The 142,872-nt window shown below is 48.5% G+C and overlaps 1 protein-coding gene across 4 annotated transcripts; it reads left to right on the forward strand.

Moving 5' to 3' along the window:
* The first annotated feature begins 208 nt into the window (after nucleotides 1-208).
* Nucleotides 209-99,775, forward strand: CPPED1 (calcineurin like phosphoesterase domain containing 1). 4 transcript variants are annotated; one of them, XM_045072039.1, is made up of 4 exons: nucleotides 211-418; nucleotides 19,269-19,487; nucleotides 66,885-67,307; nucleotides 99,298-99,775. In XM_045072039.1, the coding sequence occupies exons 1-4, from the start codon at nucleotides 349-351 to the stop codon at nucleotides 99,525-99,527; spliced, it is 942 nt and encodes a 313-aa protein (XP_044927974.1). In that variant the 5' UTR covers nucleotides 211-348; the 3' UTR covers nucleotides 99,528-99,775. The 4 variants fall into 4 exon arrangements, with proteins under 4 accessions (XP_044927977.1, XP_044927976.1, XP_044927974.1 ...); XM_045072040.1 differs by having other exon boundaries at nucleotides 19,274-19,487; XM_045072042.1 differs by lacking the exon at nucleotides 66,885-67,307 and having other exon boundaries at nucleotides 209-418.
* The last annotated feature ends 43,097 nt before the right edge of the window (nucleotides 99,776-142,872 follow it).

Below are 142,872 nucleotides of genomic sequence, written 5' to 3' on the forward strand. Positions count from 1 at the left end.
AACGGAGTGTCCTGTATTTTTATTTATGGGATCTGACAAGGCTACCCGGGGGGAAAGAAAGGGACCCCCAGCCTGAGCCCCAAAGCACCCCTCCTGCGGATGCACGTGGGCCCCAGTCTAGGCGCCTCCACTGGCCAGGCGCCCCAATCGATCCCAGAGGGGCCGCTCACGCTTCCGCCCCGCTCAGGCAGCACCAGCGGCGCCCCGAGCGGCCGAGCCCCGCGCGCCGGCCCTGCCGCCCCGCCCTGAGCAGAGGGCGCCGCCCCGAGGGGGGGCAGGACAGGCCCGGCGGTTGGGCCGTGTGGCGTCCAGCCGCTCCGTTCCACGGGAGGCAGAAACTCGCTCGCCATGTCGGCTGCGGAGGCGGGGGGTGTTTTCCGCCGAGCCAGGGGCAGGACCCTAGACGCGTTTCTCTCAGGTACTGCCGGCCTGTCGCTCGGGGAGGGGATGACTTGAAGGCTGCGGAACCTTCCGCAGGGGGAACCGTCGGTCTGGGGGCGCGCGCGCCTCCAGCCGGACCGCTTCGGGGGCTGCACCGGGGGGTGGGATGGGGGTGGGGATGGGGACCGCGGGGACCGCAATAGCGGCCTCACCGCCCGCGCTTCGGGCTTCGAGGGGACGCTGTTGAGAGTTGGCGGTGGGGGCCTCGGTGGCCGGGACCTGCCTTGTCTGAGAGAGGAGTCAGGCCGCAAAGGTGCTTTAGAGGAGCCTGGGCTGCGTAGTTAGACGTGCTTTCCTAGCCCTGCCTTGGGCACGTGACTTGGCAGGGCTCGGCCTCAGTTTCCCCACCGGCCCGCGGGGGAGACACAGACCGTGATCTTGTGTGCGGCGCTCCTCGGCGCTCGCCGCGTGTGACGTGCGGCTGTTTTTCTGGCCGTGGCTCCCCGGGATGTGTTTTCTACTCCCCGGGCCCGCTTACTTCCAGCAAGTGGGGTCATCCCCCCCCCCCCCCGGAATGCGCCCTGTGCCCATCGGGACAGCGGGGCGGGAGGGCAGCCTGGCCCGGGTCAGAGTTCAGTGCTTGGGGTTTGGCTCTCGTCCGCCCCGTGGTAAAAGTGTTGTGGGGTTGGTTGGTTTTTTTTGTTTTCCTCCGGGGGAAGCGTGAACAGCTTAAAAGGATTTTTTCTAGGGGCACCTGGGTGGCTCAGTGGGTTAAGCCTCTGCCTTCGGCTCAGGTCATGATCTCAGGGTCCTGGGATCGAGCCCCACATCCGGCTCTCTGCTCAGCCGGGACCCTGCTTCCCCACTTTTCTCTCTCTCTGCCTACCTCTCTGCCTGCTTGTGATCTCTGTTCTTCCAATAATAAATAAAATCTTAAAAAAAAAAAAAAAAAGGATTTTTCTAACCCAGTGCCCGGCATGGGCTAAATGAAGGTTAGCCGCCCAGCCCTAAGTGAAGAGGTTTCTGGATCCTCCCTGGCTTTTTGCTGCTGCCTGGAGTAAAGATTCCCTCCCAGGCACTCAGCAGTGCCCCCCAGGGACATCCCCCAGAGGCCCTGCACGATCTGGCTCCTGCTCACCTTGCTTGCTTCACACCTACCATCCATCCTGCCCTTTGCCCTGTTTTCCTGCCACGCTGGTTTTCTCCAAGGCCTTTTTTTTTTTTTTTAAGATTTTATTTATTTATTTGACAGAGATCACAAGTAGGCAGAGAGGCAGGCAGAGAGAGAGGAGGAAGCAGGCTCCCCGCGGAGCAGAGAGCCCGATGCAGGGCTCGATCCCAGGACGCTGGGATCACGACCTGAGCCGAAGGCAGAGGCTTTAACCCACTGAGCCACCCAGGCACCCCATCTCCAAGGCCTTTCTTTTTCCTCAGCTCCTATAGCTGATCGTTGGGCTGATAGGGCCCTGCCCTGTCTCGACCTTCCAACCCTAGTTAAAGTTCGGTCCCTGGCCGCGTTGTCCTTTTCCGTGGCTAGCCTAATGTAAGAAGCAGGTTCCTCCTCAAGGTCTCTGTCCTAAGACCTCCTTCTTTTCTCTCTCTGCAGCTCTTGGTGGGGAGTGGCAGGGCTCTGGGAGAGCCTGTGGGAGCCCAGAAATATAGCTGTGGCAGATTTTGGAAAATACAGTCTGCAGTAGTGCCCATTTTCTTTAAAAATTTTAATAGGACTTTTTTTCTTTTTCCCCCAGCATGAGGTTTTTGAGATTTATCTGTATTGATGTAAGTAGCTCTAGTTCTCCTGGGCGATACTCTCCTGTAAACCTTCTGTTGCTGGATATGCAGAGTAGCTTCCCCGAGGAAGGGGTGTGTTATCTGGTGGTGAAGCATGAGCGTGAGGAGGTCATGAGGCCCTGAAGGGAGGAAAGAGCGCTGTGGACAGTGGGTGGGTGGAACATGTGTCAAAGTCTGCAGCTGGGTGGGTTGGGAAGGGGAAGGATGGGGGGGCCGGTGGGGGGAGTAATTGAGGAGTTTTGTCTCTTTAAGAGTATGGAAGAGTTTTAAGGTGCATGCGTGAGGAAACCAGGACCCAGATCCGATTTCCATTTTGGAAGGAATCGTCTAGCGGCGGCAGTGACCGCAAAAGCCTTTCTACATCGGAGGAATTTGGGGTGCAATCTGGTTGCCAGCTAGAGCCCAAAGACTTGCCTTGAAGCAACATTACCATGCCCCGCGTTGTTCACTTGGGGTAACCGGAGGTGCGGGGGATTGTGGGGAGGGCTTCTGATGGAGATTATAGGGAGGGATACGGGGGGTGTCAAAGCTTCTGAACCCCCTGGAGTTGCGACAGGTCTGCCAGGGGGTCCAGAGAGTAGGAGAGTAACTCTCCTGGACAAGAACAGGGAGGTGGGGAGAGAGACTGGGAAGATCTAAGGACTGGAGGCTTCCCCTGCTGAGATAAGAGGGAAGGTGACCTTGGACTTCCCTTAGCAGTGGGGCCCACACCAGGTCTCCTTTCTGGGAGGATTGTCCCCAGCAGGAATGCGTGGTGTGGGCCATTTAGCGCAGGGCAACATTTTAGAGGCCCTGCCTTGGCGGGTCGAGCTTAGAACACCCAGTCAGGTGGGTTCATGTCTCTGGGTGCTGAAGCCCTAGTCCACTGCCAAGGTGCCTCCATTGCCCTCACCTGGTTGTCGTCAAGGGTGCGTCTCCCGTGGGCGCGTCTCCCGTGGGCATCACTGGCAGCTTTGAGAGCTGCTTGTAGAGGGTCCACTGCCAGGCCCGGCCCTGTGGGAAGGTGAATGCGCTGGAGCTGGGAGGGTGGCTCTAGAGGCCGGGCCGGGAGAGAAAGGGAAGCCACTGGCCTTTGCCGGTCTCTCGCTGAAATACACACTGCCGGTCGGGTTTGGTTAACTGGAGCAGCAGAGCCCAAAATGACAGCCGTGATAACCCTCATACACTGGCTCCTCGAAGCCCCCTCCTGAAGTATTGAAAGTTTGTTCCTCAAGGGAAGCCTGGCAGGTGAAGGGAAGAGTGCTGAGTCTGTTGCGGCTGCTGTAACCGAGCCCACGCCCCGGGTGGGTTATAGACCGCAGACCCTTCTCACAGTTCTGGAGGCTGGACGTCCAAGATCAAGGCGCCCGTGGCAGGCGTGTGGGGTGCAGAGCTGCCTGGTTCACAGAAGACCGCTTCTTGCTCTGCCCTCCCACGGGGGGAGCGGGGAGGGAGCTCTCGGGGGTCTCTTCCAGGAGGCATTACTTCTTCTCACCACGAAGCCTTCCTGGTTTCACCAACACCACATATCACATTGGGGTCTAGGTTTCAGCGTAAGAATTCGGGGGGCACACAGACATCCAGTGGGTGGTATGAACACCCTAAGACCGTGTCCCCCCCGGGGACGGATGGCAGTGGCAGGACTGCATTGTACTTCTTCAGTATCCTTAGTCATCCGTCCTCTGTTAGCACCGTCAGTGAGGATCCGTCTGCACACACTTACACAGAGTGAGTTGTACTTGTCTCATTTGAGAGGGTTCACATTCCTCAGGCATGTTCAGATACTCATTTTAATTAGGCAAATTGATAATTATATTTCCTTGACACATACCCTAATCAAGACTACTTTCTCCCAGCAAATAATTGTTTTTCTAAAAAGTTGGCAACATCTGTTTTGAAGAAATTCTAAAAAAGGAGAAATATCAAGGTAAAATAGGCATCAAAAATTAACCTTTTTATAAGATAATTTTTTTTTTAAGATTTTATTTATTTATTTGACAGAGAGAGATCACAAGTAGGCAGAGAGGCAGGCAGAGAGGAAGGGAAGCAGGCCCCCTGCTGAGCAGAGAGCCCAATGTGGGACTTGATCCCAGGACCCTGAGATCATGACCTGAGCCGAAGGCAGCAGCTTAACCCACTGAGCCACCCAGGCGCCCCCCAAAAATTGACCTTTTTAAAATTTGTTTTTGGGTCCTAAACTGTTCTTTTTTCCAGTTTTCATTTTACTACCAGAATATTTTCCCCCTTGAGGAATAGGGCTCTTTGGTGGTTTTCTTAAAAAGATGATTTCCCTGGACGTTTTAAATCTCTGAAGCTGTTTCAGAGATTTCGCCAAACCTGAATATTTCTCAGTCCCCTCTGGAAACCCTCTCACGTGGCAGAAAATAATTGGAGTTTCCAAAAACAAAAAAAAGAAACTTGCCCTATCTCTTCCAGGTTTCACCTAAGAACTCTTCTAGACATAGTAGACCTGCAAATGTGTATCCAGGTCTGAACGGGGTTGAAAATACTATAGTTTGAAAAATTGCAACAGATCAGTGAAGAAAATGAAAATGAAATAAATGCTTTTAATTATGCGGTATAGTTAGGCCACACCAATCATCTCTTACATGAGAAGGGCTTCTGTGACCAAAACAAGAATTTTGATTACTTACCCCACCTCAATATCACCATCATCATCGGTCAAAATTAGCATATAAAACGTTCCTGTCCTAACATTTCCAAAAGACAACTTTTATTTTTGAGCGCCCTTTATTTATTTATTTTTTTTGGCCTTTCTCTATTTTATAACTTTATGGAGGTACCATAATATTCACTCATTTTAAGTTCACAGTTCAGTGATTTTTAATCAATTTGCAGAGTCGTACAGTGTTGGGATTTTAGAACCTTTGTCTCCCCCCCAAAAAGAAACCTCGTGCCCATTTGCAGTCTGTTCTGTCTCCACTCCCTACACAGGCAACTTCTAGTTTACCTCCATGGCTTTGCCTTTTCTGGACATTTCGTATAAACGGAATCCCATAATCTGTGGTCTTTTGTGCCTGGCTTCTTTCCGGGAACATCATCTTTTCAAGAGTCTCTCCTGTCGTAGTGGATAATCGCACTCTGTTCTTTTTACTGAGTGGTATTCCATGGTACAGGAAACCACATCTTGTTCATCCATTCACCCATTGATGCACTTTTGGACTTTGGCAGACGTTCCCCAACTTGGACACTGGCTATTAAGAATAAAGCTGTTATGGACCTCCACATGCAGATCTTTGCATGGACATACGTATCATTTCTCTGGGGTAGACACGTGACGTTGGAGTTGCTGGATCGTATAAGTAACTACGTTTGACATTTTGAGGAACTTCCAAACTGTTTTCCAAAGCAGCTGCACCATTTTACCACCACTCGGGTACGTGGGTCCACGTTTCTCTCTGTCCCCGCCAACACTTACCACTTATCATCTGTCTTTTTGATTATAGCCAACCATATGTGTGTGAATTGGTATCTCATTGTGGTATTGATTTGCATTTTCTTAAAGGCTAATGAAGTTGAACATCTTTTCATGTGCCCACTGGCCCTTTGTATGTCTTTGAAGAAATATCTTTTTCAGGTCCTTTGCCCCAATTCTAATTGGGTCGTGTTTTTATTGAGTTGTTAAGAGTTCTTTATATATACTGGATACAGATCCCTTATCAAATCCATGGTTTGCAAATATTTTCTCCTGTTCTGTGGATTCTCCTTTTCTTTGCTTGATAATATCCCGTGCAGCACCAGGATTTTTAATTTTGATGAAGTCCAGATTACCACATTTTTCTTTTATCACTTGCACTTTTAATGTCCTAAGAAACCTTTGCCTAACCTTCACAAATTGTGAAGATTGACTTTTGCATTTCTTCGAAGAGTGTTCTAGTTTAAGCTCGTAACATTTAGGTCTAGGTCCATATTGAATTAATTTTTATGTATGGTATGGGGTAAGGGTCTAATTATTAGAAAAAACACTCTTTTTTTTATACTACAGTAGAAACCTGTAGTTGGTCAATGACTAGAAAAAAATTAGCCAAAGAAGGGAATTAAAAAAAAATTACACATTCTTTTAACATTTCCTTTTAATGTAAACGATAAATGTACATTCATTTACCATTCTTTTGAGGTCGGGCCAAGGACTTGTCTTGGAGTATTGGGTTTACAGATGGGCCTGCCATGGAGCCTTTCTTGCATAAACAGCACCCATAATGAATCCTTTCCAGTTTGGGTTTTTTCCAATGGAGTAGTCAGTTAAAAATCACTTGGAAAGCACTCCCGGGTAAAGAATTTTAGGTTTATACTTGCTTTTCCCTCTAATCTTTTACGCTTGTCTCCACAACACCTAATTCAATAGTACTTTATTTTCACGAGCTTGCCTTTTATTGAGTGTTCCTGAAGGGTCTGTCTTAGTTTTTATCGGAAGCAGCCCTTTTTACAATTCATATTTCCCTGGTTTACATGTTTAACTGATTGATTTAAAAATAAGCGCTAGCATGAACAGGTTCGGGGACAACTTCTGATGGATGTGCAGAACAGAACCCTTGAGGGACCTCGGGTGACAGTCCATGCCTTTGCAGAGGGCATGGAGAGCGTTGGTGGATCTGAAGGTTTGTTAAGAGAATGTCTCTTTCACAGAGAGGACTAACTGGCAGCTTTTTTTATTTGTGAAGCATAGGATTTTTCACTTTGCCAAGCCCTCCCAATTAGTTACAGGCGATAGCATGGGGCCCTGGCAACCGGAGCCTCCGGGAGCCCGAGAACCACTGTCAGCCTCTCTCAGGACCAGGTCTGATAGGTAGCCAGACAGTCAGGAAATATTTGTTGAGGGAAAGAATGCCCAAAGTCCCCAGGTACTTGTTTAAAAGAAAAAGGAAAAAAAAAAACCTAGTCACGTTAATGCCGGAGGTCCTTCCTCATTTGTAAAATGAAGGCAGAGTGTTGGCTCGAGTTGTCTAAGGTGCATCCGTGGTTTGACTTATTTCACTTGGCCTCATCTCCATCCGTGTCGATGCAAATGGTGGGTTTTCATCCTTTCTGCTGGCTGAGTAATACTCCTTTGTATACATGGACCGTATCTTCATCCATTCGTCTGTTGAAGGGCATCTCGGCTTCTTGCACAGTTTGGCTATCGTGGACATTGCTGATATGAACATTGGGGTGCACGTGTCCCTTCTTTTCACTACATCTGTATCTTTAGGGTAAATACAATGGACTATTACTCAGCCATCAGGAGGGATGGATGCTCAACTTTTGCATCAGCATGGACGGGACTGGAGGAGATGATGCTGAGGGAAATAAGTCAAGCAGAGAGAGTCAGTTATCCTATGGTTTCACTTACTTGTGGAGCATAAAGAATAGCACAGAGGACAGTAGGAGAAAGAAGGGAAAAATGAAGCAGGAGAAACCGGAGGGGGAGACGAACCATAAGAGGCTGTGGAGTCCAAGAAACACACTGAGGGTTTCGGAGGGGAGAGAGGCAGGGCGATGGGCGAGCCCGGTGGTGGGTAGTAAGGAAGGCACGGATTGCGCGGAGCGCTGGGTGTTACATGCAAACAGTGAGTCATGGGACACCACCTCAGAAACTAACGATGTACTGCAAGGCGACGAACATAACATAATAAAAAAAATTACCAAAAAAAAAAAAAGAGAGATGCAGCCATGGTGAAGATGGTGGCTTCATTGACGTGAGGGCGTCTAGACAGTTGGTCACACTTGGGCGGGAGGGCCAAGAAGGGAGCGCAGCTCTTCTGGCTCCTGGCCCTTTGACCTTGCCACCGGAACATACTGGAATAGGACGGAACTCTTCTTCTTCTTCCCAGTCTGCTCCTCGTCCTGTCTCCCCCCAACTCCTGTTCAGCCAGAAGCCCAGGAGTCCACCCAGACCTCTCCTCCTCCCTTTCTTCCCACAGCCACCTCCTCTCAACCTCCAGAGCTCACCTGGGTTTTGGCCATCAGTCCCCTTCCCAGCCCCCGCCACTGTGACCCCCCAGCCACCTGCATCTCTGACCTGGACAGTCCCAGCAGCCTTCTGGATCTGTTCCCAGGACAGCATCCAGAGCCATCTCTTTGAGACAGAAGTTGGGCCCATCATTCCTTTGACGTGGCTTTTCTCTTTCTCTTTCTCTCTCTCTCTCTAGTCTCTCATTCCTCAGGGAGCATTTTAGAAGAAACCCATGCTCATCTTCCCATTCACAATTAGGGCCCTTGTTACTTAACTCCCTTCGCTCATTCTTCCTTTACGACCCTTACTATAGTTTGTAGTTGTGTATTTATTCCTGTGACTTTTATGCCTTTTCGTGACTCCAGACTATGAATGCCTGGAGGGCAGGAAGCCCACCCCTAGGACAGCGTCTGGCAGGGGTTGTCACTCAGTGGCCATTTGTTATAGAAAGAAATGAGTAAATGTGATCCCATTTCGGTATCTGCCTAACCCATTGCATACACCATGAAGCCTCGGGACAAAACAAAACAGAAACCAAGGTATTGAATCCATCCGTAGGATCCCTTGCAAACTACCCCGGGGTTCACGCACTGCTCAGAGGTGTCTGTGAAAAGAGGTTCTTGTTACCAGATGGGTACCCTCTCCGGGCCACATCTGCCCTGGGGAGGGGGAAGGGGGGAGGGGGGCCTTCTCCTTGCATGCAGGGTCTCTGTTAGCCCAGCCTAGTACCTGCAGGGCACCTCTGCCCAGAGACAGCACCTTCTTCCACTTCTCCCCGAAGCACCATCTGGGCCAGCAGCCATCTGCTGTCTTGGCAGGGGAGCATGGCTAATGGTGGGAAACAAGTCATAGCGAGCATCCACCCCAAAAAGACAAACCCCAAATGGAGTTCTGCTTTGGAAAAGCAAGAGAGAGTTTCAGGAAATGTGTGTGTTTCTCCCCTCCGCGCGCCGCACCCCCCCACCGCTGCTGTTGTCTAGAATAGCATCGGGCAAAGCTGGTGATGCTGAAAGCCACCTGGCCAAGGAGCCCTGGCCTGTCTACTTTGCTCCTTCTCTGAAGGGTTGCAGATAACGATTTTGGCAGGTCCTTTATCCCCGAATGGCAAGTGTGGCCGCCAAGCTATGACTCAGAAGCTTTTGTGCGTCTCACAAACCACCTTTGGATGCATTTAGGCAAAGAAAAGAGAGGTTGGATGAATTCAGTTTGCTACTTAGGGAAAGCAGTATGGAGACTCTGAGGCTCTTGCTGTCGAAGTTAATTATTTGGGGGGAGGAGGCGGCCCTGAAGGGCACTATTTTTTTTTTTTTTTTTAAAAACAGCTTCACACACCATACAGTTCACCCTTTTACAGGGTACAATTCAGTGGCACTTTATCTGTTCACAGAATTGGGCAACCGTCACCACAGTCGCTTTTAGGACATTTTCATTACCCCAGAAAGAAGCCTGGCACCCCTTAGCTGTCATGACCGCCCTCCCTACCCCACCCCCACCACTCCAGCCCTGGGCAGCTGGAATGGCACTATTAAATGGGGCATAAGATCTGGCAGCTTTAGGGTCAGGACTTTTGGATGGTTGGACCAGAAAGGGTCCCAGAGTGGTGAGGATTGCTTTGCTACTGTTGTTGTTGTTTTTAACCCCTAAAATAAGATTAGTCCCTGGAGGAGATGAGGGGAAGTGCTGAAGACACTGAGATCGTGATTCACTGGGCAGATGGCTCCTGGGAGAAACCGCAAAAATCCCATTTCGTTGGCATTTGCCCTTGAGCCAGGAAGCCTCCCAGGAGCTGAAAGGCTCCCCGTCTTCGCCGTTCTCTATCCAAAGCAGTCGCCCCAGTATGTGAACGGAAGGATGTCAGAACGGAAGCCTGTAATTGTGTGTGTTCGTGTGCCTGTGTCTGTATCATCTAGTATTTTCTGCATGCCCTGTGAGTGGTGCGGATTAAATAAATGGGAAAGGTTTTGGTGGCTTCGTCTCTGCTCAGACAGGGGTAGGAGTTACCGTAAGTGAGAGTTCCGATCCTAGAAGATCAGGCTTGACTGCTTACAAGTGTGCTTATGGCGTGTAAATGCTTTATGTGTCTGCGCTCAGTCATTGGTCATAGCAGCCCTTCTTGGGGTAGCCGTGTTCCTCTTACTTTACGGATGAGGACACTGACACCCCGAGAGGTTAAGAATTCTTAACCTGGTCATGTCACATGGTTCGTAAAGCGGGGGACATGGGATTGGAGCCTGGCCTGCAAGCTTCAGAGTTGAGGCTGCCCTGGGACCCCATGAGGGCTTTGGGAGATGGAGACTTTAGGTCTTCCTCAAGCCCACATGTGCCAGGCTGATCTCTCCTCTGCCCTCCATTCCCGCTTGCCTCTGGAGGCAGGGTCCTGTCCTTGCTGTGCGCTCTGCCTGGGGAGCGTCCCCACAGCCACTCTGTGCCTGGCTCTCATGTCGCCTCACGGCTCTGTCCATTGCCAGCTCCCACCCACCTGTCACCCTGTCCGTGATCGCTGTGATTGCTACCGCGGTGGTAACGAGCATAGTGTGCGGCCAGCTTAGGGGTTGAGCTGTTCATCATCCATCTCCCCACTGTTGTGTGAGATCTTAAGGAATGGGACCTGTGGCTTTGCTCACTGTCAAGTGTCCAGTGACGAGGGCGGGCCCTGTCACATGGCGGGTGCTCAGAACAAGCTCGCTGAATGAGGGAAGAGGGGACCGCTGCTGGAGTTTCAGTCGTTTCTGTGCCCTTCTAGTCACATGGAGGCATGTGGACCCACCAGTCCCAATTCCTGCCTGATTTTGAGTCAGAGACGTCAACAGGAGCCCAAACACTGAACTTTAAACAGTGTAGCGACGTGCGGTTGTAGTGATGGGGCCTGGTTTGGCAGACTGCTTGCTCATCTGACTTCTTAACCAGTATCTTCCGAAGCGCAGACGAGATTTAGGAAATGAGACTTTGCTTTATGAGAATTAAACTGAGAGCCATTTATCATTGTTTCGCACCTTGAGCCGTTTGAGGTAGCCTGTGCAGGAACCGGTTTGGCGCACCAGGAGAGCACAAGCTGTCCCAGTATTGGGTGGAAATTAATGGCATGACGGACTCGCGTAGGCCTTTTTCTGGTTGCGTGATGAAAACAGTGACTCATTTGCTTGTGGGGGGCGCATTGATTACAATTAGCCATCGATTAACTGGTAATAGCAAAAGGATCAATGAAATTTCCAATTCTTGGTCTATGGTAAGAAGTCAGCTTTCATTGAGGGGGACGGATATGCCTGAAAGGTGTAAGAAAAATAAGAGAGAGGCAATGTATTGACAGAGACAGATTTCCGAAAACAGGTAGTTCCCGATGTGAACTGCAAAGAACAGTTGTCATCCGAACCTCTGTCTTTCGGGCAGGATATCAGCACATAAACAGTCTCGCAGGAAGGATTAGTAGCAAGGCGTGTGAGTTTTTAAAGGTTTTTAAGATTCTTCTCTGTGTATAGTTGCTTTGTACCCAGTAAATGCTAAAAGAAGACTCACGGGCCTTTACTGTCTGTGGTTTAATACCACCCAAATCCACTGTCTTTTTATTCCTCAGTGTTGAAAGATGGTTTCTATGACAGTCTCTCTCAGTTAGCAGAAATCTGCAAGTGGCCAGATCCTGATACTTTCTATACAAGGGCTGAATCAGATTCTTTTTCCTTTCCTTTTCTTTTTTTTTTTTTTTTAAGATTTTATTTATTTATTTGACAGAGAGAGAAATCACAAGAAGGCAGAGAGGCAGGCAGAGAGAGAGGGGGAAGCAGACTCCCCACTGAGCAGAGTGCTGATGCGGGGCTCGATCCCAGAACCCTGAGACCATGACCTGAGCCAAAGGCAGAGGCCTAACCCACTGAGCCACCCAGGCGCCCCCTGAATCAGATTTCTAAGGCCAATTTTTTTTTTATAAAAATATTTTAAAATTGGTTTAAATTTTTATTTTTATTTAAACAAATTTTTTGAAGATTTTATTTATTGAGAGGGAGAAAAGAGAGAGAGCACAAGCGAGTGAGAGTACAAAAGCAGGGGGAGGGAGAAGCAGACTCCCCGCTGAGCAGGGAGATGTGAGGCTCAGCAGGGCTTGAGGCTGGAGGCTTGCGTGGGGCTCCATCCCAGGACACTGGGATCATGACCTGATGCACTGATGCACATCGTGACCTGATGGGATCATGACCGAAGGCAGATGCTTAATTGACTGAGCCAGCCAGGCGCTCCTGATTTAAATTTTTAAAAGCTAAATTTTAAAATTTGATTCAGACTATGGTTAATAAATTACCATAATTCAATATGTATGATAATATAATAAATAATATTTACAATAAATACAGATAGACCATATATATTATATATATAATATATATCTGACATCATTTGGACAGTCCTAGCTAGATAGGTCTTCTCTACAGTCTCACCTGTGACCACCTGCCCTGAGGGTCAGGGCTCTGGGGAATAATAGGCCTGGTTCTGCCCTTCAGGACTTGTTAGACCTCAAGCAGGATATTTAACCTTGACCTTGCTGAGTTTCTTCTTCTGGAAGCAAAATGGAAGCACTACCATAGATATTGCTTGTCACCGCACATGTCCACAGGGTCCCATGGTGCATGGGACCAGTCGCGGATCACGGTGAATTTGAGATCACATGCCCCCTTCGAGGAGCAGCTGGTGCTCGGCACAGCCAATCAGCATCCTCCAACTGGGCCTGGTTTGGCTGGATTCTCCAGGAGAATCCAGAAAACCAGGTATCTGTATGAAACTAATGAATTTAAAATGTTGGCAACAAATTCAAAATTTTAGAACCATTATGTGGGCCAAACAAAACACCCCTGCTGGCCAGACCGCAGCCAGAGGCCTGGAATGTGAAATTTCTGGAGAGGATCACCAGTTGGCATCCCATAGAAGGCGGGTGTTCTGGGCTCTCGCCTGTCCCCTGAGTCAGCCCGGTGCTGTTGGCAGGGACTGGGAGCATCACAGCCTTCTGGGGAAAAGCTCTGGGCCTTGCCAGCGTTATCTTTGTGTACAATCTTCTTATTTACCAAGATGTTCCATTCGAAGGAAACCTTTTGGAGATAAAAATGTCTTTATGGCGGTGGACAACTTGCAGGCGGGCCCGAGGCACATTCTGTCTCCTTGATGGCTCTCTCCCCTCCAGGCCAGCCCCCAGCATGGAGATTCTGAACAGTAGAAGCCTCTGCTCAGTAACTGTGTGATCTTGAACTTGAGTATAACTAAGATCCCTAGTCAGGCCTCGGTATCCCCTTTTGATTAAATAAGGGGTTTAGTCATTCTGCAAATCCCTCCCACACTGAAAATGTCCAGTGGTGTAGTGGGAAAAGGCTGGCTTCCATAAGGTAAGCCTTCAGCCTCCCTGGGACGGGCAGTAATCAGTGGGCTCGCTCGGCTCAGTCCGGGAGGGCCAGTTGTAAGTGGTGTGGTTAAGGATGAGATGCTAGGCCTTCTTTCATAGCACGCTCCGTGGCAGACAGACTCGCAGATGGTCCCGGTGATCCCCGCCTACTAGTATCCATGGCGTGGGTGATCTTCTGCTGTTTTGAGCGTGGGTTGGCCTACCAACTCGATTATAGTGAACAGAACACAGCAGAGCAATGGGATATCACTTCCATTACCATGTTTGCTAGCGGACACTCTCCCTTGCTGGCTTTGATGAAGCAGGTTTCCATGTTACGAGATGCCCTGTTGGAGAGGCCCACATGGCAAGGAACTGAGGGTAGCTCCTGGTCCACAGCTAGTGAGGAACCTCGTCAACAGCCCTGTTAAGTGAGCTTGGGAAAGCAGATCCTGCCCCCTGGGAGTTTTCCTGTGCAACCTCAGCACTGGTGGACACTTTCCTTGGGGCTTGGGAGAGACCAGGAGCAGAGAACCTGGCTGAGTCACTCAACATCCCCAACCCTCAGACTCTGAGATTGTCAGCGTGTATTGTTTCAAGCTACTACATGTGTGTTCATTTGTTGTATAGCAATAGATTGCTAACACGCCATCCTGGGAATTTGTTACAAAAATTAACATTGAAAAAATTCAATTCACTGTGGACATTCTTATTTATAGAAGACTGAAGGTGTTTTCGTGAAATACCTGCAGGCTTTATGATGTATTAACGAGGTATTAATAGTGCGTACTCTGTAGACATTAACGGAAGTTTGTGTCAAATGTTTCAAAAGATCATAGTCTTGTTTTGTTCCATGTAGGTCAGAAATGAGGTCTTCATTTCATCAACCTCACTTGAAGCTTTAATGCATTCATTCTGCAAGTACTTGGTTTATCTCAGAATTTGACCTTGGCCTTATCATATCACCAGTTAGGGTCCCTGACTGTGTTCTTTTATCAGTTTTGCAAATTACGGGGCTGGACACAGACAGGGACCTAAAAATGAATCTGAACATACACAAAACAAAAATAAAACCGAACTCCCCCCCCCCTCCCAAACATCAGTAGGAACATATGCAAAACAACAAGTCCTCCAAGCCATTATTTTAATTTAGGGAAACAAGAATCACTTTGCACCTGTTTCTGATCAAACCCATTTAAGCAGTTCCTTGATTATTTATAGGTCAGTGCTTTTCAAACTTGGATTTGCATACCGATCATGTGGGCATCTGTTAGAATGCAGACTGTGCCTCAGTAGGTCTGGGCTGGGCTTGAGATGCTGCCTCTCGAGCAAGCTCGCAGGTGGTGATGCTGATGCTGATGCTGGGCCAGAGGCCACACCTTGAGGCCTAAGCTGTAGACCCAGCCCCACTCCTCCCAGTGCAGTGGGCTTCACTGATGCCCTCCTGTCATATGCAGCTTCTCCCTTAGCCTCCACTTCCAACACTTCTGCTCATTTCTGGGGGGTTATCAGGCCTTTGCCATTCAACCAAGCAGTCCCATAGTTAAGTTCTTCGACTAGGAAGATAAAAACAAACAAAAAAGCTTGCTGGATGCCCAGGTGTCTTTCTGATTTTCCATAATAAAAAATGCTGTGATTGTGTATTGGGGTGCTTTGGGAGTGACCTCAGCATTCTGAACTTCTGTGACTCCCAAGGGCCAGAACCGTGTTCTCAGGGAGCCTAAAGAAAGCTGGCCTGTGCCAGGATCAGATGCATGCTCCGTCCTGCAGGGGAAGGCACAGCAAGGTCTCCCTGGCTCTCACAGGTGTCATCTAATGCCTGTGACCTACCCTGGCTGCGACTCTGGACTTGGGCAAAATAGTGTAAGGCAAGCGTGGTTAAGCATTCGCTTTCATAATATTTTGAGGGATGGGGGAGGTGTACATTTACAGAAGATTCCTCCCTCTGCAGCTCAGCACCAGAAGTCTCAAATACCCGTAATTCAGCCTTGATTAATACTAAGATGAGACTGAAGACCACGAGCTTCTGTAGCAGAATTTTAAGAGGACCCAGGTGCTCTTGAGAAGGCTGGGCTCCAAGTCAGCACCTTGCTCTTAACGACATAGATAGGGCAGGCGGAATAGTGATATGTGAGCTGGCATTTATTTCAGGTCAAATCTATTTATTTTGTACCCTGTCATCATAAAATTGAGATTCTGTCTTAAGATTTTACTAAGTGAACAAATAATAAGGAAAGATTTATTTTAATACCCCCAAGGACTATTGACTTTTTGAGACGATGACTGTTTGTTGTAGGGAGCTATATTCGTTAAAATGTTTGCCATGGAAAACGATTCATAAATTCTGTTGGTCATAGAAGATTGGTTTACGTGCCAACCTTGGAGTGACGATCACCTCCCTGATCTGGTTCTGATTAATTTACCTGGTTTAAGTAGCTCTGCACACTGCCTCAGAAATAAGAATGTTGCTAAAAGCTTCCAGTGTAAAAAGGTTATTATGCAAGTAAAATAAATGAATAATGCTAACAATTAAATGTAAAACACAAATTGGAGTCCTGTTTGTTTGTTTTTTTTTTTTTTTCATGACACCGGCCTTCAACTCTTGTAGAAGTCTTGCTGACTCTCTATCTTTAATGCCCGATCTCTGAGTATCAGTTATTACTTTGTAGCAGAGTTCCCTGAAACTTGACAGCTGGAAACGGCTATCTCACAGGTTCTGTACAGATCTGAGTCCTGCCTGGCAGGATCTTTTTGCTGTAGGGTCTCCCACTGGGTTCAGGCACAGCGTCAGCTGGGGCTGTGGTCTCATCTGATGACCCGACTAAGGGAGAGCCCTTTCCCAAGCCTGCTCACGCTGTTGTTGGCAGGATTCCGCTCCTTTTTGGTTGTCGCGTGGAGTATCTCTGTTCTTCACGGGCTGTTGCCTCCGTTCCTTACCATCCATGTTGGCCTCTCCAGTAGGTGAGTCACAGCACGGCAGCCTTGACCTCCAGAGAGAGGGCTCTGAGAGAGAGAGAGAGAGAGAGAGAGCGCGCGCGCAAGATGAAAGACATGGTCTTTTTCTAGCCTAATCTCTCTATCTCTCTTTTTAACTATTTTATTAAAGCATGATTGACATATAAAACGCTGTAATATTTAATGTGTTCAGCCCCATGAGTTTGGGGATCAGTAAACACCTGGAAACCATCACTGCCGTCAAGGTCATAAACAGACCTATCTCTTCCCAAAGTTTTCAGCAACCCCTTGATAATAATAATAATAATCATTATATTATGATATAATAATTGTAATAATTATAATTTTGTGTGTGTGGTAAGAGCACTTAACATAGATTCTACCTTCTTAGCAAATTTCAAGTATACAGTACAGTATTGTTAGCCGTGGACGTTATGCGGACAGGAAGTCTCCAGAACTTCTCTATCTTGTAGAAATAAAACTTTGTACCCTTTGACCATCACCTCTGCCATTTCCCCCTCCTCCCAGCCCCTGGCAACCACCACTCCACCCTCTGCTTCTAGGAGTTATTCACTCTTTTAGAACCCACATGGGGGTGAGACCAGATAGTATTTGTTTTTCTGGGGCTGGCTTCTGTGGCTCAGCCCTCTGAGTTCACCCATGTTATTTCAGATGGCAGGCTTTCCTTCTTTTTAAGCCTGAATAATATGACATTATCCAGATGCACCACATTGTCTTTGTCCACGCATCCATCGAGGTACGTTTCGGTTGTTTCCATGTCATGGTGTGGCCTCGTCCCTGAAGGGACATCCCATCACCGCATCCTGCTTATGAGAACCAGGTCTCTAGGTACAGGCCATGCTCAAGGGGAGGGCATGGTGCAAGGACATGAATACCGCAATGCAGGGCTCTCCGGGGCCTTCTCCGAGTCTTTCTGCCGCGCGTAGCGAGGGCTCCATAAATACGAGTTCGCATCCGTCATCGCGCTCGATCCCCGTCCTTAAGATGCGTCCTCCAGGACGTCATGCACTCCTTGTCCGGACTGAGTTCAGATTGGTTGGGCTTTGAGCAGCTAACGGTCGGAGCTGCAGACCCAGAACTGGTGGCTTAACTTGCATTACAGTTTGTTCTGTAGAGGATGTGCAGGGAGTTCGTATGTTTGCATTTTTAGGTTCTGAGAAAGGAATTGAGAAGGAAGGGAGGCCTAAAGCCAGAGAGCCCCTTGAAGATGACAGCAAGTGAGGCATGGTGGGTGGGAGCGTGGTGATGAAATCTAGAAAGGTTAGACTGGCTCATTGCCAGTGAGATCTCAGTGTAGGTGACATGCCCCAGGGAGAGGCTTTCCCTGTGCGTCCCATTGAAATTAGCTGTTCGTTCTCCCTTCCCCTTCTAGAGCTGGTGCTCTGGCACCATTCCCTGCTCTTTTCTTGTGCACGGTCTCTCTCCCCCGTGAGGACTAAGCCCCAGGAGATCAGGGGCCTTGTCTGTCTAGGTCCAGCCATGTGTACCGTCAGCACCACGTATGGGCCCTGGCAGACAGTAGGCTCTTAGTAAATACTTCCCGAATCAATGAATGAATTGAGCACACAGACGTGAAATGACTCCAAGGAGCTTTTTGGAAATCGTCATATCTTCATGACTTCCAAAGGAAATGCCGCCGATTCAGTTAACATGCAAAATATACTAACTTGTTAAAGAGAAGAAAACAGTGTCAGAATTGTGGGGTAGTTTGTCCCTGCCACTGATGACTCGTGGCCGTTGGGCCAGTCATGTGCCCTCTCTGGGCCTCCGTTTTCTCAGTGGTTACATGCAGGGGCTATAGGCTGGGTCTTCAGACTGCTCTGTCCTCAGATCCAGCGCAGGCCGAGGAGGCTCTGGTTTTCAACATTGGTCTACCATGGAAGATTCTGTTTGAAGAAAGGATGCTATCCCCAGGGGTGGGGTGGGGGTGGTTGGTTGACACCCATAGGGCTTCCATGCCCACCAGTGGCCATTCCAGTCTTGCAAAAGCATTCCTGGTTGCAGTCCTTTAGGCTATGAGGGGTAGAGACCTGAGGCCCACAGAATTTAGGATTAGCAGAACCAATGGGAAGGGCCATAGGAAGGCTAATAATTTTGGTGCAAGCGATCCAGCGCCCTTTCCAAGAACATAAAAGCTCGCCTCTCTCTTCCTTCCCTCCCGCTTCCTCCCACCCCCTTGCCTCACACCTCGCTTAAGCCCACATCATGCAGCCTTTGAAATGTTAGCATCGATTTTTTTTTTCCCCCTCGTTGACTAACTCATTTCAAGATTTCATTTCTGGCACTGCCTTTCCTACCAGATAGCCAGAGCTTCCAAGCTCCAAGTTTTATAATTAAAATTCTGTCACATCCCCCGAAACGGTGCAAATTGTGCCATTACGCCTGGCATAAAAGATTTGAAAGCACTTCACCTAGTAATTTAAATATAATACTTCTGGTAGCTTTCAATTTCTGGTATTTTTAATTCTTAAAAACCTATCATTGCGCATTACTATCCGCCGTACAGCGTTGCTGGTGTGCCTCCGCGCTCCACTTTGGCCAGCTAGTTTTAAACAAACAGCTTGGCTGTGTGGCTGCTGCGGCCCACGTGGTCTTTCCTGGCCTTTGGGAATCACCAGGTCCCAGGCATAATTAGTATAAATCACAATCCTCTAGACTATGACAGGAAAATGGTATGTTTGAAGAGCAGCTTATTAAAATGACCTACTTAATTTAAGAAAAATATTGTATCCACTTGCACAATAACCTGGATGCTTTCCCTGACAGATTTCATAATATTTCTTCCCTCTCCTTTTTTTTTTTTTTCTCCCCTTCCCTCTTTGTTTTTACAAGAAAAGGAAAGGGAATGGAAAGGCCCGTTCTACTTCATCCAAGGCGCAGACCCACAGTTTGGACTAATGAAGGCCTGGTCCACTGGGGACAGTGACAGTGGTGGTGACGAGTGGGGGCAGGAGATCCGTCTCACTGAGCAAGCTGTTGAGGCCATCAACAAGTTGAAGCCCAAACCCAAGTTCTTTGTTCTCTGTGGGGACCTCATCCATGCCATGCCAGGTAAGACTCGTGCTGTTGATGTCACCTTCTCGCCTTCCAGTCATGACTGCATTTGGGCAGGGGAAAGAAAAAGGATTTCTCTTAAGAGATGTTTTTGTTCAGTAATGGCCCATTCCTTCTCTCCATGGCCGCTGGAGTATCCATGGACATCAGAAAATGCACCCTCATTTTTACATTTAGATTTTGGCGAGATTAATCACAGTAATTAGGCGCAGCTACAGTTCTGATGATTTGAACTTAACTCTGAAAAGTGAAACAGACTCCCACAAGTCACCTTTATTTCTAGGGGACAAACTTGAACTTCTTTCAGATACCATATCCACAAGTGTAATGTTCTTTTATTTCTTCTCTTCTTATACTTCAGTATCACCTGTAATTGTGCTTCTTCATTTGCAAGTGACAGAAATCTAACTTAAACTGAATTATTACTATTATTTTTTTTAAAATTAAAGGTGCATGTTCCTTTATGGGACTGTAAAATCCAGGGGCAAAGGTGGGCTTCAGGTAGGGCTGGATCCAGAGGCTCAGAGGTTGTTACCAGGACTTGGTTTCTCTCGCTCAGCCCTGCTTTCCTCTGGGTCGACTTCCTTCTTACACAGGCTCTCTCTAGGTGGTGGTTCCTGGGAGCTCCAGGTTTACATCTTCTCACAGAAACCACAACAGAAAGAAAGTACCTTATTCTTGGTGGTCCATTCAAAGTCCCAGACTGACAGCTATCTGGCTCATGTGGCCTCTTAAAGCCAGGATGTGGGTGGGGTCTACAGCAGTGTGGTCTAAAGAGCAGGATGATTTCCCTCAAGAGAGATAGAATGTAAAGATAACAGATGCCTTCTAGAACTCTCTTACATTTTTGTTTCCTCCTCTGATACCTTTCCCCCCAGGCAGGAGTAACGCCCAGTGACCACATATACGCAGGTAGAACTGTGCCGGCCCATCAGAGAGGTAGAGTAGACCAGTAGACCCCCATGGCCACCCTTAGTGGACCAGCGGTCTCTTCCTTTGGAGCAGTAGTGGGCCTGAAGACCATTGCCGAAAACACCACGGTGGCCATGCATGTTTGCTTTGGCTAACGCTGTCCTGTAAGCCTGTGCTCTGAGTCCTGCGATTTCCAGTGCCTTTAGAAGCTGAGGCACTCTATGGTAAGCTGGGGTGCATTCATTCTTCCCCATGACTTCACTTTTCTGGCAGCCTGCCTCTCCAGAAGAATCCCAAAATGAAAACGTGAGAGTGGGAAAGGGGCTGCCCAGAATCACAGTCCCCAAGGTCCAGTGACTGTAACGAGCAGGAGGAACCCTCCGACCTGCTCTCATTCTCTGTTGATACATATTTAATGCAAAGTCCTGAATGTGGACGTGCCCATGTCATTCATTGGGTACCACTGGAGAGAACCCAGGGTGGTCATCCCTGGAGAACCTGTTCTGCTTTTGGGCTTATGCAAAAATGGCAAGGTGGGGAAGTAGGAAAATAAGGCAGTGGACAGAGACCTCCACACTTGGCACTGATGTGCTGGGTGGACTTGGACAGACCCCTTCCCTTCTCCGAGCCTTTGTTTCTGAGCCAGGAGCCCACCGATGTAGTAAGCATTCAAAACTTTGACCCCAGTGAAGAAGGGTCAGATAGCCCTGTCTCTCTGTGCAGGTGGTGCACGTTTCAGCAGCTTGGTACAGAAGCACATGTCACAGCGTGGTGCTGTTTTGTTTTGTAGCGAGGTAAAATCTTAGCTGCCTGGGAACTGGGCCATCCTTGGTGACCCTCAGCCGAGGGTTTCCTGGTGCTGGTATTATACACTGCTAAAGGCAGCACAGAATGCTCCAGTTTCTAAAGGAGTTAGAAATCATAGCAGGACTCGGAGTCTTGGTTTACCTGGTAAAGCCAAGGTAATCTGCTAGTTGACCAGGTTAATGCTGCTTCCAAATGGTCTGATCTGCTGTTATTTTGGATCTTTTGGCCCAATATGCACCGTAGCATCAGCTAGATCTCTCACTCTGGACCATCCAGTGAGCAAACTTATGCTTTTATTGGACACTTGAAGGTCAGATTCCAGTGGCTTCTTTTCTTTGACAACAGAAAGATAGGGGCACCTGGGTGGCTCAGTTGGTTAGGTGTCTGCCTTTGGCACAGGTCATGATCCCAGGGTCCTGGAATCAAGCCTCTCCTTGAGCTCCCTGCTCAGCAGGGAACCTGCTTGTCCCTCTTCCGCTCTGCCTGCTTGTGCACTCTCTCCCTCTGTCAAATAAATAGATAAAAATCTAAAAAAAAAAAAAAAAGCAGAAATGTTATAGGACTCACTAAAATTATATAACATGTTTTTGTAGCTGTTTACCGACTCATTCTGAATTATGTTAATGTATTCAGTCATATTTCAAAATAAGATTTAAAATGAAAGCCCTCTATGCAGTTTCATTGCTTCTTGAATAAAAGATACTGAGCATAGTAAATGAAAAGATACGGTTTTTCTGATCAACTTTTTCCATTGGTCAGAAGACCTTGTAAATGTGAACCGGCAGTCTTTTGAACACATAATTTTATATTCAGTGTGACCCGAGCAGAATTCACATCTGTTCTGAAGAGTTGGACTGTTTGGTGGGGTTGTAACTGAGCCAGTGGAAGGACTGTAACTATTTTGAATATTGTGGTCTGAGATTAAACAGACTGTTTTAAAGCTAGTTACCATTTTTTAATATGCAATTAGTGGCTTCCTCCTCATTTAGCTCATACGCAGGGGCAGACACTAGAAAAGTAATTATTTGCTTTGACTGCTTAGCACATTGTTAATTATCAGATGCATGTATTAATAGACAAATAAAATCAGAAGCATACTTTTAATTCTACCATAAATAATATCCCGGGCCAAGTAGTTTTAAGTTCAAACTGGAGGAAAAAAAAAAAAACTTCATGAATAATGCTCTCTCTAATGGAAGTCATAATGGCACTTTTCCATTATACATATTCATCACAAAATTTGTTCATTTACAAATGCCTTCCGTGTGCCCACTGAGTGCCAGTTAAAGCCTTAGGTGCTGTGGGTATGATGGTTGGAAACGAAAGGGCGGCCCGTCCGTGGAGCTTAGAGTCTGGTAAGGGAAGCGTGAAACCATGGACGGCGAGGGGCCCTTCTGGTACCAAGCCCACCGATTTTCACTCCTTCACACTGAAGCCCAGGGTGACCGGTCGGTCGCTCTGAGAGGCATTGACCCACTGGTACTGTCCCCAGGAATCTTCTGAGTCTTCAGCAGGTCACGTGAGGACTTGACAGATCGGAATGTGGTGATGCAGTCCGAGTACAAGAGTTCCTTTTACACCGTAGGATTTAGTTCGTTATGAATGTGCGCATCTGGCCCGTTGATGAAAAATTGCCACAAGCACACAAAACAAAGAGTGCAGAACAAATTCTTCCCTGGGTATAAAGGCTCCTTGAAGAGCTCTTTGTGTGTTGACTTCCGCTTGGGCAGAATCACGGTTCTGTGATTCCGTTCAGTTCATGATTCAGCCTCCAGAAGTCCTCTGTTCCGCTAACCGAGGCAAGCCCGTGTTAGCATTATTCCAGTGGATGGTGTATGAGTACCCCACGGCTGCTGTAACAAATGACTGTGAACCTCCTGACTTAAACAGAGACTTCTTCTCCTGCAGTCCTGGAGGTTAGAAGTCTATAGTGGGTCCGTCCTTCTAGAAGTTCCAGCTTCTGGAGGCTGCCCATGTTCCTTGGGCCATGGCCTCTTCCTCCTATCCTTTTCTTTTAAAGATTTTATTTATTTATTTATTTATTTATTTGACAGAGAGGGAGACACAGCGTGAGAGGGAACACAAGCAGGGGGAACTAGAGAGGGAGAAGCAGGCTTCCCGCTGAGAGGGAGCCCGATGCAGGGCTCCATCCCAGGAACCTGGGTTCATGACGTGAGCCAAAGGCAGAGGCTTAATGACTGAGCCACCCAGGCACCCTCTTCCAGCAGCGCAGCGTCTTCTCTCTCCTCTGACCTTTGATCCATCTTCTCGTATTCTATTAAACCTACCCTCCTGCTGCTTTCTTATAAACACCCTTGCGATTATTGGCCCACGCCGATAACCCAGGATAAACTCTCCATCTCAGTATCTATAACTTTATCACATCTGCAAATTCCTCTTTTACTGTGTAAGAGAACATGGTCACTGATTTGGGGGTTGGGGTGAGGACATCTTTGGGGGGCATTTTCAGCCTGTCACAGATGGTATGGGGTGCGGTTGAAGGTGTGTATCTGCCAGGACCGGTGTTCCCAGCTCACCTACCCTGGAGAGTCCTTTGTTATTTCCCTTTTAACCGATGGTGGAAACTAGGTCAGAGCAGTTAAGTACTTTTCCTGGCTTGTAAGTGGTGGAGTCAGGATCTTACTGATCCTGCTGTTTTCACACCTCACGAACACCTCACACCCTACTCTAAGGGCTGGCCCCAGAGCAACCGTCAAGCGCCTGTTGATCTGATGACACAGAATCAGCATTTTAATGAGATCCCCAGGTAAATGAATGGACGATCAAATCTGAGAAGCTCTTGCTAGAGAATAATGTGCCAGGCCCTGTGTTTTTTGTGTTAGGTACACTTTTTGTATGTACACTAGTAGTTTGTGGACATTTCCTTCAACTCTTAATAACAATGGTGTTTAACAAGGAAACTATTACTCCTTTAGACTTACCATGCTCCACTGTCAAAGGGAAATGTTTTTATGGCTTTTATTTTGTTTTCTTTTTTTTTTTATTTTTAAGATTTTATCTATTCATTTGAGGCAGTGGGGAGAGAGTTTGAGAGAGAGAGAGCACGAGCGGCTGGCAGAGGCAGAGGGAGAAGCAGAGTTTCCGTCAACTTGGGAGCCCAATGTGGGGCTCAGTCCCAGGACATGAAGACCATGACCCAAGCTGGAGGTAGACGCTTAACCATCTGAGCCACCCAGGTGCCCCTTAGTTTGCTTTCCAAACAAGAGTTTGAACAACGAGAGTGGAGTGACCTGTGCCATGCAGGGTCAAAACAGAACTTGTCCAGAATATTCAGGAAAACAATCACACATGCATGCTTTTATGTGGAATGGTCAAGAGAGGCAGAACAGGTTGCTTTGACTTGGGTCATGTCCATGTCCATCCCTTATCTGCTATTCCAAAATCCAGAAAGCTCTGAAAGCTAAGGGTTTTTTCAAGTTTGAAAACTAACTCAGTTGGCGGCAGAGCTGACCTGAACGGACACAATTTATAATCTCCCTTTATTCCTGCTTAGAATATTCATCTGTTTCGCTAGTGAGGTACTACTGTGTTCCAAAATGGGATGTCACCTGAGACCCAGCTCCGGGTGTCATTTAACAGGTGCCCCGTGCCCAATACTGCTCTTTCCAAATTTACAAACCTCCCAGTTTCCAAGGAGGCCTGGCCTCTGGGATTTGGGATAAGAACATATGGATCTGCAGTACTGATACTTTTGGATTTATGGATGAAGAAGCCCTTTATCACTAGAAGCAGAAGGCTTTCTCCTCCTTCCTGTGTAACTTTCTCTCGAGATAACATATGCACACCATTGCATAGGAACCACATTTTAGTTTCACTGTTAAAAATGATCCCAGCCAGGGCGCCTGGGTGGCTCAGTGGGTTAAAGCCTCTGCCTTCTGCTCAGGTCGTGATTCCAGAGTCCTGGGATTGAGCCCCGCATCAGGCTCTCTGCTCAGCGGGGAGCCTGCTTCCCTTCCTCTCTCTCTGCCTACTTGTGATCCCTGTCTGTCAAATAAATAAATAAAATAAAAAAAAAATGACCCCAGCCATCTTGTATTTGAATTTTGGGGCACCGTTGTTGTTGGGATCAAAGGGACTGAGTATGACCGTGGACTTAAATTCAGAAATGACTCTTTGACAAATTGAAGGAGAGGGTCTGTACACCATGACGATGTTAGCTGCAGGTAAGTGTGGCATCGTCCACTAAGAAAAGTCTTAACTTGCAGCAGAAAAGGGCCAGGTGTCTGCAGATAGGTCTGTCAAGGTCTGGAAAGTGAAGGAATCAGCAGAGTGGTGGTTAGGGATCGGGGGATGCTAGGGGACCATACAGTAGAATTACTAGTAAACGGGGATGGTGTCTTTTTGAAAAACCCGATTTCATCTAGTTTGGTAGCACTTTCCCTTAAATGAGATGTTAATGGCTGGGCCAGGGGCCACATAGGAGTTGCCATGACCAAATGACCATGGAGACGCCGTCCCCACTTGGAGATTTCTCATTCTAGGATGAAGGGATGGAACTGGGAAATGAAGCCAGATGGAGCAAAGTTGGAGGGTTTTGGTGCGCCGGGCTTCAGGCAAAGAGTAAGTCAGGTGTCCTTGCAGCGTTCACGTCATCCAGGAGGGTTGGTGTTCGTTTTTCCCCAGCTGGGTAGGCGCCAAACACAGGAACAGAATTCTGGTACAAGACAGACTATGATAAGCAAAGCCTCGGAGGCATTGAAAGACAAAGCCAGGATTAAGGCTCGGGCCAGGAAACCGCCTTATCTCATCCCTGCAACCTCGACAAGTTCACCTTCCTTGGAGCTTAATTCAAGTTCCTGCCGGGCAGTGGGGGCTGGGCTTGGATCCGTGGGTCTTTTCATCCCTCGAGCGACGGCTGTTGGGCCGGGGCAAGGTGTTCCCTGAAGGCGGGTCAGATGGATCGCTCCCGTGTTTCCCATGATGCACAGCAAGTGGCCACAGGAGGCACCGGCACACATTTCTGGATTCAGTGAACAACAGTCAGTTCATTTCTTTACCAGCGCTCTACTGAGTAGCTTAGTTTGTGCCAGACCATGTTCTGGGCGCTTGTGCTACCTCTGTGGATAAAACAGACAAAAGTCCTTGCTTGACCTAGAAAAAAGAAACAGGGACACGTGGAAACGTGACATTCTTTTTTGTGTGTGTGTTTGTGTCAGTTTCATCTTTTGTGGTAGTCAGTGGGTAGGGATGGATTTTATTATTATTATTAGATTTATTATTATTAGCTTATTATTATTATTAGATTTTTAAATTACATAATATGTCAATATGTTTCCTTTGTAAAGATTTAGAAGAATAAACTGTGCGAACTTGCCCAAGTCTCCCTTGGGGTCAGTCCATCTGTGAGCGCCCGCGTCTTACGTAAATGTCATTATTCTGTGTTCTGGGCCTTACTTTTTCCCCTTCCATGGACCTAGAAAATCCTTTTATGTTTATCCAGGGAGGTTTCTGCCAGGCTTTTAAATAAGTGCATTGCATTCCGTGGGTTAGATATCGTAATTGGTTAATCACACCCTCCCCCCCCCAGCCAAAAGGAGGAGTAGGAATCTCCTCAGGTTGGAGCTAATGTAAACTGCTGTTATCAGACTTTCTTCCTTGCACCAGTCAGTTTTTCTCGAAGTCAGAGGCGTTGTCTGGGTTTGGGATCTGCTCCAGTCAGTTTGCTGTGTGGTTCCCCAGAGGACATCTCTCAGGGATCGGCTTCCACATTCCCTCCTTTGTGCCACCAGCGTCTCAGTCCCTATCATACACGCGTAAGTGTCTGCACTGCCCACCGCACTGTAGCTACTCAGAAGGTATTCATTGAACAGAAACCCTCTTGTCCCTATCACAGTAGGGTTAGTTGTTGTTGGTTTTTTTTTTTTTTTAAAGGCTCAGTTAATGTGTGTTCATTTCCTCACCTGTGTGATTCGTTAGCCTTGAGTTTTTAATATTAAGTGCTTACTCCAGGCTTCAAGAAATGCCGAGATTTGAAGACGCTTTATCATACAGCTTAACGTAAAAGGGGTGATGTGAGTGCTAGGAAGTGACGTGCCTGGGTGCCGGTATCACCGGGCCTTGGGGATGGGCGGGGGCTTCCAGCCGGCTGCGTGTGGCTGTGCGCCGGGCGGTGGTGACCCACAGCAATCAGCTGGGCCCCACGGCTCCTAGATCCTTCACATCCATTAGAAGCCTGTTAAGGCTTCCAGGCAATCAGCAACAATACCTTCCTTCTGCGGCGGCTGATTGAAAGTGGTTTGAACTAATTTACCTAATATTACTAATTAGGGAGCTTGGAGCATTACTTGAAAAGTTGTTTCTGATTGTGTGTGTGATCATCCCCGCCGTAACCCCCCCAAACCTCCCAGCACTTGCTGCGGCTGTGCTTGCTGCCGGCTGTGTCAGCTGATTGTCCCCACTCAAGGCGTCTTAACCTGTTCTGTGCCGTGTTGGCAGACCACCTCTGGACCACCTCTCAGTAATGTTTTTAAACACCTAAAATAAAAGGCATAGGATTTCAGAGGAAACCAAGCATGTTGAAATTCACTTATCAAAATACCTTTCAATTATTTGATAGAGTAAAATACATACTTCTTTGTTGATGTGTTATACAACCCAGTGTCCCAACAGGGCTAATCACTACTGTAATTTCAAAGTGGTACTGAGCTTAAACGGTTTTTCACGAGGGATCGCTCACAACTGTAACAGGATATGAAAAGTCCTTGTGGTTTCTGTTGGTGACACCGTCGTCACAAGAGGCTTAATAATACCCCTGTGATTTTCCGCTTAATAGGAGGAGGAAATGCTCAGTGACAGAGGTGAGCGAAATTGTAGGGTTTCCCCGTGTCGGCTCACAGGCTCACAGGCTCATGGGCCCCAGAGGAAGAGCCCTTTTCCGTGCACAGGTATGGAGGTACTCTTGTTTGCCCTTCGGAGCTGTCCGGTCCTAGTCGACCTGTGGGTATTACCATTGACCAAAGAGTTTATACGTTTAATTAGAGGCTAAAAGGCTGGTTAATTGTGGCTAGGAAAATGTGAATGTTTGATTATTTAGTGAAAAGAAATGGCTGGAGCTGAATAACAAGAGCCAGCAAACAATTGCCTCTTTATTAAGGGGGGAAAAATAAAGAAAGAAACCAACCCTTCGGTAGTCTTTGTCTCTGGTTTCCAGTGTTTGGAACAAAAAGTAAAAATTGAGAGCCTTGTCATATTGGTTCATTTGTTCCATAAGCGTTTGAGGAGACTTAAACAGAATCACACAATTAAAAAAAAAAAAAGTAAGAAATGACCAATCAGGACCAAAGAAAATCTAAGTTCATTGACTGATTAATGCCCTGAGGGAGGGGCAGAAACAAATAAGCCGAGTCCAGGACCTCTGTGGTGATCCGATGGTAGATTAGCCAGAGAGATAAAAAAGAAAGTTGTCAGAGAAACAAAACCAAACCTATCTCTGAGAGGGGCACAGCTTTCTTCTAGAATGCCTTGGATTTGAAAGAAAAATTTTTTGAGGATTTCTTTCTGGGGCGCTAAGTAATATCATGTCCGACAGGGGTACGTCTGGGCCCTAACCCTGAGAGTGAGGCCTGGGAATAGGCTTTGTCCAGGCGGTGAGCCCCGTCAAACTGGGCGAGAGCCGGTATGTTTGCCTGGGTGCCTTGGGGAGCAGAGTGGGGAGAAGGTCTGTAGCTTTCATCAGATCCTTCGAGGGCTCCGTGACGCAAGGGTAAGGAACCTAGGACTTGCATGCTTCTGCCTTCGACTTCCGCCTGAGGACACGTTCTCTCCTGATCCGCCGAGGTCATAGACGCCATTAGGCCAAGAACCTGTGGCGGTCTGCTCTGGGGCCCTCCTCTGCCCTCTGCCTCATGCTGGGGGCTTTCTGGGATGGTGGAGGGATGCTACAGAAGCGGGCAGAATTCCCTGGCAGACTGGTATCGTAGAGGCCAAACCAGTGTCTTTCTAGTTTGTGTTTTGCTGATTGGAATATTTATCTTTCCTTTCATGGTTTTTTGCTCTGAACACTCATTTCCTGGAATTGGGACATTTCACCTCTCGGATGGGCCTATTTTCTGCCACTAAATGAAATACTAAAAAGGAGCATGATCCCAGAGGCGTTCCATTATCAGGTGATTGGTCAAGTGATGAGAACGTGAGATGCAAAAAAATAACAAAAGCCTGGAAACGTGGCACGTTTAAGTGCCAGGCTGCTGAGGGGGCACCTGTTCTGTAACCCTCAGAATTTAGAAACTCACCTGCATGGTTGGAATTCTAGATTGTTGAACATTTATATTCAGCACTAGTTCCTGAATAGCTTATTGGAAAACCATGGTAAGTTCTTTTCAACGCATATTATTTGGGTTGTATAAAATATTTACTCTTCCTTCCTTCCTTTATGTGTTATTTGGGTGAAATACTGCTGCTATAATCCATAAATATTCTTGGGAAGAAATTTTGTATTGATCAGAAAGGTAGCAACCTCAGAAATTTTCACGTAGATAATATACCTTCCTTCATCTTTTTTTTTTTTTTCTTTTCCAAAACACCATAAGGCATATTCCATATTGTACCAAAGCCGCCAGTTACGTCAAACATTTTATTAATTATATCCCATGTTGGCTTATGGTACGTATTCAGCAGTGAATTGCAGTAAGTGGAAACAGCCAGTGTAATAAGCTGTAGCTGTTAGATGCAAAATTAAATGAATTTTGTCTAATAACATGTATAATTTAAAAAGCGGTAGAACCTGATTAAGCTTGATCTGTTGGCAATATGACGCCGGTTCCCTACATGAGTAATGCCTAGGCTTGCAAAGTTTTAGATCAATGAATTGACGCACCTCAATTAATTAGGGAAAGATAATGGAAAGGATTTGAGATGGAAAGGATTATGGCTCTATAAATTCTCTGGCACTAGATGAAACTAAATGCTTTTAATTGACGGAATAAATCATTTTCTTAAGCCCCACGCAAGGCTGCCTCTGCCACGGAGTCCCCAGTTCTGGGACATCCCAGAGCAGCGTCCACCTGCTCGCCGGGTCTGTGCCAGCCTTGACCGTTGGCTATCAGAAGTCTGGTCTGACAGTAGTTCATTTACTCATGTGTCTGATCAGTCCCGGCAGCGAGCACGGAGGCCCCCGTTTGTGCACGGTGCCTTAGCAAGGGGCAGGCTCAGTGCCCGGCCTCAGGAGGCATCCAGGCCTGTCGAAGAGAAAGGCTGTACTTGGTGGTCTTAGGGAGGGAGGTGGTTCGGCCCGCAGCCCTGGTCTGGCGTGCTGGCTTATGGCGGCCTTCGCGGAGCTGCAGTGGCCCTCGGTGACCCGCTGTGCGCGTGGTTTCCCCAAGCAGATCCCACCCAGCAGGGTCAGAAGGTATAGCAGAAAAAGTCTGCCCTCCTGCCACCACAGATGGCCTTCTCCTCAGAGAACACTAGTCAGTAGTTTTTCACGAAAATGAGAGAACATCGTCAGGCTTATGTACGCTTGCACACATAGCATTTTGTAAAACAGAAGGGGAGCCAGAAAGACACAGCGTTTATGTGTGTCATTTTTGTTGTCTTTAGTGGCAGCACATAGGGGCTCCTATCCTGGTGTTTAATGCACGAGATACCAGAGTGCGCACCGTCGGTCATCTGTCCCCAGCTGGGGGACATTCTGTTGTGTCCCCCGTTCCGTCACGACCCGTACTTAGGGCCCCAGTGGGACCCCGCGCTTCGGTGCATGTGCGGTTAGGGATGTGGCTGTGAAGTCAGGGGCCGAAACGCAAGCCCCACATCCCTTGTGCACCCGCTGAGTGACCTCCGGTGGGTCCCCTCTCTGCGTGGCCGAATTTCCTAATGTGTAAAGTGCAGGTAATTATGGTACTTCTCCGGAAACTTTCAGAAGTGTGTAGGATGCTGTCTGGAATTTGGTACCGTACGGTAGCCACAATGACTTCTAGTAGTTGGGTTTTTTAAATGAGAGCTTTTTGTTGAGATGAAATCCGTATACATTCCTTCCGTGTAACTGTATTCAATCCGAGTCGTTCCGTATGACTGAGCCACTAGAAGTGGACAGATCGGTGGTTTCATGACCTTCACAGAGCTGTGCAGCTGTCACCACTGTCTATCTCAGAGCGTTTTTGTCACCCCCTGGAGAAGCTTTGTACCCAGTAGCAGTCATTTCCTGGTTCCCTCCAACCCCTCCTCAACGCCCAGCCCTGCACAGCCACCAGCGTACCTTGTGTCTCTGTGGGTTTGTGTGTTCTGGACCTTTCCTCTGAATGGCGGCTGTCACTGAGCATCCTGCTTCCAAGGTTCCCTCACATCATAGCAGGTGTCCGTGCCGTGTTCCTTTTCATGGCCGAGTAATATTCCATGGCGTGTCTCTACCACATTTTATTGATCTGCTTGTTGTTGTTCATCTGTGAGGTAAATTCCTAGAAGTAGATTGTTGAACCAAATGGTGATACTCAGAAAAGTGGAAATTGGGCCTTTGTCTTAATAATATGGTACAAACTAGTCCATTTTGGTATTTTTTATCCTGTTACTGAATGGTAACCCTGGTGGCCCCAAAAGATCAAATTTACTGTCGTCTGTGTCTGAGCCTCACCCCGCCTCCCAGAAAAGTAAAAATAAAAGAGAGGGTGTTTGTAATGTGGAAATGAAAGTCCAGGGCACTCAGTGCAAGGGAGGGCGTGGAGAGTGGCCCGACTCTGTGCCTTAGGTCAACCCCAGTTCGCCGTCTGAAATGGATGAGAATCAGTCTGTTTATTATAAGACTCTAACTCTTCTCCACAGTTTTCTTTAAGGAAATTTTTGTCTGGACACGAAACCCAAACTTTTAGAAATTAATAGCAAGTTCACTAAGTTGAGTTGAGTTGAGTTGCTGGTGTCTGTAACTTTCTTTTCTTGTCCTTTTTTTTTTTTTTTTTTAAAGTAATTACTTCAAAAGTGGTCTGTCCTGACTCATTCCATATCATTAGGTCAACCGAAGTGACCACAGAATTTGGGAAGAGCTTGTTACGGGAAACAATCGTGCTCATAGGAGTAGAGAGCCACCACGGTGACTGTGTTACTATGAGATCATGGTGGTGGTCTCCCTTCTTCCCGATGACCAAACGGTCAGGTCTGACAGCCTTCCCAGCACTGCGCAGCTGGTATGGGATACTGTGGCCAACCCCTATTCTCAAACTCAGAGGGCACGCTCCTTTCACTGGACCCTCACTGGGCACCGACGTCCTAGAGTCAGCCCTTCTGGCTGCCATCCTCCGGTGGGCCAAGGCTGCATAAAGACTTGGGGAAAAGGGCGAAGGCAGGTGGGGGACAGGGGTTCTCGACTTGAGTTTGGTAACAGCTCAGTTTGGGATCTAAACCTACAAAATATGGAACGATCTGTCTCAGTGTCCACATAAGGGCGAGGCCGTGCGGGTGTGTGCGGGCAGAGACAGGTGTGGTCTAGTTGCAATTTAGGCCATCCCGCCAGCCCCTGGCCACATTAACACTGTCAGCTTTAGGTTAATAGGATGATATTGTCGTGGGAATTGCTTTTCTTTGTTTAATAGACCGGGGCAGCGGTACTCAAAGATGTCACATTTTAAAATTTCACTTATCAGTAAATTAAAAATGGTCTCCAGAGTCTGTAACCCAGGGACCTCCAGACCGTTGGCACAAGCTGTGGGAGATGTGGAGATGTGCAGCGATTCCGAACAGAAGACGGCTTCCTTATTATTCCCAGTGACGGGGCCTGCTGACAGCCTGCCCCAGGACCATTGGGCCCCCAGCAGCAGAAAAAAAAAACTAAAACGACCACATCATTAGAGCAGCCCCTAGACTCCCCAGAGATGAATGCAACTGTCTTCTTCCAAATCTTAGCATCACTGTGTTAAACTCTCTTCTGAGACAGGTAAAGGTTCTTCTGCCTGTGAAGGGCACACGTAACAATTGGTTATTTAGAAAAGACAGAACCCTGTTTTCAGGGGATGTTTGTGCTTGGCCTCCCAGTGCCTTGGAGGGAGGCAGAAACCACCTGCTGTGACGGAAGCCAGAGGCCCAGAAGGCCTAATGCTCTTTCCAGCTTCCCTTGCAGCAAGGACTCGGGCAGCCACTCAGTGTCACCCAAAGTGGATTTTGAATCTTCAGCTGTAGACACAGAAGACCCAGGGCCTGTCCTGGTGCGGGGTTGACAGCTACACCCACTTTCCAGAGGCAGCACTAGGCAGGGTCCTCATGTTACTAGCATCCAGTGTGACTGTGGGCAATGTCACTAGGCAGGCGGGGACCAGGGGGCGGGGTGCACCCAGTGTTTGTCCCTGGAAGCATTTTTGCACGTGATTTAAGCTGCTTCTACCCTCTTAGCCTTGAAACCTGGTTCTCCAGCTTTCTTTGATTCAGAGCTACCTGGTACCCTTTAGTAAATTGCTTCTTTGCTTAAAGGAGCCAGAATCACTTGTTTGTGACAAAGAGCCTGACCGGTGGAAGCTTGCGCATCACCCCTTTTCTGTGCTTCCCAATTACTCACTTGCTCCCAGGCCAGATTTCACTCTGTGTTCTGCCTGCGTGTCTGCCTGGTGGGTGCCCTCGCACCTCACTTCCATCACGGGAAAACCGAACTCGCTCTCCTAAGGGCTTCCTTTCCATTTGGTGGTATCTCCTTGTTCCTTCAGTCACAAGGATGTGAACTTTTTGGATTCATTCTCGAGCCATCTTTCCTCCCCGCCCAGCCCCCCACCCAGTGTGGCCCTTTCTCCCCAAAGCCTGGCCTGACCTCTGTTGTATCCGCCCCGGGTGCCCATTCCAGGACTTATGCAACTCCCTGGTGGAATTCTCTACCAACAGTCTGGCCGAGGGGTCAGCTTGCCCCTTCCACGGGCCGCCTGGTCCACCGCTGCCGGGTCACATGCTCAGCCCGTCACGTGCTCAGCCCGTCACCCGCACGGTGTACCTGTTAACAAACGGCCTCCATCCTGCGCCGCTCCGAGCAGCCCATCCTGCGGTGTGACTTTGCCGCTCTTCCCCTTGGGAGGCGGCGTGTGTTTCTCGTGTTCTCCACCTCTGCTGGCAGAGGGCAGTCTAATGGTGGAGGCCACAGCAGCCATCCTCCTGGCCTGGGTCCCAGCCCCCGCTGCCTCATGTCATGGCCCCGTGACCTTGGGCCGCCTCTGGAAAATGAAGCTGATCATGGTACCTGCTTCCAGGGACTTGCTGTGGGGAAGGGGCAAGGTAAAGAGCCTGGAAGGGCTGGCACGAAGCACACATTGGATACGTGGTGGCCGAGCCTCCTCCGTCCGTCTTGTCGCTGGTCTCGTTGTCCGTGCCCGCCCTTGTCATCGGCACGTCGGACCTTGCAGCTCTAGTTCTGCTCCCGCTCCGGTCTTCTTGAAGACTTCTCTGGAAGTACCAGTTTCTAGTGGTTCCTTCTAACTAAACCTGGTGCTCTGCCTGTTTCACGAATGCGCGGAGCCCAGCCTGTCACCAGCTGCGCTCGTCCGACCCATGTGGTCCAGTGAAGACTCTGGATCTTGGAGTCGGGAGACATGACTAATTAACCTGTGACTTTGGTCTGGTTACTTCATGTCTGTAAGCCTCAGACTCTGGACAGCTGTGGGAAATAATAAAAGTGGAAAGCAAGAGCTGTATCAGGAGTGGCCGAGGTAATGCCGGGGGGACATTTCACACGATCTCTGGCACCTGAGGTGCCCTCAGTAGGGGTCCCACCTGCTACGGTGTGGCTGCTCATAGCCCCTCCCAGCGTGGGAGCCTCTGGAGTTCTCTGCCAGTTCTCTGTTTGCACCCCAGCACCCACCACAGTATTGGACACACTGTAGGTGCTCAGAGCTTAGATGCTTTTTGGAGACAGATTAACCTGAGTCTAAAACTTGAGTCCCTTAGGAGCTGTTTGTGGGTGAGTCCCTAGACCTTCCTAAGAATCTGCTTCCCTACCCGGAAGCCGAGGGTGGGGATGTCTCTGTCCTGGGGTTGTCTGGAGGATTGAACGAGGTCATCAATTACAGGGCCTGTGAAGGACCTTGCTGGTGGCAGTGATGGAGTGATGTCCTTGCTGGTTTTCCCTTTGTCCTCACTTGACACCATGCTGGACCGAGGGGCGAGCTCCTCCTCCACCTTTCGTTGCCATGTATTTTGCTCTGTTTTAGAGCAGGCCTAGCTGTCTACCAAATTTATTTGAAAACATGGTATTTTTAGCCAAATGCTCTGACATACCACCATTTCCTGTAAATAATTACACAGTGTTTTAATCTGGTATCGTTTGAGAGCATGCTCAGGAGACCTTTTATCCTTTCTTAGCACGTTGCCATTGGGCTTGGGTTTGGTAGATGATCTGGAAGGAATGAAGCCCGTCATGCATACAAAGTGTTACTCGCTCACAGTTACTCGCTCACCTCTGCTTCTAAGACCCCCGTGTGGAATGTTAATGTCTCGGGCCTGGGGTTCTGTCTATGAAAGAGCCAATGCTCAAAGGGAGACCAGTCAAGGCATTCAGTTTTGTGGGTTTTATTTGGAAGCGTCTGAAGGCCCTTCCATACAGGTCAGGTAGACACCCCCTTTAGGCAGCCTGTGTCTCATGGGGCCCTTTGCACCTGCTAATGTTTGTAGCTAGACTTTGGAGTTCTGTGTTATCCCAGATCAGGGCGGCCGCCCAGCCTGCTTTGCCTGGGACTGCCCTGGTTACACCACTAACACGTTTCATGTCCTGGGAAACCCCTGAGTTCTGGGCAGACCGAGAGGGTTGGCTACCCTCAGCGTGCTGTCATACAGTCTTTCTATCCCCAGCCTGTTTGTGAACATAAACACTTTTTAGGGCAGTGTAACGAAAGACCATAGATGTGAAACATGGAAAATTGTTGATAAGTGCATTTCATATAAATGCTTACAACCCACCAGAAACGTATCTGGGGAGAGTGCTGTAGTCAAGGTCTACAGCTTTGGTCTCGAGGGTTAAAGTTGTACCCTGAACTTAAGCTAAGCACCCTTTCATTGCTTACTTTTGTCCGATTTATTATTTTGCTGCCAGGCTTTCCTGGTATTACTCAGGAGAACCACCTGCTGCTGCTAAATACATACGCCCCCGTGACTCCTTCTCCTAGAGCAGTTTGTGGATCACCTTGTTCTGTCGCAGACCACCCCCTCGCTTGCGGTGACCGCCCTTGTGACTTCCTGCCCGGGGGCTCTTGTTCAGAACCACAGCTGTCTGTGGATGCGGCGCGTCCAGCCTCCTGTCCCATGGACACAGCATCGTACCCATCTCAGAGGCTCTGCTGCCGAACCAACATCCGCTTCTTTGAGGCACCCTGCAGAGCCTGCAATGCAATTTAAATATGTCACTTAACCTGGATTGTATGTCACACCACCCCAAATATATCTCCCAGATTCGCTGAGTGTGTCTAGCTGTTGTCCTATGACAAGGCAGCAGAGAATGAATTCATGTTGTTATACGGATAGGAGCCTTCTCGAACGTACTGATGTCTGTCGTAAGAATGATCTAATATCCGAGCCTGTGGTTGCATGAAAAGATAGATTGAAATGCTCGCAGGAGGGTCACCCTGAGAGAGTTCCAGCGGTTAACCCACGAGGGTCCTAGAAATGATGCACTTCCTTTGTCCAGAGACACCCCTCAGGAGGATTTCACCCCATTGTTTGCTGTCTCCCACCTCAGAGAGGGAAGTCTGTCCCTTGCCCTGCAGCTTCGTGGGCACAGGACTTCGATCGTGAGTCTCAGCCCCCTCCCCCACAGTTCCTGCTGTATGTTAACATTTGCTCTGATCTGGTCTAAGGTCCAGGAAAAGCTGGTGTTCTCCCCGTCGGCCTCTTCCTCCCAGGAGTAGAGAAGGTCCTGTGCAAATTAGATTTTTAAAAAATAGACTGTGTGCGGCAGAGAATCCTGGAGGTCTCTACAGTTTCTCCCTTTGTAGGCGAGGAATCTGCGTGCGTGTGCGCTCACCCCCTCGGTTTAACCAGGTGCCTGTGGATCTGGTTGAGAAATTGTGTGGCCCCCCTCGCCCCCGCAGTGTATCGAGAACAGTGGCTGTTAGTGTGGTGGGAGGAGGAATGGCCCTGGTGTGTGCGTGTGTGCCCATGTGCGTGCACAGCGGACCCAAAACCAACAAGCAGCTGCTTGTGAAAGTGGCCTTAAATGATGAGGTTTGGGTTTGGCGTGAAAACGTCCTGTCAGAATGATCGAGGGACAATGCAAGTCTTAAAACCCATCTTTACTAGTTCATTTGTCCTCCTCCAGAGACTGCAGACCTCACGTGGGTGGGTTCAGAGACTGCAGGGCCCCTGGGTATGGCTCTTCCTTACCAAGATGCTCTCTGAGGACCAGATACCTCTCGGTCTCCAGCCTGACAAACCTGCCACCCAGGAAATAGCCAGAGCTGGGACTGACAGGCCACCAAGGGGGAAAGCCAGAAAGGACCCAGGGAGGTTGCACACGTTATAGGGGAACGAGCTTGATGAACTTTACAGTGACCCAGAGCCTCGTTCAAAGTGTCCGTTTTGGTCCGTCCTTGTCCAGTATCTTTATGTCCGTGCAGGAGCAACAGCTGCTCTTCCTCTTTTCCTGGGTAGGTCCCCGAATAGGGTTAGACTTCCAGGAGACCAGGCTCTGCAGGAGTAGCACGGGTGGGTGGGGGGCTCCCACTGGGAATGTGGTCCAGGGAATAGGAAGGAAGCAGAGTTCTTGTGAAAAATCGGAAGCGTGTTCAAATCGCCCCGTAGAGCAGGGGAGGGGGCTTCTGGAGGAAAGGGGGGTTTATGAGGATCTTGAAGAAAGGCAGTTCTCTTGTAAGAAACAGAGATCTACTCAAGGGTGGGAAAAAAAAGTGTGTCGGGGGGTGGTCAGGAGGATTTCAGCGAATGGGAGGGCAGGAGTGCGCTGAGAGCCAAGCAGAGGGAGCCGCGTGGGTGCAGAGCCGGGAAAGGCCGCAGCCACTGACTTGCCCTTTCCTGGGTCCCCATGGCATTCTCCCCGTCCTTCTTCCCATGTCTGGAGACCAGCTTTCTCGATCTGTGCACACATACAGGATCATCCCCGCCCGGCTTTCATGTAGTCTCCTAGCTCCTCTCCTGAGTGAGATGCGTAGATAATAAACGGTCTGATTGCCAGGATTTCCAGCGCCCAGAAGAGAGCATGTGATTGGCTCAGGTGGGATCGGGTGTCTCCTGAGACCATCAGCCATTGCCAGTGGCGGGGGGTCACACTGTACAAACGTGAATGCCGGTCTCATCCGTCTCCGTGTGTGCGAGTGGGGGCAGGAATCTTCTAGATGCATCTCTCCCAGAGGGGAATGGAGGGTCTTCTGGATGCAAGCAACAGAATTGGACTAATTGAAAAGATTAGAGGTGGTTCAAGGATTGAAGGAGAAGCTGAAAAACAGGCATCTGGAGAGGAGAGGGCCCTGAGTGGCCCCGGGGGCCGGGCAGGCAGAGGTTACCGCCAGATCAACCCCCAGCACCGCTGTCCAGGCGCATCCGCCGCTGCCAGGCTTCATCCTCCTGTCACTCCACTCAGGAGTCGGTGCCGGGGTCGAGGGGGAGTCGGAGCGGCCCAGTTGATGCCCACTCCCACGCCTCTGAGAGGAAGAGCACGTCGTGCCGAATGGCCGTCCCGGGGGGTCTGTGAACAGCTACTCAAGTTGGTTCTGTGAATCGCGGCGCGGCGCAGTTGTCAGAAGGAGAGACGGGATGCAGGGCAGGTGGCGTCGACAGATGCCGCCGCAGAGAGGCCCGTTCTGAAACAAGACGCAGGCGTAGGACAGCCCCGAGCTAGGGGGCTCGCGAAGACCTGCTTGGCTGGGTCGGACGGGATGGGGAGAGGGTGCACGGACATCGCCCACTTTTCCCAGGCAGTAACACACCTCTGCCTTCTGGAACCCGTTTCCCCGCCACCCAGAGTGAGGGCAAGGAATCCGGCCGCTCAGGGAAGACACTGGAAGCCATGGCTGTGTCCGGCTGGTCTGCAGGTTCACTCTGCCATAGTCCTGCTTGCTCCCTTCATTCTCCCCGGCCCTCCGAGCTCACCCTGTGCCAAGCACCAGCGCTACAGTGGCTGCCGGCCCTGGGCCCTTGTGCACCCGTGGGGTGAGGAGCAGCAATCCTTCTGGTCCGACTTGGGGTCGGTGGTAAGCATCGAGGGGGCGGGAAGAACCCTGAACAAAACAGAAATAAAAGCTGTCCTATAGAGAGAGTTTTCAGGAGGTAACTCTCAGCACATCCAAATGATTTCCTTTGTTGGATTCCTAACCCTTGTGGAGTTTTTGAAAGCGCTGCATTTGTGATGTGTGTGTTCGTCTGCTCAGGCTGCCGTACCAGATGGCCCCAGACAGGCAGCTATAACCCCACGCAGTTCCTTCTCATGGGAAGTCCGATATCAAGGTCCCGGCAGAATCTGGTGTCTGCTGAGGGGCCCTTCCCGGTTTGCAGGCTGCTCCTCGCGGTATGCTCGCACAGAGGGCGGTGAGAGAGGAAGTAAGCTGGCCTGCAAATCTCAAGGGCGAGAGAGGTTGGAGTTGATAGCGCTGCCCCAGTAGAGAGAGACAGACAGACACATACATGTAATTTCCATACCATTGCATACACTTTCTCTCTGTTTATTCATTGGTTTGCCTGCCAGGATAGCCCTCGAGTAACCGATTTTTAGAGTTTAATAAATGTGATTGACTTGAAACCGACCAAACGGATCCATTCCCACCCACGGGAAGACCGCTGTGGTTGACCAGAAGGCAGTCAGGGAGAGTCACGCGAGGGCTGTCAGGGCTGAGCAAAGCTTTGCCGTGCGTGCATGTGGTAGAGAACCAGCAGCTGTGAGTCACCCAGCACGGCAGGCCCTTCCCAGCAGAGCAGCGAGCAGCTCAGGGTGCACGTCTGTGTTACAAACCAGCATCAGGTAGGCCTTCCAAGACCTACAGGGCGCTTCTCACCAAAAATCCAGTTCCAACCCGTGACCTTCTGCTAGTAGGGTTTCACTTAAAGAGAGAGCCTCTTCATAATAGCCCTTTCCCTGTGCTCTCCCGTTGCGTTTTGATTTCATGAACCAGAGCCACTTTATTAGGAGAGACCTTTATCTCCAAGACAGAGCCGCTGAATGGGCACTGCTTGGACCTTGGACGCTGGCACTCCTGTCTCGGGCTTGCGGACTCTGGGAGGCCTCCTCTTTGTTTCTGACTCCAAACTCTTCGTTGAGTTGCTTCAAAAGACATTTCTCATTATCCCCGAGTCTTTAACTCTTCCCGAGGATTAGGTATTGGGCTCTACATTTTTAATGTTTTCCATGTTCCAGCCTTAAAAAAAAAAAAAAAAACCCACAAAAAACTGAAAAGCATAAAGAATGCCAGAAATAGTCCAAAGATGAATATAAGGCATGTACATGCGTCTGCCAGCCAGCTTCTGAAGGAAAACGTGAGCACTGTGCTTGAAGCCGCCTGCGTGCCACTTTTGTTAGGGATTAAGGGCCTGTGACACAAAATCCCAAGTAAGCGTGGCACACTCCGTCTCCAGCGACGAGAAGTTTGGGGCTGAGTATTCCAGGGACCCAGGCTTCTCTAGCTCTGTGCTCCTCCGTCGTCAGGGGACAGCCCTTGTCCCTGGTTGCATAGCTCTCCCGTCGGACATCCGGGAAGGAGGGAGGCCAGTGCAGCAGGGCTCTTCAAGAAGGGTCTCCTAACGACGTCCACTTCAGAGGCTGGGCTTGCCCTGGGAATTATGGTGGTGCAGGAGCCGTTAGGAAGGAAGGAGAGAAGGGTAATGAGGCGGGCAGCTGGCAGCTTCTGCCCTTGAGGGAAACACTGGCCTGAGTTGGGAGCGTTTTAAAATGGGGTCTCTGGGTGAGCCTGGGTGGATCAGTGGGTTAAAGCCTCTGCCTTTGGCTCAGGTCCTGGGATCGAGCCCCGCATCCGGCTCTCTGCTCAGCAAGGAGCCTGCTTCCTCGTCTCTCTCTGCTTGCCTCTCTGCTGACTTGTGCTCTCTGTCAAATAAATAAATAAAATCTTTTTTAAAATAAATAAATAAATAAATAAAAATAAAATGGGGTCTCTGGGGCACCTGGTGGCTCAGTAGGTTAAGCCTATGCCTTCAGCTCAGGTCATGATCTCAGGGTCCTGGGATCAAGCCCCACCTCAGGATCTCTGCTTGGCAGGGAGCGAGCCTGCTTTCCCCACCCCCCCCCCCGCCCCCCGCCTGCCTCCCTGCCTATTTGTGATCTCTGTCTTTCAAATAAATGAAAATCTTAAAAAAAATAATAATAAATTAAAAAAAACGGGGTCTCTTCGTGTTTTTACTGTATGCATATGACCCCTCCGCCTGGAAGACCTAGGCTTATTTTAAAACTTGATGTCGATGTAGATGGGAGCATGACCTGTGTGTGGCGTTGAGCCGTGCGTGGGAGGCCTCTGCATTGACGGGAAGCACGCTGGCCTGTTTCTGTCCACTGTGGGCGCGCGTTCCCGTGGGCGAGCATGGCCCAGCTTACTGACCGTCCCCCGCTGTGCTCTCGGTGGACAGGTTGACAGGTCGACAGGGGTTTTGGTCACTGCGTTTCCTCTCTCCCCTTCCGTTAGCCAGAAGGGTGATTTTCCTCCTCCTTTGCATTTCGGGTTATTTTGGGTTGGACGTCAGACCTAGTGGATTTTACCTTGTTGGATGCTGGATATTTCTGTCTTCCTATTAATATTTTTGAGCCGTTCTGGGGCACAGCTGTTTGGAACAGTTCAGCCTTTTCCGTCTTGCTCTTAAGTTGATGGGCAGGGCCCGCCGGGCCGAGTTTGGTTTGGGGCTCATTTGTCCCCACCACTGATGCAAACCCCTTTGAGTATTTTTCCTGATGGCCCCAGAATTATGAGGCTTTCCCCCTCCGGCTGGTGGGGATGGCAGTCGTTCCCGGCCTTGTGTGGACACTGAGGACTGTTCCCTCTGCGAGTCTCGGGGGTTTCCCTCCTTGGCCTGAGATGGCTCCTTACCTGCGCCGATCTGTTCTCACTGACCGCTCCGAGGGGGACCCTGGAGTTCTCTGTCAAAGCAGCTCTGCCCTTGCTCATTCTCTGCCCTCAAACTCTCGGACCCAGTGCCCGGACTCTTAGCCCCGAGACCACGGCTCTCTGCCCGGTCTGCTCCGCCTGCGGCACCGCCTGGAGACTGTGCCCGCGGCGTCTGGGCTGTGGTACAGCCCCAGCCTCACTTGCTCAGACCCCCCCCCCCCACCCCCAACCTCGCGTGCTCACTGGCGGCTGTGGCCTCCAGGTTGGTGAACTGAGCACCAGAGCTTTGTGGGGTTTTCCAGTGTTTCACTCATTCCAGGCAGGAGGGTCAGTCCCGGGTGTGTTCCTCCTCCTCGCCTGGAAGCAGAAGTAGGTCCCCGTGTGCGCGTTAATTTCCTCTTTGTAATTGCTGGAGAGGTGAGGCGTCTTTTCGGATCACGTGGATTTCTTCCTCCCTGAATTGTCTGTTCTTGTCTGCCTGGTTTTTTCCATTGAGATTATATATATATATATGTATGTATCTTTTTCTTAGTAACTTGGAACAGCCCTGTATGTGTTTCACAGATTAATCTTTTGTCAGCATATATCGGTTGTTGCTGTCTTTTCCTAGATTAAATTATCTTTTCATTTAAAAGATGATGCTATTTTTGATGGACCAAAGTTTTAAGCATTAGTATAGTCCAGTTTTGTCAGTTTCCTGTACAGTCAGTGCATCCTTTTGTTTTAAAAAATCATTTTTTACCCTCAAGTCATTAAGATATTCTACTATATTTTCTTCTAAAAGCTTAATAAGGTCCTTGTGTTTTGGACTGTAATTTATTTGGAACTGATTTTAGTGTGTGGTGGGGTAGGGATCCAGTTTTATCTTATGGTTTTCTCGTTGTGAGCGCCACTTGTCCCAGCCCCCTGTAGTGGTTCGTCTATCTCTGCAGACGAGAGTTGGGGCCGGGGACGTGCCCACAGGAAGGCCTGGCCACATGCCAGGCTGGCATCCAGGAACCAGCATTTCGGAGGGGGGTGCGTCCCAGAACTGAGCAGGTCCTCCCTGTGCCTTGACTGTGTAGATCACATGGCTTACACTTCTGTTCTGAGTCTGGAATGCTTTATGTGCCCAGCAGAGGCTTGACACGGGGTCTCTAAGGTGTTTTCTTGATAGACAACATGTCACACATGTCGTCATAGCTCACTGCCGACGGCGTTAAGCATGTCCTCTGTGCCTGCCCCGGGAGAGGTCTCTGGGAAGCTGGTGGCTGATACCCTGTGCCCTTGGCCCTTCTGCTGCTTTGCCCTTCTGTTCCTCTGCTGTGATAAAGACCCAGCCGTAAGCACGACTGTGTGTAGAGTTCCGTCCTGTGAGCCCTCCTTAGAGTCATCAGACCTGGGAGCGGTCTTGGGGACTTCTCAGGACTAGATACTGGGCAGTGTTCGTAACCACTCTTGGACATTAGTTTTTTCATCGAAGCCCCTAAGCTCCCTTCCCTTTTGGGTGGTTCATACAATTCCTGGCACGTACACTGTGCCACTCAATAAATGGTAATTAATAACCCTAAGAAAGGAGCAGGTAAAGTCTATGGTAGCTTGGAGGAAGGTGTTAAATATTCAGCAGTAAATCTTTCAAGCAGGTATATTTTATATTTTTGCAATTAGTGACATAAATTACGACTCCCGACCGTAAATAGATACGGGGAAAAAGTTTTTTTTTTTTTAATCATCTTGGAATATTTATAATTCTTCTAATATTTTCAGTAAACAATTTTCTACCTCCTTCATTCATTTCTGAGAATTTAAAATCCCAAGGTCATTTAGCATGCCTGGCATTCCCACCGTTGTGCGGTGCTATGGCCTGAATGTTTGCATCTCCTGAAGAACTCCTGTTTTGAAGTCCTAGCTCCCAATGGGATGGTTTTAGGACGTGATTGGATCCCATTTGGGAGGTGAGTGGGATTCGTGCTTGATAAAAGGGACCCCCCCAGAGTTCCCCGGCCCCTCTTACCACCACGCGAGGACACAGTGAGAAGTCGGCCAGCTGCAACCCGGAGGAGGGCCTCACCAGAACCTGGCCATGCCAGCACCCCACTTGAACTTCCAGCCCCCCGAACTGTGAGAAAGAAGTTTCTGTTGTGTCTAAGTCACCCACAGCTCTGTGACACTGTGTTAGAGCAGCCCACAGTGAGACGGGTCGCCGTGTGATTTCTAACACAGCACGCCAACTCTTCAACCGAGTTGCTCTCATTCATACCGCTCCTTTAGGGAGCGGTTCGTTACCGGTGAATCGCTGACATCACAGGTGATTCCATTCTTCATAATGTTTTGAAAGACCTGTCTACGGTAATTTAAAATACTTTTTCTCCAAATATTGTCATTTCTATTTCTCTATTCATGTGTTTCTAAGAATGTCTCTATTTTGTTGTGTCTTTAAGTTCTGTTGACTTAAGTTGACCTAGACACAAGGTAAGTGCACACAGAATGATTGGCCACATGCTCTAGAGGTTGTGAGCTGCCACACAGTTAACTGTGAATCTTCCCCTAAAACTAGAACACTTGTCCAATTTGTCTGTTCAGTGTCTTTGTCCCTTAGAAATCCATGTGTGAGACCAGCTTTTCCACAGTGGGTTTTTCTAGTGGCTTCTGTCAGAAGGGTCCGACTAACTTTTCTCCCCTCTTGAAGGGAAGCAGATTTCAAAGACTGCTGTAAATTGAGTGTAATTTTTTAAAAAAAGATTTTACTTATGTATTTGACAGAGATCACAAGTAGGCAGAGAGGCAGGCAGAAAGAGAGGGGGAAGCAGGCTCCCCACTGAGCAGAGAGCCCGATGCGGGACTCGATCCCAGGACCCCGAGATCATGACCTGAGCCGTAGGCAGAGGCTTTAACCCACTGAGCCACCAGGCGCCATTGAGCATAACGTCTTGAACCATACCCGCAGGGAGTGGAGATCCCTTCATCGCTCATGATGATTGCCATCTCTCTCCAGCCCTTAATTCTCCGCAGCTCTCCGTAAACAGGTCTCTCTCCATTCACTTACTCTAAAAGAAAGTGTCCAAAGAAGATTGTCTTTTCTGTTCGCGTTTTCAAGTCTGATATCACACTCTCCAGGGGATCGCTGCTGCCACCCACGGTTTCCTGTCTGCTTTCGTGTCCACTGTATTATGAGTTACTGTCGCGTTTTGTCATCATCGGGTCCCATTAAAATTCCCGGGTCAGGCGGTTCTCCCGGTGTGGAAGCGGGAATGTTTCCTAGTGCACTGCTTTTTAGACTGATGAAGCAGATGACTTACCAGGCATGTTAAACGGGTGCAGACCCTTTGCCTTTTCTCTGTAGATAGCAGGTGCTTCACCTGGGAGAGTGTTCAGCTACAGGGAACAGCCTCCCAAGTGTCGGCGGCTTAAACAAGATTCTGCAGTCCAGCAGCCCAGCAGGCTCCCCTTTCTCACTGTAAGCCCCATCAGTCTGAGCACGCTGGCTTTCATGCTCCTGCTTGTTACCGTCTGGTCTCAGCATAGGGTTCCCCTCTTACCAGGAAAGCGAATGTGTCCCTAGGGTTACACCCTCAGCACACACCCCCACCCAACCCCCGCCAGCAGGTGGAATCCTGGGCTCCAGGGAGTCTTAAAAAACAGGGAAGAAGAAAATGCTTGTTGGCATGGTGCAGTCAGAGCCATCACCAGGGCCCAGCACAGTACTGCGCCAACCAAGATTAGGTCTTTGTCGGCAAGGGAGAAGGGAGAAGGGGTCCTGCGTAGTACACCATATGCCACAGATAGGACTTTTCCATCTCTGTCTTTCTCTCGTAATCCACGCCCCACCCCCCAAACTGGTAGATACCAGATAGCTATCTGGATTCCGTCTGAACATTCCTGCCCTTTGCCAGACTCACTCGTATACCTTCCCCTTGCTCTTGTGGGTTAAACCCTATCTACTTATAAGAAATACAAGGTCCAGAGGTCTGGCCCGTCGCGCCTCCCACGGCCCGACCTTGCTCTGTGCCGTCCCTGCTCCCCGCATCCTCTGCCCCAGCCCACGGTCCTGTTCCGTACCCTCCTCTCCGGACACGGGGTGTGCACCTGCCATGCACTTTGCTGAGCATTCTCTCCTTGGTCCCCTTCACCCCTGACCTTCTCCACAGGCTCAAAACCCCGTAAGTACAAAGGATGGAATTTCAAGTACCCCCTTCTTCATAACACTAATAACATAACACTGAAAACATTAACATTCTAAGTTTACATTTATATGTGAGCCCCTTTTTTGTCCTTATCATTAGTAGACAATGAGGTCCACAAGAGCAAGGACCAGACAGAGTTACACTCACGATTTGTATTCTTTACGAATGCTTTTGGCTGTGGGTTCTGAGAAAAAGTGGCTTAAATAAAAATAGGGCTTATTTTTCTCACATAATAACAAGTCTAAAAAAAGTCGACACCTGCTGGCATTAACGTTGCTTAACACTGTCACGATCCATGTCTTTGCTGTTCCTGTGACTCTCCTCATGACTGCAAGATGGCTGCTGTGGCCCAGCCATCCCATCCATGTTTAAGAGAAGGAGGCGTTACCACTGACCTGTGACCCTGTCATCAAGGAAGCAAAAGTTTCCCAGGAATTCCCCCGCCCACCGCCACCAGGCACTTTCTTCTTGGGTCACCTTGTTACTTTGCCCCTTCTAGCCAGAAAGGAGCCTGGAAACCACCTGTGTAGCTTTTTCCAGGCTCTCTACTGGAGGTGAACAAGAGAAAAAGGGAAGAAAGAGGAGTTAGGCCAGCCTACCTATAGTGATCCGCCCACTCCTTTCCCTGCACATTTACCTGAACAATGACTTTGGTATTAGTGGACAAGTAGGAGGAACTCACTTGCTTTGATTATTTGTACATTCATTCATCCCTTGTCTGGTGTGAGCCAGTCTGAACACTCGTACCCTATACACACATTTTTTTTTTTTTAATTCTCATAACAGCCCTAGCAAATAGACATTATTACCCTTATTTTGCAATTAGAAATGGAATCTCAGGAAGAATAAATGACTTGACTGAGATTGTGCAGCTCAATAAGGGGCAGGACCAAGCCTCAAAGCCAGACCTCCCTCCCAACAGAGCCCTCTTGCCGTCCACAGCGACACCCCGCTTGCTGGAGTCCTTCCAGCGGATCTCCTGCGCTTGACCTTGTCCTGCTGCAGGGCACGGACTGTTGCTTGCCAGAGTTTTGCTTCTACATTAAACAGTTGGTTAATAATATTGCAGCAGTAATGTGGGGTGATTGTATCTTTGGGGTCTGATAAGGTGACTTTCATTCCCTGAGCAGAGTTGGAATTTTTAGCGCGGGGCCTGGGATGGTGGCCTCCTTAATAGGCCTTTACCCGGCACTTAGTCCATACTCTCGGACTCTGAATCATTTGTATAATCTTGCCGTTTAAGTAGGTGAGCTCCTTTGCCAGGAGCTTTTTGCCCTTCATTATTCCCCAAAATCCCAGCGTTCTTGTTTCAGAATAAATGAAACCGTGATCATCTATATTCATGCCCTCAGCTTAGAGCGATGCATTTATGAACTCAAATACTCAGACATTTCATCCCTGCAACGTGCTTTTTAATAGCGTGGTTTTTGTGTGTGTGTCATTGTAAAAGTAATAGATGCTCAATTGAGAGAAATTAGGGAAGAAGAAGAAGGAGAAAAATTACTCATAATTCTGTACCACCAGAGGCAATAACTGTTAACATTTTTGGCATATTTCTTTCTAATCTTTAAAAAAAATTTTTTTTTCTTTGCATAGCTGAGTTCATACATTATTTGCAGTTTTCTGCACTGTGATTTTTCACATAACGTAAATAAGCCTCTTTGTTATTACAAGCATCATTGCGAATGGCTGGATAATGTCCCTTCATTAAGAATACGCCATCTTTCATATTTTTTAAATGTGCACTAAAATAAAACAGAGCCCCTTAAGTAATAAATAATAAATAAAATAGAACCCCTCGAGTAAAAATACTCTGAATATTATTTTCTGTGCCTTAGGACAAACATTTTCTTGATAGATGTGCTTCAGCATCCGTCTCTTAATTTTAAGATTTTGTAAGTGTGTTTTGTGGTGTCGCATGCCGAAGTATGTTCCCCATTTCGCTCATCTCCTCTTGACTCTGGCAGTGTCTGGTCTCTTTCTGAATGCCCAGGGTCTTCCTCATTTTATGGCTCACGTGGTTGGTCTCTGTTTCCTGGGCTATTCTTATAGGGCTTGATCTCTTCCTGCCCAGCAAGCACGCGGGTGCTGGCCTCAACTCCAGATTCACCAAGACAACAGTGTGAAAGTTTGCGTTCTCTCTGGCCACCCCCGTTCCTCCTTTCTCCCCAGGAGATATGGAGTGCCAGGCTGCCTTCTGGAAGTCTGAGCCACCGCAAAACGTGTTTGGGGAGGGATTTTACTGTGATTTCTTCCGTGGCCAGGTCTAATGCTCAAGTGTATATGGAGATGGTATTTTTTGTCGTGTGTGTTTTGGTTTTGCGTTTCAAGGCCTGGAGAATAATTTATTCTACTCCCTCAAGTAACAGGTGCTACAAATATATAAGAACCCGTCAGAACAGAAGTTTGGGTTTGAATTTTTTTTTTTTAAGATTTTATGTATTTATTTGACAGACAGTGATCACAAGTAGGCAGAGAGGCAGGCAGAGAGAGAGGAGGAAGCAGGCTCCCTGCTGAGCAGACCCTGGGATCATGACCTGAGCCAAAGGCAGAGGCTTTAACCCACTGAGCCTCCCGAATGCCCCTGGATTTTTTTTTTTTTTTTAAGATTTCATTTATTTATTTGAGAGAGAAGAGCACAAGGAGGGGCGGGTGGGCAGAGGGAGAGGGAGAAGCAGGCTTCCTGCTGGGCAGGGAGCCCAAGGTGGGGCTCAGTCCCAGGACTCTGGGATCATGACCTGCGCCCAAGGCAGATGCTTAACTGACTGACCCAGGCAGGCGCCCCTAGATTTTTTAATTTTTAGAAGAATACATTTTGCGTATTTTTTTCAGAAGACACCATTTCCTCTTAAGTCAAGTGCATAATTTAGGGGCGCCTGGGTGGCTCAGTGGCTTAAATCTCCCTTCAGCTCAGGTCAGGATCTCAGGGTCCTGGGATCAAGCCCTGCATTGGGTTCCCTGCTCCCCTCTCTCTATGCCTGCCTTTCTGCCTACTTGGGATCTCTGTCAAATAAATAAATTAATAAAATCTTAAAAAAAAAAAAACCCAAAAAACCCCACAAATGCATAATTCAGGAGTGTTTTTTCCCCCCAGCAAGGTGTCTTCCAGCTCTGTGTTGTAAGAAGAACGGAGAACTGGTACCCTGTTTTCTCCTTCCAGTTCCAAGCGCTCACCTGGGACCTTTCCTTTCTCTATTTGTATATGAACCTGCATGGGATTGCATTGTGATTGTCAAAAAGCCTAAAATGCTTCTGGGGTTTGCACATGGCTCTTCCCAACACAGAAATCAACCGGGACTTGAGTCTGACAATTTCTCCGCAGGTGATTCACCGGCTTGTCTGTGCCCAGGAGGCCTGTCGGTCTTAGAACGGCATGGTGTGTGGGAGTCCAGTCTGCGGGCCCACGACGGACGAAGCCTTGGCAGGAACTTGAGGACCCCCTCCCTGTCTTGCTCTGTGGTGCCCTGTGGTGTGAGGATGCCCAGGCTGCTCCAGGAGGCTGGTCTCTTGGAGACTCCCTGACTACCAATGAGCCTTGCATTCCTCTCTTGTGGGGAAGAGGAGGCTGTGTGTCTAGGGGTACAGGGGCTGCGGCCTGTGTTGTGATGAGGAGCACGGTCCGAGGCTCTCCTTACTGCAAGTGAGCACAGCCTTTGACTTGCACATTCCTTTATCCTTGCTTTCACCTCTACGTCGGGCTCTTTCTAGAAAATTACTTGTAATGGAAGGGGTAGCGTTCCATGTCCGTGGCTTCGAGAACCATCTCCCACCAGTACATCCTTTATTGAAGGGTGGTGTGTGGGTCACCTTGTGGACACCATGATGTGAGCCTTGGATTGCAAACACTTTCTTTTCTTTTTTTAAAGATTTTATTTATTTATTTGACAGACAGATCACAAGCAGGCTCCCCATTGAGCAGAGAGCCCGATGCAGGGCTCGATCCCAGGACCCTGGGATCGTGACCTGAGCCGAAGGCAGAGGCTTTAACCCTCTGACCCACCTAGGCGCCCCAGGATTGCTAACATTCTGTAGAGGAAGAGCCACTCGAAATCTGACCCATCTGCGCACAGGTTTACCTGCATCAGAGTCCACGGTCCCCGTTGATCATCGACGACCATCGGTCACTCTTACTGTCATGGTGACTTTTCCTTGGTAGAACGAGATGCCAGTGATGTTTATATTTTAAAAAATGACCAAATCCTTCAGTCCTGCGGCAGGCGTCCCCTGACACTGAGAGGATGAATACCAGGAAGCCAGAACGTGATCTAGGGGTTCCTCCTGCCTCCCCCTTCTGCTGTTCTGTATCTGGCCACCACACCGGTGGCCTCGAGCCCCTTGGCTGCCCAGCTCCCGTGTCCCTTTTCTTCTCACCACCTGGCCAGCCGGGCAGCCTGTACAGCCCGACATGGTTCGTAGAAATCTTCAGTAAGGTTGCGGGGGGGTGGGGGGCTCTGCAGACTTGCCCTTTCATTTTTCATTTCTTTCTTCTTTCATTCTTCCAAAAAGTTGTGGCCAGTACAAGCCTTGCTGCCAGTGGGGTGGGTTGAAACCTCCATCCTGACCGTGCCCATCCCTGCTCAAAACCCTTCAGGGACCCCCGCCCCCATTGCTCTTAGAGTCCGGACAGGTCTCCACCGTGGGCCACAAGGCTCTGCCTGATCCCGCCCCGCCTGCCCCGTCTCCTGTCGCTTTCCTCCCAGTGGGCTTCGCCTCCCGTCTGTTCTCACACGTACTGTTCCCTTCCCATGACCTCCTCCCCTTTCTTCCCGTGCCCGAGCTGCTGCTGACCCTCCGGATGCTTGTCACCCTGGCCTCAGGCCTTTGCTGGCACGTCCCCTTTTCACGGAGATTGTCCCTGATTGTGAAATTGCTTTTCCTCCCATCCTCTCCCTAACCCCCACCCTGGGGTAATTTCCCCATAACACTTAGTGCCTGGTAACATCCAGCACACCGTCCGTCCTAGCTGTGCTGCGTCTCTCTGCGCTAGTGGGTGAGTTCCGAGAGGGCCAGCGGTGTGTGTGTTCTGCGTTCATCTGCGCTCTTAGTGCCCAGACAGAGTGGGTGTCCAGGAGATGTTCGTTAAGCCAATGGGAAGAATACTGAGCCTAAGTCATTGCCCCGTTTCCTTTGTAGTTTTCTCTCCGGGTTACAATTCACTTTCTTTTAATACAGTAGCTGGAAGTTTCCAGACACCGAGGGCCAAGATCGAGAGGTATTTAAACCTCCTCCTCATGTGGGGAGAGTGCTAAGCAGTATTTCCTTGTGCTGCACCCAGTTTTCAGACCTTTGCTGGCATCGGGGTTGGTTTTCTGAAGGTCCAAGCCACCTTAGACTGAACAGGGACCCCCTCACCCTCCACCCCATATGCCCAGCTCACTGCAACAAAGTGAGAACGCCGGCAGGCAAGCTCAGGCACACTACACGGGCCCAGGACATCTCGTCCCAGATGCCAGGTGCTCTGGTCCATTTACACGTCCCCTAACGGCTGAACACTGCCGGTAAGGATATCATCTCCCCCACTACTGGGGGCAGTTTCATCTACATGCGACTTCCTTTCCTCAGTGGGGCACCAAGGAGGGGCAGGTCCCTTTTAAGTCTGTTGTAGGACCCATTCCTCAGCACACGAGCACAGCTTCTGGACAGAGACTTCCCACTGTGCCTCTGCAAAACACCATGTTCTCTTCCGTTCCTTTACTAACATCACTAATATTTATATAGGGCTTGCTGTGTGCCAGGCATTGTTCTAAGTGCTTTGCAAAGATGAAGTCACTCCATCTTCCTAACGACCCTATAAAGCAGGCAGTATAATTATACATATTGTTTCACCATGTGCAGTTCATCTTTGGGGAAGGGGCACGTGGGTCTTGGTACAAATTGCTTTACAGTCAGTGCCTGCTCATTCTGTCTCTTTGCCCAAGGGATGGAGGGGGAGAAATAGTAGTTGTTCAGTGGAGCATGCCAGAGGGGCAGATTTTCAGGCCCTTGAAAAGGAATGGGGTGCCTGGGTGCCTCAGTGGGTTAAAGCCTCTGCGTTCGGCTCGGGTCATGATCTCAGGGTCCTGGGATCGAGCCCCGCGTTGGGCTCTCTGCTCGGCGGGGAGCCTGCTTCCCCCTCTCTCTCTGCCTGCCTCTCTGCCTACTTGTGATCTCTGTGTGTCAAATAAATAAATAAAAGCTTTAAAAAAAAAAAAAGAAAAGGAGGTGCTCCCCGGGTCCCCCAGACGTCCATATACTTGCAGTGGCAGCGACCCACATCTCCCCAGCTGTCCCTCCGGACAACACTCCCCGCTTCTCTGCCTGGTGGCAGGGCTCACCCCATTTCCTGTCCTGCATCTTCCTGCCTTGCCCAGTGTCTGAAGTCCGGTGGCGGGCAGGGGCGAGCAGGTGAGCACAAGGTAGGACCGAGGAGCCGTGTCGTCTCTGGCCCTGGCTGATCTCTGCTTTGAGGCCGTCTCTTGCTTCGCAGTCTTCGTGGGGTGCACACCAGGGTTTGTGATCCCCTGTGTTTACCCCCACTACCTCATCTGCTCTGATGACGGGGCCTCGTGAGAACCCCGTAGCCACTCGGAGGGGATGAACTACATTCTAGACATGGAAATACCCTTGGGACAGGAAAGTGATTTTCTTAATTACAAAAATTATTTGTTTTTAAGATTTTATTTATGTATTTGACAGAGAGAGAGATCACAAGTAGGCAGAGAGGCAGGCAGAGAGAGAGGAGGAAGCAGGCTCCCTGCTGAGCGGAGAGCCCGATGCGGGGCTCGATCCCAGGACCCTGAGATCATGACCTGAGCCAAAGGCAGAGGCTTTAACCCACTGAGCCACCCAGGCATCCCGCAAAAATTATTGTGTAATAGTTCATACGGGTTATGGAATTGCTATTTTACAGTGACCCAAAATAGTGCTGTGATTTAAAGTCTTGCTTCTCTGGTTCAGTTTTTCATCTTTGTCAGCATTATATAGGCATGCAGATTAGGGAGTCAGATCATTGTACACAGACTGTTATGAGAAGGGCAGCTCACAACTCTTGACCTGGTCGTGGCTCCCTTCCCAGCAGCAGCACTCGTCAGTGATTTTGGCTAATGATGTTGATCACCAATCTGTAGTTCCTAAATAACATGCTTATGTTACCATTTCTGGATCTGCCCTTTGTTATTTATTGAATCTACATCTTCATTAAATTTTAATTTTAGTTATATCAGTATTTGGCATTTATAGTAGTTCATCTCTTTACGCATTACCTTAAACATTATTCACAACGAGCCACATTTGTATGTCCTGATGATTTTCCTCCCTGCAAATTCTTTTTGCGTTTTTAAAACAAACTGGCTTAGGGCACCTGGGTGGCTCAGTTGTTGGGCGTCTGTCTTCGGCTCAGGTCATGATCCCAGGTACCTGGGATTGAGCCCCGCATTGGGCTCCCTGCTCTGCAGGAAGCCTGCTTCTCCCTCTCCCACTCCCCCTGCTTGTATTTCCTCTCTCGCTGTCTCACTCTGTCAGATAAATAAAATCTTTAAAATAAAGATTAACTGTCTTAATTTTTATTTTAAAGATTCTATTTTATTTTTTTAAGTAATCTCTACACCCAAGGTGGGGTTCATGAGATCAAGAGTCACATGATCTACTGACTGAGATAACCAGGTGTTCCAAAATGTCTTAATTTTAAAAAATATTTTATTTATTTATTGAGAGTGAGCAAGCAAGAGAGCATGAGCGGGGTACAGGGGTAGAGGGAGAGAGGGAGAAGCAGACTCCCCATTGAGCAGGGAGCCTGATATGGGGCTCAATCCCAGGACCCCAAGAGCATGACTTGAGCTGAAGGCAAACACTTAACTAGCTGAGCCACCCAGGTGCCCCTTAATTTTTTAAATGTACTAATTCAACCACAGGTGAAAGTGCACAGATTTCCTGTCAGTACATTTAAAAATATTGGGCACTCTGTCAGCTTCAGCTTTTTGAGTTCTGTCTAGGACAAAGTTCTCTGTTTTGTGTCTGGTTCCTCTAAGCCTGCAAAAAGCTATTGTCTTGAGACTCCTGCCCTCATTCTAGAAACTGACTACCTTCACCTCTGTCATGTTGGACCCTGTTTCCTTCCTTGTTAGGTGGGTGACAGGCTCTTGTAGCTTCTGGAGAAGAATTTATATTTGAAATACCCTCATTGTAGCCTCACATGAATTGGAGATCGTGGTAGTTCAGCTGGGTATAGAATGTTAGGAAAGGAGTCGTTTTTCTCTCAGCATTTTGGAAGCTCAGCTTCCTTGCCTTTGCCCATCCAGTGTGGATTTTAAGAGGTTCAATTCCCCTCTGATTCTTTTTTTTTTTCTTTTTTTTTAAGATTTTATTTATTTATTTGACAGACAGAGATCACAAGTAGGCAGAGAGCCAGGCAGAGAGAGAGAGAGAGAGGGAAGCAGGCTCCCTGCGGAGCAGAGAGCCCGATGCGGGGCTCGATCCCAGGACCCTGAGATCATGACCCGAGCCGAAGGCAGCAGCCCAAACCACTGAGCCACCCAGGCGCCCCTCCCCTCTGATTCTTGATCCCTTATATGAAAGGAGATTCATGAAGGATCTTCCAGTGGTATTCAGGGTTCTGGATATAACAGTGTGATATACTGTGGTGTGAATCTGCCTTATTTACTTACTTAAAGTCACGGCCTTTGGTTCTGAAATATTGTTGAATTATTTCAGTGATGATTTTCCTCCTGAGATTTTTTTTTTTTTTTTTTTTTTTTTTTTATACTCTCCGCGCTTATGTTCTTTAGATTAGTTAGACTTCCTATACTGGCCCTCAAATATTGTCTCCTTCCCCTCTTCCCCCCGCCCAACTTCTTTGCTTACTCTACTTTCTGAGGTATTTCTTCAACTTTATCTTCTAAGCCTTCTGTTGAGATTTTTATTTCCACTACCATGGTTTTAATTTTCAAGAGCTGTTTTGGTCATTACTCCTATAATTGTTTGATGGGGATACAATATCTTTTCCTTCCCTGAGAATAGTGAAGATGGTTTTTTCTTTCCTTCTCCAAGTAATATCTGTTTTCCCTTGTTTTGGTTGTTTGGGGTGTCTTTCTTTTCTTTTCTTTTTTTTCTGTAATGACACTTTATTTTTTCTTTCCTATTTTTTAAAATTATGTTATGTTAGTCACCATACAGTACATCATTATTTTTTGGTGTAGTGTTCCACGATGCATTGTTTGCATATAACACCCCGTACTGCTTGCAATCTGTGCTCTCCTTAATACCCATCACTGGTTGAGCCCATCCTCCCCCCCCCCAAAACCCTGTTTGTTTCTTAGAGTCCGCAGTGTCTCATGTGAATAACGCTGCTATGAACGCTCTTAACTCGTGTCTTCTTTAGACCGGTGCACGCCCTTCTTCGGTGACAATCCTGGGAGTGGAATTGCTGGGTCATCAGGAGAATGGAGGTTGAGCTTCAGTAAATCTCTCCAGAGTGTTTTCCTTAGGGTTGCACCAAGCCAGTTGCTCTTTTAACCTTTCCTACTTTGAGCTGATTGTTTAACTTTCTGAGTGAGCTAAGCCCCCTTGTTCACCTGCTCTCGGGGTTCCGCATTTCTGTGGCTGTTCTTCCTCACCTCTTACTTAGTCCTGGAGCGTTTACTGTCTTTGCAGTACAGTGTGTGGAAGGAACAGAACTAAGTATGTGTTTCTAGTCCACCATCTTTAGCTCTTAGGGCTCGAAGATGGCTTTTAACTCTCATTCTCACCAAACATGATCACTCTTGTGTCTAAGTCCTTTCTGCCAAAAGGGTTGAGAAAAGCAAGGTTGAGGAGGGGCCCCAGTGTCCTGGCCAGGCAGGCGACTGGTCACATAGTGGGGGTTTAGTACAGTAACAGGTGCATTGGGATGCGGTAACGCCCATGCTTAGCACATGGTAAGAATTCTGTGAGGGATAGCAGACTTCATATTTATGATTTCTTCTCATGGAGTGAGCTTCTGAGTCACCTAGGAGAGTTATTTGCTTTACTTGGTTAAACTCGAACTTTGACCTTGGCTGACCTCACTCTTTCTTTGGGGTCCCAAGAATATATTCAGCCTAAAGACCCTTCATCTATATTTCCTCTGCTTCTTCATCTATCAGAGATGTGTTACCCCCAAACCGCACTCATTGAGTACATTTTTCTTCTATTAATGTAACCAGTAATATCCCTAAGTATAGATAACCACATCATTATTCCTCTGCCGAACCTCTAATCAGATGCATCCAGTGTACTCATTACTTCACATGTACATTCCTCTCTTCTAGTATATTAAATTCCCTTGTAATCGTTGTTACCTGTGGCTATAAATAATGGTTAGGTTCTTGTGCTAACTGGTAGCAGCATTTTTGAAAGGAAGGAAAGACCCAGAAACTGACCACACTAACAGAAATCCCAGATATTTTTCTGGGAAGGTAAACATTGCAGGTGGGAAGGGAAGCATGATTGTAACTTTCGCAGAGTTCAGTGAGTGCGTTCATCTGCGTTGGGGATTAACTAGGTCACTGTGCGTGGCCCTGAGATCTCATCGCCAGTTACATAGAATGTTATTTCTGTGGCAGACCCTAGTCGTTGCAGTCCAAGCAGCTCGTGTACAAACCAGCTTTTTCACACAATACATTGGCAAAGTGAAAACTCTCCTCGAAGTTTAAAAATTTTTATGACTCTAATGTCTTTCCCCCTTGAAAAAAAAATACAGCTAGATGCTCGTAGGGGATGATTGATCAAGCAGCAGACCTTTGTGGGTGAATGTATCGTATTGTAATGTTTTTAAATACAGTATTGGGATGAACTTGGAAAGTGTAGAGCATCGTCTTTATCGAGGAGCTGACGTCACTCTGCCCAAGTGGAAGGCTTGAATGCAAGTGGCGTTGCTCTCCAGTCCCCCTTCCAATTGCAGTGACCTCCCTGATGCCTTTGGCAGCTCTGATGATTTGGTCCAAGAGTCTGCTGCTGTGTCCCCCTTCTTACCACCAGCTGGAATGCCTGTCGGCGTGATTGCCCTGGATACTTTCCAACAAGTCGAGAACTCCTCGATAGCTGACACACTTTTGAATGTCCTAACTGTACCTCCTATACCCAGGGGTCACGTTATTTGTTGTCATAAGGCTCTGAGAGTTCTTTGCTCCTTGTCGTCGGTCAGTGGTTCCCTGACCGGTCCTGACGGGTCCTGGAGGGTCCTGGGAGGGTGGTCCGTGACGTCAAGTGGAGGTGTCCTCCCTCTCCCGGCACCGGCAGCAGAAGCCTTGGGTACGCATTCGAAGCTCTGTGAAGAAGGAACTGTGTTTGTCCCCTTCAGCACGCTACCCCGGGTACCCGGCCCCATACGTGGGACATCATCATTTTCGTTTTCCATTCGTTGAAAATAGAGCAAGTTTCTGCTGCTGCTTTATGCCTGGACAGATTACACCAGCACATTGTTAGGTACAAAGTGTCATGGCGACAGGACGATGATCTTGTTGTGGTCCTTACGTTGGTGCCCTGGCAGATAGAAACTCACTAATGGTGGCAAGGGGCATGTTTGTAACTGAAAAGAGCACAGCTGGTTGGTCACAGAGTGAGGCTGAAGACCCCTGTGTCCCCCCTCCCCGAATCCTCTACTGGGAACACCTCCCCACACACACACACACATAGGCCAGTTCCCAGTTCTCAGACCAGCCCTCCAGGGTAGAGCCCGGGGCTCCATGCAGCTCAGCGCTGGGTCCCCATTCCCCGCTCCCTTCCCTTAGACCGCAGTAAGCCCTGGTGTGCCCATCTGTAAACCGTGGTAACAGAGCAATGAACTGATGCTCTGTGAATCCAAAAGAGCATGCTACCCACCCACCCCCCCCCAAAAAAAAAGAGAAAGAAAAGGAAAGGAAAGAAAGAAAAGCCTCTCTGTGCTTTAGCTTTGAAGTCATACACATCCCTTCAAATTAAACATTGGTCAGGAATCATGTCCTTTTAGAGCTGGTGATGAGTAAATGCGAAACTGTATGTTCTTGGATAGTTGGGGACACTTGAGCTAGCAGGCTGAAATCCTTCCCCGTCACACCCTGGTTCACCCTCCCCTCCTGCCCCGGCCTCCGCTGGGGAAGTGCCTGGGTTTGTGAGCGGCCGCTCAGCGTGTGCTTACCGGAGCGCCGCACTGATTTTGTTCTCTTCGCCACTGCCTGGTCGGACCCGGGAGGCCCCTTGTCCCCCCAGAGTGAGCAGCCCGTTCAGTCACCGGACTGGGCTCTGCGCCGGCCAAGGTTGCCCCGCTACTTATTTTACATTTTCCTGGCAGCGGTGGAGTGTATTATTACCAGCTCTCATTTAAGTCTTTGTGCCTCCACGGACCAGAGAGCGTGGAAGTCTCGTTTTGTGTAAGCGACGTCCTTCCTGGTCGGTTTGCTACAGAGAGCGTTGGTTTGCTTCTTGGGGAAAAAAAAAAAAAAAGAAATCTTCTTGCTGAACCAGTAAACAGATTCATAGCACGTTTGAAATCTCTGCACGGCATCTGTTATTCAGATAGCTTCCACAGAGAAGAGAAGATTTTGAGAAGGTCTCCAAGGTGGACGGTTCTGTCCAGTAGTTTCTGGATGGAATTCTGCCGTCACTGCGTTTTTGCTCACCGGGATGGGGAGAGTGGAAGGGGAACAGAAACATGTGGGTTCCCTGTTTGTTTCTTGTTCTTTTTTTTTTTTTTTTTCTGTAGCTGGGTTATAATCCCCAAGGCTTGGAGGCAGCTTCTGTTCTCCTTAATCCCCAAAGGGGAAAACAAGATAGGTCTGTCATGGTGTTCTGCGCTTGGCAGGTAAACACTCCGCTTCCGTGGTATGTGCCTGCACTTCTGGCTGAGAGACGGACTCGGAGGGAAGCCCCGTGATACTTTCCCTTCAGAAGATGGAGCCCGAGTCCATTGTTGACGTTTAGGAGTTCTCTGTATATTCTGAATATTAATGCCATACCTGATGTGGGATTTTGCAAGTATTTTCTCCCACTCTGTGGTTGATACTCGCGTCTGACAATGCACAAAAATTTTTAACTGGCAAGAAGTCCATTTTGTCTTTTTGTCTGCCTTTTCCTTTTGTCGCCTGTGTCTCTATCAGTACAGCACGTTTTCAATTTTTGCTTCTAATCTGTTTGTTCCCCACTCTTTTCCATGTCAGTAAAGGACATGACTGGCCTCCCAACTCCTGAGACATGGAGAATGATTTTCTTTCCTTTTTTTTTTTTTTTAAGATTTTATTTATTTATTTGACAGACAGAGATCACAAGTAGGCAGGGAGGCAGGCAGAGAGAGAGGGAGGAAGCAGGCTTTCTGCTGAGCAGAGAGCCCGATGTGGGGCTCAATCCCAGGACCCTGAGATCAGGACCTGAACCGAAGACAGAGGCTTAACCCAATGAGCCACCCAGGCGCCCTTGGAGAATGATGCTCAAGTCCTTCCTCTCTGTTTCTACCCCCTACGTATCTTTCAATTATTTCTCCTTATACCTCCAATTCTCCATTGCTAGTCTGTAGAAATAGAATCTTTATATATTGACCTTGCATCCAGCCCCCAAGTCAATCCCCCTTACTAGTCTAGAAACTTTTTTTAAAAAATAGATTTTGTGGGGGGTGGTTTCCATGAAGACAGTCAGGTCTTCTGAGAACAGGCAGTTTTATTTTCTCTTTTCCAGTCTTGTGTGCTTGTTTTCTTGCCTTAGTGCAATGGCTACAGCTTCTTCTGGGGTGCTGAATGCAGACAGTAGGGCAGACACCCTTGCTCTGTCTTCACTCCTGGGGGAAATGCATTCAGACTTTCACAACAAAGTGTGACTTTAGCTACTGGGTTTTTGTGGACGTACTTTATCTGGTGAAGCATGTTTATGTCTCTTCCAAGTTTGCTAAGAGATTTTTATCTGGCAATATATTTTAATGCTGTTCTCAAAACAAGAAGATAACCGTCTCTGCCTTAATACATATTAATAGTGATAGGTTACGCATTCCGTGGTATCCCATATTATTCAAAATTCAAAATTAATGAATGATATAAATAACTATTTTGTAATTCTCTCGATAATGTTTGTTACCTCCTGGATTTATCTTAAACTCCTTGCATTTAAAAAAATTTTTAAAAATACATATTTTGAACAGGTCACAGCTTTCCACCCTGCCCCCCTCAGTCCCATCCAGACTTCTCATCAGTCAAGAGGTGTGTGCAGACATCAGGGTCCATGTTTTCTCAGGAACCACTTTTTGGCAGCTGCCCCTCCTCCACCTTGGAGACCTGCCCAGAGCAGTCCCCCTCCTCTCATCTTTTTGTTTTTTATTATTTGTAGTTGACATGCAGTGTTATGCTAGTTTCAGGTATACAGTATAGTGATTGAACAGTCCTGTTCATTGCTCAGTGCTCAACATGGTCAGTGTGTTCACATTCCCACATTCCCTCTTCCCCACCAGCCTCCCCTCAGCAACCACCAGCTCTCTGTGTTTAAGAATATGGTTTTTCACTTGTGTCTATTTTTGTTTATTCACTTATTTTCTTAAATTCCACATTTGAGTGAAATAATATGGTATATGTCTTTGATTGACTGGCTTGATTCACTTAGTATAATACCCTCTCAGCCCACCCATGTTGTGGTTGCAAAAGCCAAGATTTCATTCTTTTTTATGGCTGAGTAATATTCCTGTGTGTGTGTGTGTGTGTGTGTGTGTGTGTGTGTGTACCACATCTTTTTTTTATCCATTCATTAGTCAGCGGACACTTGGGTTGCTTTCATATCTTGGCTATTGTAAATAATGCTATAATAAAGCTAGGGGTGCATGTATCTTTTTGAATTACTGTTTCCTTTGGATAAATTCCCAGTAGTAGAATTATTGGATTGTGTGGTGTTTCTATTTTTATCTGAGGAACCTCCAGACTCTTTTCCATAGAGTCTGCAACAGTTGCATTCCCACCAACAGTGCAAGAGAGTTTCTTTCTCTCCATATCCTCAGCAATACTTGTTACTGCTTGTCTTTTTTATTTTAGCCATTCTGACAGGTGTTAAGTGGTAGGTCATTGTGGTTTTGATTTGCATTTCCCTGATGATAGTGATGCTGAGCATCTTTTCATGTGTCTGTTGGCCATCTAGATGTCTTCTTTGGAAGAATGCCTGTTCATGTCCTCTGCCCATTTTGAATTGAATCATTTGGAGGTTTTTTGTTTTTGTTTTTGTTTTTTAAAATTTTATTTATTTATTTATTTATTTGTCAGAGAGAGAGAGAGAGAAAGAGATCACGCACAAGCAGGCAGAATGGCAGACAGAGGTGGAGAGAGAAGCAGGCTCCCTGTAGAGCAAGGAGCCTGACGCGGGACTTGATCCCAGGAACCCTGGGATTATGGCCTGAGCCAAAGGCAGCAACTTAACCGACTGAGCCACCCAGGTGTCCCTGGAGGGGTTTTTTGGTATTGTATAAGTTCTTCATATAATTTTGGATCTTAACCCGTTATCAGATATATCATTTGCAAGTATCTCCTCCCTTTTTGTAGATCGCCTTTTTGTTTTGTTGATGGTTTCCTTCACTATGTAAAGGGTCTTTATTTTGATGTGGACCCAGTAGTTTAATTTTGCTTTCTGTGTCTCTTGCCTCAGGAGACATATCCAGAAAAAATGTTTCTATGGCCAATGTAAAAAAAAAAAAAAAAAAATTACTGCTTGTGCTCTCTTCTAGGATTTTTTGGTTTCAGGTCTCATACTTAGGTCTTTCATCCATTTCGGGTTCATATTTGTGTTTGGTGTAAGAAACGAGTGTAGTTTCATTCTTTTGCATGTAGCTGTCCAGTTTTTCCAACACGATTTGTTGAAAAGACTGTCTTTTTCCCATTGTATATTCCTTCCTTGTTTGTCATAGATTAGTTGACCATAGAAGTATGTGTTTATTTCTAGATTTTCTCTTCTGTCCCATTAATCTATGTGTCTGTTTTGGGGTCAGTTCCATACTGTTTTGATCACTACAGCTCTGTAATATAACTTGAAGTCTGAGATTGTGATGCCTCCAGCTTTGTTCTTATTTCTTAAAATTGCTTTGGCTCTTCAGGGTGTTTTTTGGATCCATACAAAGTTTAGGAGTATTTGTTCTAATTCTGTGACGTTCACACAAACAAATGGAAGGATATACCATGCTCATGGATTGGAAGAACCAATATTGTTAACACGTCCACACTCCTCAAAGCAATCTACAGATTTAATGGAATCCCTATCAAAATACCAACATTTTTCACAGAACTAGAACATATAATTCTAAAATTTTAATGGATTCACCTTCTCTCTTCTGAGGCATTTCTTACAGTTTTTCTTCCTTCACCAAAGTCTTGTCTCTTCTTTCACTGCCTCTCTTTCTGTCTTGCCTTTAAAATGCAGAATCCCACTCGATCCATAAGACACTCAGAGAGACTCTCTTGCCCTTGGCCAAGTTAACATTGTTTCTATTCCTGACGCCAGGTAGGTTTGGCTTTGGTCTTTGCTGTAATATTATGACTTCCTTAGGAAGCTGTGCTGAGGTGTACTATGAGCTATGCTAATAACTAATAATACTAAGGGATTATTGATACTCTGACCCTAAAGAAATTCTGACCTACACAAATGAAAGTGTGTTGAAAATAATGCAAATGTTTTCCTTAAACTTGGCTTTCTGCAGTTGAGAAGTTACTCCTTCACTTTTAAATTCTTACCTAAAAATTATTTATATCCCTGGGGAATGTTTTCTTTCCTTCACAAATGATTTATTGATTGCTGTGTGCGTACTATGAGTCACCGGTCAAAAAAGGGAGAATTCAGTACATTCGGGTGTGGGGGTGGAGGGAAGACAGCTAACATTTTTGCATTCCTGTTCATACCGAACTCTGGAAATCATTATCTTGGTATGAATCCTGACAGTTGCCCTCTGAGATATGGAGCCTATCATCTTATTGCACGCATGAGGAGACCGAGGCTCAGAGGAACTAAGGGACTCACCAAGGTCGCATGGCCTGTAAGGCGCAAGAGGCAAGGACCAAGCCCGGGTGTCCTAGACTCCCCCTCCACACCATGCCTCCACGTGGGGGGGTTCAGAAGGTTCTAGAAAAGCCTCAAAAGAGAGGCTGATATTTGACTGAGGGTACCTAGCAAAGCCATGGGTTTCATCTTTTTTTTTTTTTTTTTTTAAACTATTGGGGGATATTTGTGATTTCCTCCAAAGCAGAATCCCTCTGAAGTTTGGAAACAAACATCCTATTACTGTGTGTAATTCACAGTTCTACCCTGTAGCTTGCTTGTGGACAAGGTCTCCTTTCTGAGTTCTGAGTAAGCCTTTCTTTTAAGATGCTTTTTCTAGATGGTCATTAACTAATTGGACGTTCTTTATGTCTGCTCAGTCAGTATAGGAAGCCTCATGGTAAAATGCCCTTTGAAAATCAGGAATGGGATACGCCGTGCACCCCAGTGTGTTGTAAGCCCATGTCCTGTGGATCAGGACAGCTGAGAGGAGTCACCCAGGAAGCTAGGACCTTAGTTTGGGGCCAGGACACTGGATTGAGAGACAGCAGTCAGAGCTGGAACATTGAGTTCAAATCCTGACGCCCCCACTGGCTGTCAGACCGATTAATATGGGTACAGCTCTTAGAACAGTGCTGCCCATGGTAAGTGCCAGGTTAGTGTTGGCTGCTCCCAAGTAGATATGAATGGAAAGACGGGAACATTGGTGGCAACTTGGGGGTTTTTAGAACACTGGTTAAGGAAAGTAGTGATGAATTAACCTTGGTTTATGGAGTCCCTTTGAAATGGTTTATCATGCTCAAGGCCATAAAGAATTCATCCTCCCTGTTTGTTGACATGGGAAAAGACCTAGCCAGGGGGTCTTAGAGGGGATAAGATAAGTCAACACAGATACCCACAGTTTGGGCCGTCCCAGACCAGCGAGGAGGTGGATGCTGGAGGTGGGCAAATGGCCAGTACCAGTGGGGAAGGGAGACCTGCCAGACCTGCCCTGCCTCTCCGGAGCCTCAGGTGCTCTTCCTGAGTCAGCCGGCAGACACCTTTTCCAGATTCCACTCATCTGAGATACTGGGATCACTTGAAAATGCAGCTTCTTGACTGACCTCCCGAATCTTCTTTAAACCTCGGGAGCTTGAGGCTAAAAGCCCCCTTTTAAACAAACAAACCAAAAAACACCAAGAAATCCCCTTTAAAAATAATGGAAATAGGGATACCTGGGTGGCTCAGTCGGTTAAGCCACTGCCTTCGGCTCAGGTCATGATCCCAGGGTGCTGGGATCAAGTCCTACCTCAGGTTCCTTGCTTGGCAGGGAACCTGCTTCTCTCTCTGCCCCGTCTGCTTCTCTGCCTGCTTGTGCACTTTCTGTCTCTGACAAATAAATAAATAAATAAAATCTTTTTTAAAAAATGGAAATCTTATATAAGTTTGGAAAAAGGAAGGAAGGAACTTTTAAAATGTCGTATAAAGGGTTTTAAACTGAATGTGGAAGTCCCCCTCTCTCCTGTTTCCCAGACTTAACCAGAGTTACCATTTGTGTTTGGAGAAGTTTTATTCACAGTAGATGAATATCTATAAGCCTTTTAAAAATTTACATGTGGTTTTTTTCCTCCATGTCTTACCTCTTCAACTTAGTATACTAATGATTTTTCTAGAGTATCAGTGTAGAGATACCTCTTTCTTTTCTTTTTATTTATTTATTTTATCAGAATGAATTATAAAACTATTTCAGTGAGATAGGGAAATTCTGACCTCTTACCTCATACCACAGCGAAAAGTAAAATGCACACCAACCTTGGCATCATTACAAGGAGAAATGGATCTGTTCACAGTTACAGTGGGGACTCACAGGGCTCCCTGAAACGGACCTGGGTCAGAAGGCCACGAGCAAGGACACATGACACAGGAGACCTGAGTCGCACCGTACACAGGCGGGAGGGAGGGGAGGTGCACGGGTACATCAGAGAATGCACATTTCTCTACAGGCTCCCACGGGCCATTTAGAAGAACAGAGAAGGGCAGAGACTTGGCTGGAAAGGAGATCTGGCCACTGCTGGCTGCTTCCAGTTGTAAGTTCTGAAAGAGTTTTGCCTCTCTCCTCTGTTTCTTTCCTGAGTTGGTTCTGCCCATTCCTGCTTCATGCCCGCCTGTTTTATGACCATCTCGACTGAATGCCCGTCTGTGTTAGGTCTTCCTCCTTAACTACAGTTGCTCCGTAAGGACCTTTTTTGTCGTCTTTTACATTCGTGGCGGACGCGGACTGTTAGGTGTAATGTTCGTCTGCTCATGGCAAGGTTTTTCAGGTGAGTTTTCATCCTCCCGAGGGAAGCGGGGCTGCTCTCCCCTCTCGTCCTTTTCCTTGTGGCGTCTGTGCATAACGTGGAGCGTGTTCCTCGGGACCGACGTGGTGCAGCAGTTCTGTCATCTCCCCACCTTGCGTTTGTCAGTAATGCTCCGTGAGCGTCGGATACGGACAGATACGGACTGATACTGCCCTCGTTTGCTGGATGGGTCGGTTATCTGACTCCCCGCCTGGGAGGGAAGGGTCTGTGTGTCTGGCTTGCCGCTCGCCCCAGTAACGAAATCAGTGCCTTAGACGTAGTCAGGACCCGATAAATATTTGTTGGGTAAGTTAGCGCGGAGGAGCTCAAAAAGCAAAACAAAGGCTAAAAAACCAGATTTGGAATTGAAGTGGTCGTTTCAGATCCCATCCATTCAAGTTTTAATACGTTATCTCCATACTGAAGCCTGGGTGTCTGCAGTGTGGGGGGGTGTGGGGAGACACACTTAATATTAAGACATGGAGCCCTTACATTTTTATACACCGTTACTGGAATACAAAGTACCTCTTCCCCTGTGTGGGCCGGGGCGGGGGAGATGTGGCAAGGTGCATGTGCCAGTTGATCTGGCCCTTCAGATTCTAAGAATTTTCCCCATAAGGGTGCTCACACGGTCAGCAAGGCCGTAGGTGTGGTCAGAATAGAGGCGCCTGGGTGGCTCAGTGGGTTAAGCCTCTGCCTTCGGCTCAGGTCATGATCCCAGGGTTCTGGGATCGAGCCCTGCATCGGGCTCTCTGCTCAGCGGGGAGCCTGCTCCCCCCTCTCTCTCTCTGCCTGCCTCTCTGCCTACTTGTGATCTCTGTCAAATAAATAAATAAAATCTTTAAAAAAAAAAAAAAAGAATGACTATAATAGCAGTTGGTTTGGGACTGGTGTTCACAGCTGGGTCCATACACGACAGAGGTGCGTATGGTGACCCACTGAGATGGGACAAAAAAGCGGCAACTGTGTGTTTATTTTCCATCTGCATAAAAGAAAGGAAGCCTCGCTGACATTTAGTGTTAGAGTAACTACGAACCAGCACTCGGGCAGCACCGCCGGGTCAGATGGCCACTCGGACACTGAATTTCCAAGGCATCCTGAGGGAAGGGGGACAGACAGAGGCTCCCACCGACGTTACTCATTTGCTTTTAACGCACAGCTGCCGTTTGCAGTTTCCGCGCACGGGTGCAGTGTGTTTCCAGACTGTGCTCTCTTACCTCACGTCGGTGAGCACAGGGGTGGCCCCGGCCATCTCAGCTGTGACCCTCCCTCTTGCAGGGATGCCCTGGCGGAAGGAGCAGACCGCGGACCTGCAGCGGGTGCTGGCGCGCGTGGACCGGGACATCCCGCTGGTGCTGGTCAGCGGCAACCACGACGTGGGCAACACCCCCACGCCCGAGACTGTGGCAGAGTTCCAGCGGACCTGGGGGGACGACTATTTCAGCTTCTGGGTCGGGGGCGTCCTGTTCCTGGTCCTCAACTCCCAGTTCTGGTACGATGCCTCCCGATGCCCCGCCCTGAAGCAGGCGCAGGACCAGTGGCTGGACCAGCAGCTGCGCGTCGCAGGCCGGCGCCACTGCCAGCACGCCATCGTCTTCCAGCACATCCCGCTCTTCCTCCGCAGCATCGACGAGGACGACGACTACTTCAACCTCACCAAGTCCGTGCGGAAGGAGGTGGCCAACAAGCTCACCAGAGCAGGTAGAGACCCGGGGCCCCAGGGGTTGGCTGGGAGGTGGAGGGGAGGCTTCCAGATCCTTCTTCCACCTCCTGCAGCCTGGCGAAGGGTAGAGAAGATGGGGATTTGGACCCAACTGGGTTCTGTCCCCAGCCCCGCCCCCCACAGACAGTGTGGTCTTGGGCAAGCTGCCTGGCCCTCCCAGCCTCAGTGTACTCACCTGTAAAGTGGGAGTAGCAGTAGGAGCTCTCACGTAGAGTGGTCGTTAGCGTTCAGGGAGGGGGGCCTACAGATCATTACAGTAGCCCCTGGCCTACCAAGTAGTGAAGTTGTAGCAGCTGCTGGCAGCCGAGGGTGAGGTCCTGCGGGTATGCAGTTAACGGAGGGTAGCGGGGGTCTGACTGCTGTGTACTGGCCCCGGGAGAAGGGCTAATGCCAGGGGCATCTGTTCTCATACCTCTGGGAAGTAGGCATTCGGTCAACGGCAGGTGATGTTTAAGAGCTGGGCTTTCCACCAGTGTTGGCTGTAACCCTGGGAGGTCCCGGGACGTGCAGGTCCTGGAGGCGCCTCCTTGGTTTTCCCGGGATGGGGACTGAATTCTCCTCCAAAGCCAGGAGTTTAACCCACTGTCAGTTATCAGCTAATCACATGTTGACACAAGCGTGTGCACACACACATGCACGCACGTGCGCGCACACACACACACACACACACACACACACACACGATGGCGTACCGGTCTGCACACCCTCCAGCTCCCTTCCTGGCTGCCCCACCATGTTGCTGTTGAGAGATGGGTCTTTCTCAGCTGACTCTGTGCAGGGCCATTGACTTGGCAGGATCCCATTTCTGACAACTGTTGTGTCTCTTGTTTTTGTTTTAGTGCCTCCTTTCAGATCTTTCCAGAGTGTACTTCTTGATATGCTTCTAACATTTAAATACATCCGTTTATTTGTTAGGAGATAGGGAGAGGGAGGTGGTGGCCCAACCTGGTAGCAAGCGTTCATTTAAAAAAAAAAGTCTTGACACTCTTCTTTTCATCTTCGAGCATTCAATGTGTTTGCGTTTACTTGTGAAATGTACAATAGGCCCTTTTGTATTTTTAAGACATTTTACAAAAAGCTCGCATAATTGGAGACATTTTCCAGCTGTTCCGTGGAGATGAAGTTGGGAAACTTCTATTGAGGTCTTTGAAATTTCGTGCCATGCTTGAGCTGGTGCACAAAACCGTTTCGATGACAAGGAAATAAAGTGTCAGGATGGCGTCAGTGCCACCGTGGAGACTAGCTGTCACAGAATAATGCCAGAGAGAACATTTAATGCCAATGAAATGAGTCCTTTCATATCAAATGTTAAGTGACGCAGATGCCATCCCCGTGACTGCTCTTTGTTCTTGGCTCTTGCTGGCCACCTTCTCGAGTGGCATGTGGCTCTGGGCTTCCCCTCGTCGGAGGAGCAGATGCAGCCCACAGGCACCACCAGATACGGAGACCTGTAGACCCATACAAAGAGAGAGCCCACAGCCCTAACAGGGCAGCCCCTCGGGGGATGCCCGCTGCCCGCCCACCAGGGACCTGGGCTTGTGTCTGGGATGCACCAGCCCCCTCCCCGTCAGGCTCAGGACAGATTCGTCTGCACATCCAGAGCTGGCCTGTGTCTTGGGAAGTGGGCTCAGCCCACAGATGGATCTCCACCACCCAGAGGCCCAGGGATTGATTGGAGTGAGACTGGGACCCTCCCCTCAGCCCCAGGGGCAGAGTCTCTTCCCATGGGCTGAGCGGCCTGGGAAGCCAAGCAATGATTGGGAGCTCGCTTGCTCAGCGTGAGACAGAGAGGAGGAACTGGCGGTCTCATGCGGCTCTCCCTGGCACCAGGCTCCAGAACACTGGCTGAGCCATCTCCAGGAGGGCCTCCTTGCCCAGGATACTCGGGTATTTCTAGTGCCTTTAACATCTCTCGGGACTGTCTGCTTCTTGGGGCCACCTTCTGGGTCATCACGGCAGCTCCATGATGCCCCTCCCTTCTGGGGTCCTCCCCCAACCACCAGGACGAGGCCAGGCTCTCACTCTCCCCCTGGTCTCCGCCTCCTCCATTTCACCTAGCCTGGCTACTGAACTCCAGCACCTTCCGTAGGAGGGGTCCGCAGCCCCACCCGGTTCTTCCTCAGCTTCCCCTGATCCTGGCCGACTTGTTCGCATAGACCCATCTCAGTCTCCCGCTAGGCTCGGCCCCGGCCCCTGGAGCGTGGGGCTGCTGCTGTGGTCAGCTCTGCGTTCAGGACACCTGGCTCGGGCCTTCGCTCATCAGCAGCCGCATCGGTGTTTGTGGAGCGAGTGAGGGACTGACACGGCCCTTTTATCGATGCAGCACCAGACCACGTCTGCACTCGGGGCTTCCAGGCCAAGTTTTCCAAGGTGCATTCCCAGGTCCCGCAGCATCCAAGCCCCTCGTTTGTGGGTAAAGCCACTTGTGTGCCTCTGCCCTGATCTGCGTGCTGGCTGTCCAGGTCACACAGCAGCCTGTTCTCTCTTCCCACGCAGCCCCCTTCTGTACCCACTACGCACCTTCACGTAGGAGAGGGCATCCTCTCGGTCTCTGGCCTCAGGATCTTCCTCTGAGCCTGCTTAACCAGGCTGTAGCAGAGAGATGGGTGCTCTTCCTGCTGTCGCCTTTCAGTTTTAGTGGCTTCTCAAACCAGGCGTGTTGCTCTCTGGCCTTTCAGACCCAGAACGGACCAAGGGCAACGTTGGGAAGAGATCGGAGACCAGATGTGGACCGGCTCGGTGGCAGGCCGAGCGAGCTGCTTGCTTTGGCAGCAGGGGTAGGTGGGCGGTCGGGGATATGCGCACCCACAACTCAGTAACGCAGGCGGTTGCTCGGGTGACAGAATGTAATTCTCGGACTCGTTTGGGAAAGCCAGAAGTTCCAGTGACATTCTGTAAAAGTCATTAGTAAAGGACCAAGATAAAATCGGGTGACGCCGCGGCTTCGTGTTGCCTCCAGCTTCTCCCCCCGCAGCTCTGTTCGTCCCTAGTCCTGCTCCGGTCTCATTTACCTCCTCGTGCTAAAATGCCAGCGCTCAGAAATATGTCAAAAGCTCATCAGAATAGCAGGGTAGCTTTTAATTATGGTAATTGTGTTGTTATAAAATATCCTTTTAAAGAGTACCTCCCTCCACAAACCACCTTGGAGGTAAAACCCAGCTTCCTTCCAGCAAGCTTCATGAATAATTCTGAATCATCGTGTGGGATGAATAAATGATTTAATAACGAGCATCAACAATCATCTCTCATTGTTGCATTAATTTTTCAAACGGGAGGAGGTGAATGAGGAGGAGGGTGTTACCGTACAAACGGCCGCCCTGTGCGCGGGGACACATTCTGTGAATCGGAGCCTGTGAACTTCCCTGGTCAGGTTTCCCTAGAAACAGACGCATTCTGTTTTCGCATGTGAAGCTCGGTGAGAAACCGTGTTTGTGTGCTACAAAGGCATCGTCGGTCGTCAAGGGACGCAGCTATCAGGGCGGGACAGGCGCGCAGATGCTGTACCCTTCTTGTCGCTCTTCCTTTCCTCTGCCCGAGGATAATCAATGTCATCACATCCACGGGATGTAGAAATTGGTTTTCCCCTTCATTCACCTGATACCGGGTTGAGTTGCAAAGACAGTAGATAATGAAACCGTGGCTGAACCTGGCCATTGTCTCTTGTCCCTCAAGCCTCTTTCAGCAAAAGGTTAATATGTGACCCAGTTAATACAGATTCCAATTTAAAAACTCAGTCTTGAAAAACAAAAGTCTGGCTCTTTAATGGACCCCATCTCCCTTGACATCTCGATACCTTTTCCTTTTTTCATTCTCAACACAGAGATGAGAACCCTGTAGTCGGGAGCCCAGAGCGAATCTGGCAATTACGGTAACTTCCAGTAAGTTGATCTTTCCTATAAAAGTTAATGAGTAATTTCACAGAAATAGCTTCATCTCCAGTATTGATGCTGAAAAGCAAAAAACAACTAGAGAGAAAGAGCCCATGGTTATCGTTTTAGAATGTCAAAGTTTAAAAGAACAAAAAGGTCAGGTTTTCAGGGTCCACTTTATAGGAAAAATAAAACCTCAGGTCCTACTCTAATGTCTCACTGAGTTGTATTGAAATTATTTGTTTATATCCTGATTCCTCTAAGAGACACAGCCCCAGCTTCCTTGGCCTCTGTGAGCCCAGCCCCTGGCCAAGACTGTCTTGTAGTAGCCCCAGCAATAAATAAATGTTGGTTAAGTGGGATGGAATTAAATTTGATTTACATACTTACCAGCAGAATCATTGGTAAGGTCTGGATTACCTATGGATTGGTGATTGCCAACTGGCTTTTGGATAGGAGACGTATCATCTAGGAGCGGTGGTCGGTAACCGTTTTCGGCGAAGGGTCACACAGTGAACAGGGTGGACGGTAGGCCCTGTAGCGACCGTTGAGCTCTGCCATTGGAAGGCAGAGGCAGTTACAGACACACGAAAGCAAACCGGCATGGCTGTGTTCCAGCAAAACTCTATTTACAAAAGCAGGCGTGGGTCCGCAGACCCGACTTTTCCTGCCCTTGGCTTAGAGAAGTCTTCCTGTTGCCATGCAACACCTGTGCCCTCCCCTGAAACCCTGTCCACACTGTGCGTGTGTCTCCCTCCAGCTCCCGGTGACCCCACGGCGGCAGCTGCCTGACTTACTGAGGGCTCTGCCCAGCGCAAGCCTCGGGCTCCTCAGTAGAGAGTTGGCCTGGGAGAGGCACGTTCCCCTGGAGGCCCACGACACGGCGTGGGGAGAGGGGGTGGGAGGGGTAAGGGGGCGCTTAGAATCTAATATTTAAAATCTCACCCTAAGATCTATTTTCTACACGCGTTAGAAAAAAAATGTAAGTAGCTCTTCAAGTCAAGGAAAAATACTCAGGAAGCAATAGCACTGGCAGCCTGTGGGCGAGGCAGAAGTCGTGGTGCAGGGGGACATGCGGGCGGGCGGGCTGAGGCCCTGTCACAGCACGGCGCAGGCAGGCCTGGGCTTCAGGCAGACCTGGTTCCGATCCCTTGGTGCCACTTCCCCAGCCAGGGACCTCGCAGAAGCTGCTCCGCATCTCTCTGCCGTAGTTTTCTCGCTTGTTCCGTGGGGCATCTGGGTCCCAGCCTCCTAGGGTTGGTGTGAGAAGCAGACACAGTGAGGCGGGGACGTGGGGTGTGCTCCGGGCAGGGTTGGTGGTCGTTAGATGACCCCGTTTTCCAATCACGAGCCCAGGGCAGGCAGATCTGCTTTATGCGGGTCTGGCTTTCTCCTCCGGGAAGCCCTTCTCCGCCCCGGGGCAACGGCAGGAGGGGCAGTGTCTTCTCGAAAGGGGATGTGCCAGAATTTCCAAGCAAGGGGAGGCATGTCCACTAACGGGAGTTTATAAGTTGAGAAAGAAAGGAGTTAGCAAACCGCAGGAAGTGAAGCCAGACAGAACATCTCTTAGCTCCTGGGATGTGCTGGGAGACAGACTGTGTCTCAAGGAGTCTGGGATTTTTCAGCGCGGATGAGGAATACACGTTATTTTTAGTTGTATCAAAAGAGGGTACTAGTTTAAAAGGGGGCGAGCGCTCAACTAGATGGAAAATTCCTGCAGAATTTGGTGACAGCATTTGACTCCTCATTACGTTTTCTAAAGCACAGAGCACGCGAGATCGTGTGTTGGGAAACACACCAGTGAGGGCATAACTGCAGTCCGGCTTTCTGAAGCTAGCCAGTGCATCTGCGAGACAGTGGCGGTTGTCTTACGATGCCCTCTGTTTGAAGATTTTTTTTTTAATTTATTGAGAGAGTAAGAGAGACAGAGCTTGAGCCCTTGAGCAGAGGGAGGGGTGGAAGGAGAGAGAGAGAGAATCTCAAGTAGACTGTGCTAAGCGCAGAGCTCGACGCAGAACTCGATCTCACGACTGTGAGATCACGACCTGAGCCGAAATCAAGAGTCCCATGCTCAACAGCTGAGCCACCCCAACGCCCCCCAATGCCCTCTGTTTAAGAGGCATTTTGAAACGCTATCTTAGTCGTTGTTTTTCAACCAACTCTCAAGCGAGACCTCATAAACTCTACTTGAAGCATCCGTCGACTCCCGAGTTGCTGGGAGGCTCTCTGCTTGAAGAGATTCACCCTCTTCAATTTCCATTTGGTCCCGAGCTCATGTTCCCAGGCTGGGTCTGTTTTCCCATTTGACCAGTCCGTGGTAAAGACGAGCTGCTCTCACCATTCAGTCGATGCCTGTGCCTCCCTCCCCGCGAAGCCAGATAAAAGACCAACTGCCGAAGCTGCATCTGGCGGGAAGCGATGGATTCCGTTTCTCACTTCGGAGGTATCCTTAACAGTTGGGCTCATTAAAGGCGAAATCAAGTCCTGATTGTAAATATTTATAAACCGAGAATCTGGCGCGTGTTAGTGTGTGCTGCCGGTTCCCAGAGTTAAGTCAACATTTACCCGTTGCACGCGGAGCACGGGCCCTGGGCGGGGCACTGAGGGTGGGGGGGAGCGGGACAGGCAGAGGGTCCCCCCCCCCACCCCGCCCCGCCGGTATCGGAGACACCACCCTCCCACTGAAAATGACCAGTCCCGCTGGACACTCCCATTGCGACATTGCAAAAAGGAGGCCCAGCGCACGGGAAACCGCAGTGACTGTTTACGTTTACAAAATCACAATATTAACATCTTCTCTTTTTAGGTCATGTTTTAAAAATAGCAATTAGTGTCACTTTAAAATGAGCAGTGGGATTCCTTTGTAAAATTGAAATAGCCCTCGTTTAGCTAAACACTCTGACTTCCTACACTATTCAGGTATTTCTGAACTTGCTTGTGTTTCAGAGGCATTTGCTCCCCTATGGCCAGTGATCTAAGTGAGGATCTAGAATACCCTTCTTTAAAGTAAGCTAGAAATTGCTTTAGTTTTATAGTTTGTTGTTGTTGTTGTTGTTTTAATTTGACTTAACAGAAATGTTTGCATGTGGACGATTCACTGGGAAAGGGAAGAATGATTCCCCTTTGGGCAAGCCTCCTAGGGCAGATGTGGGGCTCTGTGCCCCTTGGCACAACGCCGAGGAGCCCGTGACCCTGGGTGCCACCTAAGAGAGGACACACAGACGCTCTCTGGCTCTGGGTCCATTACAGACACGTAAGAGGAGAGGAAAGAACTTCTCGCAGCTGTTTCTTTTCCGAGGGGCGCTCTTTTGTGCACGGTGGGTGGTCAGGTGGGGAGGTCCCTGCAGGAACGTTGCCCAGGTAGAAGGGGGCACGTCCAAAGGCAGGTGCGATGCTGTCTCGCCCAGGAACCTCCAGCAGGGCCACCCTGCCTGGGTCGGGCCTCATAGTCTGTGCCTGTCTCTCCGTTGAGGCTATAGCCTCCCTCCCTCCCAGATGCCACATCACAGACACCACACAAAGCAGCTTTTTCCTGAAAAAGGGAAGATCTGAACGAGGTTTTTGGGAGCTGTGGCTCAGGTTCAGTGTTGCTGTTACGGTCTGTCAGCAGCTGTGCTCTGTGTCAGCACAGCCTCTGCACAGGCAACCCGACGTCTAGCCTGGGGTCCCTTGTTGAGGTCGCAGAGCTGAGGAGCGGGCATGGTAAAGACTCCGGTGTTCCTGGGGGATCCGGTGGGATAAGGCAGTACTGTGACACGGGGTCTGGTTCCTGGGGCATGCCCAGTACGAACAGTGCTGCTGGTGTTACCCGTCTTCCCGCCGCTGTCATTACTGTCCTAAAAACCTGGTGATCTGATGAGAAAGAAGTGGGTGCGTGAGGAACATACTTCCTGCTTTCTGCAGGTTCACGCCTCTGACCCACGGCTGGGTGGCTGGAGTGTCGCCTGAGTTGGGACCCTCGTCTTCCTAAACATGTTGTCTCTACTGCTCCTCTTCCCATCACGCCGGGATCCCGTGTCCCTGAGTCAGCCCCACGACATGCCACCGGCGGGTGCTAGAAGCCACAGAGTCCCCGACCCCCTCCAGTATAGTTTTACTTCCTGAGCCGTTTAAGACGTAATTGACACAACACTCCTGTACTAACATGACCACTTACTAAATATTACAGTACAGTACTGTTGGAGTAATAAACAGGCCCGGTCCCCTGCTCTGATTTATAGACAAGGAGGAGAGACGCACATCTGGGAAGCAGCCGAGCGGGGCTCCTGCTCTAGGGCCCTGACGTCTTAGCCATGCGGCTATGGGGGTGATGAGTAGAACCCCGTGTGGGGCGCTGGTGTAGACGTGACGGCAGGGTGCAGGCTGCCAGGCAGGCTTGGGTGGGGGTGGGGCCCACCTGCTCACCCACCCCATCTGCCCTGCACCTGTCCTTCTGCGCAGGCGGCCTCAGCAAGGAGCTGGTCCACCTTGCCAAGGAGGCTCAGAGCCACCGTGTCCGAGGGGTCTGCGGAGGGAGGCTGCAGGAGCGCCCCCAGGGTGAGGAAGGCCCCTCAGGCCTCAGCCAGAGTGAGCCCCTCAGCTGGTCCTTTGATCTTGAGTGTGCGAACCACACCTTCTGCAGACCGAGATGCTGTTGGAACGCAGGGAGGGATCTGGACGCGCCCTGTAGACTCAAGTCCAAGGCAGCTCTCAGCCAAGGATCATGGGCACCAGAAAAAGCTTACTTAGAACGTGGGGACTGGGGGCGCCTGGGTGGCTCACTGGGTTAAGCTGCTGCCTTAGGCTCAGGTCATGATCTCGGGGTCCTGGGATCAAGCCCGCATCGGGCTCTCTGCTCAGCTGGGAGCCTGCTTCCCTTACTCTCTATCTGCCTGCCTCTCTGCTTACTTGTGATCTCTCTCTGTCAAATGAATAAATAAAATCTTAAAAAAAAAAAAGAATGCGGGGACTGTAGCTCTTAGCAAAGAGGGATGAAATGAAAGGAAAGGTTGGCTTGGGGCACCTGGGTGGCTCAGTCGGTTGGGGGTATGACTCTCCATTTCAGCTCAGGGTTCTGGGGCTGAGCCCACGCTGTGGGGGGGGGGTTTCCTGGATTCTCTTCCTCTGCCCCATCCCCCCCAGCTTGAGCGCAGACATGCTTGTACGCTCTGTCTCTCAAATAAATAAATCTTTTTTTTAAAAAAAAAATAAAGGTTGGTTTGAGACATTACCTTGCAAAAAGAGAAATCATGGCAGTCCGTTCACATCAACCTGTATTTGATAAAACATTAGCGGTTACTGCAACGTGCACCAGCTCTTACGATGAATAAAGAATGAATCAGGTGTTAACTTGGTTTCCTTGGTCTAAACAAGTCTAGAATAATTGTTCAACAGCATTGTGTGCGTTTGACAGCGGCATCACCGAGGGTCATTTCTGCACAACAGAAAAATAATTGCAGGTTTCATCAGTTTTCCTAAGGGTGTCTTTCCGAATCTATCAGTAATGCGATTATCGCCCTTCTCGGGAACTCTCTTGTGTGTACATCTGTGCGTTTCTTCTGCCAGAGCCTTCCGTGTGGATGGCTTCCCCTTCTCCCAATCCCAGCCCTTTCCCACGAGTCCTTTCATAGGCTTTATGAAATCCCTTGTCTTTAGCATAATCTGTGACTCAACACAAAGGGGCCTCTGCCAGGTTGTACAAGTTGGGTTTGGTTTTGTTTTGTTTTTCTGTCCTAGGGGGCTTTGTTTATAAACAGCCTATTCATTAACATTTCCTTGTTATTAAGGGGTTCCTTCTTTTCATACAGTTGAGATCTTATTCTCTGAGCATTTTTTTTTTAAAGATTTTATTTATTTATCAGAGAGAGAGAGGGGGAGAGAGCGAGCACAGGCAGACAGAATGGGAGGCAGAGGCAGAGGGAGAAGAAGGCTCCCCGCCGAGCAAGGAGCCTGATGTGGGACTCGATCTCAGGACGCTGGGATCATGACCTGAGCCGAAGGCAGCTGCTTAACCAACTGAGCCACCCAGGCGTCCCTCTCTGAGCATTTTAGAAGCATATGATGTCGTACACAGCATTATCGTGGGTTGTTAAAAATGTCCCCCAGACCACCGCTGTTTCATACTACGCATAGACATACCGTGCTCATTGAACTCTTGCCATTACTGGGCACTTAAGTCATTTCGCTTTTCTCGGTGGTAACAACTCCCATCACAAACTTCTTTGTGCACAAACATGTCTCAGTCTTCACCTAAAAACGCTTGCCCATTTTTTAAATTTATGGAACCGATGCCTGAAATTGGTCTTGGTAAAACCAGATGTGACCTCCAGTTCCATTTCGCTGAAGGTGCTTAGCGTTCTGATTGGAAGAGTGACAGGAGCTCCTGACACTGGTTCCGGTGCTTTGCCTATCATCACGGTCACCTTTACACGCAGTTTGCAACCACGGGAACACTGAACGTTAAGCATCAGTCCTATCCTCTGGACGCTCAGTCTAGGGGGAAAAGTCAGGGAAGCTACTGGAGAATTACAGTCAACCTAGGTGACTTGGAGAGGACTTCCTGATGCATGGATGTTGGTTTCCAATATTTAAATTCCTCGCTCTGTAGTTCACCTTTGCAGCTGTGCAAATACTCGGCTTGCCACCTGTTTGATAGGGGCGTGGTTTCCCATAAGAACGTGAGAATTGTGTCATCCCTGTTGCTGTGGATAGCCTCCGTATCAGGGACATTTCTACCCTTCCGTATCCTTTTCTCTTTTTTCTTCCTTCATTTCATTGATAACTACCTTTGCTTGATGGCTGCGTCTTCATGAAATCACTCCATCAGACGTTTGCTTTGATGGGGGCCCCTGTTCATCCAGTAGATGCTGGGGGCTGGCTACTCTGTGCCAGGCCCATGTATGATCACAGAGACGGCTTTTAAGGGAAAGAAGTCTTTTCTGTACGATCAATCCATTAGCACACGGAAGTGCTGTGCCCCCTGTCCCCGTCTCCTGGGGTCCCATCAAGGTGAAGGAACAGCCTTGCCAAGGCTGGTGATCCTCTGGCCAGAGGTGCCCATCCTTAAAGCTAAAGCCAGGTGCCTCTGGTGTAGCAGGTGGTGGTCAAAGGGGGCGTGGGCTATACTTGTATAAAAATCCTATAATTACAATTTTTTCATTCTTAAAAACTGTGAAAGCAGATCTTACAAGATGTTACCCGTGGGCGGTAGGAATATAAATGTTATTTTCTGTACTTATCTGAATCGTCCCAAAAAAAAAAAAAAAAAAAAGAATCTCTACAATGACATCTAGGTTGGGGTTGGCAGACGGTTTCTGTAAATGGCCAGATAGTACATACTAATAGACTCCGTGGGCAAGGAGGCAAAATTAAGCGTATTACATAGGTGCTTATGTAAACCTACCTAGAGGCGTGTAAAAAGCGAAGAAGCTTTCTTACTGCGTACATCTTCTGGGAGAACAGACAGTTGGCTGTAGTTTTCCAGCCCGTGGTCCAGGTGCTTAAGATCGATCACCACTGACACTTACATTTAAGGATAATAGTTACAGAGCCATTGGTTTGTTTCAGAATTATGCCATTTAGCATTTTCCACAATTTATCTTAAATGTGCAAAGCTCGAAATCTAAGGGAGGGGGAGATTTTCCTTCTTTGTGTTTGACTGACCGTGTCTGGGTCTTGGGATGACACACACGTGCCCCCAGTGTGTGTCACCTGTTTCTCACTTCCAGATGGCTTCTGAGTCGTCAGACACGGCCCAAGGTGACCGAGCCACACTGGCCCCTCTTCTGTGCCACGCTATGGCCTTGGGTCCACACCTCTGTCCCGCTGAATACGTGATGCTTGGGAAAGCAATTTCACAAGCCAGAGAAGGGATGTTGAGAAGGTCACGGACAAGATAGTGCTCTAATGGAGTCCCACCCTATCGAGGAACCGTCCTGGGACCTGTCGGAGAGCAAGTGAAGAAGTCCATTATTTTGTAAGAGCTTCCACAAGCTAGTTTATGTAGCGTTTAAAAGTGGATTATTGGTCACCCCAAAAGGAGAGCTACTGTTCTAAAAATGCTTAGGGTAATATTAGTTCTTGTTGGCTATAACAGGAAACTCAACTCGCCCAGTGCAGAGAATAAGGAAACTTACCTCTTGTGTCCTAGAAGCCGAGGCACGTTCAGGCTCTCAGCCAGGCCAGCTCCGGGATCAGGGATCAGGTTCTTGATGTGATTCCGCTCGCCGCCCCTTCTCACGTGGCTACCACAATCCTGGATTTGATGCTCAGAATTGACAGGGTGTTTTTTTTTTTTAAAAGAAATAAAACCTTTCCCAGGACCCTAGCAAATGTCTTCCCACAGTTCCATAGCCAGACCTGGGCCACAGACCTGTTCCCAGTCTATAATCCTGGTGGCCTTAAAAGGAGGATTGCCACAGCTGCCTTGATCCTGGCGGTGGGGATGAAGACTGTGACCTCCCAGAGCCTGACATTTCCCAGAACAAAATTGGGGTTTTATTCAGCAAAGACAAAAAGGAAGGGCATGGCTATCAGAAGGCAGCCAGCATTGTCTCCTGCGGCCAGGAAAAAAGAATCCCATATTCACGTCTTATTTCAGAAACTGCCGAAAAGCGCCGTGTTCCCCTTCTGCACCAAGCCTGTGCCGGGGGCGGGGGCGGGGGTTACACACATCATCTCTGAAACTCGCGGCAACTCCGTAGGGGATCTATTATCTGCCCCTCTTAAAATTGAGGAAACAGATGTTCAGGGAGACCAAGGACTGTGTCGTGTGGCATTTAAGTAACAGACAAGATTCAGAATCAGTGCTCATTTCTGTGTCCTCCTCTTGTTAGCAATAACCAGGCCTGCATCGACAAGGAACCTGGTAATTCGTTTGTAGTGTCAGGAAGCCCTGGAACTCCCCTTTGCCTTAGATAATATTGACAAAATGAGGAGATCAGCTTCTCCTCCACGGCACGAACCAGCATAGAGCTTCTGAGTTGCCTTAAGTTTCATAGACTCATTCACTGTCCATCTGTCCATCTGCCTGTCCATCCATCTGTCCATCCGTCTGCCAACCATCATTTATAGAGCAGCAGTTCTATTCTCTTCATTCAGAGGCTGGATATCCAGTTAAATAGATCTGTTCTCTGCCCTCACGGACCAGTCGGGGGACACCAGGGTGGGAAGCCAGGAAGCCCAGGACAAAAGTAGACAAATGTGCAAGAATCAGAGGAGGAAGGAGAACCAGCTTGGTTCGGCTGGGCCAGGGAGAGGAGGGCCAGGAGAGGAGCAGGCAGGGTCTTGAAGGATGAATAGGAGTGCACCAGGCAGATGTGGGCAGGATGGGGAGCATTCGAGACCTGGGGCGGAGCCTGAGCCAGAGCCGGCCTTGAAGCCACTCGTGAGCAGAGCCGGACTCGGGTGGTTCGATGGCAGGAAACAGGAGCCAGGCCACTGTTACAGAAGGTGTTACAGAAGCATGGAAAGGCTTTTTTCTTCATCAAATTTTGCATTTTAGAGAGAACAATCTTGCTCAGTCTACCCAGGATGCATTTTCTCTTTCCCTACCAGGTTTGGTTCAGGAGGTCAGGCTGGAAACACTCCTTTCCGGACCCCCTTACACCTGGTGTGGCCACTGGTCCCAGCACTGGGACTTAGCAAGTGGGGCTTCCTGCAAAGCTTTTGGTTGGTGCTTTTCTCTTGTTCCTTCCTGGAACTTGGACACAGTGGCTGGAAGCCCTGCAGCCACCTTGCAATCTTAAAGACAAAGCTACAAGCTGAGGACCGCAGAGCAGAAAGACAGAAGGAACCAACGTTCTTGGTGAAATCCTCGAGCAGATCTGTACCCATCCTGACCACCTTCTGCTTTCTTTATATGGGGTGGATAAATCATAGGTCGGTATGAGTGTATACTTGTTCAGGCCACTGACAGCTGACTGCTGTCCTGATGCATCAGGGGGTAGAAAGTAGGGCAGCTGGGGGGGCAGGGTGAGAAGAGTGGGCAGTCACAGAGACTGTCCTGAGAGCGGGGAGCTGAAAAGGCCGTGAGCGGGCTCTAACAGAAAAGCAGTGGGACGTACAGCCTCTATCCTTGAGCTGGTGACCGGTGCACTGGCCCAGGGAGGCCCACCAGAGGAGCAGACCTTGGGGGCGAGAGGAATGAGTGAGTCTGGAGGAGAGAGGGCTTGCAGCAGTCCAGGAACTCAGGCTGGGAAATCGCTCGGAATCATCACAGGTGGCGTAGCCAAGGTCAGGTGGAGGCAGTGGCCATCCCTTGGGAAGACAGGAGTGTGGACAGAGCCCAGAGCAAACCGACTCGGGTGCTCGTGGAAAAGCACTCTGGTGGGCACGTGCTGTCCTGCAGTCTGCCTCATTACCGCCTTTCTTTCTCCGGTTCCTGAAGTGTGAGCTGACTTTTCAAAGGTCATCACATTTCAGTGGCAACAGCTCCCCTCCAAGACCTTCCCGGCTAGAGTCCAGGCTGGAGCCCTCTTTCCTCAGTACATTTCATCTCCGACACCCTGCAGAACGTCTCGCTTCAGCAGCTCACTGCCACCTCTGTCTACCTCCCTCAAGTATTTTTGGACGGATTTCCAGTTTGATACATGAACATGCCGTCAGTCAAAACAATCTTTTTAATGAGCCTCTTGTCCTGACAGCTGTGTTTAAGATAGGGCATGGAAGCTGGGTACTGGAAATCTAGAAAATTGTCCATTCTGGATTGAAACCTTAATGCGTGCCCCACGCTGCATCTCACACACAAGCCTGCCATCTTCTCTTAAAAAATAAAGAGGAAATTATGAATAGTGAAAAAGATGTGATTTGTGCAAATGAAAAAAAAAAAAAGATCTTCTGATCAGACGCTTAGAGAAGGCTGAGAGGAAGGATTAATTATTGAACATGGATATATTCCTGCCACACAACCTTGGCCATGGCTCTGAGTGACACCCTCGACCTTCATGGTGACCAGGGGGTGATTGTTACTAATCCTACCTTCCACGTGAGGAAACTGAGGCTCAGGGAGGTTGATGGATATGCTGCGCTCACTCAGCTTGGTAATAGCTGACTGTGGTTCAAGCCCGCACTCCCCTGACCCTTACCCCCAGCTGCCACCACTTTTTTCCAACCATTTATTACTATGAATAAAACAGCCCTCTTCTCACATATGCCACAGAGGTTTTGAATTTCTGCGTCATCAGGAAGGGGAAAAATTAAAACATTGAGCATACAGGGCCTCCCCTGTAGATAAATAGGAAGTGAGCCTGAATTTTGTAGGAGCACCATTAATTCCGGAGCCCAAGGCGGGAAGTGGGGCTCTACTGCACCCATCCCCCTCCCCGGGCTTTGGCTGTGTGGACAGCTGGGCACCTGCAGGCCTCCGAGAGGAGCGGTTTCCCAGCAGAGCTGCTCCCTGCCCTGGATTGTGCAAGCTCAGGGGCTCTCAAAGGCAGGGGAGGCTCGTGTCCTATAGAAGGCTTAAGTGGGTCCGGTGGACAGAAGTGGAAACATCATGTTATAAATGGGACCCGGGTCCCCCTTGTCTCCGCTGGGTGTTGGCACAATGACTCTGACCGGCGGCTCTCCCTGTCTGCAATTCTTCGGGGCTTTTGTGGCCAAACCACTTCCGTCCTGATAAAGCTGAAAATGCCCAGCCTTGGTCCTCTCTGGGCCACATCTGTGCCATTGAGAATTATAGTCCCATTCCCCCCTCCCAACCTTCTTGTAGTTTCAATTAAGAGGAACAGGGAACAATATAATTTTTGTTGATTGTTACGGAGTGGAGGCAAGAAAAATGTGATTTCTTTTTCTTTTTTTGAAGATTTTATTTATTTGACAGACAGAGATCACAAGTAGGCAGAGAGGCAGGCAGAGAGAGAGAGGAGGAACCAGTCTCCCCGCTGAGCAGAGAGCCTGATGCCGAGCTCGATCCCAGGACCCTGAGATCATGACCCGAGCCGACAGCAGAGGCTTTAACCCACTGAGCCACCTAGGCGCCCCAAGAAAAGTGGAATTTCTTGAGGGGAGGAAATTTTGTTAAAGAGAAAGAGAAATCTCTCGTGGTTATAGAGTATGGAGGAGTTGGCCTTGGGTGAAGGTCAGTTCACCAACCGGGCCATTAATGCCTACCCAATCCAAAAGAAAAGAGAGAAGAAAGGGAAGAATCCCAAGAGGAGGCTGTGGATCCTCAGACAAGCCAGATGTTTCACGTCACGTGAACCAGATGTCTGGGCAGACGCCCGAGGTAACCAGATGTTTGCGAGCTCCCTAGGGCCCCCAGGAGAGGCCGAGGCACGAACCCAGGCTTCCAGCAGCGTCCCCGTCCAGGAACGCCTGTGTCCCCCGGTAATGAAGTCCTCACCAACCGTCCAGGGCCGCTCACCCCAGCAGCAGACTGGGTCCCCGCTCCTGCCAGAGACGAGGCAGCTCTGCGCCCAGGGCAGGTGCTCCCTCTACCTGGGAGTCTCTTGCTGAGCAAACAGATAGAGGTGGGCTCCTCCTGGAGTGGTGGGCTATGAGACTTCTTCCTCCCAGGAGTGGTTTCCTCCCAGGTTCCCGGGGCTCTTTGAGAAGCTCTGCTAACTCTCAGTTTCTCCATGTGCCCGAGCAGTGTGCAGAGCTGAAAGGCACAGAACCCACCTGACATCCTAATGTCGAACGATCATCTGACAGCCTAGATTTTGACCTACTGGAAATACACTTTTTCCGGGGCTTATGGGGTGGTGCTGAGATAGAGCTGTGTCTTCTGAGCGGAACAATGAAAAGATAGTGTTGAGTGACTAAAAGCAGTTAGCACATCTGTAGATAGCAGACCCTGTTTTTGTGAAATTGTTCATATTTGTACATACATGTATTGCTATAGACTGTATCTTACACCCATGTTATTAGCACAGACAATTTAAGATATCTGGACAATACACATGGAACTAAAACGGGAAGAGAAAGTTCATTTTTTTTTTTAAACAACATCTGATCTTATTTCAGCAAGCATCCCTGCTTTTCTTTCTTCTGAAATTCAGTAGTACCTTATTCAGAAATATTTCAAAGCTTATAGAAAAGTTGCAAGTAAAAAGAACACCTATATTCATTTTACCAGATTTATCTGGTGTTTTATCCCAGTTGCTTTATTTTTTTTCATATCATTTGTGAGCGATATTGCAAATATATATATATTTTCTGATCTATTTGAGGGTACACCGCATGCATCATGTGTGTTTGTTTTATTATCCTTTCTTACACAAAAGGAGGACTACTGTGTAGGCTTTTTACACTCCATTCACATAATTTTTCCTGGCTGTCATTCCATATCCGTTCGTGGAGCTCTGCCTGACTTTCCCTCACCAGCTGCACTGTGTGTACCATAGCTCATTTAGCTGCTTTCCTGAGGCCCGTTACTTTGGAAGGTAGAAGCACAATAAAGATAAAGAGTGGAGAGGAGACTTTAAAACCACAGAAAGAACAAGCAGCAGCTCCTAATAGGAAGCCTTTGTTATTTGTAAAGTGGGTGGGGCCGTGGGAGAGGGCAGCCCGCAGGAGCCCTTGGGGTGGGGCCGTGGGAGAGGGCAGCCCCCAGGAACCCTTGGAGGACCTTGGGGCTCACAGAGTAATAGAGGTGTCTGGATCCGTAGGACCTGCTTAGGTCAGTGTGAGGGAGGCTCCCTGGAGCAGGGAAGTGAGGACACAGGACAGGGCCAGGAACAAAGCTAATAAGCAAGGGTATGTGCTCAGGATTTCAGCCTGATCCCGCCAGACCTCCACGGCACGAATCACACCACACACACGTCCAACCTTGAGGCAGAGGGGCCACATCCTCCCAACCCATACATACAATAATCCATTAGAGGCGTGGAAAAATTAAAAGTAATGCACACAACGAGCCTGGTTTACAGTGCCTGCCTGGCCCATTGCAGAGCTTCGGAACATGGGAGCTATTACTATGAGGGTCCTCATTCCCTTTCTTTCCCTCCCCCACTGCACCATAACAGCTTTATTGACAAACCATCACCACCGACATACCATACAGTTCACTTATTCAAAGTGTACAGTTCAGCAGTTTTCAGTCTGTTCACAGAGCTGTGCATGCACTGCCACGGCCAATTTTAGAACATGTGTGTGACGCTATAAAGAAATCCTGCACCATTCTGCAGCCACTCCCCATTCCTCCCTCCCTGCCCTAGAAATCTACTTTCTCTCGCCGTAGATGTGCCTATCTGTTTGGGATATTTTGTAGAATAGGAGTCCTCTGCTACACAGTCTCGGGGCTGACCTTCTGCATTCACGTGTCATTCATACATTGGTGTGTGTTGGTTCAGTTGTTCGGGTCTCGGGAGCAGCGAGGCTGTGAGCAGTTAGCAGCCAACCCTCCCAGCAGCATCTGGGTGCACCAGCATGGAAAGTGGCCTAGCAGGGACACCAACAGCAGCCACCAGCATAAATTGTGTGCAAGGGCTTAGTTAAGAGTTAAAGGACAAGGATTATCCAGCATGATTAAAAAACAACAACAGCAACAACAACGAGAAAGGAGAGCAGTTATTCTGGATAAATGTGTTGTTCTGGACAGTCTCCCTTTTAATCTTTGAAAGGTTCTGCCTCATTAGATCACCAAGGAATGAAATTTCAGTGACCAAACTCTCACACCCTTGGTGGGAATTTTAATTGCTCTCTTTCCTTAAAGATAATTTGACAGTCAGATCCAAAGTCTAAACTTTGGGAATATGGAAGACTAAATTTTCCCCCTGAGATCAGGAAAAAGGAGACCTTGTCTGTTTTCACCATCCTTTGTAACAGCATATTGGAGGTTCCAGTCATTACAAAGTGCAAGAAAAAGCTTAACAATCAGAAAAGAAGAAATAAAAGTGTCCCTATTTGCAGATGAGATGATTATTAACTTAGAGAATCCCAGGAATCTACAAAACAATTACTAGCATAAATGAATTTAGCAAGATCTCAGAGTATCAGGATAATAGACACAAGTCAAGTATATTTTTATATACCACCAGTAAACACTTGCAAATGAAATTGTAAAACTAAATGAATTTGCAATAGCAACAAAAAACATAAAATACCAAGGAATCACAAAGGACATGTAAGGCTTTTGCCCTAAAAACTATAAAACAGTGCTGACGTTAATTAAAGATCTAAGTAAATGGAAAGATAGACCATGTTCATGGATTGGAAGACTGTTGTTAATGCGGCATTTTCCCCAAATTGATCTATAGATTCAACATAATCCCCATCAAAATTCCTGTAGTTTTATTTTGGGAAGAAACTATAGGCTGATTCTAAAATTTCTGTGGAAATGTAAGTTACCTAATTGCAAAATGATTTTGAAAAAGAAGAACAAAGTTGAAAGACCTACCCTACCTGATTTCACAACCAACTGTAAACCTCCAGTGATCAAAGCTAATATTTGGTATTAAAAGGTAAACAAATTAATGGAACAGGAAATTGAGTTTAGAAATAAACCCAAACATATATGGTTAATCACTTTTCATCACACGTGCTGAGGCAATTCTGGAAATAACCCCAGGGCCCATCAGCCGTCGAACGGGTAAACAAATTACAGGGTATCCATTACAATGAAATATTACTTAGCAATAAAAAAGGTGAACTCTTGACACATCCAGTGATATGGGGGAATTTTTGAAAATCATGCCTTCATGATTCTTTCGTGAAAAATTTCAAAATCTCTCAAAATCGTGCTACCTGAAAGAAGGCAGGCCAAAAAAGAGCACGTACTATATGATTTTAGTATATGAAATCCGTATTAATCTATAGCAACAGGAGACAGGCCAGACGTTGCCTGGGCCAAGATGGAGGAAGGGAGTGACTCCCAAGGAGCACAAGGAAACTTTTGGGAATAGTAGGATGTGTTCATGATCTTGATTTGGTGATGGTTTCTGGGTGTGTACATGTGTTACAATTGACCAAATATATGAAGTTTATGCTTCTTTAATTATACTTGATGCCGTACCAAAAAAATGGAGGTATTCTTTGACCCAGAAGCAGTTCAGCTTCCTTGTAAAATGTGGAAAGTGTTGAACCTAGAGCTACCTTCTTTGTTTGACGTGGTGTGGTTAATTTTGCTCTGCAAAAGGGCCTTGTGTTTGTCGTATGATATTAATAATACAGTGCTTCTGTTAAAGAAATGATCAGTGATTTACAATTGATATTATAATGGCTTTCATTCATTAGGAGCCTACTGTGTGCCAGGCACAGTATAGCTGTTTCCAAAGAGCAGCAAGGTAGCTGTGTCTATCTCCCATTTTTCAGATAGTGAAACTAAGACCTTACAGTTACAAAGAGCCAATGCTGGGATTGGATTTCCACATCTGCCCCACTCCAGAATGGCTCTGATCCGTGTAGCCGTTACATGTGGCTGGTCCAGACTGACGTGGGCTCGAAGTATAAAATACACACTGGATTTTCCAGACTTGGTGTGAAAATAATGTAAAATTGGTAATATTTTATATATGATTATATGTTGAAATAATATTTTAAATAGTGAGTTAAAACACATAACTAAAACTAATTTCACCTCTCACTGTTTCCTTTTTTAAAGGTAGCTACTAGGAGGTTTAAAATTACCCAAGAGGCTCACATTCTGTTTCTCTTGAGCAGGACCACCTCAGAGCCCTTTCCATTTCACATCGTCTTTGTAAAGGACAACTAGAGGGCGCCTGGGTGGCTCAGTGGGTTAAAGCCTCTGCCTTCAGCTCAGGTCATGATCTCAGGGACCTGGGATCGAGTCCTGTATTGGGCTCTCTGCTCAGCCGGGAGACTTCTTCTCCCTCTCTCTGCCTGCCTCTCTGCCTGCTTGTGATCTCTGTCTCTCTGTCAAATAAATTAAAAAAAAAAAAAAGGGCAACTAGAACGTTAATTCAGCAATGTAGATTTATATTTATTGAGTGTAAACTTTATGGTGGTTGAATTTTATACTCTCTCTTATTGGTACATGTGTTAACTCTATAAGCCCATTAGACATTTAATTTTAAGCAAAAACTGTCAGCACATGGTTTTTTTTTTTAATGTTTTAGATCAGAGTTTTTTTTAATTTTATTTTTTTATTTTTTTTAAAGATTTTATTTATTTATTTGACAGAGAGAGATCACAAGCAGGCAGAGAAGCAGGCAGAGAGAGAGAGGGGGAAGCAGGCTCCCCTGCTGAGCAGAGAGCCCAATGTGGGACTCGATCCCAGGACCCTGAGATCATGACCTGAGCCGAAGGCAGCGGCTTAACCCACTGAGCCACCCAGGTGGCCAGAGTTACTTTTTTAGATGAAAGGATGTAGACACTTTTAATTTCAAGTAAATACAGAATTCTCTTTCTGACCATTGGTACAAATGCTTTGAATTATTTTATAGTTGAGTAATTGTTTATGGAACAATTTTGAGTTCATCAGAGCATTGTTCTCTGTTGGGCAGATACACTTGTTTCCCCTGGTCAGAATGGCATTCATAGTTTTACAGACTATACATTACTGTTTTATTTGTGAGAAGTACAGAAAGAAACTTCTAGTTTTTGAAGAATTGAGAAACTGTGGCTGAATTTTGAGCACCCAAATGTTTTTGTTTTTTTTTTAAGATTTTTTTTTTCCTGCAATTACTGGAGGTGGCCCTCCTCTCTTTTTTGTTAATAAAGTTTTATTGGATCGCAGCCGTGCCCACAGGTTTACATAACTGTGTATGATGGCTGCCCTCATGCTATGAAGGAAGGCAGAGTTGAGTAGCTCACGGAGATAGCGTGGCTTTAAAAGATTTACTTTCTGACCCCTTACAGAGAATGTTTGTAGATCCTAGGTCAGTTAGGTTACAAGCCGTCCTTGAGAGAAGTTCCATGAAAATGTCTTTAAGACCCCACTTAAGTTAATGGGAATTTGGGAATGGGAAGGTTTGAATTGGTGAAAGGCTAAAACTGGCAGTGATGGGATGCTTGGAGGCCCCCACCATGAGGAGGAGGAGGATGCAGGCTTGCGCCTGGCCCCTCACTTGTCTCCATTCTGGCCAGTCAGTCTGGCCCCCCTCCCCTCCAGCTGAGTCGACTCTGATCTGGAATCCTGGTACGGCCACGCGCTCCCCTGGAGAACTCGCAGAAGAATTTCTCCCATGTCACACGTCTGGAGAGGATTCAGAAGCACAGAGAAGGACCAGGGGCTGCCCGTGGGTGGTGGTGGGTCAGCAGGCGCTGTCTGATGGTGACTTTCTTCACTCACGTGGCCCGTCTCTCCTGGGCTTTCACTTTCCCTCCACTTGGCAGGGGTTTGGTTAAGAGCACCGACTCAGGGGCCAGACCCCTGGGCTCTGGTTGCAGCCCTGCCAGGGAGGGGCCAAGCGGGGCAAACATGGAATGTGTCTATGTCTGTTTTCCTCATCTGCCAAACTGGGCTAGTAACTATGCCTTCTTCATAGGGAAATGGAAGGGCTCACATGATTTAAAAACCTGTGATGTGTTGTTCTTCAGAACAGTGTCTGATAGTGAACACTCCATAAATATCACTTGTTATCATTATTACTACCACAAGAAGACTACCCTGCTCCAAGACCCAAGGCAGATGTGAACACAGAACGGGCAGAAGTGCAGGATGTCCCTTAGGTCAAAGCCACCCCCTCCAGGAGGCCTTCTTACTGGCCCTGCGGTGTCGTGATCCTTGACACTTTGTACCTCTAAGGTAATGGATAGAGTCAGCCTGATCCAGGTACAAATCCTCGCTGTGTGACCCCAGGCAAGTCCCTTAACCTCTCTGTGGCAACCAACTCAAAGCCCTAACCCAACAGTAAAGAACCTCTTACTTAATGAGTCATGTGGGCTGTACCCTGATTTTGGAGCTGCTGGCAGGGACCCGCCTCTCCACGACCTGCCTGCGAATTTCTTTACCTGCAACACGGATTATTTGTACCTGTTTTTTCTCCGTTCGCACCAGTTTTTGTTTTTTTTTTTTTTTTATGAGTCATGTTTTTTTTTTTCCCCCTTACCATTGAAGCAGAATAAATTGAGTGACTCATGATTTACAACCCAGGTGTCACTGTCACAGCTGACAATGTGAAGGTGCACACCATTTTCATAAATGTATACTCAGGGTAAAAACAAAAGCGGCCCAATTCAAATTTGTGTGCACTCTCCAGGCTTAAGTAACACTAGCCCATTAAGGAAGCCAGTTTTTAATATTAAAATTGCACTGGGGTCCCCTCCCGATTTCCTGATTGATTTGAAGCAAGCTTCCAGTATTAGAATATTAAGTTATATGGAGATTGCATTGCCATCCTCTGATTGATTCGAAATGAATTTGAATCAAGACAGCTCAAAAATAGCTTTCATAGCATCTTTATGACTTGATACCGTGGAGGAATAAATACGATGCTCACGCCACAGACGCGGTCCTCTGTTGATGCACATGGGCTGTCTTTGGCTTGGGAATTCTTCTGGGGGTAATTTAAGAAGATGCTTGTCATCTCCTTACAGCGGTTCATAATTCAGAAACAATCTATACGTAATACTCAATTAAGGAACCGTAGAGGCATGTCGGCCCCAGATGACTGATGAACAGCCAGAATGGAAATTCTGCACAACTCTTGAAAACAGTGCTAAAATCAATCCCCCGTCAGGGAAACCGTAGTTTATTAATGCATTCCTTACCTGCATTGAGTTGCAAATCAATGCGTCCCCATCAAAACCTCATAGAAAGCAGAGATGGGTCCTCGTGCCCTGTCAGCGTGAAAGGGGCAGGATTGTAACCTGGGCAGAGACTGCATCGCCGGGTCCACCCCTGGTGTCTGTGTCTTCCCTCCAGCAGTCGGCTTCGGGCAATGCCAGGAGGAAGACCTGAGGGTTGATGAGCACCTGCTGGGTGCTGGGTGCTGGGTGCTGGGTACTGGGTGCTTGCTGCCCAGTTCTGTGCTCTCCTTCAGACCTCTCTGCCATCCGTGAGACAGGTGTTAATCATTATTCATCTCACAAGGGAGGAGGTGCCCACAGAGGGCAGTGGCCTGCCCGAGGCCCCCAAAGGACAGAGCCAGAGTCTGTAAGGCCAGTTCAGCCCTTGGGTGAGTTTTCCAGATGCATAACTTTGTTTCCTCTCCCGGCCTCGGTTTTCTCATCTGTAAAACAGATGATTCGAGTCTCCGTTGGGAGGATTCAGCGAGATGGTGCTTGGAAAGTCCCAAGCTTCTACCTCTGTCCCCCTTCCAAGCCATCCCCATTCCCCGCTGCCTCAGTACTGCCCCTACTTGCGGGAGGACTTGGAGGACAGAAGCGTGGTTCAGAACTGCTGGACGTCCCAGGAGGTGGGCGTAGAGGCTCCCGCTGTCAGCCACCAGGCTGCTCTGGCTCTGGCTCTGGCTCCGGCTCCAGCCCGGGAAGAGGCTCCCTCACGTCCCTCCGCAAGTCTCATCCCTCGGGTTTCGGTTTTCACTGGGCCCGCCAGGAATAGCCCAGAGCCCCGAACTCTGCCCTAGAACCCCGCAGAATGGAGAGTTATTCGTACCCTCCTCTGTTTGACCGTCCCTTAGTACACTTACTCCATGGCCATTCCACAGGGTCTTGCTCAGGATCCCAAGCCGTAATTACGTTCCTGAGTGTAATGGTGGGGACGAGCGGAGCTCTCTTGCCGGAGGGGAGCCCATCCTGAACACAGTGGCCCCGCTCTCTTATCATCTTTATTGCTGGTCCTCTTAGGTCTCCTTGTTAATCCACAGTCCTCGTTTGGTCACACTTGCTGTGACTTGGGACATTAACAATAAACGGTGAGCCCTGAGAGGTTTGGGGCGGGAAGATGGATAGCAGGCACACGGCGGACCAGCGCAGCTGTCCCGGGTCCCCCAAGATCCGCTTTGAAAGTTCTGCAGGTCACTTGAAGAGCCCCATTAATGCCCCTGTCTCTATGGACTTCTATAAATATGGCGTGAAATTTGGACATAAATGAGTTTTTACAGCTAATTACGGCTAATGTGAGCCATTTTCAAAATTGCCAAACATTCCTTCCAGAATATTAGTTCGCAACTATGAATTAGGCATAAAGAGCCAAATTCCATGCACATAATCTAGTACACAACAAAATAATAACAATACTAAGTGACTTCTGTCTGGCCACAAGGACGTCCCCGAGGCCCGTCTAATGCACAGGCTCCCACTGAGCCTCCAGTGGCACCAGCCGTGAAGCTCTGAAACCCCAGGAAGGCCTTGGAGGAACCAGTCAACTTCCACGGTCCTCTGGTCTGTGTGGTCAGGGCTGTTCAGCTCGCCAGCTGTGATGAAGACCATTCGGGCGTCCACCCCGGGGCGTCAGCTGCAAGCTGCTGACCCGCCCAGCTCGGGCCCTGGCATGGTGGCACCGCCATTCTGTACCTTCTCCCCGCCACCCCCGTCCATCTGGCAGGTCCCTTCCACGCTCTTCACAGCACCTTGATGCTTGTGTCCATGACCGCTGATAGCATTATACCACAGTACAAAAGAGGACCCCCACACTCCCCATGAAATCACCAGTAGGAGCAGTGGGCATGTATCCGAGTTCAGCTGGGGGGGGCTTCAGACACATGTGCACACACCTTCTTGAGCATACGCTGTCTTTGCTTTACAAAGCCAGGACCACACAATACTTTCGTAACCTCATGTTACGTAACCTCTACCACTTTTTAAAAACACACCTGCTGCGATTTATCCAGACCTCCCGTAAATGACCATCACCACCAGCGGCTCAGTGAACGCCGTACCCGGCCTCTATGCCCCCAGACGCAGCACACGTACATTTGACTCCTCGTCAAATGCAAACCAGTCCATCGCCACGGGGATCCCTCCTGCCGGCCTCCTATAGCCCTTCCCACCCCCGACCCCCGCCACCACCATGCCTGACTCCTAGCAGCCGTATCTAGAATTTCCTCATTTCGGGCATGCTACATAAATGGAATCCTACAGGATGAAACCTTTGGGGTTTGGCTTTTTCAAATGGGTGTCATGTCCTTGAAATCTCTTCTAGTTGTCCGCATCATTCGGTCGTCCCTTTTTTGTTGGGTGGTTTTCCATGGCATGGATAGACCACCGTGTCACTGTAGACCCCACTGAAGAACTTCATGTTGCCTCCCATTCCTGGCTGTTAAATCCACGTACAGATATTTGAACCTAAGTTTTCATTTCTCTGGGATAAATGTCCAGGAGTTCTGTTCCCAGGTCATACAGTAAATGTAAGTTTAGTTTTTTGAGGAATTCCCACTGGCATTGCAGGAGCCATCCGGTTTCTCGGCCCCAGATCCAGCGTTTGGTGTCAGGGCCTTTTTAAAATTTCGTGTTTGATTTTTTTGTTTGTTTGTTGTAGTCATTCTAATTCCCACTCACCCCACCCCCCCGTCCTGCCTCTTTGCTGATTGAAAGCTACATATTCCATTTCAGTTCTTTTGGAGATTATCCGTACTTTTTTTTTTTTTAATTTTAGAACAATTTCAAATCCGCATAAAAATTACAAAGACAATACAGAGACTTCCCATATACCCTGCCCCTAGATTCCCCTGTTAATAGTGTCTTACACCAGTATGGTACATTTGCTGCAAGTAATGAACTGATACTGACACACTTTAATCAACAAAAGTGCATAATCTGGTTCCTTTGCTTCTTACCTAATGTCCTTTTTCTGCTCTGGGGTCCCCCCCAGCATAGCACACCTGACTGAGGCATCCCACCTCCTTGGTCTCTGCGCTGTGAGAGTTTCTCAGAAATATGGACTCGTGGATTTATTTTTTATACTTTGGGTTATCATTCAACACTAGTTTATTTTGGTGCTTCAGTTATTAAGGTTTGGCTGTGGGTTGATTTCTGTGTCCCTCTGACACACCCCTATCAGTGCAAGTGTTTGAGCATTTCCTCCCTTTCTGGCCCATCAAGATGCTCCAGGCTCATCTTGTATATTTCCCACCCCAGCCCCACAGTCAGCCAGGTCTCCAAGGAGCCTTTTACTGGAGAATGGTATTAGAAACCAAATCTGGACACTGGGGGTGCTCATGGCCTGCGTGTGCCCTTGCTTCTTGGTACTGACAGTGGACTGAGCGAGGATATGGGTCTGCATACTAACCTGTGTCTGTACTCATCTGTAAATGTTTCCCTGGGTCTTTCTCTGTCTTTAACTTGGTATTAAGGTAAATATGAGTTCGTGCTGATGTCTCCACCTCTGATCTCTACCACATAGGTTATTCTGGCCTCCTCCCCTTCCCGTTTTTGTGGGGTTTTTTTTGCTTTTTTTTTTTAAATTGAGCTATACCACAAAATTTGCATTTTTTTTCAAATATTGATTATTTATTGAATGACTTTTCTATAGCTTTTGGGTATTCACTATATTTTTCCACTACTTCTGTTTGTTTTTTTTTTATTAATTTCTTTTCACCGTAACAGAATTCGTTGTTTATGCACCACACCCAGTGCTCCATGCCATATGAGCCCTCTCTAATACCCACCACCTGGGTCCCCCAACCTCCCACCCCCCCACCCCTTCAAAACCCTCAGATTGTTTTTCAGAGTCCATAGTCTCTCATGGTTCATCTCCCCTTCCATTTTCCCTCAACTCCCTTCTTTTCTCCATCTCCCTATGTCCTCCATGTTATTTGTTACGCTCCACAAATAAGTGAAACCATATGGTAATTGACTCTCTCTGCTTGACTTCTTTCACTCAGCATAATCCCTTCCAGTTCCATTCATGTTGATAACGAAAGTTGGGTATTCATCCTTTCTGATGGAGGCATAAAACTCCGCATAGTATATATGGACCACATCTTCCTTATCCATTCGTCCATTGAAGGGCATCTTGGTTCTTTCCATACTTTGGCGACCGTAGCCATTGCTGCCATAAACATTGGGGTACAGATGGCCCTTCTATTTACTATATCTGTATCTTTGGGATAAATACCCAGTAGTGCAATTGCAAGGTCATAGGGAAGTTCTATTTTTAATTTCTTAAGGAATCTCCACACTGTTCTCCAAAGTGGCTGCACCAACTTGCATTCCCACCAATAGTGTAAGAGGGTTCCCATTCTCCACCTCCTCTCCAACACACGTTGCTTCCTGTCTTGCTAATTTCGGCAATTCTAATTGGTGTAAGGTGTTATCTCAATGTGGTTTTAATTTGAATCTCCCTGATGGCTAGTGATGATGAACATTTTTTCATGTGTCTGATAGCCATTTGTATGTCTTCATTGGAGAAGTGTCTATTCATGTCTTCTGTCCATTTTTTGACATGATTATCAGTTTTGTGTGTGTTGAGTTTGAGAAGTTCTTTATAGATCCTGGATATCAGCCTTTTGTCTGTACTGTCATTTGCAGATACAGTACATTCCGTGGGTTGCCTCTTTGTTTTGTTGACTGTTTACTTTGCTATGCAGAAGCTTTTGATCTTGATGAAGTCCCAAAAGTTCATTTTCACTTTTGTTTCCTTTGCCTTTGTAGACATATCTTGAAAGAAGTTCCTGGGGCTGAGTATAAAATTCAGTGGTTTTAATATACCCATTAGCAGCCACTACTGCTTCCTTCCTAGCAAGCCACCCCTTGTCCCCTACCTCCCTCAGCCCCTGACAAGCAATAATCTTTCCGTCTCTGCATTTCCCTACTCCGGACAGACAGTTCCTATAAATGGAATCCTACAGTGTTAGGCCCTTTGCATCCGACTTCTCTCACTAAGCGTGAGGTTTTCGAGGTCAGTCCACGTCAGCGCACATTGTCAGTGCTCTTCAGTCCTTTTGACAGCTGCATCAGCTTCCATCATAGGGATGTGCCCCATTTTGTTCATTCATCAGTTCAGATGGACATTTTAGGTTGTTTCTGCTCTTTTGGCTGCTATGAATAATGCTGTTGTGAACAGCCACACACAGGTTTGTATGTGGCCGTGTGTTTTCCTTCTCCTGAGTAGATGCCTAGTCGTGGAACTGCCGAGTCACCAGTCGCTATATGTGTAGCACTTTAAGGAAACACCAAAGTGTTTTCCAGAATGGCTGCCCCATTTTACATTTACACTAGCCCTCCACACGGGTTCTGTCTCCAAATCCCTGTGAATCTTTGTTATTTTCCATCTTTTTGATGATAACCATCTTAGTGGAGATGAATTAGTGGAGATGAAGTGAAATCTCATTATCGTTTTGATTTTCGTTGGAATAATGGTTAGTGACATTGAATATTTTTCATATTCATCTCTTCATATTTTCTGGATGTTCGACCTTTATCAGATAGATGATTTGCAGATATTCTCTCCCATTCCATGGGTTATCTTTTCATATTGTTGATGGTGTTCTTTAATGCACAAAAGTTTAAAATTTTGGTGAAGTACAGTTTGCCTCTTTTTAATTTAGTTGCTTGTGCCCAAACATTTTTAAGAAGCATGTTTAATTATGCATTTTTTACTAGCAAAATATAATTATTTTCATTGTTTTCATCTCCCCTCCAAACGTGACAGTAGCTTTTATGGGATTTAATTATCCATTGACCTTCCCATCTTGATGTTCTTGAGCTCTAGTTTTACATTTAAAAAATAGAGGTTTTCGGGGCACCTGGGTGGCTCATTGGGTTAAAAGCCTCTGCCTTCGGCTCAGGTCATGATCCCAGGTCCTGGGATCAAGTCCCGCATCGGGCTCTCTGCTCCGTGGGGAGCCTGCTTCCTCCTCTCTCTCTCTGCCTGCCTCTCTGCCTACTTGCGATCTCTGTCAAATAAATAAATAAATAAATAATCTTTTTAAAAAATAAAAAATAAAAAATAGAGGTTTTCAAAGATAATCAGTAGTTAATAAATTTACCAAAATATTTTTATCAGTGTTAGCACATCAGCGTTTTTTAATAGTTCATCCTCTCCTTGCTGAACCATATCTTGTAATCATTCTTTCAGCAAAGGTTTGGAAGTAGTAAACTCTTCGTCTGCATATGCCCCAGCAGATATTTCTTTTGCCCTTTAACTTGAATGATGGTTTAGCTGGGTATAAAATTGGAGGTTCACAGTCGCTTGCCCTTAGCACTGGAAGGCATTACTCTTTCATTCTGTTACTGCTGGGGGGCCTGATGTCTAATTTTCATTCCTTTATAGTATTTTTGCCATATCTTTTTAGGGTTTTTGTTGTTGTTGGATGCTCCACAATATCACCATGATATATATATATATCAGTACAAATTGATTATTATTTATCCTACCTAGTACTTTGTATCTGAAGGCCCATATATTCCTTCGTTTTGGAAAATCTCCAGGAGTTGTTTCTTCAAGTTACTCCTACTATTATTTCCTCCTTTCTCCTGTTGGACCTCCTCTGAAGCATCCATTGATACGTCTTTATCCATTCTTTGGGTTCTTTGAACCACATGTTCTTATTGCTTATGTCTGAGTCTCCATGTTGTCTTTTGGTTGGTTCAGTGCCTCCATTCTGTCTTTTAATTCACTGATTTCCTCTCTGATTAGTGTCCAGTTTAGAATTTATCCCATTTATTGAGAGTTGTCTTTGTGTTCCATTTTAATGGCTATCTTTAATGGCCACTGTTTCTCAGCTTTCCCTACCAGTTATTCGCATTGAAATTGTGCCTGTTTTGTTTCATAACACCTGGTTCTTTTTTTATAGATATCAGATTTTATTAAGGACTTCCTGATGCCCTAAACATAGTCATTTTAAATACTTTACAGGCAATTTTATATCCTTCATTTCACCTGGCGTGAATTCATATTCCTGATTGAGTCTGTAGACTTAGTTAGTATGAGATTTCTTCACAAGGAGTTGGTGTTGTTTTATTATTATTATTATTATTATTATTATTTCAGATTCATTTGAGTAAGAGGTGATTTCAGCTTTGGTTTTTCCTTCACTTTCTGTCTTGAATAACTTCTCTTTGTCTAGTGGTTTGGGTCTCCTTCACCCCAACCCCTCCCTGGGGCCAGGTCTTAGAGTAGAGCTTGAGTGCCCTTGCCCACAGTAACACTGAGAAAACATGTCTCATTTTCTAGACTTGAGCCTGTGTCTGTCCTTCATTCCTAGACCCACAGATCGCTACCAGCTCTCACCCAGTGCTCTGCCGGAGACAGTTCCTGCCCAGTTCATGAAAACCAGTTACTAAATTTTAAGGAATGTTGTGAGCTCCTTGTGAAACAACCATAGTAAACATTAAATTCTACAAAATCACCATTAAATAAATTATATTAAAAAGCAGTGGTAATAAGTACTGAAACCTGATTATTTTCTAATTTTCTTGCTACGTGTTGCCATTACCCTGCTGGCTAGGCAGCTCGCGGCTTCTGTGTCTGTAGCAGAAGCACTATAGAACAGCATGCTACCAGCCATCCCCTCCCTGGTCGGGGCAGTGACATCACGTCGGCAGTTGAAAATGAGCCACCCTCAGAGCACTAATCACGGGAGATTAGCAAACATTATAAATTGGTTCTCTCTTATTTTCTGGAGGACTTGTAAGAAACCCCTGCCTACCGCGGCCCTGGCCCCAGGCAGCAGGCGGCCGGGTTTCCTGCATCCCCTTTCCACAAACACAGGTTCCCATGCCTGCCCTCTTTCAAGCAGGGGCCGGCCTTTATTTCCTTCTGTCACAGACATTGCTTTCAGCCTCTCTCACCCTCCAGGAGCTTTGCTCACAGCAGCACCGTGATCCTGCTCATTACCCTGCCTTTCTGCCTTGTTTCTCATGCATGGAGCTGTTGGTTTTTATTCTGAGGCGACTTCTGTCCTTCGGTTTTCTCGTGTAGATTTTAGCCATCACGGCTCTCGAGTGTGGAGTGGAGGAGTTACCTTAAGTGCAGAGCTTGCTGTGCTGTCTTGATTAGAGCTCCAGGGACGTCGTTCTTTGTAGACCTTTAACTCCCATCAGATGGCTGTTTACGCAGGCCTCAGAATATTTCCTTCTGTTTCCCGTATCTCACCCGAAATCAGTCCCTGTATCTTCTCTCTTCTCGCTCCCTAGCCCTTCCTTGTACTACTTACGACAAACGTGTTAAGATGTTGTACCGATGACTTATCCCTCAGAGGACCCTGGATGTCACATTTGGAGTCTCCTTGCTTATTATGCCCTGAGTGATATTAATGCATTTGATTTCACAACATACCATACTGGTCTCAGAAGGAAGGCCCTCGCGGAGCCCGCAAATTCCCGAAATGGAAATCCTTGGCCCCCTAATGTCTTGTTCCCTCCCCCGCAGGTGTCACAGCTGTGTTCTCAGGCCACTACCACCGGAATGCCGGAGGCACCTACCAGAACCTCGACATGGTAGTGTCGTCGGCCATCGGATGCCAGCTGGGCCAAGACACCCACGGGCTCCGAGTCGTGGTGGTCACCGCCAAGAAGATCATTCACCGATACTACAGTTTGGATGAGCTGAGTGAGAAGGGGATAGAAGCCGATCTCATGGGCCTGATGGAGGAAAAGTGACTGCCACCGACAGTCTGTTCATGGTTCACTTCCACTGGTTTCTTAGTTTGCCAGGAAGTGCGGCTGCGCACAGCCCCCTGTTGAAATACAAAAGTATTCTAGGCAGATCTGTGTCCTTTTGCATCATTCAAAGAGCTGAGTCCTATCATCCTACCCTAAGTTATATTAAAAATAGAGCTGCCCTCCCTTTTAAAAAGAGGGGAGTGGGGGACGCCTGAAAACAAAGGAATAAATGGTGTTAGAATCTTGCTGCCTCGGTGTTTGAGTCAGTCCTCCTAATGATGTGTTTCTCAGCTCCGCTTGGGAAATCAGTTGCTTCCCAGTCGCTACTGGGAAGTGTGGTAAAAGTCTACCTGTCACCCTCCATTCCACCTTGATATCCAGGTGTGGTGTTTGATAGTTCTGTGAACAAACCGTGTCTGATTGTGTTAGTTTGTGTCCACGACTCCTAGGATGCCAGACAAAAACAAAGGTTATCATCTTTCCTTCCTGATGAAACAGATCACTGTGTCCCATTAGCAGAGCCACGTGGGTTTCTTTGTACGAGGAACTGAGTAGACAACACTTGCTATTAAATTTTGACCTTCCTGCTGTTGTCACGACGCTGTTGATGCTAGTCCGAGTTGAATCTGCCTTCTGAGAGACGAGAAGAACCTCCTTGGCCCACACATTGGCCGTCTCTAAAAGCTTCCTCCTAGAGGCGAGAACCGAAGTCCCAAAGAGCTGCCTCTCAGTCCATTTGGAGTTTGTTCACGGTCACGTCCAACAGCGCAGGAGGTCCACAGGTGGGCATTCGTGTGCAGTGGGAATGGCCCTCCACTTACAAGCCTCTTCGCCATGTCCCCTTGGACAGAAAAGGGGCCATGGAGGCGGAGTTCTGAATAGAAACAGAGCAGAAACCCTGGTGGGGACAGAAATGGTGCGTTCAGCCCCGTGATCTAAATTAGTGCCGACTTTGATGATATGAACAAGGGGGTACAGTGCCCCTTGACAAAGGAGCAGGGGTGGTTTAAAGTCAGCACTGTTGTCACCAGAGCTCCCCTGCCGCCACTTCTCTGCACCTGCAGACAGCCGTGTGAGCGCCCCCGTTACCCCACCCACGGGGACCCTCGAGCATTCCCTCCTGCCGGGAACATCTCCGCACCAGGCCGTGCCAGCACTGTCAGACCCAAACGACCAGCTACAAACGAACTTTCAAAGTCCATTAAATCAGAAGACTTCCTTGTTAAGGAGTTTTAAGTCGATGTAGCAAAGCCATGAGACATGAAATAGAAGGATAATTGGATATGTAAATTCATAAGGAACAAAAGACAGGAAGTTAATTATGCGACAGGTCAGTGATGCACCTGAGCTCGTTGTGTTTGGCACAGGAAAATTTTTAAAAATTTCAAAATTAGAACACCCCTGTTTTCGTATTTTGCCACAGTCTGGCTTCTCATTCATTTTTCTTGACCACAGGTGTGGATGGGAGAGGCCAGGAACAGGAGTTCAGTACAAGGTAATAAGCCACGCATCTGGGGCCTGGCTTGTGCTGACTTCCAGAGTCAGACAGCAGAGTCGTCTGTGCAGGTGTGGGGCTGCTGGGGGCACAGGAAAGAGGAATCCCAAAGGACCGACGGGGCCCTCTGCGTTGAGTGACGTGCGCAAGGGACTCAGCAGACTGGGGCACTTGAGTTGCGGGGAGCAGAGTGGAGAGAATTCAGAGTAACGGAAATGAAACTTCTAAGTCCCCTTCCCCACAAACCTGATACGTAAAAGAAGTGATTCAAAACACGGCGAAGATACGCAAAGAACAGGGGACCATACGAAATTCTCACCATTTTTAAAGTAACCAGCGGTATTTCCTGATGTCGGTGGGTTCAGAAAGAAAGGATTTTGGAGATGAGCGTGTATTGTGTATTGTTCTGATAATAGCTATTTACCAAGGCATTCACTTACGATTGCTTTTTCTTTTAAAAAAAAAAAAAGCACATTAAATAGTAAGTGCCTTATGCTGTAGAAATCAATAAAATCCTCCATGATCCTAAGCACTGTGGTGTTGAATGTTTATTACGAGCTAAGTACTTTTTTAAGTACTTTGGCTCAGAGAGGCGGGGCCACTTGGCTGAGATCACACCGCTGGTCAGTGGGGAAGCAAGGCAGTCCAGCCTCGAGATGCCGGCAGTCCAGATGTCCAACCCATGCTCCTTAATATGACCGTCTCTTTCCTAGAAAACCTTTTTCGTGGATGAGAGGTTTGGACCAGCTCAGCCTGTGGCAATATTACAGTATTCTGCACCATTGACCAACCTGACTGGCCGGCAACCCGTGTGAGCTAGAAGCCCTGGGACTTGATCCCTGGGATTGCAAAGCCCAGACGCACCCAGTCCAGGGTGGCAAAGCCCGTCCAGATAGTTAGAGGCAGAAAATATTCCGCAGCAGAGACTGGAAGACTGAGGTGAACCGGCAACGGACCACAGGACCCGGCTCTTCCCACATCCATAAACACTTCGACCTTGCTTCCAGTTCTCATCCTCGGGAGTAGGTAGGACCCCCGCATCTCTCTCAAGGCAGGTAGTGCCACCCAACGCTCCCCTTCCAGTTCATTATTTTATTTAAAGATTTTATTTATTTGACAGAGATCACAAGTAGGCAGAGAGGCAGGCAGAGAGAGAGAGAGGGAAGCAGGCTCCCTGCTGAGCAAAGAGCCTGATGCGGGAGCTCGATCCCAGGACCCTGAGATCATGACCTGAGCCGAAGGCAGAGGCTTTAACCCACTGAGCCACCCAGGCGCCCCTCCAGCTCATCATTTTCATTAGGGGTGGAAATAGGGGGGCTGCTAAAAGGAAGTTTATTTAAGGAGACTTAAAATTGAGTCGTCAAAACTCAAGTAGGCTTTCGGACAGAGGTGGGGAGATTCCTAACCGCGTTCACCTCTAACAATAAGTAAGTTTATCTCTAGAATTCAGTCATGTTTCCCCTGAGGTTGGAGAATAAGGGTAGTAAATGTTACGGAACTAAGCAAACAATGTTTCATAATATCTTGTGGTTTCCAGCATTACAAGGTTATCAATCCCTGATAGAGACTTGCAAGGCAAACCCTAGTTCTAAGCCCAAATAATAACACTAGGACCATTTCCCTTACATGCTACAAAGGATACCGAGTTACATACAACTGTAGGACCTATATACACATAATACAGCTGAATATTATAGTCTGTATTCTCATTGAAATCTTTTGAGAAAAAGTACCAAAAACACCATTTGCATTCGCTTGAACTCTTAATCCTTATTCCCCAAGTAGTGCCTAAAAAACAGCTCTGTGCTATTGTGAAATTAAGCAGCAATACTGTATTGAGCTGGGGGGGGGCGGTGGGGAAAATTTAGGAATAAATTGTCAAGGCAAGTTCTATTAAAAGCTTTCTGTAATAGACACCAGGGATATCTTGATTTCTTGTTCACGTAACCCTACAGTTTTGGTTACACATGCAAGAGATAGTACTTGACAGGTAATATTGATTTTTTTTTATAACTTCATAAAATACTGTCTTATGTCATGAGAGAGTTCATAGGGGTGTGTGTGTGTGTGTGTGTGTGTGTGTGTGTGTGTGTGTGTATAAGATTCTTGGAATAATAATAATAATAATGACTTCTAAAATCTTTCTAGAAAAGATTTTACTGACTAAATTCTTTCCTTCAATGGGTTTTTTATTGCCATTATTTCTTTACCATTAGATATTATACAGATTTATACAGATTGGATTTTTTTTTCTTTGGATAAAACCTAAAAGACCTATGTAGGTAAAGGAAAAAAACCAAACTCCTATTTAAATAAAGTTGACTAATCACAAGTCACCCTTCATTATCTATTCTGATCCTTGTGTTGAGGAAGTCAGTTTCTTCACGAAGGAAGCTTAGCACCTATGTGGACTCCAGTTCGGACTCCTTCCTAGGGCTGCCCAGGGCCCCTTCCCTCTGCCCCACACCCCCTTCCAGCTTTGTACATCCCACTTGGTCGAACATCGCACACACTTTATACTGGGTGTTTCCTCTCCCGGGAACTGGCTCCCCTCACATTTTGATCTTAGCTCCACCATCACTCCCCACCGTGCTTTCTTCTCACCACCTTCTCTGTGGTTATCCCCTTATCCCTGGATGTGGCCCTGTTTGTGCCCCTTGTAGCATACACACACACACAGATTTTCTGGCTTCACGATCCTCATGAGCATTTCCCTTCCAGCATGCAAGCTCCAGAGCCCTGTGGGTCTGATGGGACTGGTTAGCCATTCTTCTCCCAATGCCTAAAGCCATGCCTGGGGTGTGGGGTTGGCTCAGTGGATACTTGGCAATGAATGTGGAATGAATACGGTGAGCAAGGATATACCATAATATCATCCTCAATGCCAACACTCAACAGGGGCGGAAGGAGGGGGAGGAGGCCACATTCCTAAGCCACGGTAGTTCTGTCGGGATTGTCCTCAAAGTCAGGTTTTGTCAATTGGCAGCATCACTGTTCTCTTTGGTTCCCCACTCACAGTGAAGGAATTGGGGGTAATGATCAAGTATCCCTGACTCTGAGTAATTCTAAGCCCAGCTCATTGAATGAAGACTTTGCTAGTAACCAAAGCAAGTTAGCCCAGAGAAGGGTCTGTTGCTAGATGAAAGGTTACGTGGGAAAATGTGAACGAGATGGCTGGAAATACAAGTCTGGGACTCAGAAGAGGTGAAAAGTGCCTCTTGGAGGTGCTGCCGGAAGAGGTTATGTTCTATGAATGACATTCCTGACCAAATTTGGCCACCTTGGAGAGTAGACCTCCAAAAAAGTAGACTTTCAGGGAACATTTTGGTTTCGGCAAAAGAGGCAAAGATGGAAATCAGCAAGTCTTGCTGAACAGTTCAGACTGCTGCGCACTGAACAAACAGGGAAAGGAATTGGCTTTACTCGCAGTTTAGTGCTTTCAGCTCCCCACAGACCAGCGCTCTTGCACACAACTACAATCTCTTAAAAAAAATCTACCTGGTGAGTTGGAGAGTGGAAAAAAACAGGGAACTCAAACCTTCCCCTCTTTCCTCCACCCCACACTTTTTGTTCTTTGTAGAGCAGCATGTTATGGATGGATATCTTTGTTATTTAAAAAAAAAAAAAATTTCACCATCTACGTACCAGAGAAACCAGGGAGCGAATCCCGTGTTGCTGGAGAGGGAAGAATCCCAGAGGGGAAGACAGCTGATAAGGAATCCCCTAGTTCTGCATGTGAACTTCACACATATCTCTGGCTTACCCCTAAGTGTGCATGAACAGAACTAACAGGGCAGCAAAAGCCCAAAGAATTGAGTGTGATTTAGACAGCTGCCCTGAGCAGGCAACAGAGAACTCAGCACGGAAGTCTAATCAGGTTAACTGCCTGCTGATGCAAAAATAAATGTCAACAATCTTCAGAGGAATATAACAGAATCCCAGTTCCCTGCAACAGAAGGTGCAATCCAAAATCACTTGTGGAAAATAAACAAAAACAAGAAGAATATGTGGGTTACTCTCAAAGGAAAAGACAGCCAACCCCGAGATGCCCCAGATGCTGGAATTACCGCACTAGAACAGGAAGCAGCTATGCTCTTGTTCACTTGGCAGTGGGACATATGCTTACATTTCCAAAGCAACTGGATTGAGTGTCAAGGAAGTCTATCTCTTCTGAAAACTAGATGTATAAAAATAATCAAGTAGAAATTTCAGAACTGAAAAAATACAGGATCCGAAACTTTAAAATTCTCTGGATAGGCTTAGTATCAGAATGGGGATGAGTGACCATGAAGACAGATGAATAGAAATTAACTAATGTAAAGGCAAAGAGAAATAGAGTTGGGGAAAAAATCCTCAGGGACCTGTGGGACAATGTCAGAAGGTCTAATATACAGGTCATATGTGTCCCAGAGAGGTGAGAAATACTGGAGCAGGAAAATATTTGAAGAAATTAAAGCCAGCAACTTCCCTTACTTGGTAAAAGACAAAAAAGTCCACAAACACAGAAAACAGGAACTGTAAGACAAAATATCACCCAACTGGATTTTATAAAGACTCCACTCTTCAAAAGACACCACTAAGAAAATGGAATGCAAGCCATGGGCTGAAAAATACATTTGCAACACATTTAGCAAATAAAAGGCTTGTATCTAGAATGTGTAAAGTGCTCAGAGTTCAATTTTAAAAATAGTTAATAAAAAAAAGTGGGGAAAATACTTGAACAGCTACTTAACGAAAGAAAATATATGAATGGCCAGTAAGCACATGACCAGTGCTCAGCCTCACAGCCTCTCCCATGTGGCTGTTCCTGAGTTATATCCTCTTCTAAGAAACTGGTAATCTAGTAAGTGAAATATTTCTCTGAGTTCTAGGAGCCATTTGAGCAAAATAACCAAAACCCACGAGCAGGTTGTGGTAACCTCTAGTTTGTAAGTGACCAGTCAGAAGCATGGGAGACAAGCTGGACTTGCAGCTGAAGTGGGAAAGGGGACAGTCTTGTGGGACTGAGAGCCCTAGGCTGTGGGATCTGAACCATCTCCAGGTACAGAGTGTCAGAATTGAGGTGATTTATAGAACACCCAGCTGGTGTTGCAGAATTGCTTGGTCATGGGGAGCAGGAGGGGGTTGCAGAGGAACGAGGTGGGAAACCCACACCCTTCGTAAAAGAAGCTTCTGGAGTGATGAGTTCTGTGAGTGGTGAACCAAGGAAGAGCGTCTCCTACACCTGTACTCAAATGCATTCTTGTTGAAAATATTAAGGGGTCCAACCGTGTTAGACCATAGTTTGGCAATTAAAAAAAAAAATTCACTGGGGTGCCTAGGTGGCTGAGTGGCTTAAGCCTCTGCCTTCGACTCAGGTCATTATTCCAGCATCCCGGGATGCAGCCCTACATCGGGCCCCCTGCTCAGCAGGAAGCCTGCTTCTCCCTCTCCCACTCCCCCTGCTTGTATTCCCTCTCTCCCTGTGTCTCTCTCTGTCAAATAAATAAATAAAATCTTTAAAAAATAAAATTGCACTTCTGCCTGTGATGCAGCCATTCCACCGCTGGAGATTTGCCCAAGAAAAATGTGAACATATTTCCATATAGAAACTTGAGCCTAACAGCTCACTTGTAACAATAACCCCAAACTAGAAACATCCCAAATGCACATCAGGAACTGAATGAACAAGCCAAAGGTGGCACATTCATTCGATGGGATATGACAGAGCACAAAAAGGAAGGAATTACTGATGCCATCGCGTGAGCAAAACCCCAAGTTACCATGCTGAGTAAAAGAAGTCACACCTTCTCCAAAAATTTTAGTCAGTTCCACTGACATCAAGTCTAGAAAATGCAGACTAACCTATGGTGACAGAAAGCAGATCAGTGGTGGCTTGATAACGGGGTGGAAGAAGGGACGGCCGGTAAAGGTGGCCAAAGGAAAGTTTCAGGGGAATGGAAGTGTTCAATGTCCTTTTGCATAGTTGTTACACAGGTGGATAATCTGCCAAAACTCACTGAAGATTTCAAATGTGTACAGCTCAGTTTATTTACATAAACTGTTTCTCCACAAAGTTGAGGCATTTTGTCATGGGTGACACTTGTCTCCAGAGCTCCTGTGCCTCTGAAGACAGACCCAGGTTCGAATCCAGGCTCTCGGGTTTTACTGTGGACATGGGTTCTTTCTATATGGGTTCTCTCGCAAGACTCGCTATCCTCCCGAGACCTCAGCTTCCTCATCAGTAAAAGCACACATTCCATCGGCTGGAACGCTTCTAGCCGATGGTAACACTATCAGATCAGAAGGGGCGAGATAACTAAGGGGGTTATTTTCCTCACACCACATTGGTCCTGAGTCCTGACTTTGGTGGCTCTGGGATGTTCGAGAAGCTCAGTGGGTCAGCTGTGTGTCAACAGCTCCGTGATTCCTACCTCCCGACAAGATGGCAGCCCAGCTCCAAGCATCATGTCCTCACAGAAGTGTGTTCCAAGATGGGAAGAAAAGGCTGATGGAGTGGGTCTCTACCTCCAGAGTCACTTTTTCTGTCAAGAGGAAATTATGTCCCAGAGGCCCCCAACAGACTGTCCCATCATAAGTCCCATAATGCCAGAACCAGAAATGCCAACACTACAAACCCACGCCCACAGCAGTCACCAAAAAAAGACCCTAGGATGAGGGTTCAGGCCCACGGGTAGTTGTAAAGAGCATCTCGCTGGTACACGAAAGCCACTTTACAAGCTGCTAAATGAGTAGTGAGAAAGGAACAGGAATCAGCAGAGACTCCTCTTTCCAGAGAACTCAGGTGGGGAGTAGGCTGAGAGCAAGCGGAGAAAGGTTTGTGGGTCAAGCAGTCTCGAGCGAGAACAGGGTAGAACGTGGACATGGAAAAGGACGTTGGAAGGGCAAAGAAACAGGCTTGGGAGTGCAGCCTTGGCCATGAGAGAAGAATGGAGGGGACGGGACGGGTGATAAGGCTGAGAGCGTGGATGGGGTCACGGGACGACCCACCAGCACGCATATCCTGCCTCCCGCTGATGCACATCTCAGAGGGGCTCCCTGTGTGTGCTTCCCTGAGAAGTGGGGGAGACTCTTCTGGACTGATGCACCGTTCACCTTCGTCTTGTCAGGCGAGACCCACGCTCTCAGGAGGACCAGTCGCCACCCGGCCTCCAGCTGGGTTTTAGACGTCGAAGGAGAGCAGGGTGTGGCTTACGACTATGCTGTAGACACGTCTCTCCTTGGGTTTTGAAACTCTTCTTTCCAGCTTTCCCAAAGAAATGAGATGATTTCATCTCGTGTAACATCTTTGAAGGACTCTGGATTTGCTTTTTTTAAAACGACCAAACTGGAACGCCGTGTGCCTTAAGCACCTATTTTAGCTGTCACAGATTTTGAAAATCCATTTAAATGAAATTGTACTGTACTTAACCATGTAGTCCTGGGCTTTCCTGATCTCCAGTGTTTGTCAGACAAGATCACATGCTCCTGAGGAGAAGAACATTGGCCAACGAGACACTCTGTTCTTGCCACCTGGCCCAGGACCTGGTACCTCTTGTACGCATGTGTTTACATACTCCACTCAGCAGCCCTCCGTACCATGAACCTTCCCTCCAACTATTCGTCCCTCCCAAAGACGTTTGCTAAGTGGGGACCACGCCCTGTACCAAGCACCCACAAACAGAAAGCAGCCTTCAACATGAGCGAGACAGTTTAAATATTGATGTTCCTTGCGTCCCCGACAGTCTCTTCTGCCCTTGGGAAGCATCAGGACCAACAGTCCAGCTCCATTATCACTTTTTGTGATGACCATCGCTCCATCCACCATTTGTAAGACGAGAGGAACGCCTGAGCCTCCAAACTGTATACTGCCCAAACCAACTGGACAGCGAAACAGTGTCCCCAAGGCAACTCAGAGCCCTTTTCAAAATCAAATTCATCTTCCTTCAGCAAACACTTTCTCTTCTATTTTTCCTTGTCTCGGCAAGTAGCAACATTCCCCAGCCATCGGCCTTGAGTCAGAAAGCAAGCCTCGACCTTTCCCTCTGCTGCAGGCCCCATGTCCAGTCTCTCACAACTGCTAGCTGTGCCCCCGGGTCCTTGGCACGGTGGGTGACAGCAGGGGCTCCTCAGGCAGACTCTGGACCCAGATCCCATCCGGGCCTCCGATGGTCGGCTGACGTCAGCGTTTTTAACCTCCGCAAGCCTCACCCCCACTCTTATCTGTAAAAGGAGGACACCCGTGGTACCTGGGTGAGGATTAAGTGAAACTGTGTGTGGAGCTATTAGCCAAAGGCCAGGCACGCCATCAGCAAATGTCGTCCGTACTGCCGCAGCTGCTACTAGTTCCCCAAATCATCGTCATGGCCTCTGGCCCGTCTCCCCACTTCTAAAATGTCCTGCCCCTTCCAGGCCAGGGAGGAGAAGTTGTCCAATAACCCTGAGGCCTTGGGCAAGTCATGTCCTCTTTGGGGGACTCATTTTCTTGATCTATAAAATGGGTACTATGGAGATTAGTCCTTAATGCACTGGCATACCGTACGTGGGGGCAGAATCTGTACACAGTAGGTGACGACAACATGCTGATCGTCGTCAAACACCACATGTTTGGTTTCCCTCCGCCACCCCCACCCAGGTCCTGGCAACGCATCACATGGGGCCCACCATCCCCGACCCTTCATGTGTTTTGCCTCCCAGATTGTCTCCTTAAAAATGGATTTATAGGAGCCCCTGGGTGGCTCGACGCCCCTGCTCAGTGAAGCGTCTGCCTTCGGCTCAGGTCATGGTCCCAGGATCCAGGGATCGAGCCCCATGTCGGACTCCCTGCAAAATGGGAAGCCTGCTTCTCCCTCCCTGTGCTTGGGCTCTCTCTCTCTCTCTTTCTCTCTCAAATAAGATAAATGAAATCTTAAGAAAAATAGATTTATATTCCCGTATTTCTGGGGTAACAGGGTTGCCGATACTTACAACAGGTGGTGAGTCTGGCAGCGGGAGCAGAGGAAAAGGAAGGCAGGTGTGACGGGGAGCAGAGCAGCAGGTGGTGTTTTTAGGGTTCATCCTCAAAAGGAAACCAAAAACTGCCCTCTGGTCAGCTGTGCAGGTGGGGGCAGGAAGCTGAGGCACGGGGGTTGAGGGGGGACCTCAGCTCCACGGCCGGCCGCTCCTCGTGCATGAGCTCACTGAGGGCTGCCGACAGCGCCCACCCCCCACCCCCGCCCACGGTAAGTACTTTTATCCCCGTGTTATGGAGGAGGAGACTGAAGCACAGAGACATTAAGGAACTTGCCCAGCGTCACACAGCTGGAGAGTGGCATTGCTAAGTCAAACCCTAGCCATACGATAGGAGCCCGGGACCTCGACGTTGTACCAGCCTCAAAGGGGCCTGCCGGGTTCTGGCACGGGGCAGGCCCCAGCCCCTTGGCTGGAGGGTATGGAAGCAACACAGGAGCCCCCATATCAGCACAGGGCCGAGCATGTTACCAGCCAGGACCCCGGCCTGTCCTCCATCCAACGTGGGGCCCGCCCACTTTGTTCCTCTGGGAATCACAGACTGGAAAGCACATTCCTTCCATCCCCAAACTACACCTCCCCCCCGAACAAACAGAATGCAGTTTATCTATGTAATTATTCGATCCCAGTTTTCGGTCTCCAAGGAATTTCGGCAATCAAGTCCTTCCCTGCGAGATCTCTCCGGCAGAGGGCTTTCCGGGCCAGCCTCACCTGTGGAGTCTCTAGCTTCTGGCACAGACGAAAAGAAAGTTCCATTAGCTTTATTTACTTCTCCTGACACAATTGGCCAGCTTAGTATGGACGCTGATGTCACGTCTAATTAGCGGCGGCCTCTGCCCTCCTGGTCGCGGTACCCCGTCTGGCTTGTTTGTGTGGATGGAGCAGTTTCACAGGGAGAATCTTTACGAACCAGCCCTCCCATGGAGATGCTCTAATTATCGTTCAAGGAAACAAGCTTTCTGATGCTGTGCAGACAGTTCAGCGACATCTTCCCAACAGGGCTGATAATTGTAACACCCTTTTGGTGCAAGATTGGGCATTTCTGAAAGTGACAACACTACATCCTAGGGAACTGGAAATTTGGAACGCAGCGCTGCTGCCCTCTGTCCTGGACCCCTCGCCGTTCTTGGCCGCCGTTGGGTTCTTCATGGGCCCTAAGGCTGTTTGTTTGCGTTGGGATGAATTTTGCCAAGCGGCAGAGATTCTGATTGAACCGCTAGTGCAGTCATCATGCCCCCCGAGCACCTCTTACTGTCAGGAAATCAAACCGAGCAGAAAGCGAATCGGTTCAGTACCTAAAGGATTAGAGCAGGTACAACTAATAATTGATTCTGATCAATTTCACAATGTGCTTTTGTTTCAAAAGGAGAAAGAGTAGGGGAATAATTTGATCTCCCCAGTGGCAGGATTCCACTGAGCGGTGGAGAAGTAAAAGACTTTTAACAAAATTAATTACAGTCTGAAAACGTCTGTCTGGCAACAAAGCATGTTATCCAGCCCCAGGAAATCTGAAGGAGAGAAGCCATGCACCGTCAGAGGACCAGAAAGGCCCATTCCAAGTTTTCTTAATTGCTGTAATGTCGTTGCCTTTTTGACTTGTCTTTGCCCCCTGCCCCTCTGCAGCCCATCCCTGCCGTGATTTTCTGTACCTCCTCGCCCTCTCCCTGTCCATATTTTTTGTCGAAGCCCCTGGTGCTCCTGTTTCTCTTAAATAAATCTGCCTACATTTTCAACCACTTTGGGGGGCTCAGACCGTCCCCCCCCCAATCCCGTCGGCCACAGCTGACCAAGCAGGACCTGGCTTTGCCTGCAGCTCCCTCTTAGCCTATGCTGCCCCCTCCCATCCGGTTCCAGGGCCTCCAATTCCCGCAGCCGAGACCAGTGTGCCCCCAGTGACCCACTTTGTCTTCCAAGCCCCCTGCTCCTACATGGCCTTTCCCTCATTCATTGCGCGAATTCTTGGCCACACGCTCTGTTCCGGATACCTGCCTCATGGTTCATTGTCAGTGAAGTCATCTCCCAATCTTCTGGCGACCCATCCCTCTTTTATGGAAAACGCTGGGACCTTATTAATAGGCCTTCTTGTCCGCCCCAAGTGTGACCTTCATCCAGGGTGACTTCATGGGCCAGTGAACCACCCACCTGCCACGAGCACCTGTGACTTACCCTGTACAGCATCCACTGCTGCTTCTGATTTTACTTGGTGGGGTCTCCTCTCCCCTACTTTAGATTATGTTGTTCAGGGGGTGGTTAGTCCCAGTCCTGAGCTTTGCCCATGGTGGAAGCAGGGTTCTGGTGCCGGGGCACTAGACAAGGCCACACAACCCAGATCAGATCACGGAGATATAATCCCAGGACTCCTGCTGGAATTACTGGGAGGAGAGGCTCTTTCTGCTGGGATGCTTCACCTGTAACAGAAGCTACCAGTAATGAAACATCATACAGGAGCCCAGAGCAGAGAAATACAGGGATAGGTAGAGAGAACAAAAAAGAAGACCAAAGTAATAAAAAATGAGCTCCTGGGTCCAGCCATGCCTGAAACCAACTGATGCCTGGGGCCAGTCAGTGCCTGGCCGCTCTTTTATATGAGCCAGCATCTCCCTTCTTTGCTTAAGTCTGTTTCCTGTCATTTACAAACCAAAAGAGACCTGATTGAGATACCATCCCACAAGCAGACCTCAACTCCCTTTGCCTTCTGCATTCTAACTCTGCAGCTTATTCCCATAAACCAGAGCTGGAGGCTGAAGGCTGGGATTATAAGCATTGCAAGGGAGTAATGCATCTTGACCAGTCAGAAGGCCGCACAGACTCACAGGAGAGTTACCAGGACTTCAGGATGAACCTGTCTGGGAGAACGAGCCAGCAGTTCCTGGATGCACATTGGCAATGCTCAATTAATTCTGCGAATATTTACTGATGGCCCACTACTCTCCCAGGCCCACGTCCAGGTCCAGGCTATACCAGAGGAAAAGTAAGATGGAATCCCGGTCCTGAATGTCTGTTACGTCAAGTCCACTGGCTTGTATGTGACCAAAACCCTCATGTCATCGAAGAGCCTCCCAGTTCTACTCAAGCATTAAAAAAAGATAAAAGTCCACAGGTTTTTTCATTACACCACAAGGTTTCCGGTCGGGTGGCCTTAGCTCTGCCAAATACAATAGGCACTCTTATATTTCTCAAAATCTACGCCATTTAAGGTTTGAACCATTGCCCTGGTTCATAATAAGCTATTCGATAGCATAATAATATTCCTCCATCTGGGGAGAGCTGGGTGGATTAGGCAGGCAGTTGAGTTTCAAGAGATGTCTAGGTACGCAAAGGAAAACCTCAGCATTGTGCTGTGGACTGAATGCCTGTATCTCCCCCACATTCACATGTTGGGAGTTCCAACATGCAAGATGGCGGCATGGGGAGGTGGGGCCTTTGGTAGGTGATCCGAGTCATCTGTGAACCAGTGAGAAGAGCGCCCTCACCGGGAGACCAGCCACGCTGGCATCCTGATCTCGGACTTCCAACCTCCAGAAGTCTAAGGAACTAAATTTGTTGTCTGAGTCATTGACTCAGCCCAAGCTGACCAGCATATGCTATGATAATATATATATATATATATTTATATATTTGAATCCAAAAACGTTATAGCAAGAGAATAAGCCTTGCACAAAGGAGTATGTGTTGTGCATACACTTTTATTATTCCATGGGTATGGAATTGGAGAATAGGCAAAAACGAATCTAGAAGGTAGAATAATATTGCAACAATACTGCCTCTGGGGGTGGGGCCAGGGATTGACTGGGTTGGGGCAGGAGAGAATTTTCTGTGGATAATGATGTTCGCTGTCTTGATAGGGCTTCAGATCACACAGGCGTGTGCATCTGTCACAGCTCAGAGAATGTACAATCAAGATCTGTGCACTCCCCTGTATGTAGACCGCACACCAAAAGAGGTAAAGACTGCACACAGACATTGGACTCGAGTTAATGGTAGGCATGCCGAGGTATTTAGGGGTCAAGTATATGAAGTAGGTAATGCCCGAAATTCACTTTGAAATGTAACAAAAATAAGATGTGTCAGTGGACAGGTAAAGGAATGGATGGATGGGCAGCGGAGTGATAGAAAAGACAGCAAAAACGTTAGTGGTAGAATCGAGGTGGTGGGTAGGTTTCCGACCTTTCATTATGTTTGAAATTTGTCATTTAAAAATATTACAAAGTGGTGCGTGGGTGGCTCAGTTGGTTAAGCATCTGCCTTCGGCTCAGGTCATGATCCCGGGGTCCCCTGCTCACTGGAGAGACTGTTTTTCCCTCTCCCTCTGCCCCTCGCTCTCACTTGTGCCCTCTCTCTCTCTCTCTCTCTCTCAAATAAATAAATTTTTAAAAATAAAAATATTAGGAAAAAGATAACAGAATTCAACAATCACGTTTACCCCCATTAAGAAACTTTCCAGCCATTGGTAGGCACGTGTGGAGCGTCAGGCTCTGCCCTCTGAACTTGACATTCAGATCTTACTTCATTTTCCCTAGAATGCCATGCACACATTGTTTGGTACTCTGGGTACAGGGGCAGAAACAGGCTTTTGATGAAAATGGGTCCAGAGTCTACAGATGGCATATGTCAGAGCAAGTGTCGAAATCGCGAAGTCCAGAGTTGTCCCCACTCTGCTTTCCTGCCGTGGACAGTGCTGGGAACTGGCGGCACTGAAGTTGTACCAGCTCGCTCGCTGTCTTAGCTTGAGCTGCTGGAACCATAAGCTAGGGGACTTAACCAGCGATTTATTTCTGGCGTTTCCGGAAGTCAGGAAGTCCATGGTTGAGGGGCTGTCAGATCTGGTATCCAGTGAGGGTTCCCTTCCTGGTTGGCAGCCAGCCGTCTGCTGGTGTCTCTCATGACAGAGAACGGAGAGAGGAAGCAAGCTTTCTCCTGTCTCTTTATAAGGGCACTAGTCCCATTCACGAGGGCTCTAACCTCATGACCTCCTCACCTCCTAGTTTACACGTTGAGAAGATCACTCTGGCTCAGGTTGGAGAACGTTTTGGAGGGGAGCCCAAATGTCTATGGGGCCACCGCTCTGGTGTGTTGGGACCACGGTCCTAACTTTAGCAGAGGATGAGGGCTTGGACTGAGGCAGTGACAGCAGCAGGTGACAGAAACGTGGTGAGCCAGGTCAAGAGTTGTATGTCACCAGTTCTTGGGATGCCATCAAAAATACTTTATTTTGCAAATAGGAAACAGGTCAGGAGGTGATGGGGCTTGTTCAAGGTAATTTAATCCTAGGAAAAAGCAGCAGAAGGCAGGAGAACTGAGTCATGGTCTGGGTTGTGGTCTGAATGATAAAGGAGACCAGAGAGGGAAGAGTTGGCTCAGTTGGTTAAGCGTCCGACTCTTGGTATCGGCTCAGGTCATGATCTCAGGGTTGTGAGATCGAGCCCCCATTAGGCTCCACCTGAGAATCTTCTTGATTTTTTCTCCCTCTTCCCCACCCCTCATTCATGCACTCTCTCTCCACCGCCTTCTAAAATAAGTAAGTAAAATCTTTAAAAAAAAAAAAAATCCAGGGGCACCTGGGGTGGCTCAGTGGGTTGAAGCCTCTGCCTTCAGCTCAGGTCATGATCCTGGGGTCCTGGGATCGAGCCCTGTGTCCGGCTCTCTGCTCGCCGGGGAGCCTGCTTCCTCCTCTCTCTCTCTGCCTACTTGTGTTCTCTGTCAAATAAATAAATAAAATAAAAATCTTAAAAAAAAAAAAAAGCCAGAGAGGAAAGGGAAAGCAAATGATGATTAGAATATCGGGCTAAGATAAAAGTCACATCAAAAACACCCAAGTGTTCAAACAAGATCAAAAGGTTACTGGTACATTGAAGAATAGATAGTGTAATTATAAAGCTGTCTGAAATGCCAGCCAGGGTCAGCCCCGTGCCCCATCCCTCCAGGCCTGCCGGGGATGCTGGGAGGGCTCTAGGAACGCTGCCAGTCTTCCTGACCCTCGGCTTCTGCTCCACACCCCTTCCCCCTTCCCCCGCAGCAGAACCTGTGGATTCCTCTGCAAGACAACCACAGGCCTGTTGACAGCCTGTCCCACCTCTGCGGTCACATGGTGAAAGGTTATTTCCAGCATCCCACTCTTAGCCGCACATTAAGCCGAAGGGGTCCTTCCCTTTTCCGTTGGTAATGACCCCTTGCCTCTGAAGAGGTGGCTTTTCGATGTTTTTTCTTGAGAAAAAGAGAAGGTGACTCACATCTCAGAAGCCTGAAATCATTAATTTCAGGGCATGTAGATATGGGTGAGTACTTTCAAGTTAATCCCTCTAATCAATAGTCTCTACATTTATCGGGAAAGGAGCAGGTGGTGGGAGGTTTTAGAAGGAACACAGAGACCGGACAGAAATATTTCCATTACATCGTGCGTTAGGCAGATCATTTAGTGGGTACTAAATTCTACTGAAGTTTTAGGGAAGAATATGTAATTCTGGAATGTTAAAGCTAGAAAGACCCTCTAGGAAAATCAAGTGTACCCATGACCCACCATCACTGCCCTATCACACCCACACCAGACATCAGTAATCAATCACACCACTACTGCCCTCTGAACTGCCTCCGGAGACATGCCCCAGGCCCTCACTGTCCATCTTGAACAAGCCCCTAGGTTGTCACCCTAGGTCTGCATTGTCTTATGAAGCAAAATTTAAAATTAAATTAAAATACAGCTCTCAGTCACATTAGCCACATGTCAGGTACTCAGTAGCAACACATGGCCGGCGGCTACCCTCTTGGATGGCCCAGAATACAGCCTTTCAATCACTGCGGAACGTTCCACCGGACAATACTCTCTAGATCACTGTTTCCCACACGTCGGGCAATCAAGTGCCTGGGTGGCAGGGTCCGTTAAGCGACCTACTGTTGGTTTCAGCCCTGGTCAGGAGATTGAGCCCCACGTCGGGCTCACCATTCAGCAGGGAGTCTGCGTCTCCTCCCCCTCCACCCCGCGCTCTCACGCTCTCTCTCAAATACATAATAAAGAGATATTTAATATGGGAATTGTGCGTTACCAGCTGAAATGGAAAACCAGCAATGCTTACCATAAGAGAGGAGGTAACAGTAGATACCGCCACTCTGAAAGCCAAACTATGTAACTACACAGTGCATAGATACTGTTGCTTCCAGAATGTTCTGGCCCTGAAGACCAGCCTTGATGGCAATGACTAGACAGCTTTATAATTACGCTAGTGGTTCACCAGTTATCAGTGTTCACTGTGAGGCCCTCCCTCCCAGTCCTCTTGCTTGTAGGGGAGGTCCCGTGGCAGTTTGGGCCGATAGAAAGTGAAAAGCTGCAACCCATGGCATTTCTCCGTGCAGCTCTGAAACGCTCAAGCCCTCCTCCCCCCCTCGTGCTGTCCTTCTTCCTCGGCCTGTCCCCTGCGGTAAGATCCCTCTGGGGGCAGGGGTGTGGCTTGATGGCGCCAGTGGACTGGACGGAGGGAGGTTGGAGGTAGGGGCCTGAGTGACTGGGTGAAACATAGAAGAAGCAAAAAATAAGCCCATATTGAGTTAAGACGATGAGATTTTTTTTTCCTCTTCTTTCTCTTTTCTCCTAAGCGTTCATTTAAATTCCAGTACCGTTAACATAGAGTGTAACATCAGTATCAGGTGTACAATACGGGACTCATCCCTTGCTGACCATCTACCCGGTCCTCACGGACAACAGGTGCACTCCCCCTTCATCCCCATCACCCCTTTCCCCCCGCCCCCCACCCCCCTCCCCTCTGGTGGCCATCAGTGTATTCTCTATACTTCAGAGTCTCTTTCGCGGTATTTCTCTCCGTTTTTCCTTGTCTCATTTGTTTGGTCTCGAATATTCCACACGAGTGAGATCATATGGTGTTTGCCTTTCTCTGACTTATTTCGCTTAGCGTTATACCCTCCAGCTCCATCCCTGTTGTTGCAAATGTCAAGATTGCATCATTTTTTATGACTAATATTCCATTGTATATATACGCCACCTCTTTACCCATTCATCTAGCCGCGACACTTGGGCTGCTTCCGTGTCTTGGCTGTTGTAAGCAATGCTGTTAAAAACATAGGGGCGCATGTATCCCTTTGAATGAGAGTTTTCGTATTTGTGGGGGGCAAATACCCAGTAGTCTGGTTGCTAGGTCTTAAGATAGTTCTATTATTAACATTTTGGGGCACCTCCATACTGTTCTCCAGAGTGGCTGCGCCGGTCGGCATTCCCACCCACGGTGCACGAGGGCTCCCCTTTCCCCGCAGCCTCACCAACCCCTGTGGTTTCCCGAGTTGTTGGCTTTTAGCCGTTCCGATGGGTGGTTTTGATGTGCATTTCCCTGGTGATGAGTGATGCCGAGCATCTCCTTGCGTCTGGGGGCTACCCGGACGGACGCAAGACAGGAAGATTCTGGAGTTGTTACTGCCGCTAGGCTTCCTGATCCTGACGACCCGACCCCGTGTCTGGGGTTGACCATGTGTCCGGGGTTAGCAATGCGCCACACCCAGGTGTGAGCGGAAGAAGTGGTAAACAGTCACCTATCTCAGTAAGTGAGGTGGTTATGTCCTGTCACACGTGAGTGCCACCTGAGATCCTGAGATGTGGGACGAGAGACTATTTCCTGCCCCTCTGACGGGACACGCCCCCTACCGTGGGGACAGCTGTCATAAAGGAAACCTATTTCCACCCCATACATAGTCTTACCCTTCCCGCTTTCCTAGAGGAGCAACTTGTGCCCAGACGGGAAGAGGTTTCCTAAAGCTTCAGCTCCTTAGTTGCCAAACTGAGATTAGAGTCCACAACTCCAGACTCCTGTTCCAGTGCTTGCTCTTCCACTGTCCCTGCTGGGCCTCGAGATCTCCTGCACCTCCACACCCCTCCCCCCAACAAAAGAGAGAGAGAGAAACCAGTTCTTTGAGTAAGATTTTTAGATGTTGAGCCCTTGTAAAGAAAAGGTTATTATTTCAGCTGTCTTCCTATATTAAATGGGCTTAGTGGGAACAGAGCATTGTCTAGGTTTAAAAGAAATGTGCGTTTAGCAGACTTCTTCATTTGGCTGCGTGTGTCTTGTGATGCCAGTGAATTTAAGGGATTGTGGGTTTTTTTTTATCCGCTCTGGAAGCTGCTGATTAGGGAGCCTGTAAAAATGATTCAGTAGCTAGTCTTCAAAGATAGCTCTAGGTGACCCAGGCTGCTCAGTGTTCAGGACCCGCAGAGACCCCCTCCCCTTGACTTTGAGGGTGGTCTTGGGACTCCTTTTAACCAAGGGAATCAGGGAAGGACTGACGTCATGCTAGTTCTGAACCCAAAAGCCTTCAGAAGACCTGGCATCTGTCACTTTGGTGAGTTTGGGATCCAGCTGCCATGTAAAGAAACCCAAGTCCTGTGAGGAGACCCCGTGAGGCCCCGCCTGCCAGCCGTCCCTCCAGGGCACCAGCCATAGCAGCGAGGCCATCTTGGTCCCAGCTGTCACCCCCAGCCATCACCTGGCAGCAGCCTCTCATATCACCCCAAGTGAGACCAGTCACAGAACCACCCAGCCGAGCAGGCTCCCCACAGACACGTGAAAGATACTATGAATGCATTTTGCTGAGGAGGAAAGTAAGACAGAGAAGTTCAGCAAAGTTTTTGAAAAAACTTAACCGAGGGAGGAAGGCCCATTGGTATTCACAGGGGAGACCCGGAGGGAACCATGTCATTCAAGGAGCCTCTGTGGGGACGGTGGCATCTGCTGAGGCTGGCCAGGGTGGCAGCCTCCAGATCTTGGAGAGCCTTCTAGATCACATCGGTGGCTGGATTAGGCATGGGCATGGGACCCAGCTCTGGCCAGCGAGATGGGACGTCCTGTGGGATGGAACCTTCACACCGTGGGCTCTGCGCTAGCTCTGAGGAGGGCCAGGCCTGACCTGCCCGACGCCTGCTGCTGTGATCTGCCTGCACGCGAGAGCCACCCATCAGCAGCCCAGCCTCCTGGTTACCCCAGCCCACTGTTCCGTTCCTCTGCGCACGTTAATGGGGTCCTCTACAAAATCGGAGTCCTAGTAACTACATCATCGGGTTAGAATAAACATTCAGGAAGGTAGTAAGTGTGGGAGCATTTTGAAAAATAACGACTAAATAACACGTGGTCCCCTTTTCCGGTTCGACTCTGAGTCACTTGAGAACAAAGACTCTTTTACCTTTGAATCCCCCGTTCTCTTAATCCCCCGTTTTTAATCATTTTAATCCCCCGTTCTTAGCCAAGGATTTGATATTGACTAGGGGGCTTGACGGATGTTTGTGAATGAAATAAATTGCTGATATCTGGGTGAGCTCTTAATACAGACTATCTCATTTAACACAGCCCCATGACATACACAGCTATGATTATCAACCCCCTCTCACAGATGAGGAAAGGAAGGCTCAGAGAAGTTGAGGAAGTTTCCCAAGGCCACACAGTAAGAGGTGAATACAGGCCTTGAACCATGCTTTCTGCCCTCTGCACTGCCTCTCAAACACCACATTCAACTGCACATGGGCTGGGCTCCCAGACCCAGGAGCCACTTCATAACCCCAGAAGGAGGCGGCCCCATAGCTGTGAGGTCAGTCGGGCCCCATGAAAGCCTGGAAAGAAGCTCAGAGGCCTGGGAGCCCGTGGATTGGACTGGAGCTTCCCAGCCTGTGCGTCAGGAGCCCTGCTCTGCACATGCTCGGCACGCAGACCTCTGGCTGCCTCGGGGATGGGTGACAGGTGCATCTCAGCCCCGCCAGCCCACTGCAGTGGGAAGGAGGTGTCAGGACCCAGTAGCATCACCTGGAAATACCACGCAGGGCACAGGCCACACCACACACTCCGCAGGTCGCTGCCACCCCCTGTAGCTAACATCTCATTAATGTTTATTTACTTCTCCGTTACTAAGTTCTTTTTTTTTCTTTTTTTTTAAACAAACCAGGTAATACATCCACCAGGTAAAAATTATAAACGGCACAAGAAAATATACAACAAAAAAACAGATCTTTTTGCCCCAGACCCCGGAGGCTCTCTCTCCACAAGTCACAACTGTTTTAACCGTCTCTCTGTGTCCTTCCAAAGTGTTTCAGACGTCTATAAACCTGCGAATGGACAGTGACCTCTAGTCCTTTAAACCACACGCACACGCGGTTTTTGTCCAGTGCTGAGGCCTTTGGGCATTTGGGCCAGCTCTTAGCCTCACTCGATGTGAATCTGGCACATTCCCTTCACGGCTGCCCGGCCATCCATGGAATGGCCCCTGTCTCATGTTGATGGGCATTTATGTCCTATTAATCCAAGCAATGTTGAAGCAAGCTCTTTAGATCATCCAGCTTTGCTCTCTGAGCAGGATGTCCACAGGAACCCAAGTCCTACTCGTGGAAATGCTGGGTCAATGCCTACGTGTAGCTTTCATTTCAACAGTTACCGCCTCCCATTGTAATGGCCCTGGCTCGCTCTTCCCCACAAATGTGGGAGTCTCTGGGGCAGACACCCCCTAGCCCCTGCCATGTGTCCCCCCCAGTAGACTCTCTCTTGGGACACAAATTATAAACCAAAATCGTGAGGATGGCCGGCCTTTAGCAGATTTTTTAAAAAACCATGTGGATGCTATAACTAAGAAATGTTCATGTAAGTGATTGAAAAGACCTCCTCGTGCGAAGAGAGATGTTTATGATGTAATATTAAATGACAAATACAGAATACAAAGATGATTCTTTTTTTAGAAAAGATTTTTTTATTTATATATTTGAGGGAGAGAGAGAGCCCAAGCAGGGGGCAGGAGCAGAGGCAGAGGGAGAAGCAGACTCCCTGCTGAGCTTGGGGCCTGAGCCCAGGACCTGGGATCCTGACCGGAGCAGAGGGCAGACGCTTAACCATCTGAGCCACCCAGGTGTCCCTGTGTCCCCAGGATGATTCTTAAACTGTATCAGCGTCGCTGGGAACCAGTTAAAAATACAGATGCCGAGTCAGTGCACTTGGAGGAGAGCAAAGACAAGGGAACTGTCTTCTGAGCAAGTTCACCGAGAGATGCCGTGTACCCCTGGGAAGTTTTATATTCACTCTAATCTCAAACATGATTGGGGCGCCTGGGTGGCTCAGTGGGTTAAGCCTCTGCCTTCCGCTCAGGTCATGATCTCAGGGTCCTGGGATCGAGCCCCGCCTCGGGCTCTCTGCTCAGCGGGGAGCCTGCTTCCCCCTCTCTCTCTGCCTACTTGTGATCTCTGTCTGTCAAATAAATAAAATGTTTTTGTTTTTTTTTTTTTTAAAAGAGAAACATGATCAAAGAACAAAAAAATAGGGAATTCATCCAAGAGTGAGCACCGCCGGTCTGGGTGGAGTGAATCACAGAGTAGTTTCTTCTGTGGGCTTTGCTGTGTTGCCCAGCATTTCCTCCTGAGAACCTTGGATGTTGAGAAAACAGAGTGTCCTCTAAAAATCTAGACGGGCCCTTCCTCCCACTCTTCCTCTCTCCCTCCTTCCTTCTGCGCTGGCTAACTCAGCCCACATGGAAGGAGACTGGAGATGACATTAAACTTGGTTTCAACGCGTCATTCTGGACTGGGTGTTTTCCCAGCAAAGAGCATGTTAAAACTTAAATAAGTTATCGGGTTAAGAAGCATATCGGAGCTCTTTGTTGTAATTTGCAACTTTCCTGGAAACTGGAAACTTCAAGTCCTCATGGAACCAGCTCATCATCACCTTGGAGAGATAATAATGCTTTTCTGATGCTTGAATCCTAAGGCATTATAATATGCCTTCTAGCACCTAAAAAAAAAGTCGAATATCAATGATATCTAAACACCTTACAGGTGGAAGTCCCCACTGCCTCCTCTGTTAAAAAAAAAAAAATACTTATCAAATCAGCAAATGAACATTGATACGGTACTCTGATCTATATGGATCAGTTTTTCCCAAAATGTCTTTGACATACTTTTTTTTTTTTTAAAGGTTTTATTTATTTTTTGACAGAGTTCACAGGTAGGCAGAGAGACAGGCAGAGAGAGAGGGGGAGGCAGGCTCTCCGCTGAGCAGAGAGCCCGATGCGGGGCTCGATCCCAGGACTCTGGGATCATGACCTGAGCCGAAGGCAGAGGCTTTAACCCACTGAGCCACCCAGGCACCCCACTTTTTTTTTTTTCCAAAAAACAAAAAACACCTCTTTCCCAATGGTTCAGGATCCAACAAGCCAGGATTACATACTGCCTTTGGTGGTCATGTCTCTCTCGTCTTCTTTGTTCTAGAACATTCCTCAGCTTCCTTTGCCTTTCATGACCTTGACATTTTTGCAGAGTGCAGCTAATTATCATGTAGCGTGTCCCTCAGTTTGGGTTTGCCTGAAGTTTTCTTGTTATTAGATTCAGGTGATGCCTCTCGGGCAGGAAAGTCACAGATCGATCTTGGGGTTTTCTTTGCACGTCGGATGGGGAGCATCGGCTGCTGGCCTGTGTCACTCCCATGTCTTTAACTCCCACCACTCAATTAAGATGATACCCGCCGCCTTTCTCCACTTAAAGCGGCTATTCTTTCCTTTGTCATCAAGGCCTAATATGTGGGGAGTTATTTTTGAGACAAAGTGAATATCCTATTTCTCGTCAAACCTTCACACTTTAATTTTAGCTTCTACCGATGACGGATGACGAGCATCACTGTTGCCAAATCTTCCTGCCCGAGAAGTCCAGAAGCAAGTATGTATCAAAGGACTTTGACCTCCCGGTTACATTTCAAGGAAAATAATCTTAACGTGTCAGTGTCAGTTCCATCTCCACCGACCTGGAGAAGGGGGAGGAAGAAATCCCAAGGAAACAAGACGGGATGGGAACAAAGATCCAGGTGCAGAGATTTTCCCGGCAACAAGAGCACCTACGTCAAGCAATAGGAGAAATCAATAGCGAGAAATGTGAAACAGTCATTTAAAACAACATTTTTTGGGGTGCCTGGGTGGCGCAGTGGGTTAAGCCTCTGCCTTCAGCTCGGGTGGTGATGTCAGGATCCTGGGATCAAGCCCCACATCGGGCTCTCTGCTCGGTGGTAAGCCTGCTTCCTCTCTCTCTCTCTCTGTCTACCTCTCTGCCTACTTGTGATCTCTCTCTGTCAAATAAATAAATAAAGTCTTTTAAATAAATAAATAAAACAATGTTTTTTAAGGGTTCATTTTTTTCCAAGAGGGATGAGATTAAGTGACCAAAGATAAACTATAAAGCCACGTTGGCCAAATGCACTTCAGTGTCCTGAGTTGGATTCTAGAACAGAAAAGAGAGCACCCTGAGAAATTCAGTGGTGAAATTCAAATGAAATCCATAGTTGAATTAATAGTAACATACCCAAATTGAAGTCTTGGTTTTAATAAGTGTATATGGTACATGAGATATGCACATTAGGGTGAAGTGGTCTGGGTTATACCGGAACTCTCTTTGTAGCTTCTCTGTAAATCCAGAATTGTTACAAAATAAAAAATCCACTTAAAAAATTTGACTTGGGGGGCACCTGGGTGGTTCAGTTGGTGAAATCTCTGCCTTCAGCTCAGGTCATGATCCTGGGGTTTTGGGATTGAGCCCCACGTCAGGCTCCCTGCTCAGCAGAGAGCCTGCTTCTCCCGCTGCCCCTCACCCCGTTCGTGCTCTCTCTCTCTCTTCCAAATAAATAAAATCTTAAAAAAAATATATGACTTGGGAGTGATGGATCTGTTCATTGCCTTGACTGTGGTGATGTTTCATGACTGTATACATGTCAAAACATATTAAATTATATAAATTAAATACGTGCAGGTTATTGGATGTCATTTATGCCTCAATTTCTTAATTGCACTGCTTTTTTTTTTAATTTAAAAAAATTTTAATTTATTTAACAGACAGAGATCACAAGTAGGCGGAGAGGCAGGCAGGGGGGCGGGAGCAGGCTTCCTGCTCAGCAGAGAGCCCGATTTGGGGCTCGATCCCAGGACTCTGGGACCATGACCTGAGCCGAAGGCAGAGGCTTAACCCACTGAGCCACCCAGGCGCCCCTTGAGCTGCTTTTTTTTTTTAACAAAAGAAAAACTAGGGGCCCCTGAGTGACTCAGTTATGTGTTCAACTTTTGATTTCACCCAGATCGTGAATCTCAAGGTCCTGGGGTCGAGCCCCGGGTTAGGCTCTGTGCTCGGCGAGGAGTCTCCTTAGAGATTCTCTCTCTCTCCCTCTGCCCCTCCCCCCAGCTTATGTGCTCTCTCGCGCTCTCTCCTTAAAATACAAAAATAAATCTTTAAAAAGCACTTGATGGGCTCCCAATTGCGTTAAATACATGTATAGAAAAAGTGCTGGCTGCAACGTATCACGATGTCAATGGCTATTAGTTTCTGTCGCTGGTGGGATTACAGGTGATGATCATTTTGATGTTTATAATTGGCAATCAATTTTTGTGGTTTCTCAACGCCTTATAATGGCCACGCAAGACTTGAATAAACGGGGTCGGGGAGATGGTATTTTTAAATGGGGTGACTGGTAATCATAAAGCTTTGCTTCCGTGTCTGAAGTGGCTGGCCCAGAGTGAGAGAGAGCAGAGCGTGGTCCGGGTCTCAGCTCGTTAAGAGGACGCAGGTGCAGATAGAGACAGACCCCCCCCCCCGCTCACAGCTGAGGCCCTTCAGATGCCCTGATAATAAGGAAGCCTTGAAAATACACACCTAGCCAACCAGATCCAGGAGCAGCCGTCCTCAGACTTGCCTTCCTGAGTGCCTGTGTGTGTCTATGTGTGTGTGTGTGTGTGTCTGGGTGTGAGTACACAAGGGCACCTGTGAGAGTTTGCTTGTGAAAAGCAGATCCCCAGACCCCCACCCATGTCAGCTGTGACTCGTGGCGCTGGGGTGGGGCCGCTTTGGGTGAGTCTGACCAGGTGCAGGAGATCGAGGCTCCCCCTCCCAGGTCCCGAGGGGCCCTCAGCGAGTCTGCACAAGGCTCTGCCTGGGGTCGTCAGCTGCAACGGGGTTAACCCGCTGGCCTTCGAGCGCCGCTGCTCCCCACCTAGACCCTCTCCGGCCCTGCTGCAGAGCGGCGAGGACGTCCCCGGGAACTAGGGAGGTGGGTGGCATCTTTCTTCTCTCTTTCGTTGCCTTCAGACCAGCCTTGCACCAGGCTTCTGAGGCTTCGCTCAACTCTGGGGAGTCCCTTTGCTGCTGGATTTGGGGAGGGGAGGGGGTTAGCCGAGCACGGCCGGAGAAGCGTGGAGGCAGAATGGCCGGAGGAACAGAGGCTGGGCTCGTGGGGGGATGGGGCAGCGCGCACAGGAGCCCCTGTGAGGGCTGCAGGGACAGACAGCGTCGCTACGTGACGGGGAAGGACCGGCTGCCTGGTGCTGGACAAAGTTTTGTAAAAATGGCTGGTTGCACATTCGAGGTCCTCTTTTTGGAGAGCGAGGACCGAGGCTTGGGTAGGAGACGCCTGTGCCAGGAGCAGCCACCGGTTCCCGGGTCGTAACTCCGCCCAGGAGACACAGGTGTCCGTGTCCTAGCTCCAGTGGCTCGAGGACCCAGGAACTGTGGTGGTCTCTCCAGTGGGTTTTGGCGAGTCTGCTTGCTGGAAGGTCCTCCTGGGAGGACCCTGACGGGGGACTGCGTCTCAGCCAGCAATGAGGAGCCCAGCTGAGGGCAGGAGACGGGCCTGGGGCAGCACGGGAGAACTTGAGTGAAGAATGGCTTTTTATGATCTGGCTGCGGGCAACTGTGAAGTAACTGACCGTTACCATATTATGGCTGGAAACAAGGCGGGGGATTAGGGCGGCCCGGAGAAGGGGCCCCAAGCCCAGCTGGGAAGTCAGGGAGGGCTTCCTGGAGGGAGGCGGACAAGCAGGGCTTACACCCTTGGAGGCAGAAGTCAAGGGCAATTACGGGCCGAGGGAGCTTCTCTAGCTCAGTGAAACTGGGGAACTGGGGGCGGTAGGGGCAGGCGGAGGTAGGAAGACGGTCTTGGACCTGTGGTTCTCACACTGATCCGGGACCAGCGGCAGCATCACCTGGGAGGTTGTAGAAATGCGCTTGCTCAGGGTCCGCCCACATTCACCTCACACCCTAAAGGTGGGGTTCAGTCCGCTCAATTTGGGTACCACGCCTGGGGATGCTGATTCCCTGGGAGAAGCCTGAGAAACGTGGCTGTTGTGTCCCTGCCCAGGTCCCCTCACCTGCCCTTTGAGACGCCAGCGGGTGGGGGCGCTGTGGAGCCTGCTGGGTCTCTTGCAGAAATTACTGACCCTTAAAAAAAAAAAAAAAAGAAAAGTGCTACTGTGGATATGAAATTGGTGACTGGGTCTTGGAAGGGAGGGAAGTGTTCTTCCTGGTTATCTCCAGCAGGTCCTCCGTGCCGTTTGCCGAGGGACAGCGGGGGCTGGAAGCTGTAAGTGCAGGACAGTTGGTCCACACCGGCCCTCGGACTGACCGTGGCTTTGCTCGAAGGGAGACCTTCTCCGAGGGGTGTGTAGAAGGCTGGGAAGAAGCCCCCTGCTTCTGGCTTGGAGCAGGCCGTGGGTCTCTCCTCAACAGGGTCCATCTGACTTTTTAAACCCAGCTGGCCGCCCCCACCCCCCCATCTTGGTCCCCTGGTCCCGTGCGCTGCTCAGCCTGGGAAGCAGGTGCTGTGTTCTTCCCTCTTTTTGGAGGAGAACAGAGAGAGGTTCAGCAACATCGAAGCAGCTGCCCAAGCCTACAGTGAGGCCCCAGCCCGGGTGTCCTGGCACCAGGGACCCACAATGCGCTGACTGTTTCCCACCCACACACTTCCTGGCCTCGAGCTGATGAATGGCAAGGGTCTGGGCAGGGCGTACACCCACTACCCGATTCTCCACCCCGCAGACGATCCCGCCGATTTCCGGGGCACCTGCCAAGGGCCGGGCACTCGGGATGCTTTCAGCTAGGCGGCAGGGACTACTGTTGGATTCAGAGCTGGAGGACGGGCTGGTGGGGTCTGCAGCAGCCCCCTAGCACAGCCCTGGGGATGTCCCACCCGAGCACCGTGGCTCTTGGAACCCCGAGAATTGAGTGGTATCTGCTGGCCGGGACCCAACACCCAGGCCACTGGCCTCCTGAGCCGCCAGCAGCAGGGTGTGCTGTGGCTGGGGTTGGTGGGTATTTAGGCAGTGATGCGATATTCCAGCAAGGGTGCAGAGGAGGCCCGGGGTCCCCTGGAGGCTCAAGGCCCCAGCACAGCTGTTAGAATCTCATTTCCTTAGGTTCTACACGCTCATCTGACTCCCAGGCTCGGGGAGCCGAGAGAGCCTCCCCTCTCCTGACATGTGCACAGCTTCCCATGGGTCTCTGTGTTTCCCCTGATGCCCCACTTTGTCCCTTCCCCCTTGGCAGCTTGGAGACCTTGAAGTGGTGGGCCCTCAAGCGGCAGCCAGCTGCAGAAAATGCAATCTCCGTTCCCACGTGGCCACAGAACCCTTGAATCCTGCACCTCTTCCTGCCTGTCCCTGTCTGGTGCCAGTTTCCTCCACTCCCTCGCCCCAGCCCCCCAGGTCTTCCTGCAGCTCAGCAAACACGTGCACACTCCTGCCCCCGGGCCTTTGCACCCACCATACCCCCTGCTGGCATGCCTTCATCCCTGGTCTCCTGGCTGCCTGGAGGTCAGAGGTCTGCTGCTCGGAGAAGCCCCTTGGCTACCCCGGATCCAGGTCCCCATCGAATTGCAGTAAGAGGGTGTAGTGCTATCAGATGTGACCGGTGGGTGGCTTCCCTGCCAGTTTTCTTCCCACTCGATGCTCCGCGTCAACAAGGGTAGGGATTTTTTAACACCAGTTTCGCTGGCATGTACTAGGTGCTCAACTAACACTTTTTATATAAAAAGCCTCTTTTGTTGCCCTGTGGCCCTTGATGTCATCCTTGACTTCTTCCTCTCATTCCAATTCGCCAGAAATCCCATCCGTGGCTCCTTCTAAGAGCATCCCAAACCCAGTTCTTGCCCCCTGCGTCCAAGCCACCACTTGGTCTGAGTTACTGGGTAACCTCCCCGGGCTGCTCCTGCTGTCTCTCTGCAGTCTCTGGTGCAGCAAACCCTGACTGTGCTTGGGGCTGAGTCGTCCTCTGCTGTGGGGCCGTCCCAAGCACACCAGGACATGGAGCGGCCTCCCCGGAGTAAGGACCGGTGTCTCCAGCCATGGTCAGATGTCCCCAGAGGCGTCCCCCTGCCCTTGGCTGAGAAGCCCAGCCACCAGAAAGCCTCTGGAAGCCTGAAAAGCATACGGTTCCTCTTGCGTGCAGGGCTCCCTGGAGACGTAGCAGCAGCCCGGGCCTGGATCTCGGCTTGATTCACTCTCATTCTCTCTTACCCACTCTGGACTGGCCTCCCCTGGCCCCCCGCCCCCCAGCTGTCCCTGTGCCCGGAGCTCCCCGATCCTCTCCAGCTTTCTTCTCTGTTAACTCTGCTCAGAGGCTTTCCTGAACATTCTTTCTCCACGAACTCCCCTTCTCCTCCCAGGGGGGTGAACCCGGTGAGTTAGCGCTGTGCCCCACACTCTGGGGCCGACCTCCTAGGCCACGGCCCCCTCCCAAACTCGCAGCTTTCTGGCAGCGCGGCTTTTGCTCACCCACAGGCAAAGCTTCACAGTGCCTGGCACGCGAACAAAATTGACCTTCCCCCTCCCTCCCCGTCCAGGCCCCACTCAGTCTTCCCGTGACCAACCCCTGTGTCACTGGCAAGACCAAATCCGTCTGTTAAAGTCTCACTGGGCCCTTGGTTCTTAGATAAGTTCCAGTGAGACTTTTCTGTGTAGAACTTGATCCTTTCTCACGGGGTCCCTCAAAATGTGTTTGGCTCTTCCCCCGCAGCTACCTCTTCTCCGTGGCTTTGCACCTGAAAGCCTGACCCTCCCTCTGCGTGGGGACCCTCAGCTGTCCGTCCCGGGGTGGCCCCAGATCCAGGCTGGCTACACTCGCTTGGGACATGACCAGGAAGAGCAGAGTGTCCTACCTCCCACTGGAGCGCTTCTGGGCTGTGACCAGTGACCGTGTCCCAGCCACCTAACTCTGGACGGGCCAGGAAATCGCAGGTGGGGGGTGGTGGCAGGTGGTGATGTGGGCTCCGTGGAAGACTGCCCCTCCCCCTCCTGGGCCGGCTGAACACCCGGGACCGTGCGTGACGTTGGTCCTACTCCTGTCCATGTCCTGTGTGCCTCATCCTACCTGCCTCCCAGGTGTCTGGTAAATGATGCTTGCCTACAGAATTCCCCTTCAGAGGGAACCCCTGCTTGTAGGATATGGTTTCATACCCCGACTCTGCCACTGACTTGCTTTGTTGTCTTAGATGCGTCTCTTGGCCTTCATACCTTTGTTTTCTACGGAACGCGGGTGCTAGGACCTGGCCTGCTGACAAAGAGCCTTAGATGTGAAATAGGCCTGAAGGCTTAGCACAGAGCGAGCCCAGAGCCTTGGTGCACCCCTAACACGCTGGCCTTCGCGATGGCCTGTGCTCTGTAGGACACGTACAGAACCGATGAGCATGCTCTCGTCTGACACACTCTAGGTCTTCTTCAGCCCTATCGCATTCCCCTGACACTGTTACAACATCTCCGAGGTGGGGACTGAGTTACCGGGGGAGCCCCGTCCCCGGAAGTCTGGCCCATACAGCACCAGTCACAGGGGGAGAGCTTGGACCATACGTTCCACAGAGCAGTCCAAGCCCTCCCGCTTCCTGCTTGACCTTGGGCAAATAGGTTTTCTGTAAAATGGTAGAAAGGACCGTGCCTGTTTCACAAACTGGCGCGAGAATTGTTTGGAAAGGGTTTGGCACGGTGCCCAGCACAGAATAGGTTGTCTCGCAGTGGTTCCTTTCTTTGTGTTGGCCTAATGATCTTCTGGAAAGAAGCCATGCCCCCAAGGGAAGCCCACCATCCCCCGATTCTGCCAGGAGAGTTGGGAGCCCCTACTGGTGACTCTGGGCGGGTGCTTACACGCAGACAAGGGAAGAGCCTGGGGAGGCTTGGGGGCTGTTAGCTCTCGTCCTCAGTCCTCACCACAGGTAGCTTGTGACCTGCTCTGTGCCTGCTTCCCGATTGCAAACTGGAGGTGTGCAGACTGTTGATGGAAAACAGAAAGCAGGCCAACAGACGGAACCTACTGCTTTGTTTTATTGGTCTTCTTATTCCCAGCATTACTGACTCTAGCCTGAGAACGTAAGATGTGCCCACCACTTAGGGACGGGGCTGGGGGTCTCCTAGAAAACCCATCCGGGCTGACACAGATAAGGACAGTGGGACGGATTGTCCTGGGCGGGGAGTGGAAGGTACCTTTGTGGGAGGGCAGGTCTTGAAATACTTGAAGGATCGGGTTCGGTGTCCAGGTGCGCAGTTTCAGGAGGCAGAGCCAAGAGATGCCCCTTCCGGTTGCAGGGTCAGGAAGCTAGTCAGGCCGACTTCTTTCCCAAAAGCCAGGACTGTGCTGCTCAGGGTGACTGACCCCAGCCATGCCTGGAGCTCGGGCTCTTGCAACGTGACTAGTGGGACCAAGCAATGGTTTGAATTTTAATTCATTTAGAATCCTTGGAAAAGTTAAATACACTGGAGACAAAATGGGTATGCGAAACTGCTTTTTTCAACGGAAAAATCTTTGGAAATTTAAAAACCTTCCAACAAAAGCTAGCATCTGGATTGAGGGATGCTGGAAGTCGCAAATACCAAATTGCAAAGAAGTACTGCCTTAAAAAAAAAAAAAAAAAAAAAAGAAAGAATGTATCTTAATTTTATAACGAGTTAAAAATAACACTTATGATATATTGGGTTAAAGATATTAAAATTTCACTTGCTTTTAACACAGATCCTGGGAAGTGTGAAATTACGTGTGTGGCTGGCAGGTATCTCCCCAAACGGCATTGCTCCGGGGGTCTGTCCTGCTTGATTTTTGGCAGCATTAAATATTTCTGGTATTTTCATTTTGGCCAATATGGCCGCCAAAAAAGTAGCTCATTTGTTTTATTTTTTTTTCCCTTGATTTTTCATTTTTTCATTTTCCTGGGATTATTGGCTTAGAATGCTGGCACCTATTTTTCTGGTAGAGAATTTCTGTTTTTCACCCTGGTTTGTGGAAGGTCCTTCTGTACCAAATGTGCTGCCTTTTGCTTTTGAGGTTTGCGGCCTGCCTTATTTTTGCTTCTATTGACGTGAAGAAGTTTAAAATTTTTGTTTGATCAAATACCGTGGGATGGAACCCTTTTTTGTGTAGGAATGATACCGTTTGGATTTGGGTCTTTTTATGATTTTGTTTTGATGTGATTGGATTATTTCATCTGGGCTTTGAGAATGGATGAGAAATTTAGCTGGGGAGGGGGCAGGGGGAGGAAATGTTTTAACCGTGTCTTAAAGTTCTCAATGGAGAAGTACATTATCCTGGGGGTGGGGGGCGGGAGAGTGAGAGAGAGAGAGAGAGAGTGTGTGTGTGTGTGTGTGTGTGTGTGTGTGTGTGTTGGGGAGGGAATCACTGTTGTAGATCTGTAGTTTTCTGTAGGCTTGAAAGTATTTCTGTGTATGTTTTGTCTGACTCTGTCAGCAGAAAGAGTGGGTAGCATCACATGCCCTTTTTGTGTATAAAGAAATCATAAACTCTTTGATATCAAACGGTTTGTCCAAAGATCGCCAGTTTAGAAGTAGTGGGGTTGGGACCTGAACGTGGAAATGCCGAATATGGAGTGACTGACCACACGCCGTGTCCCTGGGGACCAGAAGAAATGGCACTTTCTTTGATCATGAACTCGCACGAACAGAACATTCTACTCCTGACGTTGCTTTACTGGGGTGAGGCAAGACCCCACCTCGGGCATCTCCCAGTCGGGTTCCCTGCTCGCATCCCTTGCCCATTCTCTTAGGATGCACGTAGGTGTTTCTGGAGGTCTTTGGCAAGGTCTTACATTTACTGACCCAGTGTGAGTTCTTCTCAATCCTTTTAGGCACCGACATGCTTTATCACCTTAGACGTTCCAAAGTTCCCTGTGACCACTAGCTGCTCTCCGGACCTCCCTCCTCTGTCCCTGGTTCAGTGTGTCCCGTTCCAGAACTTTATCTGCACAGGAATCAGTCCCCTTAGAAACCTTAGAAAAGACTGTGCCTGGTTTTCGTGTCAGCAAAACCATCGTATATCATTCCATTTTTTGTTAACCACTTGTATCGGAGGGATACCATTACACTTTCCTTCTTTCCAGCGGCTCCACAGTAGATAACGGCACAGATACCCGAGGTTTATCTAGCTGTTTGCCGAGCCCTGGGCTCGGTTTGTGTTGTCTGCTGATTTTTTTTTTTTTTTGTGTTATGTTAATTACCGTAAAATCCATCATTAGTTTTGCCTGCTGGTTTTTGCGATGAACACCGCGCTCAGGCTTTCTCGCCGACGCAGGCCAATGCTTTTCCTGGGGGTCGGCGGGGGCGGGGAGAGGACAGGGAAAGGTAGAATCTCTCCATCCAAGGCAGACAGGTAGATGACTGCCGGCTTCGTCTCTGGAATAGGTTCTGGCAATTTCTGAGCAGCCATGCATGGGAAGTACTGCCTTTCAGGTCTTGGCAATTTCGTAGGGAGAAATATTATTTCTTTATTTCCTTTTGCATTTCTCAGACGCCTTTGCATCCGATCACTGGGTACTTGTCCTTCCTCTCTGAATTGCACCTTTATCACCACTACCCACTTTCCTGTGGCTTATCTTTTACCACAGAAGGTTTTTGCCCCTCTCAAGTGAATCTATGTATAATTGTTCCAGACGGCATGTCACGTGTGTAATGTCTCCTGGCAAGTTGTTTGCCTTTGAACTTGGTTGCTGTCTTTTTTTTTTTTTTTTAACTTTGTAAGATAGTAAGATTTTATTAGAAAGCACAATTTGGGGAGATGGGGTGGAGGGGGAGGTACCGAGGGAGCAGGAAAGGGAGAAGCTGCCTCCCTGCTGAGCAGGGAGCCTGATGGGGGGGGCTGGATCCCAGGACCCCAGGATCATCACCTGAGCCCAAGGTAGATGCTTAACCCACTGAGCCACCCAGGCGCCCCTTAAGGTTTTATTTTTTTAATGTCTATCCCCAGTGTGGGGCTTGAACTCAAACCCAGGGATCCAGAGTCACACACCCTGGGTGGCTGAGCCAGTCAGGTGCCCCTGAACCTTTATTTTTTGATATATTTAGGGAGAGAGAGAATCTTTAGCAGGCTCCACGCCCAGCACTGACCAATGCTGGGGGTGGGGTGCCGAGGGCCGGATCTCACAACCTTAAGATCACGAGCAAAATCCCGAGGGGCACCCTCTCCTGATTGTGCCACACAGCCACCCAGAACTTTGCTTTTCTTACGTGGAAGCCGAACATCTTAGTATCCCTCCCGTTTGCCTGTCGTCTTCCATGGCTTTGAAAGCCTCTTACTTGGTGAAGCCCTTCAAAACCCCCAGGTCAAACGTTTGTTCATATCTATAGTCCTAATTTAATAGTTTTGATTTTTACTAAAATTACATTTTACTGAAAGCTTTACTAAAATTTCATGACTGTGGGTCATGAAGTAGGGCTCAACCTTTGCGGGTTGTTGTTGTTGTAAATGTACAGCCAGTCCTGCTGGCAGGAACCCTACAAGGTTCTCCATGGGAGGTCTGTCCTTTAACACAACAAACCCTCTTCTCTACCTGCCGCTGGATTGTCCTTCACAGGCGTGGTAATTTCTGCTCAGGGTCTCAGGGCTTTGTCATTCATTTCCGCTAACTAGTGAGACAAGTCTCCTTGGATTTTCCCCAAATGGTCCCAGCTCTTGTTTTGAATTTCAGAGTAATCTTGTCGAACTCTATGCAGACTCGTACTGGGGCTTGGACAAGGGAGTGCATGACATTGACATTTTTATAAAAGTCTGTTTCATGAACTTGCAACATCCCGTTAATGAGTCTCTTGTGAATCTGGCAAGAGGTCTATCCAACCTCCTTTTTAATAAAGTTTTGTTGCCATCCAGTTTTTAAATTTCCCATTACATCCTTTACGTGTGTCTACTGTCCACCGACTTTGCTCTGACTTATAAACGGTAGGTCCATTCTTCTCAGTTTTCTAGGAAATACTTTGTGTTCTGTGATCCATAGTTGTGCATCTGTTTCCACTTCTTACTTCCACTTTTCATTTCTACTTCTTATTCTCAGTACATTTGCTGCGACATCCTGCACAAGTCTGAAGAAACCTGGTAGCGTGAACCTTTGTAAGGGTCGTAGCTTTGACAAAATGCTGCTGGAGCCCATGTTAATGTTATTATTTCGGTCTCGTTGAGTGGAAGGTTCGTTCTCACACGGATCTCACACTGCTCTGTTTATTGCAGCGTTAAATTGTGTTTTACTAGTTTCTCGGGAAAGTCTTCCATCCTAAGGTCCATTCTAGTTTCTTCCCTTCCTTACTCATCATCTCCTTTGCTTTCTGGCCTTTGTTCTTAGTGGGACAAATGACCTATCTAACGTCAGCTCCACGGGTGACCGCCATGCGGTGGATTCACTGAACCTCTTCAGCTCCCGTCTGCTGGGACGAGGGACAGTCCACTGGCAGGAAGCGGGCGGGTGCCCTGGAAAGGCAGGAAAGGCAGGCTCGGGACCCACTGCATACCTGAAGCCTCAGGTTCCACTTCTGTGAAACATAAAATAAATCCTAGGGTGCCTGGGTGGCTCAGTGGGTTAAAGCCACTGCCTTCGGCTCAGGTCATGATCCCAGGGTCTTGGGATGGAGCCCTGCATCGGGCTCTCTGCTCAGCAGGGAGCCTACTTCCCCGAACCCTCTCTCTCTCTGCCTGCTTCTCTGCCTACTTGTGATCTCTGACTGTCAAATAAATAAATAAAAATCTTTTGAAAAATGAATCCTAGACCTCCCTGTAGGGTAGTGATGAGTGGGTGAATCCATGTGCTGTGAACTGAACCGTCTCCCCCCATGCCACCCCCACCCCCAACACAAACTCCAGGGTTGAAGTCCTAATTCCCAATGGGGCTGTATTGGGAGATGCCTCGAAGGAGGGAACTCAGGCTAAGTGAGGTCTTATGGGTGTGGCTCCGATCAGCACCACTGGTGTCCGAAGAAGGGTGCCCAGGAATGCGCCGCACGGGGGAAGGGCCATGTGAGCACACGTTGAGGGGTGGCCTTGGGTGAGACCGGGAGCCTAGAACCTACAGTGACACGTGTGAGCACGGTCAGAAGCCGGGTCCTCCAAAGCTGCAAACTGGTATTTCCCCACCCTGCGACGACCCTCGTGCCTGCCCCAGGAGGACACCAGTAAGCCCGCTTGCAGCTCTGCTCCTGAGTCCCCACGCTGCTTTGAATTTCGTCCTTGGACAGCGGACGCCAGACTCCATGGCCAAAAGAAGGTTTGGGATCAAGGAAGTGCTGGTGCAGGTTGTGGGAAGAAAATGGGCCTCCTGTCTCTCCGTCCTCGAGGGCGAGGGCAAAGGCACCCTCGTCCATGTTGGGTTACAGAATTAACATCTGGTCTACCCTGTTCTCCTTGGGAGCATGACCTTCCTTGTCTCCTGCCTCTCCTGCTTCCCCTGATCTCAGTCAAAAGATAGAAGTCGTCTTTTCCTTCCTCTCTGGCTGTAGGTGATGTTCATCTAAAATATAATTTGTATCCCAACAATCACATCTCAAGGTGAAAAGACTTGAACCCGAAGAACCCGCTGCCCGGGCCTCCTGCTCTCTCCCAGCTACAGAGGACTGACTGCAGGCCCTTCGCCAAGCACCGTGTGCTGGCTTGGCTCCCCAGGGAGATGTGCAAACCACAGTCCCTCCCGTGGCTTGCTCCTCCAGCTCTAGCTCAGACGCTGCCTCCTCCAGGAAGTCCCCCTGATGCTGCCCTGCCTTCTCCCGCGGGACTTCCAGTATCGTGTGTTCCCCTCACACTCAGCACCTGGGGCCAGGCCAGGCTCACGGCGTGTTCGTGTCCTGTTGCTGCTGGAATAACCACCCACCAGACCTAGTGGCTTAGAACGATATAAACTCTATCTTACAGTTGTGTTTCTCAGACACTTGAAATGAGGTCCCACCAAGCTAAAAATCCAGGTGCTGGCAGGGCTGTGTTCTTAAGGTCCAGGGTTGGTTGGGGGGCGGGGAGCAGAGCAGGAGCTTGTTTCCTTGCCTTTCCCTGCTTCTAGAAGCCATCTGTATACTTGCCTTGTGGCCTCTCCTCTTCCACAGCTCATACCAGCAGGTAGAACCCTCCTGGGGCACTTCTGTCCCCTTCTGTCTCCCTCTTTGGCTCAGAAGGACCGGGGGATCTGCTGGGCCCCTCTCCAATCAGCTCTAATTCCGTCCGCACACTTAACCATCCCTTGCCATGTGGCAGGACCTACCCTTGTGTTCAGGGATTAGGATGTGGAAATCCTCAAGAACCACTGCTCAACCCATCACAGTTTGTTACTAGACTTTTTTTCTCGCCCCGCCTGCCCGAGATGGATCACTTTAGTGTGGGTTCCCTGGAGGCACGTTTTGGGCTGAGTCAGCCATACCCCGCTCTTACGTGGTGTGGATGTTTAGGGCGTCTTCCTGGCTCGGATCCCACACGTGGTGAGCAATGGGAAGAGAGCCCCAGGAGCCCAGGCGGACCTGGGTTCGCAGCTGGAACCATTCACTCGGGGACCCTGGCCACATGCTTACGGAGTCTTCCTTGTTCCCCTGTGCAGTGATTTTAAAAGTTGTGTATGTGTTTGTGTGTGTGTTTAAAATGAGCTAGTTGAACCAGGGAAGATGGGCAGGATCAGGTCGGCCTCTTGTGGGCGAGGCTGAGGGGAGAAGGTCCCCGCATCTGACAACCGCACGAAACCAAGGCCAGCTCCTCTGCCTGAGGTTGGTGCCCCTTTGAGGATCCTGGGCACAGAGGGCTAGTGTGCCAGGACAGCTGGAGAGGGACCAGTTAGCCCTCACTCCTGCCACCCCACAGCCACCCGTAGCCCTTAGTCTGAAGGGGAGTCTTCGTTGTCTACACAGGGGTCTTGCTAGAGGTGCAGTTTCCTTCTTCTTTCTTTCTTTCTTTTCTTTTTTTTTTTTTTTTTAAGATTTTTGTTTATTTATTTGACAGAGATCCCAAGTAGGTAGAGAGGCAGAGAGAGAGGTAGAAGCAGGCTCCCTGCTGAGCAGAGAGCCCCAGGCGGGACTCCATCCCAGGACCCTGGGATCATGACCTGAGCCGAAGGCAGAGGCTTTAACCCACTGAGCCACCCAGGCGCCCCTAGAGGTGCAGTTTCAGAGAGACTTGCCTGCCGTAGCTGAGCTCTGGATGGACACGGAGTCCAGATCCTTTTCATTAGCTTCCCTTGGATGGAAATCAGGGGCACCTCTAAGGGTTGCCCTGTGTGGTTGGGGAGAAGACACGTGGCCCCAGGATGCTGTGGTGTGGCAGGTGGGAAACGGAGCCTGTGTCCTACTTGCCAAGCTTATGCATGTGCGTTGGGGTGTGGGGGGAGGCTGGGCTTCCTCTGCCCGAGGGAAGTATTCTGCTCATTTGCACAGAGACTGGTTACGGGCACCTGAAGCTCTCCATGCGTGTAGGGTAGGGAGAGACCAGGTTTCCCCCCAATCTGCAGCAGAAACGTAAAAAGCTAGCCTGTCCTACATCTACACAAACAGGGACCCGAGAGCACGATGGTTCTGATTTTTGCCCGCGTGTAGCAGTGGACGTGGATGTAACATGGTTAAAAATAAAGGTCTCTGTTCGTAATTCATCTCTTCCCAGAGAGAAACGGAAAATTGATGTATCAAGATCACCCCACTTGAGGGTTCCCCTAAATTCCTTCTGGCTGGAGTTGGCCCATCCTGGGCTGGGTGGGGGTTGTGGAAAGAGTCAGCAGGACCCCATTATGGCCCCTAAGGTCCGCAGGCATGAGGCAGCAAGCACTGGGTCCTGACCTCTCACTCTCCCCTGGGGTCCAGCCCAGCACGGGCTCCAGAAAACCTGGATTTCTGTCTAGGCTTGATCAGCTGTAAGCCTATAGCTTCACACATGAACTTGATCTAAAATAGGAAGCGTGACCTCACCTTGCCAGCGGCAAAGCCGTGTCCTCCCCAGGAAGTAGAATCACTGTCCCTACCTGAAGGGCCATGTTAAGGGACTCCCAGGTGAGGCCGTCGGTGACCGTGCGGGGCTCACCTTTTTCTGTCGGTAGAAGTATTACAAAGACCACTTGAGAGTGTTGGGTGGTGGTTAATTTACCTAAAGCACTTAGAAGCGTGCCTCGTGCATAGTGCTCCGTGAGTGTGACCTGCCGCGATGAGGACGAGGAGTCTAGTCTCTGTCGCGCTTTGTGCAGGACTTTCTGCTCAAGACGATCCAACATTTTAAGAGTGACAACATTATTGACTTCAAAATCACAAGTGTTTACAACTGAGACACCTGCATCCGAGGAAATGCACAGATCTTTAAGCCTCTGGTTCGAGGACATCCCTATGTCTGCCTCCATATGACCCACACCCCTACCGACCCACCAATGTCTTCATGCCCCAAAGACATGCTCATGCTCTTCGCCTGCCTGACTCCACCCCTGCCCAAAGGGGCTGCCACCGTGCCGATGCCTTTCCCTGTAGGTTGGTTTTGTCTCCTCTGGAGCCGCGTGCAATGGAATCCAACAGTGTGTCCTGATCAGAGTCTAGCCCTTTCCCTACTGCAGTTTGTTGAGGTCCTTCCATGTTGTTCGATTTACGGGCAATCCATGCTTTTGAAGATTTTATTTTATTTTTTTAATTTTAGAGAGGATGAGACTGGGGTGAGAACAGAGGGAGAAGCAGACTTCCTACTGGCAGGGTATGGGCAACCATTTTTTTTTTTTTAAAGATTTTATTTATTTGATAGAGAGAAATCACAAGTAGACGGAGAGGCAGACAGAGAGAGGGGAAGCAGGCTCCCTGCTGAGCAGAGAGCCCGATTATGGACTCGACCCCAGGACCCTGAGATCATGACCTGAGCCGAAGGCAGCGGCTTAACCCACTGAGCCACCCAGGTGCCCCCCATTTTTTTTTAAAGATATTATTTATTTCAATCTCAAGTAGGTGGAGAGGCAGGCAGAGAGAGAGAGAGGAGGAAGCAGGCTCCCCACTGAGCAGAGAGCCCAATGTGGGGCTTGATTCCAGGACCCTGAGATCATGACCTGAGCTGAAAGCAGAGGTTTAACCCACTGAGCCATCCAGGTGCCCCAGGGCAACCCATTATTATGGCTGGACGGTGTTGGACGGTGTTGCAGTGTGTGAACATAACTTACCAGTTTGTTTATGTTTTCTGGTTTGGTAAGAATAAAGCTGCTGCGAGCATTCTGGATACATAGTTTCATTTTGGAGCGGATCTCTGGTCCCAGAGAAGGTTTCTGCTAGGATCCTTTTCTGCACCTGCTCCCTGTCCCTGCTAGTATGTGACGGTTACCGTCTTGAATTCAGCCTTCCGAGGGGTGCACGGTGGTAGCTCATTGATTTTAAATTACTTTCCCCTGATACTGAATTATCTTAAGTGCTTTTCCATGGGTTTGATGGACCTTAGATCTTCTGTAAAGAATCCTTTCGGTCTTTTTTCCATGTTTTTTCCTCTTTTTTATTCAGAAGTAATATTTGTTCACATACCATGGATGGAAGCCCTTGGTCAGTTACATGCATTAGGACTTTCTGTTCTGGTTAGGGGCTTACCCTTTTCTTACTGATGTCTTTTGATGTATGGATGTTATTTACTGGTAAGATGTTAAAATATACTGTATCAAACTTCAGTGATTCTTTCTGCCTCTTGTCTACAGCTTTGGCTATCTGAAGATGATGAAGGTATGTTCCTGTGGTTTTTTGTTTTGTTTTGTTTTGTTCTTTTTGGAATCTCTCTAGATGGTCTTTGATCATCTTACTTTAACTTCTGTGTATGAAATGATCTATGAATCAAAGTTCACTTTTTTAAAGATTTTATTTATTTATTTGACAGATCACAAGTAGGCAGAGAGGCAGGCAGAGAGAGAGGAGGAAGCAGGCTCCCTACTGAGCAGAGAGCCGGATGCGGGGCTCGATACCGTGACCCTAGGATCACGACCTGAGCTGAAGGCAGAGGCTTTAACCCACTGAGCCACCCAGGCGCCCTCAAAGTTCACTTTTGTTTGATACAAACATCTAGGTGTTCGAGAATCACTTAAGTTTCCATAATAAATTGTGTGGCAACTTTTTTTTTTTAATTTTGAAACTTTATTTTGTTAAGTGTGGGTCTACTTTAAGGCTTGGTATTCTATTCCATTGATCTGTTGTTCTCTCTGTCAAAATCATACTTTCCAAAATGGTTTGGGCTGTGTCTGCATGTTCATATAAAACTTGTCAGTTTCCACAATAAAATGTTGTTGAAGTTTTTGAGATTAAGTCTGAAGGTGAATTTGAGGAGAAATTGACATCTTAACATTGACTTCCCCAATCCATGAGTGTAACACATCTCTTCATTTAGATGTTCTCTGGTGATTGATGCTTTCTAATTTTTAGTAAGGTTTCTCCTATTTGTTGAAATTTACCTTAGTTGCTTTTTTTTTTTGTTTTTAAGATTTTATTTGAGAGCTCGCACAAGCAGGGGAAGTGGCAGGCAGAGTAGGCAGAAGGAGAAGCAGGCTCCCCGCTGTGCAAGGTGCCCACTCGGGGCTCGATTCCAGGACCCTGAGATCATGACCTGAGCTGAAGGCGGACGCTTAACCCACTGAGGTGGGACGCTTAACCTACCTAGGTGCCTCTGAGTATTTTGTTTGTTGAGGCTATTGTAAACGGTACTCAGTTTCATTTTCCAACTTTTCGCTGCTGAAACAGAAGTAAATGGATTTTTGTGTGTTGACAAAAAATCTGTTGCAACATTGCTAAATTTGCTCATTAGCTCTAATCAGGCTTTGTTTTTGGTTCATGGCTTGGGATTTTTTACATACACAGTGCTGTAACACGCAGTTTTAGCTTTGCTAATTTCTGTAACTTTGTGTTTATTTTTTCATTACATTGGCCGACATCTCCAGTTCAATGTTAAATACAACTGGCCAGAGCATTCCTCTTTTCCTCATTCCCAATTTGAGGGGGCGCTTTCACTGTTAAGATGGTATCTATAAGTTTTTTGTAGGGACACACTTTACCAGGATTTCTGAGAGTTGTCCTAAATATGTGCTGACTTTTTTCAAAGTTTTTTTCTGCATCTGTTGGGTTCATTGCATGGTTTTACTCTTTTATCTTCTTAACATGGTGAATTGTGTGAATTTTCAGATTTTAAACCAATATTGCATTCCCGAGTCAAACTTCATCTGATTGCCAGATTTAATGTTCTCGATATTTCATTGGACATGTTTGTGTATATTTTTATGAGCAGTAATGGTCTATGGTTTGTTTCTTGTAATGTCCTTGTTTTGTTTTGTGTGGGGATGATGCTGGCCTCTTAAGATAAGTTGGGAATATTCTTTTTTTTTTTTTTTTTTTAAATAGGGAGAGAACTTTTTTTTTTTTAAGATTTTATTTATTTATTTATTTATTTCCTGCTTCCCCCACCCCCTCTCTCTGCCCACTTGTGATCAGATCACCCATTTCCTCCTGGTCACTTTTGGTAATTCATTTCATTCCAGGGATTTATAGACTTCTAAAAACTTGTCAAACTTACCGAAACAACGGTTCATAAAATTCATTTGAATGTCTATAAGACTGTGGTGATGTCCTTTCCTTTGTAATATCATTCCCTTTAGATTTCTGAATCCTTCCGAGCTAATGGCATATCAACGTATACTTTTCCAAAGAATCAACTTGAGCACCTTTGGCCAGTATGTGTTGGCATTTCACGGATTTCCTTCTGCTAGCTTTCGGTTTAATTTAGTCTTCTTTTTTTTTGAGAGAGAGACATAAATCATTTCATGAATTTCCTTGTGAGTTCGGTGTACATTTCAGCCTGAGCCGTTCCTGAGAGCAGAACCCCTGCTCCCCTCTGTT

The sequence above is a fragment of the Mustela putorius genome, unplaced genomic scaffold (assembly GCF_011764305.1).
Source record: "Mustela putorius furo isolate JIRA1106 unplaced genomic scaffold, ASM1176430v1.1 tig00004007_pilon_pilon_pilon, whole genome shotgun sequence".
Taxonomy (NCBI): domain Eukaryota; kingdom Metazoa; phylum Chordata; class Mammalia; order Carnivora; family Mustelidae; genus Mustela; species Mustela putorius.

Coding starts and splice junctions, on each gene's coding strand:
- CPPED1 (XM_045072039.1), top strand. CDS start 349: ATGTCGGCTGCGGAGGCGGGGGGTGTTTTCCGCCGAGCCAGGGGCAGG. Junction 419..19,268: donor CCTAGACGCGTTTCTCTCAG/GTACTGCCGGCC, acceptor TGTTTTTACAAG/AAAAGGAAAGGGAATGGAAA. Junction 19,488..66,884: donor CCTCATCCATGCCATGCCAG/GTAAGACTCGTG, acceptor TCCCTCTTGCAG/GGATGCCCTGGCGGAAGGAG.